Source organism: Eupeodes corollae, chromosome 1 (genome assembly GCF_945859685.1).
Source record: "Eupeodes corollae chromosome 1, idEupCoro1.1, whole genome shotgun sequence".
NCBI classification, from domain to species: Eukaryota; Metazoa; Arthropoda; class Insecta; order Diptera; family Syrphidae; genus Eupeodes; species Eupeodes corollae.
The window spans coordinates 166941159-167085337 of NC_079147.1; the positions used below are offsets into that span (position 1 = coordinate 166941159).

Genomic DNA, 144179 nt, shown 5'->3' on the forward strand with positions numbered 1-144179 from the left:
ACAAGTTAAATATTGGCTCCTTAGTCTTGATAATGAAAGTATTGAATTTTTTGTAAATGGATCTACCTGATGTTTTCTTGAAATGTTTAACTTCAATTTAATTTAATTTCTGTATGCATTACATAAATGTATGATATTTTAACTTTCTTTTTTAAAATTTCTTTTAAGGGTCACCCCACCCATTTTAATTAATAAATGTAAAATTTTTCTTAGAGTGGCAATAACTCTATTTTTTATAAAAATATTTTTGTCACATATTTCTTTTCATCTTATTGTTTTTATTTGGATTTTAAGAAATAAAATGTTTAATCTAATCTAATCTAAAATTTATTTAGTTTGTGAACCTGAAGATAAATAGTCTTATTAAAAATTTTGTTTGCCCTTATCGTTTTTATTTTGGCCTTTTTTGAGAAATTATCCTTATAAACACAGCAGATATTACTTAATCAGCCCTGAAAACTGTGAAAACCAGAATAATCAATAAATATTTAATTAATTATAGACAGCATTTTTTTGGGTTTTTAATTAATGTTTGTATTTAAATTTTATTTTAAAAATGATTTGGAAAAATGGATATAGGGCACATAAGCAGGAAAAATGTCACTTGGTTCAATAGATTGTGAGAGGTTACATGCTCTATATGCCATCTCATGTGGATGTGAGGAATTTAAGCATTAAGCGCCTGTTTTTAAAACTTTAATAGAAAAACTGCCCCACCTCGTACAAATTTTGGATATGCGGCAAATAAGCACGAACAGAACCGAAAATATGTGGTCTATGGAGCAAAACTGGTTTCTGTAACTTTATTAATAATAGATATAGAGCAATGGGAATAGCACCAAACGAAAGAGAACATACGAATTAGTATAACTGCATCTTTAACTCAGTTTCCCGAAAAAGTGGTCTGTGGGGTATTTAAGCATTCAGCCGAGGACATATCGTTTTGGAAACAAATAGGTACAAGGTTTAAATAGGTCCATGAATAAGTACGATAGTATCAGTTTAGGTTGGCAGGTTATTGGGAAGATAAAAACGTAAGGCAGTTTCTAATAAAAAAGTAACAAAATTAATTCAAGAACCTACAATCCTCCTCATCCTCATTTTCGTTGTTTCAAAAAACCGACAAATGGCATTATACAAAAATCTTTTTTATGTACAAAAATTTAAAATTATTGTCTTGACTTAACTTGATTTAATGAAAAAAATGATAGTTAAATTAAAAATTAAGATTTTCTCCAAAATTGAAATCAAATTTTCACTCATTTCAATTTTTTCTTTATTTTAAACTATGTTGGATAGGGTATCTTGGATAGCTGGATTTTTACATACCTTGTTGAACGAGTTGGATAGCTATATTGAGATAGCTGTCAAAAAATAAAAACAAATTTCAGCTGCTCGAAAAAAGCAGAGAAACATTTAAGCTTCAAAGTCAAAATAGATCATAATTACCTTCTAAAATTCGGATCTTCTTCATCGTCTATTTTGTACAGAAAATCCTCAAATGCAACTTCAACTAATATTTTGTATCTTTTTGTTTAATAACATATACAAAAAGCTGAAATCAATTATTAAGTTTCTTGAAATTCAACCATGTGTTGAATAAGCTGTTCTGTCAGATACTTACATACATACCCCAGAAATTCTTGGATACCTTTGGATTCCTTTTTTGACATCTCAGCTGTTTTTGATCAGCTTTTATTTTACACGTAAAACACTAACAAAAAGGTATCCGGATACCCTATCTGTCTAAGATTGAACGCAGCCATACTTTCGCTTCACCAAATTAAATTAAATAGTCAAAAGCATTGGAAAAGACGCACTCCAAATTTCTGATAGCATCACCATCAGTAAACAAAATAAGAAACCATTTTAATGGAAGAACAATTATATTTAATGATAAATTGCAAATACAAAAACAATCATTCTATTCTTAATACAATAGCTAATTAAATATATTATACCTACATACATAATATAATATATATTTTTATAAATAAAAAATAAATAAAACACAATTTGAGTCACATCTTGTATAGCTAGAAATTATTGGTCTGTTAGTTTTGGAAGTAAAAGGCAAAGAGTTGATTTTTGCTATAACATTCAATTAATAAAGAAATAAAAGTAGCGTAAGTATTCTATTTCCTGTTTTGTTTGATTTCTTGTCTCAAACAGTGTTTAAAGGCATCCCATCCTTCTGATTTAGCAACGGACTGTAATATAGAATATAAATTAATAATGACACAATATTTTAAAATACTTTGCCAAATGAAAACAAAAAAGATATCTTCTTTATGATGTTAACTAAGTTAAGTGCCTTATTTCTGATTCACAGGTTTAATAGTTATTTAAAACATTTACGACATCAAAAGCAAACGGAAACTATAACAAAAATTCTGGTCCATATCCATCGGTATTGATATAAAGAATATGAATTATAATAACTAGATCAGTTAGGTGCCATGAAATAAAGCCAATTTTCAGGAGGTGGTCTTATTTCACTTAAAGAAGGTGAAATAATTAGTTTTATTCTATTTGTTTTGGAGGTGTCAACATGCCCCATAGGTTAGGTTAGGTTGAGGGGCTGACAGTTGATGTCTTTACCGTCACACTTAGATCAATACCCGTGAGTACTGCTACTCAAGCTAATAAGAAAAACCTATGTGTTCAGTTAGTCAAGCCATTTAGAGGCTTTGAAGAAGTTCAGAATGTTAGTACCTGGCGTACTAGAAAGTTCTTCTAAATCCCTGAAGAAATAGTTGCAAAGCAGTTTCTTCCTTTGATGGGAGAGCGGGACCGTGACACAGAAAGGGCGGATCGTCTTCATGCACCTCCTCGGCACCGCATCCTCTGCATAGATCATCTGAACTGATTCTCATATTTTTCATACGATAACCTAACAGATTATGTCCGGTGATTATACTCACAAGAGATAGAAGTGATCCCTTGTGTAGCTGCATAATTCTTTTCGTTCTTTGTTTGTTAAAACAGGATCTTTTTTGTAGTGCCGCAGGTGTCAAGAAGGTTCCACCTTGCATCGGCCTTGATAGTTATTCTTTTTGAGATTTCCTGTTTTAAATAACACGTAGGGGTGCTAACTAGCTGAGCTTGAGCTCATCGGCTTTCTCGTTGGCTAGTATATCGCTGTGGCCTGGGATCCAGCAGAGTCTTATGTTGTGCTGTGCGCCAAGAACTTTAAGCTCTTCGAGGCAGCATGAAACAAGCTTTGATTTTACCTCAGTTGCAGTAATCGATTTTATTGTTTCTTGGCAAGAGTTAGTCCATGAACCATCCGAGTTTTTAAGACAACTAGGCACGGTTGGATTAGTCGAGAGAATCTTCCTTATCCTTAATGCCTCCGAGGATCCTTCTATTGAGCTACAGAAGGATCTCCATGAGGATCTTTTGGCTATTCTCAGTTCTTGTTTATACTTTTTGAGGGAATCCTTATAGAAGTCCCAGTCTTGGGGATATCTAGTCGTTTTTGCATGATTAAAAAGCCTTCTACAATCTTTTCGGAGTCAAATCCATAAATCAAAATAGGTATAAGCAAGGTCTTTGCTGCTGTATTCGTGTTTTCACTGGCGTAAAATACTGGGTTACCAAAGTGTACGTAGAGCACCATACATTTTGCCAACAAGTCCGTTTATGAGATCGTCCCAAGTCAAAAATCGAATAAATGTAACGCCAAGGTTCATTGCACTCTGTACGTATGTATTGAATTGGATCATTACTTAACATAATTTGATTAAAGTAAACAAGATCTAAGTTCTTTCTTGAGATAACTAAGCATTCGGATTCAAAAAAAGACCATTTCAATGGTAACAATTTAAAATTTTCTCAAGGTACTCATTGACATTAGAGGCTCCATTGTCAATAACTCCGAGAGGACACCTTAGATATAGTTGGACGTCATCGGCCTACAAGTGACAGGAACTATTATCGATCAAAGATGTTAGTTCATTTACATACACTAAGAATAGTAAAGGACCCAGTATCGATCCTTGAGGAACGCCAGATAACGTTGGTAGAAAATTGGACAAACTGTCACCAGCTTGGACTGCTTGTTTTCTTTTGTTTAAATATGAATATATGAGCTTTGTGGCGTCTGTTAAACAAATTAAACTGCTGCATAAGTATGACATGATTAACTGTGTCAAATGCCTTGGAGAAATGAAGTAGAACCAAAAAAGTTACATCATCCTTATCCAACGATTGCATTATGTCTTCAGTTACGTTCAAAAGCGCAGTCACTTCTGAGGGTGTCTCGTTTGCGAAAGACTAGATCATCCTGGTTTCAGTTTTCGAGCATTAGATTCTATTGATGTTGTAGAAAGCTTTGATCCAAAATTTATAAAGGTGACGGTCGTGAGGCAAATGCTTCGTTAAGTGTGTTTACATCAAGATATGAAGAACGTTTAATATGTTTTTCAACTATCCACTTGTTTAAAGGAATGGAGGTTAATTCATGGTGTGGGTAGAAATGTCCATGCACGGAAAAACTAAGCTGTGCATCGTGGAAGGATCTGTGAATTTCAATTATTAATTCAGCAACATTGAGGATGATTATGTGGTTCGGTCTGCACCATTTATTAGGAAGAAGTTAAAATCTAACTGATGGCCTGCTATGAGCCCGGACATCATTCCTATCGAACATGTTTAGGATCTGCTAGGAAAAATGATAAGGAAGCGACCAGCTCTTTCCGAGAGTGGCTGAGATCTGTTTTGATCGAGGAGTGGGATAATTTGAACGACGCAATCGTTAAAAACCTTATTCAGGGTATGAATTCTTACGAAAATTAAAAAAAAATACTATCCGAGGTGGGGGTTCATAATTCCTATGACCCCCCCCCCCTTTGAAACCATTATTGCAACCAACTGCTTATTTCACTTGGCTTCCTTTCTAGGCACCGATCAATTATTTTAGTATAAAATTGTCTTTATCTTTTGTCTGTATTTATTGTCTTACCGTAGTCTTTTTAAAAAGCGAGCGTCAAAAACACAAAAAAAACTAAAGCTGAAACAAAATATTAACAAAATAAAATCTTTATTCAATTTTTAAGTACCTATATACACAAAAAATATACGAACAAAAATGATTTCTTACCAATAAACAACAAAAATAAATAAATAATAAAGATATAAAATTAAATTTTGGCAACATAAAACAATAATCAATTTAGTTAACAACAAATAAATAGGCAAAGGCCGTAGAGTAAAGAATATAAATAATTTAATACAAAAAATAATAAATTTAAATACACATAAATAAATACTGTTAACAAATGCAATTTCATTCTAATTGGTCAAAGAAATAATTTGATCTTAAATTTAATACATTTTAAGGAACAGAAATAAGAAAATAACAATAAATAAATAATTTGTATGCTTTGCTCTAAAATTTTGAAAAAAAAGTTTCTTAATTAATTATATGTTTTGCATAAAGTTTCACTATAAGCTTTTATATCCACAAAATGTTTATGTTCCAAAAACTGGACCATTTTATGTGATAGGTTTCATTTCGTCTCTTATACACTGTTTAAATCCATTAAAACTTCTAAGTGGTGTAGACTGTGAAATAAATGTCCAAGTGATATTTCAAAATTTCAAACTTGTTTATCAAAAAAAATTAGTAATTTTTGACCCATGAATTAAATAAATGTTGTTATTGTGAATTTGTTAGTTAAACGCCACTGATACAAATACAAAAATTCCTTGCCTATGTTGGACTTTCAATAAAAGTTGGTTTTAAAGTCAACACCAACACCATACCTAAAGTCCTTTTCAGAAACTAAGTAATTGATGCCGATATTTCTTAGAAAGTAAACTAGAAATGTGTTAAAAACTATATTTTATTAAAGCCAAAGAAACGGGGATCTACACACATAGTTTGAACGTTTTATTTAAAGCTGATTTGAGAAGTACCTACGATATACATATGCATGTAGTTATTTTTTCAAAAACCAACAATTGTGCCAAAAAGGTATCTCAGATTCTGTAACGCATGCGCAGGCCCGGAGTAAGTAAAATGGGGGTCCGGGGCTATTTCAAATGTGAGGCCTCCTAAGAAGATATAAAACCCAAGCAAGCCAACCCCTCATAACCCAGAGTGTCCTAAGACTCAAGCGAGCCAACCCAATAAACCAAAGCATCCTAAACCCCAAGCGAGCCAACCCAATAATCCGGGGCTCAGAAGTCCACGCTCTCAGAGACGATGCGCCGAGGAGTTGACGCATCGAAAGTCCAAGAAGCTATCCCCCAAGATTAAGAATTTTTGATACCCGTTTTTGAAAAATTAAATGTGTTCATTTTGCAATCGCAAATAAGAAATCGTAAACCATGAACTCAAAACCGTCAGACCATTTCTTTTTGATTATTCAAAACTCTAAAAATTAAAAATAACAAATTATGTAGTAATTAGGAAAGGTTAAAAATTATTTAATTTCTACAAAATCTTGAATCAGATCATTGAACTCCATCGATCTTAATAATTCGGATTTGATTGCTAAACGAGTTAAAGATGATAATCTTTCATCCAACATCGAAGATCAGTACATATTTTGTATTGTTTTAAGGACTGAGGAATTTCTTTCTGCTTCACAATTAGCTATAGGATTTGTTACGAATATTATTAGTTTTTTTTTCGATTAGTTTTTTCTCTCGTGCAGAGTGCGTCTGCACACTCGCGAGTCACGACTGGACTTGAAGACCTTACCGCTATATATTTTCAAGGCGTCAATAACATGCTTTGATATGTATTCGTAAATTTTGTTTGTTTTTTTTCTTCTCGAGTGTCGCCTCTTTAAAAAAAAACTAGTAGTAAAATATTTCAATTCGAACCTTTACCTTTAAGTCGAACATTAATTTTTAGATACGCGTTATTCGCGTAAAGTTGAATTTTGCCCACGGGAGGGTTTCGGAAAATTGAACTTTACGTACGTTGTGTCGAAAAACACGATTCAATACTTCTGCGGCAAAATTTATTTCACTATTTTTAGCTTGTTAAACTCAAAGCGGACTCGTGGAAATTAATAATTCTAAATTTTACGACACTAGTATCGAAATGTACTTTAACGCTCAATTCGCACACCTCTCTTAATCAAGAATTAATAAGGTACTATTATAATTGGGCATTTAGGCTCTGTGGGTTTGACTTTTTGGAGATACTAGCAAGTTGAGCTATGTGGGTTTGAAGTTTATGGGATTAATTGAGAGTTGGGCTATATGGGTATAACATTTTTGGGGTATATAGCTTTCGAGTTTGGATTTTGTGGTTTAATTTTAAACTAATTTTGGTTTTTAATTTTGGGGTTTATTAGATTGTATAGTTTGAATATCGCGGGTTTACGGTTTAAATTTCTAAATCGGATGGGGGCCTCGTTTCCGCGGGGCCCGGGGCTGCAGTCCCACCTTAGTCCCCCCTATTAATTGTTCGTTTTTTGAGTTACATGAAAAGCAAATGTTCATTTGTATCAATATAACCCCAGTTTTTCATGACGAGGATATCTTAAGAGATTTGACAGTACTGCTTTACGCAGAAATGAAGAAGGATGCTCCCGTAACACAATTAGCAGTCATTTCGTCGCATTCAGAAAGGAAATCAGGTCTTTGATTTTGATCCCAGAAAGTTCATCAAGATCTTTAAGGAATGACCTTCTGAAGCTTTATATTCTAGAACTACCCAGGTTAGTACATTTACAGTGTAAGTGAATCACAGTTTCCCTTTCATGTTGGTCTCCGCAGCTTCGGCGTGGGTATTGTGAGAAATATTTAACTTTGGTGCTCTCCTATCTGGCAATGTCCGGTACATATTGCAGTGACCCTAGCTATATCATACCTGGTCCTGCATAAAAGTTCAATAGAACGGCCATATTTTCTTGGCTGCTCTTCATAGCTACAAGAGAAATAGTTACCTTCTCCGCAAGTGAGCCATGAAGGACGGTTAATTTCCATCAATGCCACTATGACCTGTAACCCAGATAAGAGTGACACGGAAGTTGGAGTGGAGGCTCAAGAGTTCATGACGTTGTTATCCAGTATAGAGAATGTTCTGGTAGAATTGGCTGTCAGTGCAAATAGCAGTATTTCTATTTTTGTTTAAGTTTGATTTAAGTATTTTAAATGCTTCTCATTGCTATCTACTGATTGCCGACACTTGCTATTTCTTGAACCTTCCTTATTTTCTCCATAATGTTTTTCTCGCTAAGCGCATGCCACCACACAATCCAATAGACTAAATATGACATACAACAGCTGAGTACTTTCACAATATTATCTTTGATTTAAAAAAAGGGGTAAAAGGCGATGCAGGCCTTCTTAGCCCGTACTTTAATGTTTACTTTCCAGTTTAGTTTGGGATCTAGAATAACTCTTAGATATTTCGCGTTAAGTTTTGGTCGTAAAGAGAATCAGTTTAGTCCACTACTCGTGGCCCATCTGCTAACTTTCTTCAGAGCCATCTCCGGGATTTCGGAACTTTCACGATACCAGTACAACCAAGCCATCAGCATAAGGTACCGCCTTCACCCCAAAAGTTTTTAATTTTATAAGGATTTTATTCATGACTAATAAGAGGGGAGAAAACACCACTCTTGTGTATTCCTCTACTCACATTTTGAGAAGAGATTGTGTTACCTAACGAAGCTTGAATCCTTCTATCACTTAGCATAGAAATTATCCATTCTTGAATAAAAACCTCTTCCCCGAAGTGAGTAAGTGATTCGTGAATCGATTCAGTAAGGACGTTATTGAAAGCACCTTCTACGTCTAGGAAGGTAGCAAGACTATTATATTGAATTGTCTTCTCAATGGTACGCACTACCTCAAGCAAGGCCTTCTCAGTGGCCTTGTCTTTCAGATATTCATGCTGAAATTTTTCTAGCTGACATTCGTCAAGTTAATATGCCGAAAATCTTCTGCGTTTTAATGGTCTCCTGCACATGATTGAGATAAAATCATCATTTGAAGATGGTCTGCAGTCATGTTTTTCAGAAATGCTACAAAATGAATCGAAAACTGCTTTTTTTACGCGGTTAGTTTCAAAATGGTGAATGTGAAGTGCTTTTGCGATAACCTATCCTTAATAGGAGATTTTTAGTTGTAGTAAAACATGCAAAGTATTGGATTGACAAATTTTTAATTATTTATTTTTTGTAACTAGCCTCTTGGGGTTGAAACAAAGACTTAAACACGGTTTTAAAAAGTAACAAAATCACGTTTCTTTTTCAGCCACACAAACAAAACAATAGTTTTTTTTTGGGTTAAGTTCTATTGAATCCGAATCTCGCCTTAAAATTTGTATAGGTCTTTAGGTTTTATGCTAGAGACAACCAAAAACGGTTTTTAAGGCTTAAGTAAGACACAAAATATCCTCTATATTTTAGGAAAAACTTAAATCAATTTACTTAGTTTCTGGAAATTCTTGTTAATTAAGTTTTGAGAAATCTTGAATTTACGCTTTCTTAAGATCCTTTCGGATTTTATTTTTATTTCTGATTTTGAATTCAAATTCCGATCGTATTTTTGAAATCTACACAGCAATTATAGGGAATGGGCAGGTTCAGACGAAATAAGGGACTTATAAGTAAGGCAAGTTTCTAATATCTGATTGGCCAGATGCCAATACCTTCCAATAATGGACAGCTTCAGGCGACATAAGGCACTTAAAAGTTAGGCAAGTTTCAGTACAGCTGCCAAAGAATTACCTTCATATTAAGGCAATTTTAATGCAAAGTTGACTAGAAAGTTAGGCGAGAAAAATCTCCCTATATCTATCAAGTCTTCTTCTGTCATAACTCATTACATATATTTTTTCACTAAACTGAAAGCTAGACTTTATTACTCTATGATTTGTTTATTTTCTGCACAATTTCATTGAATGCTGTTTTTAATAGGGTTCCTTGCAGATTAAACAAAAAAAAACAAGTAATATTTTTTTACAATACAAAATACAAATCTTGATGGACTTGTAGCTTGCCTGAGAAGTGTTTTGTAAATAATAATGTTTTCGGTAATTTTTGCCCTATGAACTGAAGGTAGAGGTTTGTGAAGAAAGGGTATTAATTTTAAATTCATAACACTTGAAAAACGAACTAGTTGCTTCTGTTAAAATATTCAAAGTATACAGTTATACAAATAAGTCCTTTATGTTGTCTGAACCTGCCCATTCTTTGAAGTGATGAAACAAAAAGTAACCTATTAGGCAACAGTAAAACACTGAGGCGGTAGCAGCATAATATGTTGTTGCTTTTCTTAATTTGGTGTTGTTCATGATATCATGAAAAAGAAAACTTATCGTGATATTTTGAAAGAGGTAATGCTTTCGTATGCCGAGGACAACTTGTAACTTAGATGTCATTTTCCGCAAGATAACGAACTCAAGCACTCTTTAAAAATAGTGAGTGTGCTGGGATTCGCGATCAACGAATCTCTGTTCTATTCTGGTTTTCTCACTATTTGGACCTCAACCCAATTAAGAATTTGTGAGTGGATCTAGGAAAATATTTAGCTAACAAGGTTTTCAAACAATAGACACCAACTATGTCTTGAAATTCATAAACAATAGAACTACACTCTGGTCAGTAGATGCCAACAATTTGTCGAGTCCATGACACTTCAAAGCAAACCATTCCAGCTATTGAAAAAACTATTAAACAGTTTTATTTCAAAACTGACATCTACCTAAATAAATTTGACCAATTCACACACCATTCATTAGTTTAACATTTTTATATTTTTGTGCTGCAATTTTTATTTTTATTGTCAAATGAATGATAATGCAACATACAAAACAATAACTAACAAACGAAGCCAGTAGTTGTATTATCACAGAATTGTAGTTTTCATTCCTCTGGGTATTAATTTTGAATTTTGTTGTTTGTAAAATTTCTTTATTGTGGTTTCAATAATTCTTCAATCACGCAACATTTGAATGTTTCCATGAGATCTTGCCTCTCAATATACTGAAATATAATAATAGAAAAGGTCTTAAAGATTTTAGATCAAAAAAGTTTATTCTACATTAGCTTTTACGAATTTTTATGTAAACAAAAACTACTGTAACAAAATAAGCAGGTGTAGGTTTTTTTTACATTTTTGAATTCAGTTTTATCTCAACTACTTTAAAGGTGATCAAGCTTAAAAAAAACTTTCTTAACCAAAGTTGATTCTTTCAGTTTGTAGCTAAGTTAGGTAAGGTATTGAAAGACAAATTTCTTACAGCTAAAATATATTTTTGTAAAAGTCCACCTCATGACAAAACCAATAGTTTGGCCTAGGTAAATAAAAGATCTGACCAAAATATCTGAGGTAGTTTTTGATATAGAGCAGGGAATTTATAGAGGAGGTGAAAAGGTGTTTCCTCTTCTTCCTCATCCATACAGCTTCTGCAAAATTTATTATCACACCACACCTAGCCGTGTGGTGTGATTTCCTATTACACAGTGCCTGGTTATGACTCCGATTATCAAGCTTATATGCGATCTGCTAAGATAGCAAGCACCTTGAGTGCTTTGAATCTAGTCTAGGCCAGACGTTTTTCGTGACAAGACAAGTGTTATTCCAATTGATGTTAATGATAGTAATGGCTTGCATGTAGCAATTGGTTTGCCAAACGTGGTACAATGGTTTGTACTGTACCATTCGTGGCGAGTTCATCTGCTTTACAGTTTCCTGGAAAGTCTCTATGACCCGTCACCCAGCAAAGCTGAATATTAAATTGTTGTCCCTTCTCCATTAGAGATGATCGACAAGTTTAGAATGTTAAAGAGCTGGAAGAGAAAGAGTCCAGAGATTTGATAGCGGTCTGACTAACTCAGGAAATATGGATAACAGATGTTGATATCTCGTTTTCTTAAAGCCAGGACAAGACTTCTTTTATAGTCAAAAGTTCCGCCTGGAACACGCAACAATAATTGGGAAGGCGAAATGAGAGATGAGGAAAGATCTGGATGGTAAAGAAATCATCTGAAAGTTTCTGTCGAATTGCAGTTGGGGGAAGGGGTAGTCTGTGTACTTTGGAATTGATTCTAAATACTTAAGAATAACGGAGTGGCCAATGTTGTTATTAACCCACTGCGGCGAAGTTTTGAGGCTAAAAACATAGCTTGCAGCTATTTGTTTGCTTAATATATCAAAAAGTGTAAGGTAGAGTAGGGTTTAAAGTTCCACAGATGAGAATTTTGTATTTCCTCAAAAATAGTACTAATTCTGTTTTGTGTGGGTTGACACCCAGTCCACACCGATCAGCCCAAAGTATTAATTTGTTTAAGGCATTTTGTAAGAGTTGTTTTAGGGTGTTAAGATACTTTCCTGAAACCGGCGCGCAGTAGCAATGTCATCCGCATAGGCAATCACTCTAAAACACTCCACATCCAGACTAGTAAGGATTTCATTTCCCACCAGATTCCAGAGGAGAGGATAGAAAATTGCCCCAAGGATTGGTACAATTATGTTTAGGCTTTTTGTAGTTCAGCTTCGTATTATACCATCGGGTCCTGCAGATTCGGAGGCGTTGAGGGCCCATTGTAGCTTGTCTCTTGTGATAAGACCTTGTGAATGTGTTACTTTAACGTACGTGATTGTTACAAGTTGCTGTTAGAGAGCTGACAGGAAAGTGAGTAGCAAATTCAGATATTCTTCCCTTAAAATTGTTTAGGAACTATTCGCATTTCGAAACAGCTTGACGTCGCTGGCCTCGGAAGTTTCTTTTATTGAACCACAGAAGGACCGCCAGACTTTTGGCTTTGGCTCGGCTAAAGAGTTTCATAAATGTTGTTGGTATTAAATATTGTAATGCCGAACAATCAATATATTTTTATATAACAAAAAAGGATGTTTTAATTGTTATGATTACATATACAAGCAAACACTAATATGGGGTTGAAAATTCACGACAAATTTGAAGTAAATACTTCAAAGTAAATATTAAAAATAAATAAACAAGTCAAGCTACAAAAATTAATAATAATGATAAAAAAAAAACAAAAACAAAAATAAATTAAAAAAAAATGTTTAATACTTAATTAAGGATTCTCTGATGGAGGATCCTAAAAAAACGCGGACGCCGCGCCGGCCCCTGAGGGGCCAGCCCAACCGTCCGACTTACTATCGAAATGAAAGTCTAGTCTATATTCGTTTTACGATTAAATTAATTAATGTTTATTGTTCACCAGCTAAAATTGAACTAACAGTAACTTAACTAATACCCTAAAATTACACCTAACGGCGCGCTGTTCACATACGATGGTGATTTGCATGGTCAGCGACCATGCTCGTGCATTAAACCCGTTATTTGACACCCGCCAATCATATTGACCTCCATGCACCGTTACTCGATACCCACCAATCGTGGGAACTTATAATTTTCTGTTATGATTTGCTTAGCTGGCAAATCATGATCCCCCTTTAAAAATCTACGTCCCGTAGATCAATGTTTTAAGATGAGATGTTAGGGGTATGCATCATTGGTGAAGGAAGTATCTGGATTTTTGGTAAGTCAATCTTCCTATAGAGTTTACGCCATATCATCAAAATTACTAATGCGAGTGTAAGGAGGATCGCTACATCCGTGGCCGTGTATGTTTTTAGTCGATTAGTTAGGCCACTTAGGATCTTGATGTTCTTCAGGTTCATGTTGCGAAGGTATTCGATATCAACTTGGTGCTCCATCACGGAAGTATTTGTTAAGACAGAAGGTAACGCTTGAAGTGAAGTTGTACCCAGACTAGAAAATGTTTTGTTGTTTAGCTGGATTGACTCGTTATGAAGTTGAATCAGGTAAGTCCCAGAGAGCGTTTTCTGGGTCTCTTTACTAGTTAGCACTCCATTAAAGTTAGTAACGAATATGGTATTATCTTTGATCAGCTCGATAACCACGGCTGAGTTCGATCGTATTTTACAGCTGGCATGTCCTCCTTTAAACAGCCGAACGATGCATCCGTCTTCATCTAATTTTTCTAAGGAAGTTTCATCACAGACTGTCATGTTGCTTATACTCAGGCAATCCGATTTTATTCCATAAGATTCTTTATGGTTCGCCAAAATTCTTGAAAATGGTAGGTCTACTTGTTTCTCTTCTATGATGGATGCTCTGGTTAGCAGTAAGTTATATTCAATTTCACTAACCTTTGGCATCGAAAGAACATACAACAGTAAAGAATTATTGGTGTAGACGGAAGGTCTGCCAAATTGTAAGGCTTCAATGATGTTCGTATATGGTAAAGTTTCAAATTCGCTGATGACTCTGTTGATTTCTCCTTGGTCAAGGAGATTCGTATTCACGATACCGCTTCTCGCCATCTGACACGCACGAACGATTTCATTTACTTCCTCTTTTAAGACAAGAAGTTCATCTATGATATTTTGCTCAAGCATTGCTCTGTTTGACGTGGCTACTTGATTTGCAGTACTGTTCATAACCCAATTAAGTTTTTCAGTGATGTCATTAGTTATTTTCAGGATCCTCTCGTTAATTCTGTACTGCTGGTTATTATTATTAACTATGTCTTCTTCGTTCCTTAAGACCTGGTCCCAATCTTCTGCATCAGGATTCCCTGCCAACCATTTCCATGCTGAACCTATCCAGTTAATAGACCTTTTACTTCTTTGAGCTCTTCCCTTTAGAGAATCTAGACGTTCATGAAGTTGAGTAATGTGATGAAGAGCGATGTTCTTCTTTTCCTTTTGTATGATTTCCCTGTTGACACTTTCTGTTACTTTGCTTAATAGCTCATCAAATTTGTCCAGAGGAATCATATGCACCAGTTTGAAATGTCCATTGATAATCCAGCCTTGTCCTTCTTTTATGGTGACCATTGGTGATTTGTACTCGAAGATGCTGTATCCTTGCACGGCCGTTAGGAATAAGATTCTGTTAAATGGTAATAATTCGGCTAAAAATTAATAATTGATAAATACTATGCTAATGGGAGACAAATTTAAAAATTAAAGTAATTAAGTAAAAAGTTAAGTATTATGTTTAATAATTCAATTCGATAATTTTGACTTAAAATAAATCATCAAGGTTATGCTAATGGAAAAAACAACTGTAAAAATATTTTAATTAATACAATATTAGTTCGAGAATTTAAAATGCTAAAAATACGTATACTGTGTATGTGTATACTTTAAACATAATGAATGTATTTTATTAACATTTTTGCGTATTAGTTGCCATTCACCCTTTTTTTTTTTTTTCCTTTTTTTTTTTTTTACAATATAAGTACATTGTACTAAGCATGAATTGTGTGCTTTTAAGGTTTTATCATGTATTGATATTGAATAGTACATTTGAGTATGTGCATTTTTTATTTTTTACATGCATGTTTGTTTTTAGGTGCATTTTTTAATTTTTTAAATGCATGTTTGTATGTGTGTGCTCGTTTTTGTGCTATATATTTTTTAGGTGTGACTTATGGATTTTGCGACCTGTGTCTGTTATGATAGTGACCTTATTATCTTTGGCCACAACTTCCTTTCGATACAAGGGTTTATGCTTACCCTGGATCTTTTTAAAGGAAGTGTAAACTATGTCGCCTTTTTTAAATTTTTTTGGACTTGACCTTTTTTTATTGAACCATTCATTCTTGTTTTTCTGCTTTTTTCGTATTTTTTCTCTCAACTCTTGGTTGACTTTTATTCTAAAATTGGCCATGTTTTGGAAGTTGACTCTGTTACTTCTGTTAAAAAACATATCGGATGGTTTCCGCTCTGTCACGGAATGGATGGTATTGTTGTAACGATCTACAGAGATGTTCAATAATTCCCTAAGCTTCAACTCCTTGAATTCAGCCCTCAAACATCGATAGATTTCAAGAATTTTTGAGTGAAATCTCTCAACTTGGCCATTTGCCTCACTACGGTTGACCGGAGTTTGATACATTTTAATGTCTAACATTTTCATGAAGTTAGTCATTATAGGACTAAGAAAACTTCTTTCATTGTCGGTAACCAATATTTTTGGTACGGTGAAATAATGAAGTATTTTAATAATTTTGTCTCTGAGATAGATAGAAGACTTGTTTTTAATATGGAATAGCTTGGCAAATTTGGAAAATTTATCAATGCAAGATATAAATTTCTCACCCTGAATTTCCATAATGTCCATGTGCAATATCTCACAAGGATAAGATGGGACAGGAGTAGGCTGAATCATTGGAGTGGCTGGGTGCCTATCGTACTTATTGGCGAGACAGATGTCACAGGTCTTAACGTATCGTGTTATTAAGCTGTTCATTTTCGGGAAGTAATATTTTTCTAAGAGTTGTTCTTTGTTCTCTCTAGCATTTCTATGAGCTCGTTTATGCTCATTGCTAATCAGTTCCCAAATTTGATTCTCGTCCGTAACATCTTTTACCAATCTTTGCGTCAGTCTAATTTTGTATCCTGAAAAGGTCTCTAAATAAACTTTCTGCAGAAGTTCCATGCAGAGCTCTGGAATTTTAATACCGTTGATAATGTTAGGTTGCAGTTTCGCTTTCAGGGCATCTGTAAGGGCTACTTTGTCTAAATATGGTGTTGTAAAATAGTGTCGTGAATAACCAGGATGTGGTTCCTCATAAGAATCGGCAGTAGCATTCGCTACGTTGATAATTATCTGGTTTCTAAACACATTAAGGGGAACCTCCACATGTGGAATCAGATCCGTAGAATCTTGTTCGGCACTGTGCATTGTTTCATCAGCGGACTCAGTGGAGGCTAATTCGCCAATAGGAGATTCTGTAGAAGAGGCACATTCTGTGGCTGTCTGGGTTCGGGATCCTTCAGAGGCAGATTCCGTAGAAGAATCGTTATGCAACGCATTCACTTCACATTCCGTTTCAGCTTTCGCTGAATTGGAAGAGTGTTCGTTTTCAATTTTAAGCCTTGAAAGCGCGTCTGCTACAACGTTCGATTTACCCGGTTTGTAAATCAGTTCACAATTGTATTCTTCTATCCTAGCCTTCCAACGTTTCAATTTCGCGTTGTAATTGCGGTTGCCCAGGGCGTAGGTTAGAGGTTGGTGGTCTGTGAAGATTTGTATTTTTTTTGCTCCGTACAGATAGGATCTGAGATTATCTAGAGCCCAGACTATTGCCAACATTTCCTTTTCGTTTGTGGCATAGTTCTCTTCACTACTAGTCAGAGATCTTGAGATAAATGCAATGGGTCTCTCTTTGCATCCATCTGTTTGCGACAGGACTGCACCTATGGCTATGTTTGAAGCGTCGGTTGTTAGAATAAAGGTTTTGCTGAAGTCCGGAAAGGCCAGGACCTCCGCAGAAGTGAGAAGTTCTTTTAAATCATTAAACGCTTTCATGGCACATTCATCCAACTGGACTGGAATTTTTCTCGACTGGTTCGCCTTAACTTGGGCATTTTCACCCCTTGTGAGATTAGTTAAAGGCTTTGCTACTTTGGCGTAGTCTTGAATAAATTTCCTATAGTAGGAGGTTAGTCCGAGAAAGGATTTGAGTTCTTTCAAATTAACCGGAGGTTGTATGTTCTGTATTGCCTCGATTTTTTTCTTGTCTGGTAACACACCATTAGCTGTTACGACATAGCCGAGAAATTCTACAGTAATGTCCATAAAATGAGTCTTTTCGAGATTCACTTTTAAATGTGCTTCATCAAGCCGTTTAAGGATCATGTCAAGATTTTGTAAGTGTTGTTTTTCATTTTCACTAAAGACGATTATATCGTCGATATAAACATAGCATGTCTTACCTATAAATGGCTTCAGCACATCATCAATTGTGCGTTGAAAAATAGCCGGTGCGTTTTTGAGACCGAACGGCAATCTCAAGAACTCATATTTACCATTCATGGTGGAGAAGGCTGTCTTAGGAATGTCTGCGGGTTTCATTGGAATTTGGTGAAACCCTGAAGTCAGATCCAAAGTCGTGAAATACCTAGCATTCCCCAAGCTGGCAAGAGTAGCATTTATATCCGGTATGGGATATGCGTCCGAAATGGTCACGCTATTGAGTCTTTTATAGTCAATAACCATTCGGTATTGCTTCTCACCATTAGCTTTGGGTTTCTTAGGTACAACCCAAATTGGAGAATTATAAGGACTTTTAGAAGGTCTTATAATCCCTTCTTCTAGGAGCTTATTTATTTCCTCATCTACTACTTCTCTCAAGCATGATGGGTAAGGGTAGCTTTTCGCATAGACAGGCTCATCGGTGTTCGTTCTTATTTCGGCCTGAATCGAAGTATCGATTACTTCGTTAATATTGATTGGCCCGAAAAGCGATTCGTGTTTCTTAATTAATTTTTCCAATCCCTGTCTAATGTCGTGGGGAAGGTCCTCATTAAGCACAACGTTCACCTGTCGTGATATCTTTGCTTTGAGCGGAATCTCTATATTGGGTTTTATCGTTAGAAGGTTGTTTTTTCTATCAATGACAGCCTCCAATTCTTTGAGGGTGTCATCCCCAATGATTCCATCGAAAGAATCGAGTCCAGGTAGTACAAAGAATTTAACAGGAGTATCATTGCCAACCTTAGAGAAAAATCTTCCCTCGACATAATTAGAAATTTTAACATTACCAGCGGCAGACTTGACAGAAAAAGGTTTTGGAAGCGAGATTGAGGGCTGGTCGATTTTTGGGCTTATGAAATTCTTGTTGGCCCCCGTATCAACAAGAAACTTCAACACTACTCCATCCTTTGTAACATACTCTATGTATGGTACGCTAGATGGCCCCCTGACATAAAATTTATCTCGTCACAAGTAGCTTCTTCCGCAGATGCGGAGTAGCTTTCTAAATCCACTTCGTCTTCTGCTTCGATGTTGTACAAGCGTTGCTGCTTGTTAGGGAAGTTATCAGAGGCTGCTCTACGTTTAAAGGGGTTGCCCTGGAACTTTGATCGATTTGCATAGTTCACTTGTTTGCTCTGAATGCTTCGATCAACATCCATCTTCTCCGAAGGCTTCGGTGCAGGAACATTTTCCTGAGGAGCATTCCAGGCAAACCTGTTATGCTTCCCTATTGAATTTTGTTGAGGCCTTCTCGGAGGAATATTGGGCCTCACGTCTCTATTACCAAAATGTTGATTCATAGGAGACGTGATGGTGTTAGAGAAGGAAGAGGAGTGTACAGAACTACTCCGATAGTTGACGTTCTGTATTTCCAGGCAGGCAGAGTAAGCTTCTGGGAGTGTCCGTGGCCGTTGAATCATCAACATTCGTGAGATATCACCATTGAGGCCACGCACGAACACATCCAGAGCCCTATTCCGGTAGGTTTCTACCAAAGCCCTTACGGTTTCCTCACTATGCGACTCAGTTTTGATTTTATTAACCATCAACGATAGTTGATGGTTAACGGCAGCATAAAAATCATCGAGTTTACTGTTCTTCTGAGCAAGCTGATTGAGCTGATGCTCGAGAGTCCTTAAGTCTTTCTTATCAGCATAATGCAGTGATAAGCAAGCTTTCATCTCAAGCCAGTCAGCATCAAAGATATTATAGCTGACTAGAGCAGCATCAGCAGGACCTCTGATCTTGCCCCTAATATGTTGCAATATAGCCCGGTAAAGAGGCTTTGATTTTATTATTTCGTAGTCCTTAAGGATCCCCTCTACAGCGTGTATCCATGATACATACTGCGTAGGGTTTCCGTTAAAGACTTGCAACTCTTTAACGCAGTCAGGCAGTTTGCTTATCTCTCTAAGATCAGCCTCCGTCTGTGGAGGACTGAGCTCGAAATAGTTAGCTACAGAAGGTACGGCCGGGGAGGCTGTCGAAGTTGCTTTCTCTTCCACAACTTGGACTCTCCTCTCGAACCCCTTCAGTTGAGCTATCAAGCTGCTGACCGCTCCGGACAATTCAACAATTTGTTGAGCGATTTGGTCCATGTCAAACAATCTTTTTTATTCACGTTTAGTTTAAAGATATATATTAAAAAAGGCTTACCTTAACAGACACCGGGCACACAGAAATTTTTGTAAAAGGAAATTATTATCCTATTTTTCTTTTTTACTTTAAATTTTCTTATATAATTATATATTTTAATTCAATAATTTGATTTTCCTTTTGCACAGTCGCACTCACACACAGCACAATATGTATGGATTTTTTACAATTTACAATTTAAAAAATTTTTTTTCTCTTGGAAAAAACCCTTTATTTTTATGTATGAAATTTTTTCTTTTTCTTCTTTTTTTTTTTACATACACAAATTTAGATTAATTTTTTTCTTTTGTAAAGGTGAAAACCTTTTTTTTTTTTATACCAATTTAAATTGACAATTAATAATATTTTTTTATCAAACAGAAAAATTTTGATGTCACTTTTCTTTCTTGAAAATTTTTTTTCCCCACTCACACAATGAGCATGTTTTTTTGTATCTTGTTCCTTTTTTGTTACTTCGTTTTTTTTTTTTTTTTTTTGGAAGAATCTGCGAAAACAAAAATGTATTTTTAGTACTCCCCAAAACCGACCGAATGATAGGGTTTCCAAGGAACCGTGTTGCGTGGGAGGTGTCGTTTTGGTCCCGTTTAGCCGCAAGCAGCCTACTAATGGAACGATCACCATCACCGTCGTATCCTTTAGCCTTTAAAGATATCCGCATGTTCCCATGTTTATGCAGAAAATTGTGTGTCATTATCCAAAATGGTATACTGTGTTCCCATGGTAACAGCAACGTTCACTCAGATAGAGCGTATTGGTAATGCACTACGATCTACAGGCAAAAAGGATACAGTCTTGCAACAGGGTCCCTGCTCGGGCGCCAATTAAGGATTCTCTGATGGAGGATCCTAAAAAAACGCGGACGCCGGCCCCTGAGGGGCCAGCCCAACCGTCCGACTTACTATCGAAATGAAAGTCTAGTCTATATTCGTTTTACGATTAAATTAATTAATGTTTATTGTTCACCAGCTAAAATTGAACTAACAGTAACTTAACTAATACCCTAAAATTACACCTAACGGCGCGCTGTTCACATACGATGGTGATTTGCATGGTCAGCGACCATGCTCGTGCATTAAACCCGTTATTTGACACCCGCCAATCATATTGACCTCCATGCACCGTTACTCGATACCCACCAATCGTGGGAACTTATAATTTTCTGTTATGATTTGCTTAGCTGGCAAATCATGATCGGCGCGTGTTGGCGCAAGGTGTTAACTTACTTTCAACTTAAAATGCGTCTAAAACAAAATGCGAAACAAATGATATAATATGAAATAAGAACACAAAAAAACGCACAAAAGCAATAACAATGATATTAATGAAACTGAAGTGATAAATTAAATCATAAATATAAGCTATATAGATACTGCCTAACGCGATGACAAGCATGTGACCTGAGCAGTGAGATTACTGGGAATTGAGGATCACCTTCGTCGAGTAATTCCACATCATATTCAATAGACGAATCACTTACTTTGAAACCACGATGAAGTCGATCCTTCATGATTGCGATGAATTCCTTATAAGACAGCAGACCATCACCATCTGCATCGAAAATAGCAAACACTGTGTCGATTAAATGGCTTGTAAGTTGGTAGCCAGTACAAATCATTACGGCCCTTGCAAATTCATCTACGAAAAATAAACACAATTCATTATGCAAATTTAAAAAAAAAAGTAAATATGAATTTTTTTAATTTATACCTTTTGAAATTGCACGATCAGCCAAAGTGTACATTCGCATGGCAATGGCAAAATCATCTAAATTATTCAAAAAACGACAGAAATCTTTGAACTCATGAAACATAATTCCTTTTTCATCCTTAACTCGATCTAGTAACCTCTCTAAAAACATATCATATTCGTCAGTATCCAAATATGTATAACGTAGAAGAATTTTGGCAAAGTCCACTTCAGTGATAGCTGGATTCCCTTTCGAGAATTCACTAAACTCAAGTTCGAGAACTTCAGTTTGTAAATTATCCATGAATTTATAAAAACCATCATAGTTCAGATCTTGATTGCCTTTTCGACCAAAGAAATGCACTTGAAGAGTAGTATCGACTCTGTGTCTGCGTTGTAACCCCTCCTCATCGTCAATGTAACTGTCTCGCTAAATAGAGAAGTATATTGATTAAAGGTATTTTTCGATAAGATATTTAATTAAGTATGTTAAGTCTGAGTAATAAGTTATATTTTAATTGCAATTAAAATATATATAGCGCATGAGGCAGTAGAAGGTGATTTTTGAGTTTAAAATTCTATAAAAATTGATCATGGACTGTCCATAAAATGCACCATATAAATAAGTGTTTATAGCTTTTGAAGCATATTTGAATAGCATTTTGGAAGGAGTTTAAATTTGAATAAGATATTTGTACTGCAAAATTTGTATAGAAAACATGATGGAAACAATCATGTTATTTAACTTTATTTTCAAAATTATCAAAACCAATTGTTGTAACATGGTTGATTTGGTTTATCAATAACTGAGTCAAAAGCTAGTGTTTAAAAATTATATCGGCTTCGTTCCGTTGTACGTTTACTTATTGTATTTGTAGGTTAGGTCATATTAATAATCTCAACTAGCAAGTTATCTAATAAAAAATCACTAAATTACGATCTTGTCACTGCTCAGGTTTTGAAAGAAATGCGCTTGAAAACCTTAAAAAAAAAACACAATTTATAATGACCGCTAGCATTTTACTAAGATAATTGAAACTAAACAAGGTAGGCTAACCGACAGGAGTAACATCTTACAGTCCAATATCGTTTATACCAATCCTGGCAAAAGGTTAAAAAGAAATCTTTTAATTAAAAGGCTTAGCAACATAGTAAATACAAGAAGATTAATTCCGAACCATCAGTTTGGACTTAGAAATAAACATTCCGCGAAAGACCAAGTACATCGAATTACGAAAGTGGTAGAAAGAAGATGTTGTTCAAGTCTTTGACAAGGTTTGACACTTGGGATTTGGGTATAAAGTGCATAAAGACCTTCCAGGCAATACTAAGAAAAACTGAATAACATTATTTAACGGACCGATTTTTTAGAGTATGTTACGCTTAAATTACTGGGAACTAAAAAAAAGAGTAATCTCGTTTTTTATCGCTTCCTTTAAAATCTTTATTGGGATTCTACTAAAGCGGCTGAACAAGTGGATATACTCGAAAAATCTATTATATGAGTGTCAAGCCGGATTCAGGTTGGGTTACTCGACCATCGATCATATATTCGTTTTAAGGAGCAAAAAATAAAAAGTTATACACTTTTTTTGTGGATCTTAAAGCTGCATTTGACTCAGTTGATCGAAACGCATTGATGAACAAGTTGTTTGGATCCGGGATGTCCTTGTTCGGCTTGTTCGCACTATTTATAAATGACATCACTGACGCATTACCAGGAGGTATTAGATAAGCTAGAGAGCATTAAAGCCTCACTCTTCGCAGATGATATAGTCTTGCTGGCTCACAGCAATCCTTACAGCTTATGATAAATCGACTTTCGGAATACTGTAGACGATGGAGTTTGGTAGTGAACCTGAACAAGTCGAAAGTGATGGTTATCAAGAAAGGTGGAGGAAGGTTAAGCTCAAGTGAACAATGGTACTTCAACAATAAGAACATAGAAAGAGTGAAAGAATACAAATACTTAGGAGTATATTTTACCCAAAACTTAAGTATGGAAAAACACCTCAACGAAAAACTTCTTAAGGCTAAAACAGCGATTAACGTGGCATGGAAAGAATGTTTCAACCACAAAAATATTTCGCATAGCAGTAAATATAAACTTTTCGAAGCAGTATCCCAATCAATTCTGTTTTACTCTGCCCAAGTGTGGGGAACAAAGAAATAAGCAGCTTTAAAAGCGATACAAATCAAAACAGGATGGGTCAAAGAGTGGAAGAGTAGAGTGTTGCTAGCAGAAGATACAGGTGCACATTTAAATCTCAGTGAGCAGAGTATATGGAAATCGTCACTGTACCAGGTAATTAGGCGTCTGGATGAAAATTTTAGAAATGTGTTCACAGAACAGGAATCCAGCTCACTTCATCGGATGATTTATAACAGGCTGAATTATAATCTTAATGAAAGAAACTACTTCCAGGACATAAATACTGTAGAGCAAATCTCCAACATCTTTCGGATAAGAGGTGAACTGCTTAACATAAATTACGTTCCACATCGCGAGGATCTTCCACTACTATGTGATATTTGCAACATGTCTGAACGAGAGGATATTTTGCATTTTGTCGGGAGGTTACCAGTCCTGAGAGAAACTAGAAGAAATGTACTTGGCAGAGACTTTTTATCAGAAAACGAAACTTTAGCTTACTAGAAACTAACTTAAATGAAGTAGATGTGTCTAAAATGCTTATATATTGCAAAAAAAAAAATCAAATCAATTGCAACAGTCCGTTGTGAACCAGGGCCTAGTGACTTACAACTCTCAACCATTCCTGTGTGCGAGTACTGTTGTCAGGAATGGAAGGGGCCGAATCCGAAGGGCTAGTTTGAGAAAGCACTTTTTCATGACAAGAATTACTTTTGAAGGATTTGTCAATTCCTCGCAACAGGCAGTACCCGCGAAAATTATTTTTTTTTTCAATTAAGGTGGCACAGGCAGGGATTGAACCCAAGACCCCTTGCATTACAGTCCAACGCACTAACCGTCATGCCACGGGTACTACTATATATTGCAAAACAGCACTTATTTATAGAAGCAGAATTTGAGATGAACATTTTTAGTTAACACAACTGCAACTTAATTAATTACAAAACTTTAATACAGTTAAAACTTTGTCAATCAGGAAGACGGCAAAACCATGCTTTAAAGATTGTTAATGAAATTATACAAATAATTTCAAGTAAATAAAATCTATCTAATCTAAATCTAAATCTAGAAGCCCGTGTGTCACAAGAAAGTGTCCTAGACCAACCTTGTATCTTTTATATAAAAGAGATATTCCAGGATACTAAAGCTATCGTGGTCACCTTTGCTGATGATAATTTAGATAAATTTATATCCAAAAATGGTTTTGGATATAAATTTAGTTAGATTTATGTTCGTAGATCTGCCATTAAAAAAAAGCATGTTGTTAAGAGGAGGAAAAGCGGATTACAATAAAGGAACGAAATGTCGTAGATTATGATTTTAAAAAACTATGGTACGCAATAAATTATGGCATTTTTTGACATTTGTATGATTGAGTATAATGAGAAAATGCTTTAGGGAACAAAGCTTTGGAAATGGTATTTTTTTATAATAAGCATACACTCAAGGGGATATTACTACCCTTATTATGCAGAGGCGCAGTGTGAGCACCAGGAAGAGGAGAAAGGGTTTAAAGAGAGATGTCGGTGCACATTGGTTTTGAATTCCTGAATATTGCAATGACTAGGAATGACAGAGTGTGGAAGGCATTCCACATTCGCGTAGTACGGCTTAAGAACGAATATCTGTATTTGAAAGTACGGCCGAAGTTGGGCTCGAGGGTATACTGATGAGCATTCTTAGAAGCGCGAGTATTAAGGTTGAACTGTTTAAGGGGAGGAATGCAACTGGCTATTTCACTAGAGCATAAGCCGTTAAAATGACGGTAAAAAAGGGTCAGACAAGAGACCTTACGACTATGTTCAAGCGAAGTAAATGAACTTATGATGATATTATTATTATCACCTGTCAATTTAAATGCTCTACGTTCAACACTATCCAAGAATCTTAAGTAAGTTGCAGGAGCACCAGCCCAGAGATGGGAGTTATACTCAAGCTTTGGACGTATGTAAGTCTTGTAGAAATTGTAAAAACAGTTAAATTACATTTGATTTGGGTGAAATAAAAATAATCTTTTTATTTTGCATTGGTTAGTAGAAAATTCTTTAAATCTCTGCAAACGTTTTTAAAGAATAATTTTTAAATTTTGGAGGTAATTGCAAGGAGTTGTGATCTTTCTACAAGGAAAGCGATTCTTGAACTTTGGAAGCTTAAAATGCCCTATAGAGCAATTGCATCTCGTATGAATTGTTCCGTAAAGAAAGTTTTCGATGCAATTAAGCATTTTAAAAACTTCAGGACTGCTGAAAATGTACCTCGTAAAAAACGGGCCCGTAAGACAAGCTGCTAAATAGATTGAGCGATTAGTAGGCTGGCCAAAAAAGACCCAAAAATTAGCTCCACAGAGATACAACGCCAACTCTCGGTTGCATTCGATGTCCCGATAGGGCGACGCACAATCAGAAGAAGATTGGTGGAAGTTGGGTTGCATGGTCGTGTTTCTCGTAAGAAACCATTAGTAACCGCAAGACAACGTAGACTTAGAATAGAGTTCGCAAGATCACACACAAACTGGACAACAAACGAATGGAAGTACATAGTGTGGAAGGACGAAACTAAAATAAATATGATAGGCCAAGATGGTGCACTATATGTCCAAAGGCCAAAAGGAACAGCGTTAAACCCTAAATAAGTTTTGCCAGTAATTAAGCATGGAGGCGGCTTGCTTAACGTGTGGGGTTGTTTCCCGTGGTGTGGAGTTGGCCCAATCCATCGAATCGATGGAACGCTGACAGCCATTAAATACATTGACATTCTTAAGGAACGATTAGTGCATTGGGCCGATGAAAACATGCCAGTGATATGGAAGTTTCAGAATGACAACGACCCAAAGCACACTGATGGAATTACGAAACAGTTCTTTAGGGACCAATCGATACAAGTTCTGGAATGGGCATCATCAAGTGCAAACCTAAATCCGATAGAGCATTTTTGGGCTGATGTTAAAAAACTATTGCTCTCAAAAATAACTCCAACAATGATGTTCTTTCGAAGGTATTAAAGATAATAATAAACTGCCTGGAGGGCTATAGCCGTAGAGCAGTGCAGGCGGCTTATTTCATCAATGGAACAAAGATGTCAGGAAGTTTTGAAGTAAAAAGGTTTCGCAAGAAGGTATTAAAGATAAATATAAGGTAAATGATATTATAAAGTTATAAATTTTATGATGATTTTATGGACGTACACAGCCGTAGTACGCCCAATCTTAACATATGGTTCGATTGTGTGGTGGCCTGCTCTTAGCAAAGTCTATAATATTAATAAGCTAAAGAAGGATCAGAGAAGAGCTTGCGTGAGCACCACAGGGGCCGTGCGTACTTGCCCAATGGACGCCTTAAACGTTATTTTGGATCTTCTACCAATCGACCTTTTTATTAAATACATAGTTTCCTGCAGCGCTATTAGGCTGAAGTAATCAAATAGTTGGTTGTCAAAACCTTATGGTCGGAGCAAAACTACAAAATTGATTCCCTCAGATATTATCTCGGTAGACACTGACTACTGCACTCCTACTTTGAACCTTAGTAAGGGTTTTAAGGTTATTTTCCCATCGAGAGAAGAATGGGAGGATGACATCGTGTCGATAGGTTTCGACACAACCATCTTTACTGACGGCTCAAAGATGGAGTGCGGAGTTGGTTCTGGGATCTTTTCTGAGCCCCTAAATGTAGCCAAATCCTTTAGGCTTCCTGACTTTGCTGGCAAAAGGGAGGCATGTAAGATACTTAAACAAAACCCAAACCAAAACCGAAATATGGTTATCTTTACAGACAGTCAGGCAGCTGTCAAAGCCATTAACTCGGCCATATCCTCATCTAAATTGGTCCAGCAATGTCGCGATTAGCTTGCGAACCTGAATATTAACCTCGGTGTCACCCTGTTCTGGGTTCTAAGCCATAGTGGTATCGTGGGAAATGAACGGGCTAACGAGCTAGCCAGGCAAGGATCGGCCCTTCATAGCTCACTTGCGGAAATGGTTAACTTCCTCTTGGTGCTATGAAGGGTAAAATCCTTTCTATCTACCAAACTGAATCAAACCGAAGGTGGAGCAATTTACCCAACTGCATTATATCTAGGAAGATATGGCCCACCTATAACAAAACCCGTACAAACGATCTTCTATGCAGGCCAAGGCAAGACATAGCCAGGATTGTTGCGGTTTGTACCGGACATTGGTCTATAGGAGTTCATACAGAGAAGTTGGGTATCTCTTACAACACCTTTTGCCGTAGCTATAATGACCAAAGAGAAAGTGAAACTATAAACTATTTCCTCTGCAAATGTCCTGCTTTGGCAAACACTAGAATGAAATACTTTGGAAAAGCATTTTTTCAAGAACTTGATGAGCTATCTGAGACAAAGATTAGAGACCTAATCTTTTTTCTCAATGCGACAAAATGGCTCTAACATAATCGCTATGAAGCTTCTCTATCAATCTATCCCTTTCAATCAAAGGTCAAACAAGTTTTTGGTATCAAAGCGGCGCACTACAGCCCTAATTGGATTTAAGGCTAGGTTGCCTTGAGATCGCCACTTCTACCTACCTACAGTGGTGTTTTGTAAAACATTTTTCATTTAAGCAGGAAAGAAATTTTTTTCATTTAAACATGGAGGGATTTATAATAATTCTATTAATAGTAATCTTTTCAAAAGTTTAAAGGATTTCATACTTACATCATCTCTTTCATTTTTTTTCTCTTCGTTTTCTTCGGTTTCTGTAAGGCCACGTTTGTCTTTCCATGCTCCACTGAAAATTTTCTCCATCTAGGTTTCGTGCATTATATTATTATGTTAGTTATGACCAAAAAATCTTCATTTAAATTAAAATTATTTAAAAAAATTCAAAAACGTGCAAATAAAAGCCAAATTGTGAAATAATACAAAAATTTTGTTCAACAAAAACAAATAATAAAATGTCAAGGAATTAAACTAAAAACAAATCAAAACAAACTTGAAAATTTTAATCATAGTTGGTTAATACTTACAAAACCATAAGTTGCTAAGTTGTATCTTACAACTTCCTTTGGCTGTTTAAGTTTCGTTTCTAAATTAAGTGACAGTATTTATTTCTTAAGTCTTCACACAGAGAAGACGACATTATTATGTCGGAGGCAGACAAAGACAGATAGAGCGATTTAAGCATTTAAAACAATAAAAAACAAGATATTCAAGCGATCCGTACTTTTGGACGTTAATGTTGTTTTCGTATTGTAAACTGTATCAGTGATGTATTGTATTTTTATGTTTTAAGCAAAAGGTCAAGAATATCTACAATCATGTAATAGCTTAAATGTTTTTGAAAACTGAAACTTACAAAGCCTTTCTTCTTTTTTGTTTTAAGTTTTTTCTTTTCAAAAAGGAATTTCGCTTCATCAGGGGAAACCAATCGTCGGAGCTGAATTTTTTAAATTTAAGAAATTATTCAATTATTTGGGAAGTATTAATAAATTTATAAGAAGCGTTATCAAAAACAAGTAGAACCATTGAGGTCGTAAGGTTATATTAGTTAAATTAAAATTAAATAAAAAAGTGTTTTTAATTTTCAGGATATATTAATTTAAGTCTCACAACAAAACCTTAATTGTGTTTGTAGAGATTGAAAATTTCAAATTTGATGAATTGGAGTCTGTGTTCCTTTCAAGATCTTATAATAAATACGGAGTATAAGTTCTATATATATCCCCCGCTATATAAAATGAAGCATTTTAGGTGCTTTTAGACCTTAGAGCTGATTTTTTTTTTGAAAATTTATCACTTTTATCAAAGCTTATTTGTATTTAAATAAATAAATAAGGTAGCGCTACTGTCCGTTGAGAACTTGGGCCTAGTTACTTTCAATTCTCAAACATTGTTATGTGCGAGAACTGTTGTCAGGGATGGAGACGACCTTCAGTTTTAATCCGAATCTGAAAGGCTAACATGAAAACACACGACAAGTTTTACTCTGAGAGAGATTTGTCAATTCCTCGCAAGAGGCTATAACTTTAGATTTTGAAGTCATGATTTGACTCTTGACATTGTCTTTTTCTTGTTTTTGAACATCAAATAAATATAAATTGGACATCGATTTCTGCACCAGTTCAAACTGTTTCCAAAATTGCTTACAAGAAATAAAAAAGGTATTGATCGTCTTGTTAAAAAAAAAACAGGAAACCATTTAAAATAAAATATAATAGTGTTGTCATTGCTAGGACGGAAATATAAAGTGCAAATCCCAAAATGGATACACTCAAAACAAAATTAGTAATGGAGTATATAGTGCTACACAAGAGTTTGCGTATAGTGATAAAATAAAGAAAAAGAGTATATTTAAAAAAAAAATTATTTTCAAAGTATCGATTTCATCCAAAATAAATTCAATGCTTTTATTTTTGTTTAAACTAATTACAAAAAAAGGAAAACGTTGTAATTTTCGTTATACAAAAGTTTGCGTCCAAATAAAAAAATGTTTCATTACACCGTGTGCAAACGCACAGAATGCGCTACAGCGGAATTTTAAAACAAACTTCCAGAAGTCGATCAACAATCCAGAGACCCATAGTTTGCTTTAGGAACTAAAGACAAGTAAATTCTAAGGCAAGATCCGGCCGACCCTCGAAGTAAGACAAAAGCTGGTGATTAAACGTATGATTAATAAAAACAATTTTAAAATACCTAAAATGATCAGCTCGGAACTAAAAACGCATTACAACACTAACACTGAAGTGCACACAAAAACGGTTGAAAGTACTATAGTTGGACATGGATTTACGTCGTGCACACCCATAAATAAGCCATTAGTGAACCAAGCCAACAAGCAGAAGCGAATAACGTTCGCCAATGATTGAATTAATAAGACTCCCGAATTTTGGCACGAGGTAATTTTCACGGACGAGTCCAAATATAACATTGTTAAGTCTGACGGTCACCTTAAGGTGTGGAGAATGCCAAATGATAGCTTTAATACAAAATGCACTGTAAAGACTGTGAGGCATGGTGGTGGATGTGTATGGCGTTCATTTATACAGGAGCTGTATTTCTCCTTTTCCTTATTTAATCGTTATACTCAAACTTTTGTGTAGCAGTGTACGTATGCATCCCTTTATTACTCCTGCAGAAATACTAAAATAATCATTTGATGTTGATAAAATAAGAATTGAATGTGACTTGGATTATTTAATTATTGGGACAAACAAATGTTCAAGAATAAGAAGGAAATTATTGTGAGTATTCACACAATATAGCTCTTGCCTTTTTATTTTCCACGATAATAGTTAAGTAAGTTGCTTGAGAGAGTGCTCCTTTAAACTATCTGCGAATTTGTTGTTTTATCCTTTAACTCTATTAAATAAGTTTCCTTTCATAAAAATGCCTTTTGAAAAAATGACATTTGATATTAATTGAATGAAATTTCTATTGGAAGAATAATCGAAATTGATCCTAAACCTTTTTGACTATTTCTTAATTATATAAAAAACAAAAATAAATTATAAAATAATCTTACAATTCTACGCGTCTCTTCGTCTATATGAAGTTTTTGCAATGAACCTCCCAAAATTGTTTGAATCTAAATAAAAAAATAATAATGGAAAAAATAATAGTAAATAAAATTTAAATTAAAAAATAATAAATTATTGAAACAAAAATACTAAAACAAATTAACCAAGTATGGTATGGACTTTAATCTTACCACTAAAAATTCGTTTTTATCAACTCGTTGATTGCCATCCGTGTCGAACATGTTGAAGGCAATTCGGAATCCTGATTGTGGCTCTGGCAATAGAACATATAAGGACATTAAGATCAATAACTAATTATGCGAATCTTAATATAAATGACTACTTACTTGTTAGAATTGAAAGAAGGAATAAATATTCCGTGTAAGATATTATTCCTGGAAAGATACAATTTTCGATATGAACATTTTTTTTTAATATATACACAGTTTATACATTGAATCTCATAGATTTAGCTTTTCCGCCGTGATTAAGTTTGAATATGGTATAACTAACAGTAAGGAATAAAACTCAATTTCACCAAAATATTACCATTTGAAAAAAGTTTCTCAGAAAAGTGTTCAAAGTAATCTGTCTAGATTATTCTGGGTGACTTTTATTGTACAGCTCCTGTATAAATATGTAAGACAGATCGTTTTTGGTCCTACAGCAAACTGAACGGGCTTGAATTTAAATATAAATTTGGGAGGTTCAGGCAACATAAGGGACTTCATTTGCACTCAACTGCATTCTTTGAACGTACATTTTTTCAAGTGTCAAGTGTTGCCGTGAAAAAACTACCAACAAGTTTTTCATTTACAAAACACTCCACAGGCAATCTACAAGTCCAACACGATTTGTTTTTTGTATTGTAAGGATATAATACTTATTTCTTTTTCAATTGACAAGAAACTCTTTTTCACAAAACATCAAATGGAGTTGTGCAGAAAATAGTTAAATAATACAGTAATAAATTTCGGCTTTCAGTTGAATGATCAAAATATGAATAATTACCATTTTTACATAATTAAGTGGACTTGACTTGATAGTTGGAAAGATTTTTCTTGACTAACTTTCTAGTCAACATTCCCACAAAGTTGCCTTGATTGGAAGCCAATTTTCGACAGCGACGGCCAATCAGATACTAGAAACTTTCCTTACTTTTAAGTCCCTTATGTTGCCTGAACCTGCTCATTGAAAATAATATTAGTAGTCAAGTTTATTTCGTCTTATACCGCAATACATCTAACAGTGACTAATGACACTGGCTACTAAATTATTCTGAAATTGTGCAGATCTCTACCCAGTAATGTCGATTACATTCCCCTTAACACTTGCTCAATGATTTTGTTACAGGGCGAAACGTCCTGATAGCCCGTACGCGTTTTTTAAACCACAAAATCCACAAAGGAACTAGGAGTTCTCCGGATCAATCTACCGTCTCAACCAGGTTGACCATACTTCGATCGACGCTAGACACGCTTCCAGCATCATTAATCCCGAACTTTCCAAGAAGGTAACAACAACTCGGACCTCATTTTAGAAAAGGCAGCACTAAAGCAAAACAGGGGATGCTGTTTTACAAAGTCGAAGGGCAACAATAGCAAGAGATTTTTAAAATCTTCTCTGATTGAATCACAAGTAACCTCCTTCGAAGTTCTCTGCCGCCAACACAATAATCAATCAAGAACCAAGATGCAATCAGAGAAGCCACATTTAACGTGCTGGGTTTCAAACAGCCTTTTAACAAGAAACCCTTGGTTTGATGATCAATTTCGGCATTCAAACGCAGCCAAACAACAGGCGCGCAAAGTGGAACGGCACAGGTACATGAGAACTGCTCACGAACTCTATGAGCAGAAGAGGTTCACCGAGTTCTTAGAAGAAAAAAGAAAGAAACAGAAATGAGGTTCGAAAGTTCTATGAACAGGTAAAAAGATATGAAGTAAAGGCTGTAAAGACTAAAGTGGAAACATCATGGTAAAACCGCAGTCAAAGCAGAGGATATGGAAGGATCAATTCTGCAGACTGTATAACGGCGACGACGAACCGAATTTCGCCGGCAATATGATCCATTCAATATAGACGACAAAAGCCAACGTCTTCCCGCAAAAGGTTAAATGCCGAGCTCTTCAAAGCAGCTTCAGAAAATTTGGTTAGCAGCATGTACCAATTTATCTGAAAAATATGGTCGGAAGAAAACATTCCCCATTAATGGGACCTCACTACCTTAGTATTGTTTTCCCTATACTGAAAAAAAGTAAACCCTCTTAACTGCACCATCTATAGGGGCTTCAGTTTACTTAGCATTGCTTGCAAAATCTTCTGTGCTGTAATATGTGAACACCTCAAGCCCATCGTCAACAATCTGATAAGTCCTTATCAGTGGGGTCTCAGGCCAGGAAAGTCTACAGTCAATTACATATTCACTTTCCGGCTGATCCTGAAAAAAGGCTTTAGAGAAGAAGCACTGTCTTTCAAAAGTCTGGCCAATTACTAGCATAGGCTGAAAAAAATAAAGCGTGATATCAATGGGGCTTTTGTGAGTATGGATGAAGAGACGACAAAGATGGGTTAAGCGGTTAATGAGGGCAAAACAAAGTTCACGCTGTAATTAAAAACAGGGCTTATAACACTAACGACTCAGTAAAAACGACGTCATCGACAGAAGTAACAAACGGAGAATTCCTGTTGCTAACCACTGTTTCTTTGGGCTAAGAAACCAATTGAGTAGTAAAGCAATCAAAGTGTCTCTATATAAGACCTAAATCATCCCCGTTTTGTTATAGGGTGCAGAACCATGTACTATGACAAAAGGGAAGAAAACATCTTGGGTTGGTTCGAGAGAAAATGTCTTCGTGTGATCTACGGTCCCGTATGATTAGAAGGTGAGTGGAGGCCAAGATGGTACGAAGAGCTGTATAGCCTTTACAGTGACGTAGACTAAACTAGTTAAGAGCATGGAAACCAATGCTTCGGCCGGAAAGTCTTTGAATCCACGATGACAGGACAGCGCAGTACGGAGGGCTTCGGAACAGGATTCTCACACAAATGGAATGTAATCTCACCCTACTTAGACTGCGTAACTTTAGAAATCTTCCTAGGGACCGAGCTGGATGAAGAAGTTTGTTGGGTATGGCGCTTAACTACGGACTAGTTCAATATCATTTTCAAGCCATATAGCTGTCTTTGATTTTTTGTTATAATATTACTTCAATATGCTAAAATTATATCAAAATGTTACCTTTGTCTCTTAGGCCCCTGAACATATTAACTGAACTTTTCTTCAAAGCTGGTGTAGCGTCCTTAATTTTTTCGATATCATTATCCGTTAATGATCTCCTTTTCAACCGGGCTAGAACGAACAAAATACAAATATAATATTAATCGCTTTTTAGTATAGCTTGTAACTTACGTCGAGGCTCTTGTTCGACAACAGAATCAAGAAAATCTAAGGGTGTCATGTAAAGTTGTCCATTGTATTCCACTGAAGAAAACTTAATAAATCTTCGTTCCCGAGCTGTAAGTTTAACATAGTTTTCTTCTTCCTTAAAATTAAAAAAAAAGAATTGAAAATATTTTAATAGACATGATAGTTGGATTTTAAAAGTGATACCTAATACTATTTTTATTTTTTTTTGTTTAAATAAATAAATTATGTGTTGCAACAGCTCGTAGAGAGCCCATCCATTCCTGTGCGCGAGTAATTTCAGGGATATAGGGGAAATACACAAGAAATCACTTTCGTGGCAAAAATTACTCTTGGAAGATTTGTTAACTCCTCCCAAGAGACAGTTTCCCGTAAAGAAATGATATTGTTCGAGAAGTGAAATTCGCTAAAAACGGTTTCATTCCTATAAAATTAATAAAAATTTCGGCGACCGTAAACTGTGGAATAATTTACGACACTTAGGGATAAGTAAACAGAAGTTCATTTTGAAGAATTTTAAATTCAATTATATATTATTATTGTCAAATTTAATGAAAGCTTTAAGTACCAATTACCAACAACTTTCGTTATGTTAGTATTGTTAATGTTAGTATTGTTGACGAGCCAACTCAAATTCCTGACGTTGCAGGCCAATTCTCCAAAACAGTAGACTTGTTTCTTACCATTATTCTATAGTTCTCTTTCCAAGTGGATTGAAAACAGCCTCTAACTATCGTCCGATTGCACTCACGTCTTTTCCTAACAAGGTCATGGAAACGCTGAATAATTATCAGTTTAATAAATATCTCCAAGGACGGAAGCTTCCAGAGCAGCAGTATGGCTTTCGTAGCAATAGGACCACTAGTGAGTGAACAACCAACAAGCGTCTCCAGCCAGCTCGGTCCCTAGCTAGATGTCTCCAGTTTCGCGCTCCAAGTTGGGTGAGGTCACCTTCCACTTGTGCGCGCCACCTGATCCGCGGTCTTCCTGTACTGCGCTGTCCTGTGCGTGTGGATTCGAAGACTTTCCGGGCTGGAGCATTGGTTTCCATGCGCTCTACGTGACCCAGGCATCTTAGTCGTTGGACTTTTATCCTTTTGGCTAAGTCTACGTCGTTGTACAGCCCGTACTCCCCTTCGATGCATACGGCACCGTAGATCACACGAAGAACTTTTCTCTCGAAACGACCCAAGGGGATGATAAGGGTCTTATATAGCGAAATTTGGTCTTTCGAGAGAAGACTTTTCCACTCAATTGCTTTCTTAGACCAAAGAAACAGCGGTTAGCAAGAGTTATTCTTCGTTTGATCTAAGCACTGGTGTCGTTTTGTGCGTTAACAGCAGAGCCTAGGTAGACGAAGTCCTTGCATACCTCAATGTTACGTCTGTCAATGGTGACGTTTCGACCAAGATGTCAGGATTGTATGTCCTTTCTTGACGACAGCATGTACTTTGTTTTGCCCTCATTAACCGTTTAACCCATTTTTGCCGCCTCTGCCTCAATACTCACAAAAGCCCCATTGACATCACGCTGAGTTCTTCCGTCAATGTCAATGTCATCAGCTTATGCTAGTAATTGGACAGACTTTTGGAAGATAGTGCCTCTACCTCTAGTGTTGACGTGTGGGCTCTGCACTATTCTTTCAAGCACGATGTTAAAAAAATCACATGACAGCGCATAAACTTGTCTAAAATCATTTTTGACATCGAAAGGTTCTGTTAAGTTGTTTCCAACCTTTATGGAGCAGCGTGAATTCTCCATGGTCATCCTGCACAAACGGAGGAGTTTGGCAGGGATGCCAAAACTAGACATGGCTCTATACAGCTCGTCCCTGTAGATGCTGTCATATGCGGCCTTGAAATCAATGAAAAGATGGTGGGTGTCGATTTGGTGTTCTTGGGTTTTTTTCAGGATCTGTCGTAATGTGAATATTTGATCGACTGTGGACTTTCCTGGTCTAAAACCACACTGATAAGAACTTATCAGGTTGTTGACGATGGGCTTTAGACATTCAAATATTACGGCAGACATGATTTGTTGTTAATAAGACTGATTCCTCTATAGTTGGTGCAGTTTAGAGGGTCGGTGTCACTCTCGTCTCTTCTGTTCATAGAGATCATGAGCAGCTCTCGTCCTTTTATGCAGCGCCACTTTGCGTTCCTGTTGTTTGGCTGCATTTGACTGCCGACATTCCTCATCAAACCAGGGGTTCCTTGTTGGTGGCTGCTTGATATTCAGCACATCACAGGCGAATTCTCTGATTGCATCTTGGAAATGTTGCCACTGGTTTTCGATACATTGTGTTGGCGGCATAGAACTTCGAGAGAGGTTACTTGTAACTCGGTCGGAAAAGGATTTAGCGATCTCTTGCGATTGTAGCCATTCGACGTTGAACCTTCTCCCAGCACCTCCCTGTTTTGCCTTGGGTCTGGAAACCCGAAGTGCTACCTTGGCTACAACGAGGTAGTGGTCCGAGTCGATGTTAGCTCCTCGGAAAGTTCGTACATCCATAATGCTGGAAGCGTGGCTGGCGTCGATCGCAATATGGTCAATCTGGTTGACGGTAGATTGATCTGGAGAAGTCCAAGTTCCTTTGTGGATATTGAGGTGTGGAAAACGCGTACTGGCTACCATGACGTTTCACCCCACAGCAAAATCTATGAGCCTGAATCCGTTGTTGGAAGTGTTGTCGTGCAGGCTGTTCCCGATTATGCCACCAAAGATTTCTTCCCTTCCTAGCTTGGCATTAAAATCACCAGGACAATTTTAATATCGTAGCTAGGACACTGCTCATATGTTTTGTCTAAGAGCTCGAAGAAGATATTTTTGGTGTTGTCAGGCTAATTAGCCTTGATGCGTATGGTCATGAGGCGTTCATTGATGCACCTATAGCTCAAGACTTCTTGCCTAAGTCTGGCTCCAATGACGAAGCCGCATCCAAATAAGCGCTGTTGGTTTTCGTGGTAGCAGTCACCATAGTAAATATCGCAGTTTTTATCCTATTTTTGTCCGGCCCATCCCATCGCATTTCCTGGATGGCGGTGATATCTGCTTTATATCGGTCTAGGGCCTCCGCTAATCTTCGGCCGCACGTGGTCTGTTAAGGGACCTAACATTCCACGTGCATATCCGAAGTTCGTTGTCGTTTATTCGTTTGCGTTGGTTGTCAACAGTAAATCCGTCCGTATCCGAGGCTTGTTGGTGCTTCGCAACTATGAAAGCTTTTACGTGGCCAGGAAGTCACCCCGACGGCACAACCCCCAACCTGGAGGGCCAAATCCCAAGTATAACTCCAAGGATGGAAAACCGGATAAAACCGCTCCTTATAGGCCTGGGCTCCGAATAAGTCGAAGAAGCCCTATAAGGTGTTCAATAAGTAGTTCAACCTTATTTTTTAATATATTTCAAAAACTTGATATAAAAGAATTGTATAGATTCTTTACAGGAACCAAACTTATTTCCAAACTGTTTTCCCTTTTTCTGCTGAAATCTATCTAAACAATAATGTTTAGCGTTTCTTTTAAAAGTTTGTAAGTTTTTTTTTCAAATATTATAAGAAATAATATATGTAAATATATCAACTGAAGATTGAAGAAAAGGATTGTAGATTTGGAAAACCATCACGGATTTTATGGAAATAAAGCTACTTCACGTGTTTTTTTTTCGAATTTTAAAAAGTGTTATCTCAAAAACCTGATGTGATGCAATAATTTAGAAGTCTGATTTGAATTAAGGCCACCATTGGAACCTATTGGAAAAGTGCAATTTTAATGCCTGTAAGAAAACCTTGTCGACCAATGTCATATAAGTTCAATTGTTCGAAGTTGCATCTCAAGGCAGCCAAACCTTGACGGAGACAATAAGCCTTAGAAGATTGGGATGTCCTTGTTATAATGATATAAAATAAGTTTTAAAATCCCTATATAACTACAAAAACCCAACGACATGTATTTAACATAATTCAAGTGCTGACGGTTTAATCACGACAACGATAATGATAGACAGAATCGATTATTTTTTACTTTACAACAAAATTCTTGGTCTATTTAAATTGCAACAATGTAAATTAAGCTTCAGATAAGTTGATATGATAAACATAAGCGGTTTATCATCGATCGGGGCTGACACTATATTGATAGGTCTCGACTATAAATAGTCATTGTCAGAGAAAGGCATATTTATCCAGTTACCTACTTAGTTGTATTTTAAGGACAACACAATACCAATTCCAGTTTAAGCGCCTTTTTAAACCTCCCTGTCCCTATGATACGGACGGAATCCCTACACAATGTATGAAGATTAATAGACTTTTCTGTATGTGGCCACTAATTGGAGTTGGATGACAATAAAGTTCACAATCTCAGTCTCAGTGCCTATCTCCGTCTCCTCTCAGGTATATGCGTCTGAATGACGACAACATAAGGTGAGGTATGAGGTATTCATTACAATGCGCTATAGGGAAACCTTGAATCCCACGTGCGGTAATGAAACCTTTAAAGCGATTAAAATAGAATTTGGAATTTCATTTTGTATTTTAATCTTACAAATTCCCTCTTATGGCTCTTGGCTCCTGGGACTTGGATGATTATCCTTTTGATGGCACTATTAAGTAGAATTTTGGATTTTTTTTTCTGTGAGGTTTCCTTGAATGATGAATGTCTTTTTGATTTAATTTCTTTCGTTTTCTGTTGTTGTTGTTGGTTGATATCATGTGCGTAGGTGTGATCATTGGGTCTTATGACTAATTCATCATAGTGACACAACATAATTCTGGAATTCTGTGGTGTAATTTGATCTTGTTCATGAATCACGATCAAAGGTCAATGAAATAAAGAAAAATAAAAGGGGTTTTATTTGTCGAATAAGATATGTGGTGTGCTGTTGTGTTATATCTGTTATCAGCAGTTAAACATCGATGTTGGGATAGGAAGAAGACGAACTCTTGCTGGTTTGAATATGGTGGACAATTGAATATAGGCATAAAAGAAGATTCTTTAAGATTATGGTTTCGTGGGAGATATAGAACTTTTAGGTGAGGTGCTTCAATATTGGAATTCCCGTGAAGACTCAAATGAATAAATCACTTATCTTATGCATCGTCCGAAGATGGAAATAACTTTGTTTTGTTGTTGGAGGAAATTCGAGAGAATTTCGATAAGATTCGATTATGATTGGGATAACACATTGTTGAATAATAAAATTAATTAAACAAACATGATACGCTAGAACATAATGTGATTGAATTTATAGAGTCTATGAGTATAAAGAAGTTTAATTATTTATGTGTAGGTATTTATGGTCATGAGTTAATTTTTGAAAAATTTATTTTATAACCAAACAATAAAGTTTAATAACAAATTAATATAATAATGTTCCAACAACGACAAATGTTTTATCTTGGTAAATAAAATTCGTGAGAGTCTAACAAACTATTTTTTTTTTATAAATCAAAAAACGGGAAATAAAATAAATGTCATCTCAAGTATTTTACGCACAAAAAACAATTGTATCTCCACAATAATTTAAAACAACCAAGAACAACGGTTTTGACATCTGGTAAAATTTGAAAAAAATCGAATCGACAGTTTTTTAAGAAACAATAAAAACACCACTAAAAGTTGATAAACATTGATTTCGACTTTAATATCTTTTTAAACATTAAAGATATTTGCTTTATACTAACTTCATGTTATAAAAAATGTTTATAAAAATATTAACTAAATCTACAAAAAGTAAAAATTGATGTTCAATTCTCGATATCTCCTCAATAAATGGAGGTATTGACTCAAAAATGATTTCAGTCTGTGCTCAGTTTTATTAGAAAAGGCCAATATGTATAGTAAACAGTGCTGTGCAAAACATTTGCAACTATCATCGCTTAAAAAAAGGAACATTCGTATATACAAATATTGACATTAAAATAGACACACCAAACAGTGTTTTAAAAATTCAATTTTTTATTGACTTAAAAAGACTTTTTTTTTCAAATTTGGTCTTCATTTTCTTATTTTTTTTTTATTTCGAACTAAAATTACTCATTATTTACAGTAATATTATAACCTCAATTATTTTAAATTCATAAATGCAAAATAGGAAAGCAAAGCTATTCTGGCCCTTAGCTTTAATTACAGTGTGACATCTGTTAAATATTGAGTCAATAATGGGCGGCATCTGTCAATTGAAATATTGTACACCTCCTGTTGAACCATCCTCCACAGTTCGGCTTTATTTTTTGTTAAATGTTTCCTAGCCTCGCATTTTAAATCTCCCCCAAAATGTTCTATGTGATTTAAGTCAGGCAATTGGGATGGAAACTCCAATACGCTGATGTTTTGGTCGGTTAAATACTTTTGAGATGATTTGGATGTGTAATTAGGGTCGTTGTCCTGCTGTAGAACAAATTTAAGAGGCATGTTCTCGTCCGCATAAGGCAGCATCGTTTCCTTCATGATATTCAGCATCATATTTTTATCCATTTTACCCTCATTTAAGGGCACGTATCGATACAAGACTTCTGTCTTCGTCTCAACATGCCTACTGTAAAGGTAAATCGGTGAAAACAGCGTTACACACTGTAGTACGCACCATCGAATATTCCCTCCTTCATAAAGAGTTCACTATGGTTGCTTTCCTTGACATCGAAGGTGCCTTTAACAACGTGAACACATCTGCAGTCGCTTCGGGAGTTAATTCATTTAATGCTTACTAGCAGAATAATTAACTCAAAACTGGGAAACTCTTCTAGTAGACGATTCGTTAGTAGAGGGAAACCGCAAGGTGGTGTTCTATCCCCTCTCCTCTGGAACCTAGTGGTGAATTAAATCCTAACTAGTCTGGATGCTTAGGGTTTCAGAGTGATAGCCTATGTGGACGACGTTGCTATAGCAGTTTCAGGAAAGCATCCTAACAACCTAAAAGAACTCTTACAAAATGCCTTGGACAGACTAATACTTTGGGCTAATCGGTATGGACTGGGTGCTTACCCACACAAAACCCATCTCGTCTTATTTTCGAGGAGATACAAAATTCCATTTGTCAACTCTCCTTATATTAAAGGAATCCAATTAAAATTCTCAGCCGAGGCTAAATACCTGGGCCTTGTCTTAGACAAAAAACTAAATTGGAAACGCAACGTACAGGAAAGAGTCAAAAAAGCTACTGTAGCTCTCTTTTCTTGCAAGAAAGCTATTGGTAATAAATTTGGTTTACAGCCCAGAATCACGCATTGGCTATTGGCATTACCGATGTGTAAATCAGACCGATTTTAACGCACGGTGTGGCAGTATGGTGGACTGCTTTAGAGAAAGGTATAACAGAGATAAGTTAAATAAAGTTCAACGTTCAGCCTGCCTATGTATAAGCGGATCGCTTCGCACGACCCCGTCTGCGGCACTGGATACCTTGTTCTACCTTACACTTCTTGACATATTTAGCAAACAAATAGCTGCAAGCTCTGCTATTCGCCTCAATGCTTCGTCGCAGTGGACTAACAACAACATTGGCCACTCCGTAATTCTAAGGTAATTAGAATCAATTCCAAAGCACACAGACTACACCATCCCTCAACTACAATTCGACAGAAACTTCCAGATTTCTCTGGACTCTGTCTCTACAAACTCTATAACAGTCCATAACTGTCGATCATCTCTAATGGAGATGGCGCAACAGTTTAATATTCATCTTTGCTGGGTGCCGGGTCATAGAGACATTCCAGGTAACTCTAAGGCAGATGAACTCGCCAGGAACGGTACAGTACAGCCCATCCTACCACGTTTGGCAGGTACTGCGATACCAATCGCTACTTGTAAACTAAGCTCGATAATAGGTGTCATAACCGGACACTGTCTAATAGGAAAGCACGCCACGAGACTAGGCGTATTCTCAAATGACTTTTGCAGAAGCTGTATGGACGAGGAAGAATAAGAAACGGTTCTTCATCTTCTCTGAACATGCCCTGCTCTACCTCGAAAACGCAAGAATTACCGAGGAGAATTCTTCTTTGACGATCTAAACGATCTAAATCATATCGGTATAATCAGCCTCTCACGTTTCGTAAGGGACTCAAGCTGGTTCCATTGAGCTTAGAAGGAAGCCTCAAGATTCATGTGGCGTGTTCGTTCCAATCTTGGACAGCCACTATAACCTAACCTAACCTACCCATTGACCCAGCAACGCTCAGACGCCCTACACTTCAGGCCGGATTGTGTTGTTTTCAAATAGCAAAAGAGCCATTTACAAAAAAAAAACGTCAAAGCCCGTTTGGCTTTTTCAAAAACTCATCTCAATTGAAGTCCCCAAAGTTTGGAAACGGTCTTCTTTTCTGAAGAATCAAAGTTCAATATGCACGGGTCGGGTAGAAAACAACATGTCAAGAAGCCAAGAGGTGAGGAGGCTATTACCAAAATACTTTAGTAGTGACGGTCAAACATGGAGGTGGTTCAATTTTGGTCTTGAGCTGCTTCTCTGGCCAAGGAATCGAGCCAATTCGACAAGTGGAGAGCATAATACATAATGTCTGAAGACTGTGTAGACACCTTTTGTAACACCGCGCTGCTTTATCCCATTGGGAAATGGACGTTTTAACACGACAAGGATCCCAAACAAAGGTCAAAATGTACTCAATTAAATATTAACATGTCCTTGCCTTGAAGTGAGAAAATAGTTTGAAATTTGGTTGTGAGATATAAATTGCAAATGTTTTGCACAGCAATTTTACCAACTTTTAAAATATTTAGTAAGTTATTTTTTGTTTAATATTAATAACGTAATATCAAAAAAGTTTAGAAAACTAAAGAAAGAATTTTGCTTATAAAAAATAAAAACCTAAAAAAATACATTACTCAAAGTTGGTAAAAATTGAATTTCGACTCAAATATCGTTTCAAAAACTGAGATTATGGTTTTAAACTTATTTAATCTTATAAGAAATATAGTTTTTTACATTCGTTAAAATTTTGAAAAAATCAAATTGACAGTTTTTTTTACAAAAAATAAAAACCTCAACAAAAGATGAACAAAAGTTCTTAAAAATTAATTTTCGACTCAAATATCTTTTCCAAACATTGAGATATTGGCTTTAAACTACTTTTATCTTTTAAAAAATATTGTTGTCAAAAAAAAATGTTAAAACTTGGTAAAAATTTACTTTTGACTCAAAAAGTTTTTCAAAAATTAAAAATATTGTTTCAAACATTTTATTATTTTACAAAAAATAATGTTTTCGATATTCAGTAGTTTTTGTTTTAATCCAACAGTCCGTTTTTTATATAAAAAAAATTAAATCTTGGTTGTTGGTTTTTGGTATCTTTCAAATTATTTTCATTCATCCTAAACAAATTTGTTTTCGACTAAAAATATATTTAAGAAAACTAGATTTTCAAACTAAATTATTTCTTTATATGAAAAATATTGTTGGTAATTTTAAAATTTTTAAGAATAATTTAACTGACAACTTTTTTAACCCAACACGAAAACATACAAACTTTTAAGCAAGAAAAATCGACAGACGGGATGGAAAGTTCTCAGGGTGGTTCCCGTCACAGCCTCTTTTTGTTTAAGCATTTGAATAGTGATGGAATTAAAGATTAGGACTCTTTAAATAAAAAAAAAACCTTTTTTAAGGTTCTTTATAAAAAAGATATTTAAAAACCAATTGTTTTTTGGAATAAAGGATTCTAATACATCCAAATCTTTCAAAATTTGGCAAAACAGTTTTTTGTTATTTCCGAATCTTTTGCTTAAATTGAAAGAGATTTTTTAAGTTGGTCGTATGTTCATTCCATGTCTAGAAACCACTTGACTTTTGAACGATCGAAGAAACTCCATAATCTTTTTTAGTCACTGAGAATCGAGGATAATCTGTTTTGATGAAAACAAATAAGGTTTCTCATTGTATCTATGAAATACATAAGCATTTACTTTTATTTTTTATTTTTGTCTCTCAAATTATACAAAACTGTTTTGTTTACATGATTAAGAAGAAAACCAAAAGTTAAAAAATTGAAAAATAAATTAAAAAAGAATCTAAGTCCTTTCCTAGTATTAATGAATCTTTAAGTTCTAAAACCCAACCACAGTAGCTATCATGTTTTCCTAGAATTCTCTCCCTCAATCGCTCAACCAAACAGAGTTAGAATAATCATTCCAAAGAAATCAAACCCGCAATCGTTAGCTCTTTATTCATTTAATAACCCCTAAATGTTAAAAAAAAAACTAATCACCTTGTCCCGAGCTGTCACCGCACCACCTCTTTAAATCTTCAAATTCAGGCGATGCATTTTATCTCTAAGTTAAATCAGATCTTAAAACGAACATTGTGCAATATTTGGCAATTCCTGCTGTATGCCACCACCAACGATTTTCAAACAAAGGACATGGCTCCCAATCAATTATGAAATCCTCATGGTGCCAATAAAACTAAAAGACAAATAAATAAACGATACAAAATACAAAACCAAAACAAACAAACACAAAACACCAACAATTCGAAAAGCAAGAGTTGCTACAGTAGCCTCTGATCGTGCGTCCGCGTCGGGGTGATCTTCATGTATCTCCTGCAAGGAACAGTGTGAACAGGTATTTTCAAAAAATCGCCAGCACACGTTCAAGTTCCTTTCGTACGTAAATGCAACAGCGGTGAAGCAGCGCAAGATTCCTGCTGCGAGAGTTCTTGTGTTTTGCGCCTTTGATGCCAAATTCTATACTCTAACATGTATTTGGATTTTAACTGTTGAAAAATATTGTCACACGAAGAAACAAATGTCGCAAATCAAATTATGTAATAAATTTAATTATCGCATCGTAAATTAGAGAATGTGATGCATTTGGGATGCGCAACGAAATGATTTAGCATTAAAAGTTTGGGTTTCGTTATCAAGATTATTGAGAGTTGAACATGATGTGAAAAATTTCCGGAGTCCAATGACGAAATATTGCCGGCCCTAACCAAAGGACAAAACCAAAAAGCAGAAAAAGGCCGAAGCAAAGGAAGAATTTACGAAAGAATTCCTCAAAAAAAAGAAAAGAAGCATATCTTATCGGATGCAACGATCGATTGGAATGGGATTGGAGATTTATAGGGTCAGCAGTTGTTTTTTCTTTTCTGTCTTGTTGTTTAAAGTTGCAAAGAAGTTAGGAAACTGCCAGTTGTAGTTGGAGTTTTTTTTTTTTTTAGATGCATTTGTGTTATGGAAGGAAAAATATGTGTGAATAATTGTTTTCATCACATTGGCTTGCTTAACAAGACTTCAAGGAACTTACCGAAAGAACTTTTCAAAAAAGTATGGATATTGTTGGAAAAAGATACAATTTAGAAGAAGCAACTGCCCAGGAAACAAAGTCTCCCTAAAATGCTGTTGAGAATCCATATTATGGGAAAGTGAAGTAAAGAATGTAACCCTATTTCTTAAAAGAAACTTTTTAGACAACAAAAAGAATTGATTTTTTTCAAAATGCAGGCTATCATAACTTTCCCTAAATGTAAGAATCTTACCTTGGTTTAAGAAAACATGGATAAAATATTTTAGCCTCTTACCCATAATAGATTATTAACATTCTAGTTCCATATTTGATGTAGCAATATTTTGTTGGTCTTCATGCTTGCTGCTTCTGTTTTCTTAACGAATTATGCATCATGTAAGCAAATATGGATCAAATTTGTAACACACTTTTATGCGAATCTCAATTGACTCAGTCTCAGTTCTATTCTGATTACAAAATAATAAATTAAAATTTGATTACGGTCAAGGGGGGTAATTGTGAACTGGGGTAATTGAAAATATATTTTATTTAAATCATATTGACGCGAGGAAGGCGTTGTCTTTTAAAGGGTTATTTATGTTTTGTTCGTTGCCGTGAGTCATTCGTTTTTCCGTGCTTTTAAATTTTTCAGTGGTAATTAAAATTGTTCCAAAACAAACAGAAGCGATCAAAGTAAGCTAAATTTTATATTTAAGAAAGTGAAATATAAGTATAGATGCATGCTATATGTTTTTATTTGTCTGCATAACAAAATTTAAAAGTTATTGGCTGTTTACAATTACCCCATTATTTTCCTGTCATGGGTAAATGTAAACTCCGAAATGGGGTAAAAGTGAACAATTTGGGGTAATTGTAAATATCCATTTTCAATGGCTTTGGTGTTGATTTAACAATATTTTATATCAAAAGATGCCACGTACATATCAACGAAAAACTACAGCTCCATCATACACGTCAGAAGATATCCTCCATGCTGTTGAAGATGTGTGCAACAAAAACAAAACATATTATCGACAAGCAGCAGAAGTGTACGGTGTCCCTATTTCGGTTATTTATAATCGCATCGGTGGAAGGGAAAATCCTACTGCCATTATATTCAGAGGCAGAAAACCTGCACTTTCGTCAAACGCGGAGGACACTATAGCTAGGTGCCTTATTTCAAGATCTCGTGCTAGTTACCCTTGCAATAAGATTCCTTGATCTAGTAGGTACCTATATAAGGGCAGAAAACATGGTTACCCCTTTCCATAATGGTAGGCCAGGAGACGACTGGTACCGGAGTTTCATGTCACGGCATCCAAACCTTTCTCTAAAAAAACCGGAGCATTTACAAAAAGCACGCCAAGATGCTCGAAAAGCTGAAATTATATTCGATTTCTATACGAAATTAAAAAAAGTTTATGATGAGTTCAATTTACTAAGTCCCGATAAGGCAGGTTTTGTTTTAAATGCAGATGAAAGTGGGTTTGGAAGTGATCCAAGTCGTCTCAGAGCCATCGGAGAAAAAGATGTGTCCTTAAGCCAGGTTTCTGGGGGTTCTGGAAGAGATTCAACATCAGTCTTGGCATGCGTGTCTGCTAGTGGAGATAAGCTACCACCGCTTATTGTTTTTAAGGGTGGTAATAAAAAGAAGCCAGTGTCACGCTTAAAGCAGATGAAATACGGAGAAGTACTAACAACAAACGAAGTGTTAAGCCGTTTAAAGGAAGCTGATGACCTGAAGGCTGAAAACTTTTCAAAAAAGCGACCTAAAAAAGGAAAACCATTTTTACAGGAAAAAGTAAAACGTTCAAAACCAAAAAAACTTAAGCCCAAGAAAACCAATATTGAGGACTCATAATCAGATGAAGACGATTTATCGATTCAAAGTATTGAATCAGCGTGGAATGAAGGCGAAGAAGACGAGGACATAGAATTGTTGGACATTGACAACAACCTAAAACAAGGAATGTATGTCGTTGTCAAATTCAAGGGTAGCAAACGGCTTGCTTCTGTGTATAAATACGTTTGTTTGGCTTCCAAAGTTTTGCAAGAAGAAAAATGAAATTGAAGCCAGTGTCACGCTTAAAGCAAACAAGCATGAATTCATCAAAAACAATGTTTCAAGTTGTCGAAAGCGATATAAGTTTTGTTAATCTGAACGAAATTTTTGGATTGTTGCCAGAGCCAAAAGCAACTGTTATTGAAGGAATAACAATTGTGGAGTTTAATAGAAAAGTTCCAATTTTCGAAATGTAAAACTTATTTATCATAATTATTTATTTATTTTAAAATAAAACTCCATTTAACATTTTTGCCTTTGAATTTCTTCTGTAAGAATTTTTATTGGGGTGAATGTAAACAACGTTATTTTGATTTCTTTTTTTCATTATATGATTAAGGTTTCATTTTGTTCATTTTTATACCAAAAGTTTTTGTTCTACATGCTTTAGATACCGAGTTCTTTGTTTTCATTTACCACATTTTTCTCGTTTACTTAAAAAATGAGGGGGATAAATGTAAACATAAAATTTTATGAAAACTAATAAACAAACGCCATTAAGATTACTACTCTTTAATGGACAATACAATCCAAACTTAAGTAGCATAAACAAAAATTTTCGACATTGCATACTTAAGCTGTTACAAACATTACAAGTGAAAACAAAATCAAAAATGCAAAATCGTTTACAATTACTCCCTTTGACCCTATATTAACAAGTTCACAGATTCACCTATTCGGTAGTTTTTTAAGAAAAGATCTGCCGTTTATGATAGTTTAAAAATAAATAAACCAGGTGGCGCAACAGTCAATTGAGAACTAGGGCCTAGTGATGTTGTCAGTGATGGAGACGAGCTACAGTTTTAAGATATAATACTTAATACTAATTAAGTTTTTACATTATTAGAAAATTTAATAAAAATTATAATGTTTGTTTTATATTTTTTTTGTATAGTTCTTTTTTTGTGTGCCACCGTGACTTATCCACTTGAAAATAAACCCTAAAACTATAAAACTGGAATTTTAGCCGGCCAAGGCAAAACATCACGACTATTCACTAAACTCACCAAAACATGGTTCTCCGTTCGGATTGTGCCATGATTGTGAAGGGGTCGTATATCCACGGATTTTCGTCTGACGTGTTATATTAGCAGAACTGTCAATCTATGCTCTATCAGACTGCATCTATCTAAAAAGAGGAATGCATCTGGTAGAATGAAGCCGCTCAAGCGTACCCTTTCAAAAATACCTCGAAGATTAAATTGTTGGCTAACGACATAACTCGCGTAATGCGACAAGTTTTATCACGACATTTTCAATACTGGCAATGCGAGCTCCTTTGTATAGAAGCTCATTGAAATAAGAACTGACCATCTTGAGCCAATTCTTGCACGTATCGGTCGTGGTCCTAGCCAACCGAGTCCGAAAAAGAATTGTCTCCAAATTTAGGCGTTTATTTTTAGTTACCAGTCGTAGCAATACCTCTGAATCTTGTCGAAAACACTCTGCAAGAGAATTCCAATAACCTCAGTCTTTTAAATGCTGAAGAGATTCGGCGAATTCACCACTCCCTGTTAAAGAATATTTTTTAATTTGGAATTTTGTGGTTGAAGTTACATTGCCACTTTTGACAACAAACTTTCTACCGCTAAGCATATCATAGTGCATATACAACAATGGTTTGCTTATGTTAAGTCTGCTCACTTTTAGATAAAGGCCCTCTAACCATACGGTGTCGAAGGCCTTTTCAAAATCAACTAAAACAGCACCTTTGAATGGGTTACACGCAGCATGAATTTTGTTGTCCACACCCCACTTAGTCAGAGCCCTATTGATATTCTAAAACATTTTGCTGATGCTCGGAAGACTTATCGACCAAATACTCGTACTATACACTTGATAATATGCATTATTCAGTGCATTTTTGAAGAGTGTGGTATAAATGTCAGTTACCTCCATGGGTAAATGTCTTATGCACAACGTTAGATACAACATCGACATCAGCTGACTTCTTGATTTGTATGGAATTGAAGAGGAGCTGGAGCTCAATCTGAACCAAGGGACTTTGTCTCGTTTTCTTGGCGATTATGGCATTCGTCAAGAAATCGTATTTGAACAGCATGAAAGTGCAGTAAATACAAATAAAGGGCACACCTTCTTTTTATAACTTTATTCCTTTTTATTTTGGCCGTATTGTGTTGTACCCATGTACGTCAACGAATCGCAAGATCTGCTGAAATTGTGCAGAGATTCCGATGCAATCAACTCTATATTTCCACAAAAACTCGTCTCACACCACAACATAAAGAATTCTCCTTCGTGAGTTGGCCTTGAACACATACAAGCACATACAAACCAACGGTGGGGTCTACAGTTCCAGTAAGGTTGAACTACTAAGTGAACACCTTATAGGGCTTTTTCGACATATTCGGAGCCCAGGCCTGTAAGGAGCGGTTTATCCGGCTCCCCTTCCTTGGAGTTATACTAAGGATCTGGCCCTCCAGGTTGGGGATTGTGCTGTCGGGGTGACTTCCTGGCCACGTAAAAAATACCTTAAGTTTCGAAGCACCAACAAGCCTCGAATACGGACGGATTCACTGTTGACAACCCACGCAAACGAAATAAGGACAACGAACTTCGGATATGTACGTGGAATGTTAGGTCCCATAACAGACCACTTGCAGCCGAACAATTAGCGGAAGCCCTAAACTGCTGCAAGGCAGATATTACAGCCATCCAAGAAGTGCGATGGGATGGATCGGGCAAACGCAAACTAAAAGACTGCGATATCTACTACGGCGACTGCTATCGAGAACAAAGACAGCGTCTATTTGGGTGTGGATTTGTTGTTGGAACTAGGCTCAGGCAAAAAGTCTTGAGTTTCAACAGTTTGAGCGAGTGCATCACGACAATCCGCATCAAGGCTAAATTCGCTAACATAAGCCTAATATGCGCGCATGTTCCAACAGAGGAGAAAGATAAAGACACCAAAGACATATTCTTCGAGCTCTTGGACAAGACATTTGAGCCGTGCCCAGGCTATGACATTAAAATTGTCTTAGGTTATTTTAATGCCAAGCTAGGAAGAGAAGACATCTTTGGTGGCATAATCGGGAGATACAGCCTGCACGACACTACCTCCGACAACGGATTCAGGCTGGTCGATCTTGCTGTGGGGCGAAATGTTCTGAAAGCTAGTACGCAGTTCACGCATCTCAATATCCACAAGGGGGCATGAAAATCTCCTGATCAATCAACCGTCAACCAGATTGACCACATTGCGATCGACGCACGACACTTCTCCAATATCCAGGATATCCGAACATTCCGAGAGGCCAACATTGACACTGACCAATACCTCGTTGTAGCCAAGGTACGGCTACGGATATCCCGATCCAAGCCAAAACAAGGAAGTACTGTGAGAAGATTCGACGTTAGACGGCTACAATCGCAAGAGACTGCCATGTCCTTTTCCGATCGAGTCTCTAATAACCTCTTAAGGAGTCCTATGCTTCCTGCATTAAGCATTGAAAACCAGTGGCTAGCTGGCGTGGCTAGCGCACGCAGCGAAACAAGAGGCATACAAAACGGCGCTGTACAAAAGGGCTAGAGCTGCTCGCGAGCTCTACGAGCAGAAGAGGAGAGAGGAACACCGACTTCTTAGATGGAAAAAAGAGAGCATGAGAAGCGCGCGATCGAGGAGATAGAGGGATGTCACAACAGGAATTTCACCAAAAGGTAAAAAAAAACTCCCAAAGGTACCACGAACCGAAGCCTGTAAAGACGATCAGGGAAACATCGTAGTAGAACCGCAGTCAATGCTGAGAATATGGAAAGATCACTTCTCCAAATAATATAACGGCGATGACGAACCGAATTCAGCTGTAAGGGCGATAGAACCACTCAACCTCGGCGACGCAGATCAACAATTCCACCTACCCGACCTTGACGAAGTGAAGATAGCTATATCTAAACTTAAGTCAAACAAAGCTGCTGGAGCTGACGGCATCGCTGCCCAACTATTCAAAGCAGCAGGCGATGACTTGGTACGGAGCATGCACCAACTCATCTGCAAAATATGGTCAGAAGAAAGTATGCCCGATGAGTGGAATCTCAGCTTAGTGTGCCCGATACATAAGAAAGGAGACCCTCTAAACTGCGCCAACTAGAGAGTGTGGCTTCAGACCAGGAAAGTCCACTATCGATCAAATATTCACACTACGGCAGATCTTGGAAAAAACCCAGGAGCTTCAAATCGATACCCACCATCTCTTTATCGATTTTAAAGCCGCGTATGACAGCATCTATAGAGAAGAGCTCTACCGAGCAATGTCTAGTTTTGGCATCCCTGGCAACATCGTTCTGGAAAGAATTGTGCAAAACTCAACCGTCAACACTAGAGGCACAATCTTCCAAAGGTCCATCCAATTACTCGGATACGCAGATGATATTGACATAATTGGAAGATCAAAGCGTGATGTCAGTGGAGCGTTTTTGAGCATTGCGACGGAAGCGAAGAAGATGGGTTTAGTGGTCAATGAGGGCAAGACCAAGTATATGCTGTCATCAAAAAAGGTTGACAAAAAAACAGGCTATGCAAAATCGGCTCAAAACTGAAAAGCTATTTACTGTTATTAGTTTGTATACTCTGTTTTTTTTTCACAAAAGGCATTTAATAACAATTATTGGGAAAACAATTAGTTCATCACTTTAAAACTTTCAATTTAAGGACATTTCTTTCCATTTTTAATCAAATTTAAAGTTTCACTTCACATAAAACAAAACTCAATAATGGTTTATCTACACATTTTTTAATCGATGCCAAGACGTTTGATAGTTTAAAATTATGTTGTGGGAAGCTATTCATAAGTTTAGAGGAAATTTATATTTTGTAAGTTGGAATAAAAGGCACTTAAACTTAGGAAAGTAATTGATATAGGCGCCTGCCTGGCGACTATTCATTATCCTAATGGACAGACGAAGTTGCGTGACAGAAGGCACAAAAAAAGGGTTTTTAAATCCTTATGTCCTGTGAAGTTGTAGCCAAAAGTAAAAGTAGCCATAAGTAAAACAAAAATTGATATAGGAGCCTGACTGGCGGCTGTCCACACCATTGGCGGTGCAACGACGCTTAATATTTAGAGATTTTTCAATGATTATTGATAGGTTCCGACGACATAAAGGACTTGAAGGTAAGGCAAGTTTCTGGTATTTGTTTGGAAAGCTGCCAAAAAATTGTCTTTCAATTAAGGCAACTTTACTGAAAAGTTGACTGGAAAATTAGTCCACAAAAATCTTCCTTACTTTCAAGTCAAGTGTATTTATGTCAGCTTATCATGTTTTTTATTTAACGAAAAGCTGATCTTTTTTATTTAAAGTTTAGTGTAGAAATGTTCCTCGACATATTAAAGGTAAAGGAAAAAATATTTTTCGTTACAATACACAACTTATTATGGACTTGTACCTTGTGTTAGAAGTTTTGTGTTGATAACAATATTCTTGGCACTTTCTGTAGATACAATTCCAAGTATCGAATCAATGAAATTTCACAAATGAACTAGTTGCCTTGCTTGAGAATGTTAATAACAATTAACGAGATAAATAATTAAACAATTCCGAAATTGAGTACTTAGTTTTGTGGAGAGAGAGATTTTTTCAAAGACTACAATCAACGAAAAACATTGGTTCATTGTGTAAAGAAAATGTGCGGTTCGATTTAGATGACGAATGGCTTTTAAATTAATTGGTTTTCATTGATAAAAAAATACCTACTTGTTTCATAGCTCAACACTTTCAACTCAGCTCCCGAACTGGATTGGATTGTTACTTTTTTAAGTTTACATTTATTAAGACTTTGTTTAATATTTACGGTGTTATAAAGTTTGAATATGCTTAACTATGGAAGAAGAAGGAACCTTGGAAAGATTGATTGACAACATGCTTACTCTAAGGGAAAATCAGTAGAATCAGCACTTCACTCGCTGGTACGTACTAGTAGCGTTCCTAGATATTGAAGGAGCTTTCAACAACGTCAGTTACCAGGCGATCACAACAGCAATGGATAAGCTGAAATTAGAGAAATCACTCATAGATCTTATAAGTCTCATGCTCAAACGCAGGACAATAATTTCTAACATGAGAAGTTTTACTACCACCAGATCGGTGAATCGAGGCACTCCCCAAGGTGGAGTTCTTTCGCCTCTTTTATGGAACATGGTAGTAAACGACCTACTTACAGCATTGGAAGCAGAGGGTTTTAAGGTGATTGCCTATGCTGACGACGTTGCGATATTCGTATCTGGGAAGCACCCCCAAGTTCTCTCGGAACTCCTACAAAATGCCCTAAACAGGCTAACTAAATGGGCTAAGCAATGTGGATTAGACGTCAACCCACACAAAACAGAATTAATACTCTTTTCGAGAAGATATAAAATTCCTCAGATTAGCCCACCCAAGATTAGAGGAATACCATTAAGCTTTTCCGATCAAGCTAAATATTTGGGCCTCATTTTAGACAAAAAACTAAATTGGAAGGCAAATATTGATGAAAGAGTCAAAAAGGCTACTGTAGCGCTTTTTACTTGTAAAAAGGCCATAGGATCAAAATGGGGCATCTCCCCAAAAATAACCCACTGGCTATACACTTCGGTAATCAGACCGATACTCATTTATGGAGCTGTCGTATGGTGGACCGCACTCGACAAGATGGTAAATCTAAATAAGGTCATCAAAGTCCAGCGGCCAGCAGGTATGTGCATCACAGGAGCACTTCGGTCAACTCCAACCGCAGCACTGGAAGTGCTTTTAAACCTAACACCACTTGACATCTTATCCAAAAAGGTGGCCGCCAACTCATGTGTAAGGCTTAGAGCCACCTCTCAATGGACCAGTAACAATACTGGACATACTACTATTCTAGACAGTTTCAGATCTATCCCAGATCGCTTAGACTATACCACCCCAAAAATGGTATTCGGTAAAATCTTCCATGTGTCCATCCCTTCAAGATTCTCCTGGGAAGAAGAGAGACCCCTGGAAGCCGATGCGGTACACTTCTATACTGACGGTTCAAAGACCGATCACGGAGTTGGAAGTGGTATTTATTCAGAACAACTGAATCTCAGTCTATCCTATAGACTTCCCAATCAATGTAGTGTATTCCAGGCAGAAGTAATGGCAATTAAAGAAGCACTATCCTGGCTCAAAGAAAACGTTATATCTTGTAAGGATATACGAATCTTCTCAGACAGCCAAGCCGCTCTTAAATCTCTCGCATCTGTCTCCACAAACTCTCGAACAGTCCACGATTGTCAATCATCTCTGAATGAGATGACGGAACAGTTTACCGTTCACCTCATTTGGGAGAGAGATATTCCGGGAAATTGTAAAGCCGATGAGCTCGCCAAAAACGGAACACTTCTGCCTCATATTAGACAAAAACATAATATAGGAACACCACTTGCTACATGCAAATACCTTCTCAAGCAATATGCTCTAGAAATAACAAATGCTAGATGGTCACAAAGTACCACCTGCCTAGCAACCAAGCAAATATGGCCAAGTATTGACTTAAAACGGTCAAAAGGCCTGATATCACTGAACAGACAAAGTATAAGCTCTACAATTGGAGTAATAACGGGACACTGCCTTATAGGAAGACATGCTCTGAGGCTATGGGTCTACACAAATGACTTCTGTAGAAGCTGCATGGACGAGGAGGAAGAGGAAACAGTCCAACACCTTCTATGTACATGTCTAGCTCTCTCCATTAGAAGGAATTACTTTCTCGGTAATCCCTTCTTCGATAACACCAGTGAACTGGCAACGATTGACACAAAACGTCTCTCTAAAATGTGAGCAGAAAAGTAAAAGGACAGGGGCACGATGAGAAGCTAATTTTAAGGCTAACCAAATAAAATCTGTTCTTATCTTCTGAATTTCTCAATATTTTATTAGAAAAAAAAGGTCACGGATAAAAAAGTCAGCAACGAATTTATTAGAAAAAGAAGCATTTCTTTGAAGTAATCATCGAAATGGCTATGCAGTTATGTATAAAAGCTATCATCAGTTTTAAAAATATAAATGAAAGACTTAAGTTTGCTAATTAACACATAACATAGGATACGTATTCTTGGAATAAAGTGAAACTTTATATTTTAACGTTAAACTTATGATAATATTATAAATAAGAGATTGATCACAGGTTCAAATGGAAGAATGTTTATGGCGGAAAGCAAATGAAGAATTTTCTCATAAGCATACCCGACCATGGCGGTCATGGTATAAAGATGTGATGCAAGTTCTGGTGTTCGGAACTAAGATTATGTGGAAGGAAAACTGTATCAAATGGCTAACATCAATATTTTGAAACAACAGTTCTTATCCGCTGTCGATAAACTCCTAAAAAAGTCGCCTGAGTTAAATGCAATTGAGCATATAATGAGTGGATAAACTGGGAAGTAGAGTTACCTTATAAAGATTGAGGAACTTAAGACGTGCCCTCAAGAAGAATGGCAAAAAGTAAGTTCTGAAGTATGCTAAAAACTTGGCTCTTTAATACTTTTACTCCACTAATTATTCCGAAATAGCAACACATGACCCTAGTTTTGAAAATGAAGTGATCTCCACCGTAATTCCGTTGAGAGAAACCAATTCTGAAACGTTGAAAGCATTTTCATTGACTAACATCGCCTGTTCTCCAGGAACATTACCGTTCACTTCTCCAAACATTGTCAATGTCTATAGATCAATAGTAAAAAGTGATCAGGCATTGATAACATTTCGAATTTTATTTTTACAAAATGCCCGTTCTCTCTGGACACGGTGTTATCAATTGTTTTTAACCAGTGCATTAATAATGGTTACTTTCCGACATCATGAAAACAGTAAAGATCTTACCAATATCAAAGAAAAAAGCAAGTCGAGAGGATGGCAGCTTTCAACCCATCTCCCTTTTTTCAAACATCTTTTACTTTTTGAATGGGTGCTGATTAAACCCCTAAACAAGTTCTGTGAAAATAAAAAATCATTCCAAAAAAAGAATTTGTTTTTAAAAAAGGCAATTCCACTGAACATGCATTGCTTCTTTTCCTAGATAAAGTAGTTTACAATCTTAGGAATAAAACATGTACAGTGTGTTTGGATATAGACCTTGAAGATTAGTTTTGACACTTTGGTCTTATTCTTAAACTCATCTAATTGAATTTTCCGAATTGGAACTTCTACAATGTATAAATATATATTTATGATGACAGGGTTCTATTCACTATGCTGATGACTCAATTGTATTTGCAAGTGATGTTCGACCAACCTTAGCCCTTAACAAAATAAAGCAAAGACTACCACTTGTGGAAAATTATTTTAAAAAATGGAGACTAAAAATTAACACTAGAAAATGTCGATTGAAATGCTTTAGAAATGAGAGCGGAAAAGAACATTATCTTGCAGTTAATGAGAGTAAATCCCTTTACCTTACAATTAATAAATTTGAAATACAGTTACTTTCAGAAATAAAGTTAAAAAAAAGGCGAAAATGGCAGCTGGTTCATTGAAAATACTATTTATCTCGAAATTTCTGCAAAAGAACACCAACATTCTAATGTATAAGTCATTAATAAGACCCATTCTTACGGACGGATTCTGCATTTGGTTTACCATATCACCAACAGTTGCCAAAGAATTCGAGAAATTTGAACGACAACTCCTGCGACGATGCTGCGGACTTTTTAGAAAACCAAATAAAAAATGGTATTCCAACAAAACAATCTACGATTCAACACAAGTAACACCCATCATGCAGTACCAATCAGACCTTTTTTTGAAAAAGATATAGCGCACAATCTCTCATTCAAACCCACTAATAGGATCCTTAATAGAATCGAACACCACTGACAGTGTTAATGACAACTTTTACCTTTGACCGTTCAATTGTCTCAACGAGGGGTCAATCGCTCTTTTACGAGTAAAAGCAGATAAAAATTCAGGCCAAATTCCGTTCGGCATCTCCTTTGAATTATAGAGGTTGATTAAAAAAAATTGCACAATTTACTTTTATACTCTCCAAATCGTACTTTACAAATCGTAAATATTTGATACTTCAGTGATGAGTTAAGGAACAATGCGATGACGTCATATTTTAAAAAATTGTAATCTTATAGTTAAGAAACCACAATAGTTAACGGTTAGTAAAAATATGTTTTTAGAGATAACCGTCACAAGCAGCCCTTGCTGCGTAACTCAATTACCTCTGGAAAGCGCCGTTTTGGTACCGCCAAGTCGTTGGACCTATGTATTGAAAAATTAAAAAACAAAAGAGAAAACGGCTTTTTATATTGGTAGGCCATTCCTTCCTGGATATGGTACCTTAGAATGTTCCACTTGGTTGGATTTTGTCAGAAAAATGTTGGCCTTCAAAGCTAAAAAGAAATATTTACATTTTCCGCAAGTGAGCTATGAAGGGCCGATCCTTGTCGGGCCAACTCAGCAATCCTATCATTTTCATCAATGCCACTATAAACTGCAACCAAAATAAGATTGATTTGGAGGTTTATGTTTAGGCTGAATAGTTTATCCCAACATGGTTGGACCAGTATAGAGGATGTTGTGGCGGAATTGATACCCATACTAGCGCCTGGCTGTCAGAGCAGAAAGCTGTTTCTATTTTGGATTAAGTTTGATTTGAGTATTTTGCCTCTCGGATTCCTAGTAATTCCGCTTGAAATACACAGGCAAAAGCAAGTAGCCGAGGAGACTTAGAGACATTTAAGAACTTAGAAAAGATTTCTGGGCTAACTCCACACTCCATCTTTGACCCGTCAGTAAAGATAGTGGTATCGAAGCCTTTCATGACATCCTCCCAATACTTTCAAGCAGGAAAGATGACTTTAAAATCTTTACTGAGGTTTAAGGCGGTGCATTAGTCGGTGTCTGTAAAAAAAATATCCTATGGAATCAGTTCATTGATGTTGCCATGCCCATAGGGTATGAAAAATCAACACATGATGGACAGAGTCGAAGGGTCCTGTGTTGCCGCCACTAGCTATTTCTCGTAAAGCGAAGGCCACCACACATTCGATCTGTAAGACAAAATATGACCTACAACGGCTGTACACCCTTAGAAAATCATCTTTGATTAAAGACCCCACCTTTTACCCAAAAGATTTTCAAGGCACAAAAGGTAATGCAGACCATCTTAACCCGTTCTTCGATGTTTGCTTTACAGTTTAGTTTGGGATCTAGAATATCTCCTAGATATTTCGCGCTGCAGAATAAAGACAAAATTTGACCGTTTAGTTGGGGTAAGGTATCTCTTCAGGACCGGGCGGCAGCTTGGCGTCAAAGCCTGCTGCCTTATCTCTTGCGGCCAATACAGAAAAGGGAGTAGTGGCTAACCATGGACTCTCCTCTGCTGTTGGTAGCAACGAGAATAAAAAGGTAGCGATACCTAATTTCAGTAGTGGCAGGGTTGTGAAAAATGGCCATACCACTACTAGTGAGAATACTTCCAGAAATGGAAAACTCTCAAAAGGCCTGTATAGACAAAGGCGGCAAGCGGCGAAAATCTTAAAGGCGTCTGGTGCATCATCGGGGGCTGAAAAGACACCGCAGCAAATCGCTAGCGTCGAATGGGCCAAAAGCATACTGGCTACAACAAGATCCCATAAGGACTCTACGTCCAAAAGAGAAAGGTCTCTTGAGGGGGCCGCACCGACACCAAAACGGCCTCGGGTGCATAAAACCAGCACTCCCCTCAATCTCATCAGGAAACAGTCCAGTTTCAGTGACGTCGCGAAGGTGAAGTTTGGCCAGGTGCGAAGCTCGAGGTTTTCGCTGTGGAAGACATTCCTAGCAGACCTAGAGCCCGCATCTGGATACCTATCGAACCTGCTGGTATCGAGGACATTCTCGAGATGATCAAAAAGTGCAACCCGTCCCTTCCGACGCATAACTGGAAAATAGCCAAGCTAGAGGAAGTGAAGGGTCAGGGAAAAAGATGAGGTTAACGCGGAAAGCGGGCCCAAAAAACTACCGAAGGTGAACTAGCGGTTGGTGAACCTGGGACGTCGTCTTCTCTTCCAAGAAAGGGTGACGATGCACGCTTGTCCTCTCTAATCGCGACTACACCCTCTACAAAAGTAGTAGACAGTCCATCCTTAATGGAGACTGAGGACGACCTTAACATGATCCTTCTCTTGGGTTCATCCTCAGACTCAGAGGATCAGAACAAAACCGTGGTGGAGGTTGATCTGCCTAATTGTAGCCAAAATGCTGCAGTTAGTACAGATTAATCTCCAGTAACGGGGAAGACATTGTCCTGATCCAAGAGCCATGGATTGTAGGATCCGTTGTTCGAGGACTCAGGACTCCTGGATACTACATACTTTGTGTGACAAATAAAGGTGAACCTAGATCTTGCATACTAGTGAAACGTAGCATTAATGTATTTTTACTCCATCGTTTCAGTGACAAAGATACTACCGTAGCTAGGCTAGAAACAACCAAAGGAAGTTTCTGGCTGGCATCGGCGTATCTTGGGCATGACCACCTTGGCCCTCTCCCTGGAAAAACCCTGGAGAAAGTCGTCGCTGAAGCGGAAAGGCAAAGGATCCGCCTAATTATTGGGAGCGATGCTAACGCTCATCATACTGTATGGGGCAGTACGAATATCAACGACAGAGGTGAGTCTCTTTTTTATTATATTCTTGGTACTAACCTCTTAGTAAGTAATGTTGGAAATGAACCAACCTTCATAACTAGAACTCGACAAGAAGTCTTAGACATAACTCTTGTCTCAGATAGTATACACCATATGATCTTGGACTTGAAAGTATCCAAAGAACACTCGTTCTCTTATCATAGATATATTCAGTTCAATATAAATGTGGATGATAACCTGAGTCCATTGACTTTTCGAAACTATCGGAAAACTGACTGGGCTTTATACAGGAACTCATTACAGAGTTTTCTAGAACCTGGACTATCTAGTCCATCCTCTAACGCTAACGAACTTGACAACAAAGTCAATGACCTTACCTCAGCTATGAACAGATCGCTAGAAATTGCTTGTCCACTTATACACATAAGAGGAAACCACAATGGTGGACCTCAGAGCTTGACTCGCTCAGGAAGGAATGCAAGAAACTTTTCAACCGGGCCAAAGCTGCAAGACTAGCCACTCATTGGGACTCCTACAAAGAATCCCTAAGAATCTACAAGAAGGCACTAAGGAAATCCAAGCGATCTTCTTGGCGATACTTCTGTGGCATGATAGAAGAAACTTCTGAAGCCTCTAGGTTACGGAAAATACTTTCAACTAATCCAGCTATGCCAAGCTGCTTGAAAAATAGCTGCAGGACAAGATGGAATAATACCACGCGAAGTACAAAAGACTTCTGATATAATTGCACCAATCCTTGAGGCAATTTTTACCAGCTGTCTTTACCTGGTCCATGTTCCCTCGGCATGGAGAGAAGTTAAAGTTGTTTTTATACATAAAGCAGGTAAATGCTCCCAAGTCAATCCTAAAGATCTACGACCTATAAGTCTATCATCATTCCTTTTAAAGACCCTGGAAAGATTGATTGATATCCATTTAAGGGCACGCATCGATACAAGACTTCTGTCTTCGTCTCAACATGCCTACTGTAAAGGTAAATCGGTGGAAACAGCGTTACACACTTTAGTATCGAATATTCCCTCCATCATAAAGAGTTCACTTTGGTTGCTTTCCTTGACATCGAAGGTGCCTTTAACAACGTGGACACATCTGCAATCACATCTGCACTGACATCTTCAAATGTAGAGAGTTCGCTTCGGGAGTTAATTCATTTAATGCTTACTAGCAGAATAATTAACTCAAAACTGGGCAACTCTTCTTGCAGACGATTCGTTAGTAGAGGGACACCGCAAGGTGGTGTTCTATCCCCTCTCCTCTGGAACCTAGTGGTGAATTAAATCCTAACTAGTCTGGATGCGGAGGGTTTCAGAGTGATAGCCTATGCGGACGACGTTGCTATAGCAGTTTCAGGAAAGCATCTTAATATCCTAAAAGAACTCTTACAAAATGCCTTAGACAGACTAATACTTTGGGCTGATCGGTGTGAACTGGGTTTTAACCCACACAAAACCGATTTGGTCTTATTTTCGAGGAGATACAAAATTCCTTTTGACAACCCTCCTTATATTAAAGGAATCCAATTAAAATTCTCAGACGAGGCTAAATACCTGGGTCTTGTCTTAGACAAAAATCTAAATTGGAAACGCAACGTACAGGAAAGAGTCAAAAAAGCACGTGTAGCTCTCTTTGCTTGCAAAAAAGCTATTGGTAATAAATGGGGTTTACAGCCCAGAATCACGCATTGGCTATACACATCGGTAATCAGACCGATTCTAACGCACGGTGTGGCAGTATGGTGGACTGCTTTAGAGAAAGGTATAAACAGAGATAAGTTAAATAAAGTCCAACGTTCAGACTGCCTATGTATAAGCAGGGGTGGAATCGGCTAAGGTGATTGTTGACTATCAATTTTTTGATAGTCAAATTGACTATCATTTTCATTCCGTCTGCGTAAGATGATTCAACTCAATTCAATTCGATTGAACAATTTCAGATTCAAATTGTCAAAATTCGTTGTTGCCTTGGTGAAATTTTAAATTGATTCTTATAAAATATCTAAATAAATGTTTTAAATTGGCTGATTTTGAATAAAATTGTTACTTTTCTTACTTTTTTCGAATGTCGTAAGCTTTGTCGGTCACAGGAATGTGTTTTTTAAAAGAAACAAAGTGAACTAAGAAAATTTTCCAGTCGTTTGTGTAAGCGTCTGGTAGCTCTATTCGGAATAAACAAATTTGTTTGAAAACGACTATCACATTTTTTTGTGATAGCTTTTTAGGTATCAATTTGACTATCACCTTATGTAGATCAAATTCTATCATTTTGATTGTCATTTATCAACAATCACCTTAGCCGATTCCACCCCAGATCTCTTCGCACGACACCGTGTGCGGCACTGAACACCTTGCTCTACCTTACACCTCTTGACATATTTAGCAAACAAATAGCTGCAAGCTCGGCTATTCGCCTCAATGCTTTGTCGCAGTGGACTAACAACAATATTGGCCACTCCGTAATTCTAAGGTACTTAGAATCAATTCCAAAGCACACAGACTACACCATCCCCCAACTACAATTCGACAGAAACTTCCAGATTTCTATACCTACCAGATTTTTTTTGGAGGATAGGACATTTTTGGAGGATGAGTCAATCCATTTTTACACCGATGGCTCAAAAACCAAAGAAGCGGTTGGTGGAGGTGTGTACTCTGAACGACTGAAATTAAGTCTCTCATTCCGCCTTCCCAATCATTGTAGCGTGTTCCAGGCGGAACTTTTGGCGATAAAAGAAGTCTTGTCTTGGCTCAAAGAAAACGTGATATCAACATCTGATATCCGTATTTTCTCTGCCAGCCAGGCCGCTATCAAATCTCTGGACTCTGTCTCTACAAACTCTATAACAGTCCATAACTGTCGATCATCTCTAATGGAGATGGCACAACAGTTTAATATTCACCTTTGCTGGGTGCCGCGCCATAGAGACATTCCAGGTAACTGTAAGGCAGATGAACTCGCCAGGAACGGTACAGTACAGCCCATCCTACCACGTTTGGCAAGTACTGGCATACCAATCGCTACTTGTAAACTGCTGCTAATGCAAGACGCTGTGAGGAGGGCAGGCATTAGGTAGAACCTGGTGTCAAGTCACAAAAAACATCTGGCCAACACTGGATTTAAAAGGTTCAAGGTGCTTGCTCTCTCTAAGCAGATCGCATTTAAGCTCCATAATAGGTGTCATAACCGGAAACTGTCTAATAGGAAAGCACGCCACGAGACTAGGCGTATTCTCAAATGACTTTTGCAGAAGCTGTATGGACGAGGAAGAGGAAGAAACGGTTCTTCATCTTCTCTGCACATGCCCTGCACTAGCTCGAAAACACAAGAATTACCTAGGAGAATTCTTCTTTAACGATCTAAACGATCTAAATCATATCGGTATAATCAGCCTCTCACGTTTCGTAAGGGACTCAAGCTGGTTCCATTGAGCTTAGGAGGAAGCCTCAAGATTCATGTGGTATCACAATGGGCCATTAAACTGGCGTAAGTGTGTCCGTTTCATCTTGGATAGCCACTATAACCTAACCTAACCTAAGGTAAAGGGAGATATTTTAGTTTAGGTCAGAAAGAGCATCAGTTCATATTGCTGTGATTAACACCTAGTTCACTTCTAGTGGCCCCCTACTAACTTTCTTCAGAGCCATCTCTGTGAAAGCATAAGCTACTGCCGTCACCCCTCAACTTTGTAACTTTATGAGAACTATATTCATGACCAAAATCAATAAGAGCGGGGAGAGAACACAGGCCTATGGTGTTCACATTAAATTCAGTCAAATACTTCAATTCTGTTATTTAAAAAAAAAATTGCACAAATGTCCTTGGAAACTAATGCGTAAATCAATCACAAACTAAATTTAAAAACAAGCTTCAAATGACGCAATTAAAAGCGTAGAAATGTTCATAAACCTGTTATCAAGTGAAAAAGATAAAACATTGTGTTGTTATCACATGACAAACAAAAATTATCTCATCCAAAAACGTTCACATTGAACTTGAACTGATATTACCAAACAACTATTTCATTAATTTAAAGAAAATAAATCTAGTTTTGTTTGCCGGTTATTGTTAAATGTAAGCCCCAAAAATTATTTGTTTTGGTTGTGTTGTTCAGCAGCACCATCAGCTTAAAATTTGACAGAAGCTACCGCAATGTAAATAAACAACATTGTAAAGAGAAATTTCAATTACAAATAAGAGAATTCGATTTAAAAATAAAATACACACCCACTCGAAATTCTCTTTTTTTCCATTTTTAGCAAAAATTATATACACACTCGCTTATACATACACACCTTTGGTTTGAATTTTCTAAGATTCATCGCTTTTACTTGATTTGATTTTACTAAATTTGTACACGCAAATGCGACGATTCCACCACCGATAATGCAAAAAGTACGAATATACGTTTTTGAAGATGTTTTAACATTGCGAAAATTACCGAAATTTCGATTAAATTGTGAAAAGTTTTGCGAAAATAGCAAAGAACGACGAGCCAATCGACTAGCAAACGCCATAGTTGAATTTGAACTGAAAATTTAAGAGAATATTGAAGATGAACGTTAACAAATGTCATTTGCTGCTGCTGTGTTCATATGGAATAAATACGAATAACGTAACGTAATTGTAGGGCAGAGTTGCCATGATAGAATATTTTTCGATACATTAATAGTACTCGTTGTTATAAGTTCAATTTATTTAATTTTAATTTTCCGATTATCCATTTCAAATTCAAATACTTCTTAGAACTTCTTAAAGGGGCTAAAATAAAGGCTTTTTGGGATTTGTCTTTTTCAGAAAAACTCAATCATATGTCGGAATTACATACATGGATTTTTATAAAACATATCACTGACTGCTTAAAATAATTTTGTTTTTATTACTATTAATTACTATTATTAATTTCACAATGGCGATTGTGTAGGGTTTTTGAATTAGTACCAGTGTTTTGTTGGAAAATCTATCAATAGTATGACAGGATTTTACACGAAAAACAAAAGCAATTTCCGAAGTATGAATACTACCGATAAAAGTTAAAGTAGAATCTTACTATGGATGTGTTTTTGACATTTAAACGAGTCTCGAATGGATTTCGTTATGTGATTTCGTTTTCAAATATTGGTACAATTGATATTGCATTTGTGTCACGATGGCTGTGTTCGTTGAGTAGTTGTGCACTTGGCATCACGTGTTTTCTATTTGCGAAAAAAAATCAATCTGTTACTGTTGATATTATTTAGTTTTTTTTTTTATGAAAATGGACTAATTGGGCTTATTTTGGAAGAATAGAAAAGATAATTAAGTTGTGCTATGTTTTCACTAAAGATTTATCTCAGTTTAGATTAAATAAATCTTTTTGCTGTTTCCACCGCACACTTCTACTCTGAACGTCGAACTTGTCGAGCTGTAGAAGCTGAGTAAGTACAATGATTCTCGAGAATTTTCTCCAGATGAGTCCTGAAACTCAAGAACGTTCTTAACCCTCTACCTTCCCAAAATCATCATCCATTCCCACATAAACAAGGCATACCAGCCTACGTTTATGTCACCAACTCCCATCCCACCTCCCACGTTTGTAATGGCGAAAAAGCTAGCAACGGTCCTATCTCCTATACTCCTTCTCACTCTAGATAACTAAGCTGAATTGCTGTTACCGAATCCCAATCTTTTCCTTACACGTCAGAATTATGAATCAACATCAACTGACTCCTCACCCTTTCTCTTCCTCCGCAACCACCTCTCATCTATATTGGGCGGGATCTAAGGTCTTAAACGACCCGTGCCGATGATCAGCCTGGCTGGGGGCCCAATTCAAAAATAGCCCAGTCTCTAACGGAGTATCCGAATACTTGGCGACCTCCGGATTAACTAGCCTTATCTGTACATGCGAATCTCTGTGCAGATGGACCTTTTTTCTTCGCGTCTCGTGGGACCAAAAATGAACAAAACTAACAACAAAAACAAAAATAAAAACACATATGAGACCGGTATCTCTTCAGGACCGGGCGGCAGCTTGGTGTCAAAGCCTGCTGTCATATCTCTTGCGGCCAACACAGAGAAGGGAGTAGTGGCTAACCATGGACCCTCCTCCGCTGTTGGTAGCAACGAGAATAAAAAGGTAGCGATACCTTATTTCAGTAGTCGCAGGATTGTGAAAAATGGCCCTACCACTACTAGTGAGAATACTTCCAGGAATGGAAAACTCTCAAAAGGCCTTTATAGACAAAGGCGGCAAGCGGCGAAAATCTTAAAGGTCTCTGGTGCATCATAGGGGACTGAAAAGACATAACGTCGAATGGGCCAAAAGCATACTTGCTACAACAAGATCCAATAAGGACTCTACGTCCAAAAGAGAAAGGTCTCTTAAGGGGCCGCACCGACACCAAAACGGCCTCGGGTGCATAACACCAGCACCCCCCTCAATCCCATCAGGAAACAATCCAGTTTCAGTGACGTCGCGAAGGGCAAAGTCGTGGTTGCGGTCATTGGCAGGGGCGATGATGATGGCACAATATCGGCTGATCGTTGGCAGTTGGTCAAGGTTATGCTCTCGAGTGGCTTTTTGAGCGTTTTGAGAGAGCTTCCAGGACCACTTCCTTCCATAAGCGATGGGGGTTGGCATCAAGGCCATGTCAAACCAGAGGTCTTGTGACCTTTAGAAGCTTGCTCTCAGCCGGTTAGGTGAAGTTTGGCCAGGTGCGAAGCTCGAGGTTGTCGCTGTGGAAGACATTCCTAGCAGACCTAGAGCCCGCATCTGGATACCGATCGAACCTGCTGGTATCGAAGACATTCTCGAGATGGTCAAAGTGTCATCTCCAACAACGGATTCAGGCTGATCGATTTCGCTGTGGGGCGAGGCGTTCTGGTAGCTAGTACGTAATTCAAACATCTTAATATCCACAAGGGGACATGGAAATCTCCGGATCAATCAACTGTCAACTAGATTGACCACATTGCGTTCGACGCACGACACTTCTCCAGTATACAGGATCCGAACTTTCCGAGGGGCCAACATTGACTAGGACCACTACCTCGTTGTAGACAAGGTACGGTTACGGATATCCGGATCCAAGCCAAAACAAGGAAGTACTGTGAGAAGATTCGACGTTAGAGGGCTACAATCGCAAGAGACTGCCATGTCCTTTTCCGATCGAGTCTCTAATAACCTCCTAAGGAGCCCTATGCTGAATGCATTAAGCATTGAAAACCAGTGGCAACATTGCCTTGCAGCCATCAGAGATGCCACCACTGAAGTGCTAGGTTTCACACGGCCACCACAGCGAAACCCCTGGTTTGACGACGAATGCCGGCAAGCGCACGCAGCGAAACAAAAGGCATTTAAAACAGCGTTGCCGGACCAGAGCTGCTTAGATTTAAAAAAAAGAGCACGAGAAGCCCGCGATCAAGGAGATAGAGGGATGTCACAACAGGAATGAGGTGCGTAAATTTTACCAAAAGGTAAAAAAAAACCTCCTAAGGGTACCAGTCATGAACCGAAGCCTGTGAAGATGATCAGGGGAACATCGTTGTAGAACCGCAGTCTATGTTGAGAATATGAAAAAACCACTTCTCCAAATTATATAATGGCAATGACGAACCGAATTCCGCTGTAAGGGAGAAAGAACCACTCAACCAAGGCAATTCCGCCTACCCGACCTTGACGAAGTGAAGATAGCTATATCTAAACTGAAGTCAAACAGGGCTGACGGCATCGCTGTCGAACTATTCAAAGCAGCAGGCGAAGACTTGGTAGGGAGCATGTACCAACTCATCGGCAAAATATGGTCGGAAGAAAGCATGCCCGATGAGTGGAATCTCAGCTTAGTGCGCCCGATACATATGAAAGGAGACCCTCTAAATTGCGCCAACTAAAGAGTCATATTCTTACTACAGCAGATCTTGGAAATAACCCTGGAACTTCAAATCGGTATCCACCATCTCTTTATCGATTTTAAAGCGGCGTATGACAGCATAGATGGGGAAGATCTCTACAGAGCAATGTCAAGTTTTGGCATTTTGGTTTTACTCTAACGCAAAGTGTGTCTTAAGTTAAGTTTTAAAACACTTCAATGTTCTAATAACCCTTATTTTTTTGTAAGAGATAATTTCTTAGTCGCCTTGTTGCATGGACGTAAGACACGCGAAAAGAATGTAAGATTTGTTGAGATCGAATTGGTGACATCATCCGTCTTTGGGAGAAAATGCAAAAAGGCTGGCAAGTGAGCATAGTGTGAAAAGCAATAGGTTGTGTATAGGGACTTAGGGGGCTAGAGAATTGTTGAGACTAAGGTTTGATGAAGGCAAAGGATGAGTTGGCGTTGTCAATACCATAATCAAAATTTAACTGAGTGTCGCAAATAACTCCTAGGTCGCAAATAGAATAAACAGATTGAATGGTTACATCGTCCATGCTGTTATTTCGGCAGGGAAGATGTGGTCGCTTACAAGTGAATTGGCATTTAGCTATATTGAGTTCTATGAAATTTTGTCGCACCATGAGTCAAGATTATTTTGTAGTAAGACAGAATCAGATGGAGTAGAAATAATGTAAATAGATAAAGTTGAATTATTAATTATATTATTAACGTCGTTGAGACAAATACCAACTGACCAAGGTGGCTCCCTTGAACGACTCCTAAATTTGCATTAAATGGGAACGAAGATTTGCATTAAATGGGAAATTAAGGGCTTTAAGTTTAAGATAAATAATTTAGCGACTGATTTTTCAAAGGCTATATTAAAGTCTGTATTGATAACGTCCACTTCCTTCCCTTTCTCTAAATCGTTTAGGGTTTTGGACACAAATTCCGTAAGTTTGGGTGTAGTGGATCTGACTTTTAAGAAGCCCTGTTGTTGGGGAGAAAAAATAGGTCTACAATGAAAATAGAGAGAGTCGTAGGCAATGCTTTCGAAGAGCTTGAGTTCAATTCCCAAGCTTGGCTATGGGCCTGTAGTTCATAACGTGTTGCTCCTTTATTATTGACAGGAAAAATAAAGTAATCTTTCTAAAGCTTTGGGAAGATAGCTTGAGAAATGCAAAGAAGGAACAGTATTAAAAGTCGTCAATAGAGGGAGATTGCACACTTTTTTAATAATATTGCAAGCAAACCATTGGGACCAACAGAGAAACCATCTTTAAGTAGATTTAAGATTTAACTGTATGTCAACAATGTCATCACTAATTTCTATTTGGGCAAGGGAGGTGCATGAGGTACCTTTTGAGTAATCCACGTTTCTGACGTTTCGAAGGGTTCGTTTCGTAGATCTTTATTATAACAGTGAAGATTGAGCAAACTATTGCAGCGGTTTGGACAATCTGTACCTACCAAGCCTTCAGTTTCACCTGAATTAAAAATGAATGTTTAAGTTTTCAGTATACTTAAGACCGTTCTTGTTTTTTTTTTAATTTCATTAATTCAAACATAGTTTTTCAAATATGAAATTCTTACTGCATGATCACAAAATACATGATAGTGTTTTCAAAACGTGTATATTAGCAAAAATTAATTTTAGATATTCTTTTCATGCACCAAAAAGTAACATTGCACTCCTTTGCATAAACTCATTCTAATATTGTCATAAAACATTTTTCAATCGCCATTAATGTCAGGACATATTATGATTATTCAATGAATCAAAAAATCTGTTCGCAAATAACACAATCACGCCCAGACAAAGGCGCGACACAACATAATATTCGAAAAGCATGTATAAAGGAGGTGCAATACCTTTCTAACTCTATGGTGGTTTTCAAAATTCATTCCACAAAATTTCAAGTGGTTTTCGGTTCTTTCTTATTTTTTTTTTGGGTAATTTGTGTCAGAAAAAAATTAATAATTACATGTGAAACATTCCGATCATGTTAATTCAAATCGTGATTTATGGTCCCATCTCACATATGGATATTTGATATGGTTAATTTTCGATAAAGATCTGTGAGTAGAATAATTTATTGATAAAATCAATAATCGAGAGTGCATTGAATTTCTATTTTGACTATAGCAACATCAAATTACGAATTACGATCATCGGTTCAGTTCATCACATTTTGCACCTCTTTTCGAATAACGAATAATAAGTGTTTAGATTTTATAAAGGTGTATAGAGTATCCGACTTAGTCTCAGACTCCATGTCGTGTGAAAACTATAATTGAACTTGAACGAAGGATAATTGTAAATTATGCGTATTTAGAAGGTGTTCTATCTGCGCACTTAGAGATATGCAACCAAGATTGGAAAATAGATTGTTAAATTATTTATCGAGGAGATATCTTGTCCGATAGGATTGAAACACATTCTGTACACCTACTTTATGTCCGTTGATGGTACAGCTCGAAGATGCGCACGACGACGACGGTTACCGCTATGGTGGGCTAAACATTTAAGCTGAGAAACACATCTATTTTTGTAGCTAAATTGCTGGTGCTGGATCTCGAAAAATTAATATTTGGCACTATTTTGCTTGCATTCTTTTTGCACTGATTAAGCGGTAAGTAGTAGCTATCATTGAAACTAATTATTGAAATTTTTTAAAAAGTTAGCTATCATTGAAAAATATTTGTCATTGGGCAAACATTTCGTGATACAATGCAAGCATTTCCCAATTGAAATAAAGCATTTGGGGTTAGAGTTGATCATTGAAAGTAAAACTGACTCATCAGCTGTTCATCGAAAACGATTTCATCATTAAAAATGAAAAACCAACTGATAGAAAAGTTGTAGGTATAATCATATATTTGTTTAGTACAAAAAAAACTACAACTGATCACCTCCATTTTGCCATCAAACATTCGAAATTTGACTTAGCAGCTTTAAAATCTCGAAACAAAATATTTAACAATGAAAACCAATGATAAAAAGCTGACCCTTGGAAAATGTAGTTTCAATGTAAGCTATAAAATCCCTATCAAACAAATTCCAATGATCAGTTTCAATGATGAGAGTCAACAATCTCCTATAAATGACCCTAGGTTCAGTACTTCAAATTCCTTTACTTGTAACTTGTACCTATAACTTTCAAGAACTTTGTTACAAGTACGAAGTACTTAACCTTACCCTTTGGCAATACTTAGTTCTTCAAATTAATTACTAAGTTTCTTAAGGTGGCGCTACGGCCCTGTGTAAACTAGGACCTCACCCAACAAACTTCGCCATCTAGCTCGGTCCCTAGCAAGATGTTCCCAGTTGCACACTCACTTTCCATTTTTCGCGCCAGCTGATCTTCGGTCTTCCTCCACTGTACTTTCCTGTGGGCGTAGATTCGAAGAATTTCCGGGCCAAAAAGTCGCTCTGCGTGACCCAGCCATTTCAGTTGTTGGGCTACTATCCTTCTATAGATAAGTCTACGTTCCTATACAGTCCGTACAGCTCGTCGTTCCATCTTCTCTTGCACTCGCCTTGTATGCATACGGGACCGTGCGCAGATCACGCGAAGAACTTTTCTTTCCAAACGACCCAAAGTGCTTCCATCTGCTTTTGTCATGGTCCATGCTTTTGCACTGTATTGCAAGTCTAGGATGATGAGAGCTTTACTATTTCATTGCTTTCTTAACAAAAAGAAACAGCCCAGCGATTAGGAGGAATAATTCTTAGCTTGATCTTAGCGCTGGTAATGCTTTCTGCTTTCAAAGCGAAGCGTAGGTAGACAAAGTCCTTACCTACCTCCAAGTAACGTCTGTCGATGTTCATTCTTGATGACGCCATGTACTCTGTTTTTCCCTTACTAGCCGCTAAACCCATTTTTTCTGCCTCTGTCTCAATACTCACAAAAGCCCCATTGCCATAACGCTGAGTTCTTGTGATTATGTCAATGTCATCAGCATATGCTTCCAATAGGATAAACCTTTAAAAAATAGTGCCTCTAGTGTGGAGGTGTGAGCTCTGCACTATTCTTTCAAGTACGATGTTAAAGAAATCGCATGGAAGCGCATTGACATTGTTTAAAACCTTTATGGAAAATATCGAATTCTTCATGGTCACCCTGCACAAAAGAGAAGAGTTTATCAGGCATAAAGCTCAATACAAATCGTCCCTGTAGATACTGTTATGCGGCCTTGAAATCGATAAAGAGATAGTAGGTGTCTATTCAACTTCTTGGGTTATTTTCCAGGATCTGTAGTAATGTGAATATTTGATCGACTGTACACTTTCTTGGTCTAAGGCCTATCAGGTTTTTGACATTAGACATTAGACGTTCACACATTACGGCATTAGACGTTCACACATTACGGCTGACAAGATTTTGCAAGCGATGTTAAGCAGACTGATTCCTCTATAGTTGGTGCAGTTTATCGGGTTTCCTTTCTTTAGTATTAGGCAAACAAAAACGAGGTTCCAAATTATCGCCATCGTGGCATTCCAGCCATCTGCTCAAGATGCTTTGTTAGACTTCATCTTTGATATGGCAATCTTTACTTCGTCTAAGTAGGGAAGAAGGGATTATTGGCTTCGTCGTCTATATTGAATGGATCTTCTTCAATCTTATTTGCATTTATTTCTCAATACTTTAAAGCTCATTGCATTCCTGTATAAATCGATTTCGATGTGTCTTAATAATAATACTTAACACCCGTAATGAAACATTAAACTAAGCCATACTAAATCTGCTACAATATTAAATTGCTGACAAAATCGTCCATGCTAATTTCGAAAAATGAGTCTTTCAATAATATTATAAAATTGTTACAAAAATATTGCTTTATCAATTATTTTTCGAGTGGTAACCGTGATGTTGCTGATGAGCAATTTGATACACGCTCTACGAACATGCTTTTTTATAGGACAAATTGGTCTGTTAGCCGGCAGGGTGGACGCTATTGAGAAGAATTATGCGTTTTGAGTTAAATTGACCCAAGTGTTGTGGCAAAAGATAAGTATCTACAAGTTGGGCCACTCGAACTTCAGTTGGTTATTTAATTCATATAAAAAGAAACATTTGCATGTAAGAAATGTTATTCTTATTGGTAATGGTAGTGCATATTTAACACAGCATTTAGGAGTGCGTTTCTACTGTTAGAAGACTTGGAGATATTGAAAAGGTGTTCTGTAAGTGGAGAACGAAGTACAAGTTGATTCATTCCAAAAGCTTAAACAGATAATTCTTAAAACTAGTTTAAGATTTTATATACCGATTCTAAAGGCTACATGGAAGATTAGAAAAGCATTTAAGATGTTAACTAAGATCTCAAAGATATTTGTATAAGAATGTGGCGCTATCAAATTAAGTTATGTAAAGATAAAAAGAGAATATATATTTGTAGTAGGACCTCAGAAAGCCTCTGTGGAAAAATTTTACAATTCAATTAGAAATCTTTAAAACTTGAACTAGATTAAAGATTTGTGCGTAGCAATATTTATTTTGGTAAAAGCGTTTTCATGTTACGGAAGACCAAAATATTATTAGATTTAATTTAGACACACCCTCTTAAAGATAATATTGCCATTCTTATATTTAATGAAGATATTGGAATAAGATATGACTCGATCGGGAATAGAAAGCGATATCTCGGAGAAAGAGACTTAATGATAGCAATATAAGTTGAGTGCCTTGTAAAAATGCAGTTTTAGTGGTGTTACCAGAAATCTATGTTACAATTTTAACACATTTGTGCAGTTATAACCTTAATTCATGTTTATTTTTTCACGTTTTTTAGATATAAGATATAGTGACATGATCTTGAAGATAAGGGGTAAAAGTTGTGAATACAAGACGTTTTCAAATTGAAAAAAAGCTGGAGTACAAACCAAACCACACTGATAACTTCCCATCCCCTTTTTCGATTTGACTTGTTTAAAACATTAACAAAATATTCAAGTCAATATCTTTCTTTGTTCTAATAATACTTGAGCCCAAATCCACTTCTTATCAGGTTTTCTAGTGTTTGTAATTTTTCGTGTTTTGTTAAATATAAGTTGTCAGTTAAAAGATAAACTAAAAATTACCAACAAATTTTTGCATCTAATAAAATAATAGTTTGATTTCAAATTCTATTTTTGTTAACGAGATTTTTAGTCAAAAACTTATTTTTACCAATTTTGGTAACGTTTCTTAAAGTTTTTTATTTCTTTTATAACGAATACAGGTTGACAACAAAATTTAGCACAGAATGGAATCATTTTGAAGACAACACCTTCATTTATTCACGAGGTACTGAGAATCAAGAACATCAACTTTTAAGAATTTTGAGTTTTATTTTTTGTATATTTTATTTTTTACGAAAAATCTGACTGCTGTATTTTTATACAATTTTTACTGAATGTCGGAAACAATATTTTCTATAAGATAAGGTTAGGCCAGTGTAATGGCCCATTGTGATACCACATGAATCTTGAGGCTTCCTCCTTAGCTCAATGGAACCAGCTTGAGTCCCTTACGAAACGTGAGAGGCTGATTATACCGATATGATTAAGATCGTTTAGATCTCCTAGGTAATTCTTGCGTTTTCGAGCTAGAGCAGGGCATGTGCAGAGAAGATGAAGAACCGTTTCTTCCTCTTCCTCGTCCATACATCATCTTCTGCAAAAGTCATTTGAGAATACGCCTAGTCTCGTGGCGTGCTTTCCTATTAGACAGTGTCCGGTTATGACACCTATTATCGAGTTTATATGCGATCTGCTTAGAGAGAGCAAGCACCTTGAACGTTTTAAATCCAGTGTTGGCCAGATGTTTTTTGTGACTTGACACGTGGTGATGTTGTTCCACCTGGTGCCTGCCTTCCTCATATCGTCTTGCATTAGCAGCAGTTTACAAGTAGCGATTGGTATGTCAGTACTTGCCAAACGTGGTAGCACGGGCCGTACTGTTCCTGGCTAGTTCATCTGCCTTACAGTTACCTGGAATGTCTCTCAGTCCCGGCACCCAGCAAAGGTGAATATTAAACTGTTGCGCCATCTCCATTAGAGATGAGCTACAGTTATAGAGTTTGTAGAGACAGAGTCCAGAGATTTGATAGCGGCCTGGCTATCAGAGAAAATACGGATATCAGACGTTGATATCCCGTTTTCTTTGAGCAAAGACAAGACTTCTTTTATCGCCAAAAGTTCCGCCTGGAACACGCTACAATGATTGGGAAGGCGGAATGAGAGACTAAATTTCAGTCGTTCAGAGTACACACCTCCACCAACCCCTTCTTTTGTTTTTGAGCCATCTGTGTAAAAATTGATTGACTCATCCTCCAAGAATGTCCTATCCTCCCAAAAAGATCTAGTAGGTAGAGAAATTTGAAGTTTCTGTCGAATTGTAGTTGAGGGATGGTGTAGTCTGTGTGCTTTGGAATTGATTCTAAGTACCTTAGAGTTACGGAGTGGCCAATGTTGAATTCCTTTAATATAAGGAGGGTTGACAAATGGAATTTTGTATCTCGTCGAAAATAAGACCAGATCGGTTTTGTCTGGGTTAACAACCAGGCCACACCGATCAGCCCAAAGTATTAGTCTGTCTAAGGCATTTTGTAAGAGATCTTTTAGGATATTAAGATGCTTTCCTGAAACTGCTATAGCAACGTCGTCCGCATAGGCTATCACTCTGAAACCCTCCGCATCCAGACTAGTTAGGATTTAATTCACCACTAGGTTCCAGAGGAGAGGGGATAGAACACCACCTTGCGGTGTCCCTCTACTAACGAATCGTCTGCTAGAAGAGTTGCCCAGTTTTGAGTTATTTATTCTGCTAGTAAGCATTAAATGAATTAACTCCCGAAGCGAATTCTCTACATTTAGAGACGTCAGTGCAGATGTGATTGCAGATGTGTCCACGTTGTTAAAGGCACCTTCGATGTCAAGGAAAGCAACCATAGTGAACTCTTTATGATGGAGGGAATATTCGATGGTGCGTACTAAAGTGTGTAACGCTGTTTCCACCGATTTACCTTTACAGTAGTCATGTTGGGACGAAGACAGAAGTCTTGTATCGATACGTGCCTCTATAAGATTAAATTAGTTGAAAATCAATTTTTACCAACTTTTAGTAATGTTTCTTTTAAGTTTTAATTTTTTGTACGAAAACCTGTCAATCCCAAAATTTGAACAGATATCAAAAATATTATTCTTCATTAATTACAATCACTTTGGAAATAAAATAATTGTTTCTTCGTAAAATATTCGATGTAACAATTATTTTTTTTCAGCTTTTTGATTTCTCGAAATATTGAATTTTACTTTACCTGAAGTCAAAGTGTTGTATTCAATTTAAATCTTCATTGACCTCATATGCAGCATTTTCCATGAGACCTTAGGGAAAACTTTTTCAAACTTGAACATCGTCTGCGTACATATCTACCAAAATGTTTAAAATACTCATCCATCAGCAATTATGTAAACAGTGAAGAGCAGTGGACCCAATATTGAGCCTTGCGGCATTCCTCTAGTAAGTGGAAGGAACTCTGACACACAATTATTTGCGACTAATGCTTGATTTCTATGGTCAATGGTTATAGAGGAAGTTGAACAATTAAATTGACTTTTGGGGTTTCTGCAGTGTCAAATACCTTGGAGAATCCTAAAAAAAGAAGGATGCTTATATTGTCGTTATCTATCTATTGTCATAAACGAGAGTAGTTTTGTTACTGTGTTTAGGGTTTCACAAAAGAATTTTTTTAATTTTTTTCGAGTACGTTGGAAAATAAAATGCACCACTGCATCGAACGAACTTGCAAACAGTCTGTTTAAAAAAGTTTCACAAAAGAATTTTTTTAATTTTTTTCGAGTACGTTGGAAAATAAAATGCACCACTGCATCGAACGAACTTGCAAACAGTCTGTTTAAAAAAGTTTTATTTAAATTAAGTTTTGTATATAAACATAGCATGTCTCTCTTTTTTGGCTCTCATACGGAACTAATTTTAATAAATAAGGTGCCAAAACAAATAGAATTTTCCGTAGACTATGCGAATTGTATTTTATTGAATATTATTTTATAATTTGTTTAAACAACTTAACTTTTCATTATAATAAAAATATGAAATACTCGGAAAATTCTATGTTAATGGAAATGGTTTGTGTATTTGAATGCACTTATCGAATACACACCTAATTTTGTTTGTCGGTAAGCGAGTTCCATCCCAAAACACAACTCATCCTAGAACAACTCATCCCGGAAATGAAAATTACTTGAAAGCATACTTAACGAAAACAATTGTTTGTGTATTCAATTAATGCGTTCAAAGCTTTTTCCTTCGGATAGCTTTATTTTAATTTCATATTAGAAGAACCAGGATGGAAAATAAATTATCTGAAGATAAGACAGAGGCAGAACATGTAGTTTTAAATTGTAAAGCGATCGCCTATTGGTCGTGCAGTTAGGTAGGTGTTTACAAAGAATAAGGAATAGTTCATTGGCGTGCTCAGCTTTATGCAGATAGGTAGATGAAGACATGTTTATGATGATAATGAAGGATTGTTAATGGTAGGTAAAAGTTACCTACTGCAATACAATCACATTCCTTATATTTTACAAGTTTTCAGCGTAAACATGGAGTTATTACGTTCAGTTTTTTTTAACGTTAACGTTTAAAAAAACAAGTAAAAAAGTCCAAGAAATTGGTATTCATGGGTTGTTTACAGTCAGACTCTTGTGCGTTTTGGATTTTAATTATGAAGTGACACGTAAGCAGTAGTTGTAGATGTTATACGTAATACTTATAAAGGTTTAATGTGTATACGCCGAAAAAGTGTTTCTAATAGAAAATACATATACTCTTTCTCGCCCGTTTCTTTAACTTGTACTAGGTATTTATTCTTTTATATAGGCGAAGGCTAGTAAAATATGTGTGAAACAACCTTATGGATAATATTTTAAAATCGTATAAAAGCAATTAAAATTTTGTCAAAACAATGCGCTCTTTCGGGGATCGTGTACAGAATTTCACAGGATCTGATGAGATAAGATGGGGTTACATTTAATACAAGTAAAATAATTAAAAAAAAAGTAATTTAAGATTCCATATTAAAACTGAAAAATAAGTTTGTCTTCGAAAATTTAAATGCTATTGTATAAATAAAAAAACCCTTGATTTTTCAATTTTTTTTTTCGAAAATCGTTAGAAAGGTTTTTTTTAATTCATGTTTTTCATATACAATTTTTCCATTTTGTTCTAAAAATATTTTTGGTATGCAGTTGTTTAGTGATAGTAAATATACGCTCTCCATTTGAAAATAATGTATATTTTTTCAAAAACACAAACAAAGTAAATTTCACTTTAGTCAATCAAATATTGTTAAAGCTATACTCTTTTTCTTATAATTTACAGGCACTCAAGAGGTTGTTAATACCCTTCATATTTTTATATTTAAACACAGTGCGAGCATTAGGAAAATAGGGAAGGATTTAAAACGAGATACCAGTGCACATTGGTCTTACAGTTCTGAACATCAAAATGGTAGAGAAAAATAGAGTAGGCCAAAGTATTCCACATTCTAGATGTGCAATTTAAGAAAGAATCTCTATACTTGACAGTACGCCCAAAATTGAGCTCAAGGGTAAACTGATGAGCATTCCTCAAAGTGCGATTATTACGGCTGAATCGTTTAAGGGGTTGAATGCAACTGGCTAGTTCGACAGAACTTTGTTTGTACAAATATCGATAAAACAACGAAAGGTATAACATTACTGCGGTGTTCAAGCGATGTTATAGTTCTATCGCCTATCATTTTTAAAGCCCTTTTTTGTATTCTATCCAAAAGATTTAAACTTGATTTAGGGGCACCTGCCCAGATATGCGAATTATATTCAAGCTTTCCACGGATGAAGGCTTTGTAAATTACAGTCAGATCAGAAGGAGTGAAAAATGTCTTGCACAGTCGGAGAAATCCTAAGCACCTGGCAGCACTTTTGAAAATGTCAAATATGTGATCATTCCATAAAAGGTGATCTGTGATACACATACCGAGAACTGACAGTTGATTAGTTTCCTGATGCTCATAGATAGCGGCATGGAGGTGTGTTACGCTTTAACGACAAGAGACACCATTGAGTTTTTGTAGCATTAAATTCTACACGGTTTTTGATTCCCCATTGAACAATGCTGTCAAGATAAGAATTTAATGAGCTTATCATACGCTGCCGTTGAAGTTCCACTTCTGAAGGACAAAGATGTGAATATAGAAACGAGTATGAGAAGCTGAGGCTACTGTCGTCGCGAAACAGTTTAATTGATTAGAAGTGGCATATCATACATGAATATAAGAAAGAGAGTCGGAGACAAAACGGAGCCCTGGGGAACATCAGCATTTATTTTATGAATACTAAAATATGTTTTTCTTACTAAAAGAAGCCAAGTTAAAAAATGAATTTTAGAGAAAATTAAAAAAAATCTATCGGTTTGTTTTTGAGAAAATTATTAATTAGTTTTGATCTTAAAAAAATGAAAAAAAAAAAACGCGAATCTGCTCAAAACCTTAACTTCCAAGTTTGAACTCAATCGACCCAATGGTTTAGGCTGTAAGAGCGCGGACAACCAGACAGGACAGACTGACGGAATCGCGGGACCGACTTTTTCGACTTCTCTGCCATCGTAATATCATGTTTGATTGAAATCTCGAGTTCGAAATTTTGCACGAATGCAAAACTTGCCACATACATGTGTAGTTCCTATAAGTCGCCAGTAAAAATGGTAATATGTCAATCCGTCTTAATTCAGTCTGATTCTTTGGGAATTGTGATAATTTTTGCGCTTCACTATGTTGGAGGGAGCACTCCAGTGAGTTATTGCTTTTAAAATATAGGTAAGGATTGCTTTGACGAATACAGAGTGTATTTAATCAAAATTAAAAGCAACTTTTTAAAATATCAATGGCGTTAATACCAATGAAGCTTAAACCGTTATCACCAGTGTTTTCAATATTACTTTGGCACTGCGCGGCGTGGCGTAGGGATTTTGCCATTATTTTGGATAGGGGAGGGGGAGAAGTAAATATGTTATGGAGTTCATATACGATCCAAGATTCATCTCTAAAGAGTTTTGGTCGATATTTTCAAAATCTCGAAAAGTGCACAAATCGTCTGGATTTTATACATTTCTTTTTATCATCCCTTGGAAAATATTCTCAGTTAGGAAATGTTGCGCATCAATAACTTAAATTTTACGCACCAATCATTTTTGTGAAATTTTTATCTCAACTTATAGCACCAAACCATACAATCAGAGTCAGTCACACTGAAGTAATTAGAAGTACTTAACATCCCTTGTTGACCTTATTCCTATGTAGAAAAAAAAATTTTTACCAAAGCCAGACTCCAAACACGTGCGGCACTTAGTTTATGCGTCAGTTGGTTTTTGTTTTTAGACCCCTAATAAGATTTTACATACTTTTTCACTGCATTGTTTTTGTTTCCAAATGAAACAACTTTCTGCCTATATACTTCACTAACTAAAGTGGATGATTAGCCATTAGCACCTTAAGACAATTAATTATAAACATGCCATTGAGCCATTGAACTTGTCAGCTTCCAATCAATGTCTGCGAGTCAAATTAATCTTGCCATTTGACTAAGTGGAGAGGGGTAAGTTCCAATAAATCAGTAAACCTATGTTCTTTAATTCAAAAGTCAATAACATAAAACGCAACCAAATCAGTGGAAAAATTGTAAATTGTATTTTGTTTTATTTTCAGAGTTTTCAGTATTATTGATTACAAAAAGGGGCCCGAACGAAGTCATTATGCACATTGTCTTACAAGCACAGCCAGCGGTCGGTGGTTTGTTTTCTAGAAAACAGCCTACGCAAAATGCAGAATTTCAATTAGAACGTGGGCTCTATGTTGCCATAAACTGTTACTGTAAGCGAGTGGCGTAGATTACCAAGGTCTGAGTGGGTGGGGACTGAACTTAACCTAGTCAAACAAATTATTTAATTTGGCGAGCAATAACCTTTTGCTGTTTTTTGAGTTTTTTATGCTGTTTTTTTTTGTATTCATAGCTTTTGAGAAAGGAAATAATTTAATCAGTTTCGATTATTTACATGTGCAATTTCGAGATCCAATATTAGGAACCATACATGTCAATTTCAAATAGATACTATATTAAAGCGGCTTCTTGTCCACTGTTTTGATCTTAATCTTAATCTTCTTAGATCGGCTGCGTGTCAATTTGGTGAGGTCAATGTGTTATATACTTAAACTATTAAATTGATAGTGGATTATTTTCACATCACTGGATTTTCATATCCAACAACAGAGCTACATAACTACACAAGCTGACGTTTGAACTACTAAAGTGTCTGTCTAACGTTGTAAGAAGTTTTCGTGTTTTGTGAAAAAATAGTAAATTTTAATGAGCATATTTTTCATAAGACAAAATTAGTTCAAAATCATTTCGTTTGGATTCCAGGAATGATTTCAATGATTCTAGTGCACGCATTGCCGATTCAAGAAACATTTTTGGGTCTTGCAACATCTTGATTGTAGAGTTAAATCTATCCAAGATATCGTTCCAAAATGTTGCAAACAAAGTAGTTTCGAGACTACTCATCTTCTGTAGAAAGTACGTTGCTCCATTCCTCACGATGTCTTTTTGATCTTCATTGTAAGATAGGCTGGTTAGAGCTTCTTCGATTTCATATACAGCAATTAATTTATAATAAAAATTGTTGAGATACGAAATCAAAGGTTGCGGGCGAGTACCACCCCACTCAGCCATTATGCGGTACTCTCTCAAGATGGGTAGTAAATTGGAAGTGCTTCTTATTAGGGTCGTTTGAGATTTTGATATTTCACTGATTGCCTGATTGAAGTAAACAAATATATAACAATGATTTCTGTTGTTTAAGATTAATAAAATTAAATAATCATGTACATATGTAAAAAGTACTGTTGGCTGTTAGGTAAAGGTAAAGAAACAAACAAAAATACATTAAATAAATAAATTAAATTGGGTGGCGCAACAGTCCGTTGTGAACCAGGGCTTACAACTCTCAACCATTCCTGTGTGCGAGTATTGTTGTCAGGAATGGAGGGGACCTACAATTTTAGGCCGAATCCGAACGGCTAGTTTGAGAAAGCACTTTTTCATGACAAGAATTACTCTTGAAGGATTTGTCAATTCCTCGCAAGAGGCAGTGGCACAGGCAGGGATTGAACCCAAGACCCCTTGCATGACAGTCCAACGCACTAACCATCATGCCACGGGTACTACCTTTGGAGCAGATAATTTCTTAAAAAGTTGTCTATCCATATTAGGGTTGCTTGTAATGGTGAAACGTAAGTATTGGTATTCCTTTACTTTTAGTGCCCTTCCCAAAAAAACATTTCTCACTTGTAGCCAAGCGCCCTAGGCAAACATCGTTTGCTTACTCTCTCATAGGATCAGGGATTTCCATCAAATGACAACAAGTGTGGAGAGAGAACAGAAGTTGTGGGCCTCGGAACCCGACCATCCTCTCAAATAAATATTTTCTCGCAACCGGTGGAAAAAGTGGAGAGCTTTCAATACCTTGGAAGCATCGTTTCCATCGAAGGCGGAACCAACAAGACGTCATCTGCCGCATCGGCAAAGCGTTTGGTATGCTGTCAAAAATTTGGAGGAATAACTCTATCAGCTTGAGAACAAAGCTACGACTGTTTCGCACAAAAGTCGAATCTGTGCTTCTTTATGGGTGCAGCACTTGGAAGGTTACTTCAGCTGTCTTCGTAACATCCTAAGGATTTTCTGGCCAAATCGTATTTCAAATGATGTACTTCATAAAAGGACAGGTCAGGAACCTATAGAATCTATAATACGAAGTCGTTAGTGGCAATGGATTGGACATACGCTTCGAAAAGGTAAAGACTGCATTGCAGGCCAAGCAATGCAGTGGAGTCCTCTCACACAAGAAGGAAGAAGAGCTGGACGACCGAGAAGCACATGGCTCAGGACAGTAGAGGCGGAATCAGCGTCACTAGGTAAGAGTTGGAGGGAGCTGAAACACATCTCCGGAAACCGTAGACGACGGTGCGTAGGTGTAGTAGAGGCCATTTGCCCCTCACGGGGTTCCCAACGGAGTTAACAGCTATGAGGACCTAAGTAAGTAAGAAAGCTCCCTGTTCCTTTTTGAAAAACCATTGCTTTTGATTTGTTTAGATTCAAACAATAATCTCGTAGCCGTATTATGAGCTCAAGCGACTCGGGTGATTCTTGAAGTAGCACTAGGTCATACGAGTACATACTTACTAGCCCGTCATAACTACGCCACAAGGAAGGCCTTAACGCCTTTTAGCAGATCTTGAATGTAGAGACAAAAAGCAGCAGCAAATCAGATGTATATGTCTTCAATCATCTTCCCGAATTTAAGAGACATTCCATCCCGAAAAAGTTTAAAGATAAACGCCTTACGATCTACGGAATCAAATGAAAGTCTAAAAAAAAAAGAGTAGAGTTGTTTCCGTCTACGTAGACATGTCTCAGTAATATTGGTCAGAGTGAATATATGGCCCACTGTGGAGTAACCCTGTCTGAATCAGATTTGGAATGCACGCAGATTTGGAATTTGTAAGAAGATGTTTTATCTCGATCCATATGTTGAGACGACATCTTAGGATTTCTTGAAAATTTTAAGTGCTGTGTTGAGAAATGCAATTCTGCGGTAGTTTGTTGGATCATTTCGATCTTTTTTTTTTAAATATAGGGTGTATTTTCTAAAGGGTCCGGGGGATTCATCTGAACTGAATAAATCATTGAAGGCTAATGTAAAATTTTCTAAAAATTCAGTTGTGGCGTTCTTGAAAAATTAATTTGAGATCTGATCAACACTCTGTCATTCAGTTTCATTTTATCTGATTTCACTCCAAAAAGTGATTTCTGAAGTTTGGTTGAGCGTATTGTACGTTCGTCTGTCTCTGAAAGTGATCAGTATGTGTTGATATTAATAAATAAGGCTTTTACGTCGAAAAAGAGTTGAAGGATATTAATCTTCCTGCTTGATGTCTTCCAAAAAATGAATTTTTAAATTTGCATAATCTTGTTTTATCGACTCATAGTTTAAACTTTAGTATAATCTTAGAAATGCAAAAGATTTTTTGGTCCCACACTCACATTCCTCAAATAGTATCAGGCTGAATGGATCCTTTGTATTGACGGTTTTATGTGATAGTAGACTATCATTTATAATTTCCTGCAAAAGTTCTGTGTTTGGACTTCTATCAGATGGTAGACGGTTTCACAATTTGTATGTTCCTTTCGTACAATTCTTCTCGATTATTATCCTATTTAATTTAAGGAGAATTTTCAGAGAGTTGTTCTACTAAATCATTAAAAAAATTGATTTCACTGCCTATTATGTCTTTTGTTTCTAACGCTTCCTGCATCAAAACAAGCAATTACCCAGAGAGTTTGTCATATTGATTTTGATGAATGTTTTATTTTGATCAATTTTTAACTTAACAAGACAGCAGCGTTTTCCTTCAAGCTAAGAGTAATTTATCAACTTCTACCATACCCAGAGAACATATTACAATAAGCATCTTAAAAATATACCTACTGGGCCTTAAAGCCGCCAACAAAACAGGTTACATATCATGCTCAAGAAATGGCACTATATATTCCAAAATCATTATACCATCATTTGCAAATCATTACCATATTGACAGCCATCTTCATGGGGGTTCAAGTTAGCCGCCTGCCTCCAGTCACTAACAGGACAAAATCGCTATTGCCTGACTAAGCCGTTTGTCTTGATATGAGTCTAAAAGAGTGAAATATGTATAACAAAAGCCAACGAAGACCATGTACGAGAAATGTTGTTAACACACGTTTGGCATCAAGAGCTTGGCTAGCCATGTTAAGGGAGATAGGAGAGGAAGTGAGTAGTGAGGTGCATATCTGCCAGATGCCATAATAAAGTATCTCAACATACATTATATATATGTAAATATAATTGAATATTATTTTCTCAAATTTACGCCCCACCATAATTATGCCAATTTAGATAGAACGAAGAATTACCAAGACGCGTCATCATCGTGCGTCGCAAGGTTGCTCCATTGTGGGTTGGTGCATCAGTGGTTTTATACTTTCACGTTGCCCGGCCCGTATTCCCGGTCCGATGCGATCGGTAATGGTGGCTGAGAATTTCGACGTTATGCCAGAACAGAATGTGGGACGTGGAGGAGATAAATGACGATGTTCAACCAGGAAATTCATTGATTGATCCAGATTAGGGGAATCATGTTAGAAGTGGACGCTTCTGCTGCTGGTAAGTTGATTTCGCTCTGGCAACTGTTTTTTCCAATTCCTATCCAAGATCAATTATCAACTTCAACATAAGTAGGTGCTAAGGAATGAACGACAAATTTGTTTCACTACTTCTCACACTGGCATAGCTTAGAGTAGAAGCATAGTACCAACTTTTAATGAAGTGTCTATCAAATTTGATAAGCATATACGTATTCCTAGTTTACCTACATATATGGGGCAGAGAATGGTTAAGGCGGGCAAAGTGATTCATGCTTTTTCTCTTCTTTTTTGTAAAGCCGTTATAGCAATCAATGCCACCAAACTGCAAGTGTCAACAAAAAGATGGTTTATTTAGATGAAGATGGAGATAAAGTATTGGATTTGTGATGAATGGCTTTACTGTCAGGAAATGTGTTTTAAGTAGCCATTCAAATCTTGGTTTGTTATCGTGGAAGGCGTACGCGTGGTAGCCAACAGGTGCAGCTATAGTCATTAAAAGATAAACTGTTATTCATTTTTCAGATTACGTCACTGAAAACTGACAGTTGAATAAAAAAAACATTCTAAGGTGGTAAGAAACTCGATTATAAAAAAAAACTGTAAAACCTAATCCAGATCTTTGCCTCGAGGTTGAGATGCGTGGAGTTGCCCATTGACCAAGAAATTTACTTTTTTCATGGCGAATGAAAAAAGAATAAACCTATTTTTTTGACTTTGAATTGGAAGGAAGGTCAATCTTTCGAAAAAAATTGGATTAAAAATAGAAATAGAAAACATCGTTTACAAACTTTCTAAAAACTATTCTGTTGTCCATTGCTGAGCTGCGACTATAATTCTAACTTATGTGCAATATTGATGCAAGACCACTGGAGCAGCCAATTTAAATGTTTGACATAAATGTTTGTTTTAAAATAAAATGCAAATCATCTCAGATGTTTCAAAAACAAACCATATGTATTTTTCGATGAATCGGCATTTCGGCTTAAAAGGCCACTATTTCGAGTTAAATGTTTTCGCAGACCTCTTCCAACGTCTTCGGCTTGTTGCCATACGCCTATGACTAAACGTAGCTCCAAAGAAAATAATATACAGGCGTTAAATCGCATGAAGAAGTGGCCCGCTCTCAAAACAAGACGCTCATCAAACTAAGTCTTCAACAACGCATGATTCAATGCGAGGTGTAAAGAGGTTATTAGGATCAAGAAGGTACATTTTCGTTGTTTTAAACCCAAACCCAACTGAGGAAACTGGAATAAGTTTAAGCCAGGAAGGCCTACAATGCCCATGTTCGACGGACCAAATTTTTACATTACCAAAAATTTCGGCAAAAAATACATCAATGTTCCAAAGGCAGTACAAATGTTTGGTCATTTGTAAAAAATATGAGGAATTTTTGATCTCCCTCGGTTCCTACGTTCGTTGTCAATGACATTCCACTTGTTATCTCTTAAGAGAAAGCTTATCTCTTTGCTAGGCAGTTCGAAACCAATTCAACGCTGCCAGTGAGTGTTATGACTCCGGCTGTACTTGAGCGAGTTAGTGATTCTATGGGGCAAATATTTTTCGTACTCGTATTGTAGTAAGAGCCCTAAAAGATCTTAACATACATAAATCCGCTGATCCGGAAGGTATCCCCGCTATTGTTCTGAAGAGGTGTTCTTCAACGCTGTCAAAACCACTGCGTAAGCTTTTTCATCTGTCCCACTCCTCAGGTCTCGTTCCGAGAAGATGGAAACCTGCATTTGTCCAGCCTATTCCCAAAAAAGGCGAATCTTCCTCACGGTCTAATTACCGACCGATTGCACTTACGTCCCTTCTTTTCAAAGTCATGGAAACGCTGATTAATTATCAGCTCAAGAAATATCTCGAAGATCGAAAGCTTCTTAATGACCGACAATACGGCTTTCGTAGCAATAGGTCTACTGGTGATCGCGTGGTTCATCTCACCGAATAGTGGAACAAATCTTTACATAGTTTTGGAGAAAGTAAGATTATTGCACTTGATATTTAAAAAGCATTTGATAGGGTTTGGCATCAGGTTCTCTTATCGAAAATGCGTGCTTTCGGTTTTTATGAATCCCTTCTTCATTGGATTAGTAATTACCTTACGAGTCGTTCAATACAAGTTGTATTGGATGATTTAGTACTCTTAGCTTTTCATATTTGTTTTCAGATTCACATCCCTCTTCTTCGGATGTGGAACTGCAACGACAAAATATGATAAGCTCATTAAATTTCGACTTAAACAGCATTGAACTGCGAGATATACCCCCCTTGCCATTATCCATAGATTTCACTTGCACTTGAGACTGAACATCTCGATATTCTCGGTATGTATACCACTTTTGTGGAACGATCACATACGCGATGTCGCCAAAAAAAGCCGTTTTCTAAGGCGATGCAAGAAGTTTTTCTTCCCCTCTGATCTGACTGTTATCTACAAGACTTGTATACGTCCAAAGCTTGAGTATAACTCCCATAACTGGGCTGGTGCTGCTACAACTTACTTAAGCCTCTTGGACAGTATTGAACGTACAGCATTTAAATTGATTGGTGACATCGATTGATTGGTGATACCGATTCTTGATATCGTTGGACTTTTATACTTCTGGCTTAGTCTACGTTGCTGCACATCTTGTACAGCTCGTGGTTCCATACTGGACCGTAGATCAAGCAAAGAACTTTTCTTTGGAAACGGACGGGTATAATGAGGGTCTTATATAGCGACACTTTGGTTGCTCGATATAGGGCTTGACTTCTCAATTGCTTAGCCTAAAGATGTTAGCAAGAGTAATTTTTAGTTTGATCTCAGCGCTGGTGTTGTTTCTGTGTTCATAGCGATTCTAGGCAGACAAAGTCTTTACCTACCTCAAAGTTGCCTTTGTCGATGGTGACGTTTTGACCGATAGGTCGGTGTTGTAGGTCCGCTCTTGATGATAGCCTGTACTTCGTTTTTCCTTATAAGCCCATTTTTCCGCTTCTGCCTCAATACTCACAAAAACCCCATTGACATCACGCTGAATTCTTCCAACTATGTCAATGTCATCAGCATATGTCAGTAATTGGACTGCAGACTGCTCTGCTGTGCTCTTTCAAGGACGATGTTAACAAAATCGCATGACAGGGCATCATCTTATCTATCGCCTTTTTTGACAACGTAATGTTCGATTAAATTATTTCTAACTTTTATGGAGAAGCGCGAATTTTCCATCTTTGTCCCTTTAGATGCTGTCATATGCGGCCTGAAATCAATGAAGAAATGGCAAGTTTCGTTTTGAGGTTCCTGGGTACTAAGCTTATATCAATAAGTTAAAAATCTCAAATACATATGTTAAAAGATTTGTTAACTCTAGAATACGCAAACCTTGTTTTGGGTCCATTTACCGAACGTGCAACATGCTTAATGGACGTTCATATTCAGCACGAGTGGTTTGGCACAGCTCCAATTATTGAGCGCGATGGCGTATGGACTCCTTCGGAGATTCCTCGATACTCTGCTCTACAGCATCAATAGCTTCTTTGGTTCACTTATGCTTATGCTTGCAATATGTATGGTTTCTCAAAACAACGAGCATAATTCATTTTATAGGATGCTATAGAATTCACAACCTATCCCTAGCATGAGTCATTAATAGATGTCACATAAGCACAGCGTTTAGCGCCACATTGTTTATTTTCTTGGCCAAGCGACCTGCATCTGAATAAATTAAATACATCTGTGTTGGGCATTGAGGGGCAAATCAATTCAAACACGAATCTTTTCACACCTCCGTATCAACATATTGTTGACGATAAAATATTCCCATCCTATCTACTTGTGCAGGAACGAAGAATTCCGCAATATACGATGTTCTGTCTATTCATCACAATTCACGACAAATCGGTTTGATTGTCATTCTTACCGATCCGACAAATTTGCCACATTTTTAGAATGCATTTAATTATTTTTGCTCTTTGTAAAAAATACAGCTTGTTTTTCTTTTTTCTTTTAAACAATTGATTTCAATCAACACTGATGCTGTAATAAGATTCCAATTGCATGCACCTCTCCCTTGATTGTTTTTGCCTGTCTGGTTGACTGACATAGACTCGACACAATATGACATTTCCCGCTTTTTATTTAAGGTTGCAAATTGAAAAGCTGCGACACTAATTGCTTTGGATAGTCTGATGAAAATGCTTCTTCATTTCATACATCAAAACCAATCCATAGTGCGGGTGGGCGGAGGCGTCTCACTGCGCCACAAGATGAAAAGAGGACCTTGGCTATTAATCAATTAAACAATCGAATAAAATCAAGATTTATTGCAAAACTGACGTAGTGGCGCCGGCCGCCGCGCCACTCCACGCCATCCACGCCACGCTGTGCTGTACTATGGCGATCTACTCAGCCAACGCAAATTCTGCCAAAAGCATCCCTCGCTAGAGCTACTTTGTGTAACCTGAAGGCAGCCGTCTTGATGTCGTAAAATACATTTGCCGCCGCCGCCACAACCGTGCCCGTGCCCGCGTCGCCACTGCGTTTAGTGAATTAAAACAAATAATTCACTGCCTCAGAAATGAAATCAATTTCTTAAAATACCATCAGAAGAAAAAAAACAATCAACAAGGTGGAGTCTTCTATAAAATCATAATCGTAGAGCCAAGGATGAGGAAGGATAGACTTCTATAGAACGCATAGTTATAATGTTCCAGAACATCATTGCTTATTCGCGCGCGGGTGCCGCATAGTTCATAAATCGTATACCAATTCTTGTAGAAGTTCGCTTCTTAATCAAAATAATATTTCATTTCGCAAATTTAGAAACTTTGCAGCCATCACTTGGTCAGCACGAAACCAATCTCCACGCGCTGGCCATGGCGCTGGAATGATTTATGTAACCATCAGACTAAAGCCAGACTATAAGCATATGAATGTAGGTGCAAGTCTATCCCTAGATCGAAAGGACTACATCTTCCTCCAACTCACTCTTATTCTACCATCAGTAAAGAGTCCAAAAAATAATCCAATTTGGAAGTCAATTCTTCTTGTTCTCCTATATGATGCTGATGTTGTCTGGAAGCTCTATATAAAAATGACTCAATCAGTGGTGCATAAATTGCAGCACAGTATCAGGGCGGAAAAGGTCCTTAATTAGTGGCTTTCATAATTGACAAAGTAAATCAAAGTCCCTTGGTGCATGCGTCTATTATTAAGACATTCAATAGCTAAAGTATTATCGTGCTAAGGAAGAAATAGGTATGTACCTTATCTTTTACAGGGAGGTATTCCGAATCTTGTTTTGTTATATCTTCATATACATATTTGTTATATATACCGCGGGGGCTTAAGGTATAATAAATTCTGTGCATTCATTTTTATACGAAGCGCCAATGTGATGATGATGATGCAACGCCGACGACCGACGACCGACGCTGCAGGAAAGTGTTGGGCTATTCTCAGAAATCAAAAGGAGAGAGGTACTGTTTGGCTGAATGATTTATCAGGAGCATCCCATCGATTGTGGAATGGTTGGCAGACGCTACGCTTTTGGGCGTTCTTGCACCTTGTTGCAAGGTTTAACAACATAAATATAAATATGTTCAACGTTGCTTCCTTATAAGATAACCGTTGAGACGGGCTTGAGTGTAAATTTTGTTGATAGAAATGTTTTGCACTCAAGCACCTAAACATCTACCAAACAAGTATGTTTTTGAAAAATAAAAGAAATATTAAAAGTATGTGATGAATATAGAGTTAATCCCTCACAGATATTAACTGAAGGAACAAAATAGACTTGTATAAGACCGACTGTATTAAACAATGACCTGATTAATGTTGATTATCAAAGAACGACAAAAATGGCTTGAATCTATAAAATCTGGGCGATGACCGAGCTCAAACCAGAACATTATTAGGACTTGAATCTTCAAGGCTGGAATTACATATGTTTCACAGGTGCCAATATATCACCATATTCCTTCGTTTGTTTGTATAGACTTTATTTCAATCATATAAAATGAAAAACTTTTTTACCATCACTTTATTAATTTGTATTAATTCATTCTTAAGACTATACCTTAAAGCCAGATAAAACCTTTATAAAAAAGCCTAATTATCCATAAAACTAAACTCTAACACTATAAAACAGGCATATATGCCGACCAAAGCTTAAAACCCCATCCCAACTACTCACTGTCAAGTGCCGATTGAAGGCACTAAAACTGGTTCTCCTGCTACATACCCTATCAATTTGGTCCCGTTCGGACACATCCCTACTGATCATAAGGAGCTCTGCTCCGCCTTTTGCCATGACCTCCCCATTGTAAAGGCGTCGCATATTCACGGTTCTTCGTCTGGCGTGGAAGGTTAGTAGAACTGCCAATCTATATCGTGTATCAGACCACACCTATCTAAAAACAGAAATGCCTCTGGTGGAATGAAGCCGCTCAAGCGTGCACTTTATAAAGTATTCGTAGTTCGGAAACAACGCCTCGAAAACTAAATTGTCATAAATGCCAAAAATGATCATCGGCCGTATGAGGCCATGAAACAAATCACATTCACTCTGGGGTCAATACGACTGCTGTAAAACAGCTGTTTCGTCACACTGAAGGCCCCTCTGGCCCTCTTTAGTGCAGCATTTATATGTCTGTTGAAATATTAATACTCCTTTAACCAGATACTGAGGTACTCCACTACACTTTTGCTTGTTAATAGCTGCCCGTAAAGACAACGATGATCATCTTGCACCAATTGAAATTGGTCGTGTAAATGCTGAAGAAAATCGGCGAATTCACCACTCCCTGTTGTAGACCATTTTTTTATTTGGATTGTTGTGGTAGAAGTTACATTGCCACTTTTGACAGAACTCTTACTCAATTTTAGATAAAGAACCCTTAACCCTTTCAAATCAACCAGTACAGCACCTGTGCACCTGAAACTACTTGGCTTACATCTCCAATTGTAATTGGACTAAAGGCTGTTGAGGGCAAACATTTTGTTTCTTTATAAGCTTGCACGGTCTAGAAATGCACTTGATATAACAAATCACTTGTCCGTAAACCTGGGTTCCCCATTTATGTTGGATATTGAGCAAATTTTACATCTTAACAATATTAAGTATTCGTCCTTTAAAATACGTGCACCAGACTCAATTTTCCATGTTTTAAATTCACCATCGTTTTGGCCTAAAGGAGTTCATGAGTTTATGCATTTCGTTAGTATCGGACAACGCTAAACCACCGTGAAAGCAGCTTAAAAATGTATTAATCTACAACCAAAACGTAAATGGACTTCGTACAAATACCAATAGGTTTTCAAAAACATTAATAATCTTCCTCACGATATCATAATATTGATGGAAACATGGCTCAACAACTCTATCTCGGACTCGGAGCTTTTTGACTCCTCTTATTAAGTGTTTAGACGTGACGTGAATTATCAATGAAGCTTGCACTATGAAATGAGATATTGTATCTTACTGTGTAAGTTATGTAAATAAAGTTTGAATTGAATTGAAAATTGATCTTTATAACTTACGAAGATTCAAACGGCGTTGGTGGCGGAATCCTGGTCGCTATCAACAATACTTTCAATGGCTACCTGATTAATGACTTTCGATCAACAGGTATCAAAATACTATTCTTGAAAATTAAAATGGTAACAGGACATTTATTTATTGTATTAGCATATATATCTCTAAGCTCCAAGAGCGAGGTTTATGAAAAACTAAAGAACTGTATAAAAGGTATTTATATCCTTTTGGAACCTGAAGACGAAGTACTGGTTGTTGGTGATGTTAATTTACCATATGCCCTGAAGCAGCTGTGATTTCTTTTGCTGTCAAAATTGTGGACGAAGAACGCCATCATCCTGCATTAGACATAGCACTTAATTTAAACAAAGCTTCACCTCATATGCTATTTAATAAAAACATACCAGAATTCAACTCTAGTAGATGTAATTTTGAAAACCTTTTTAACTTATTATGTACGATCAATTAGGATCATTTATTTTGTAACTTAAACATTGACGATATGTGTACCATTTTTTATCTGACTTTTATTGACTGTTTCTACAAAACGATTCCATTTTAAGAGACTCGTAATAACTTGAGTGTTCCACAATGGTTTGATTCTCAAGTTAAAAACTTAAAAAATAAAAGAAACAAAGCTTGGATAATGTATAACCAAACAGGAACTGATGATGATTATAATAAAACAACTTTTCACTGATTACTCTCTCATCCTATATGATGACTACATTCGGGAAATTGAATTAAACCTTAAATATAATCCTTGTTTTTGGAAATTCGTTAATCGTAAGAAGAAAAAATGATTGTACCCTAATTTAATGGATGATTCGACATCAAATAGTAATGAGCCGAGAATAATTGCGAACATGATTGCAAACTACTTCAAAGTTGCTTTCGTAGATTATAATACTACTAGTTTTCTTAACACATCTACCACTGTTTTAAATTTCCCCCACTTAAATCCTATCAATTTCTTTATTAGTGAAGATACTGCCCTTAATAGTATCCTACAACTTGACGAATGTTTCAGTCCTGGTCCCGACGATGTACCATCATCCATTTTAAAGAAATGTGCTGCGTATTTAGCACACCCGTTATGTGTTCTTTTCAACACGTCTTTAAGTAACTCGCTGTTTTCTTTTATCTCGAAGAGATCCTTCATAATACCAGTACACAAAAAAGGACCTAAGAACGAAATAATGAACTACCGACCTATTGCTAAGCTATCTGTTTGACGCTGTCTTATGAAGCGTCCTTCTTTTCACTGTAGTTCAATTATCTGTAATAACCAGCATGGTTTTGTTAAAACTGTTACTAATTGGTTGCACTTTACGTCCTTTTGTTTAGATGTTTTTTAAAACCGTGAACAAGTAGATTGTATTTGTACTGATTTCAGCAAGGCTTTTGACAAATTGTGTCATTAAACATTACTTTTAAAACTATCACAGCAAGGTTTTAACGACTGTTTTATAAACTGGATCTCCTCATATTTGAAAGATAAACGTTATAGTGTTAAATTTCGTAATGACAGTTCAATTTCATTTGTTTTGAATTCTGCTGTCCCCTAGGGTAGTCACTTTGGTCCTTTTCTATTTGTTTTATTTATAAATGACTTGGTTTCGATCATACAAAATTCGTCTGTCCTAATATATAATGCCATTAAGATTAAAAAAAAAAATTAACTCTACATCTGACTGTCTTCTCTTGCAAGAAGGCTTAATATTATTTAGGGAATGGTGCAATAATAATCGTCTTGTTTTAAATGTTGACAAATGTAAAACCATGAGTTTTAAAGGCAAAAAAGTTCCAATCGTTTTAGTTACATGTTTGATTCTTGTCCTTTAAGTAGAGTATATGTATTTTCTGACTTAGGTGTTGTCTTAGATCCTAAACATTCAATGAACATATTAACTTCATAGTTAAAAAAGCAAATAGAGTTCTGGGTTTTGTTAAGAGATTTGGCCGTAATTTCCGTGATCCATATGTTTTAAAATTACTTTTTTTTTCATTTTTGAGACCAGTCCTGGAATATACTTGTACAGTATGGTCACTTTACTACGCCTCGAGACAAGACTCGAAGTCATTCAGAAAAGATTTTTGCGTTTTTGTCTACGATCCCTTCCGTAGTTTCATGATATTTAAACATTGCCGCCTTATTCACGAGTGCTTTCTTTTATTAAAATCTTCCCTCTTTGACAAATCATAGAATGTACTTGCAGTTTTGTTTTATAGGTGGAATAATAAAGGGACAAATTTCATCACCATCAGTTCTTGGTAGTTTAAACTTTAGTTTTAGTCGTTCAAGTATAAGACTCCAGAAACCATTGAATACTAATTTTAGCAGATCAAACTATGGTGTAAATAGCCCCTTAAATCAATTAATTCAAATCTATAAAAAATTTCACTTTTGTATTAATTCACTAAATAATAATATAAAAAGTATAAATTGCAAATTAATATTTTTCAACAATCTGTTCTCTTCAACTCTTTGGAGTTTCAGACATTCTTTTTCTTGAATATCTTATAGATTTTAAGAAACATACTCGGGTCACTGGAATAAACTGACTGAATCTTATTGTTCCAGTACTTGTAAATTGACAACCTGTGTAGTTATCCTTAATCAACTGATTGATATTTTGTATTGACGACTTCGGTGTCCTATTGTCCAAGTCGTGCGGGTCTGTGAATCTTCTGTTCAAGTTTTTGAGTCTTGTCAGTAAGCCACTCTTGTGTCTATATAATGGCCTTTTTGTAGGAGTCCATTTGGAGCTGGTCTTGTACTTAGGTAAGGTGTTGACCTTTTCATTGTTTGTTTTATTGTTTCGTCCATCTGTTGTAAATGTTGGTCAGTTTCTGTATTTGTCAGGTTTCTGTTGTTTGGAGAGGCTCTTTTCAATTCAATTTATTTATCTTTAACAAAATTTCTTTTCCATTTAATTACTTTTTTATTTTATTGCTGCTCCTTCGTTAATTGATAAATGTTCTTCCTCAAACTTAAGTAGGGTCAACTAATTTGGTCATACTCTCTTGACATACTAAGCTAGTATTTATACTACCCAGTGTGAATAGCAACTTTTACCATATTTTGAGTACAAATACAAATTAAAAACTTAAGTTTTAATTTAATAAGTTGATTGACAAGACTAGAATCATTACTAAAACAATCTGATAAAATCGTTTGGTTGGCAGCTGAAAAATACAAAGGCAAATGAAGAAGAAGCGGAACAGTGCCCGAACACCTTTGAGATTCCTACATCGAAATTATAGTAACATACAAAGAACACTTAAAATTAAAATCCCAATAAAAACTAAAACCCCTTTTTTATTGCAAAAATATCTGAAAATTATAAAATAATAACTTTAAAAAAATGCAATCACCAAAGACGGCACGAATCGACGAATCCATTAAGTACATTATTCAAAAGCTTCTTCCTCAGTCGATGACATTAGATATGAGTCTCATTCAATTGCTGTCACATTTAATTGGCGATTTGTCAAGTCTTGAAATTGTCTCTGCACGTAATTCGATCAACCGAACTATTCAAGGTAAACTCATTCAAATCGTCGCGTCGATTCAACAAATATCGATCTAGGCCTTTAGCTCGAGAGTGTGTTTTTATGAAAATGACAATCGATAACAATTAATAAAAACCCACTAAATCGTCGATTATCATGATCTTCGAATGAAAACAAACATCAAAAAAACCAACAACAAAAAAATCAATTTCCATTGATTGTCCATGAAGAGGGAAATATACCCTGCAGTGTGCCAGCCACACTCGTCCAGGTCCACAGCATGTTCTGTCTTCTGTCTTCTGTCGCGCTCAGTGTTCTTTTCTCTAGTGTAAAGATACGCGCGCAACTGTGACTTTCAATAGGCAATCCTTCAAGATGAATCTTAAGATAATAGTAACGTTAGCGCTTACCACAAGACCCATTTGGGTGCGCTCTTCCAGCACCCTATTCCCTAAGCTGAGCTGTTCGAGGAAAAATAATCTTGATCATTTCTCAAAACAGAAATAGGTGGACCGTTCGCTCGTTCTTGATTTCCAATCTGGAATTATTGATGCTATGTCCGTTGGAAGATCATTACGGTGTGCGGCGCTATCTTTGTGGTTTACAAAAGAAAATATCAATGACGATAAAAAGCTTTTGACTTCTTATCAGATCAATGATATCTTCTTTGACGTTTATTATTATATAGGGTATAGGGACAAACCTTGTGCAGCCAGCCATTATGAGAGCTTCTATCAATTCATCTCTTAAATTAATTGAAATTTGACTTGGATAAACATAACAAAATACATAACCACATACGATTAAGATGGGTCAAGTGGATGCACTCGAGAGCGCAAGTTGTCTAGATTAATCTAATAGTTCTGAGTATAAATTTGTAAGTACTATCGCTATCAAAGAATTCGGTAAGGAATGTGAGACAAATTATGAAGTCAACTTGTCTACGGAATAAGAATAATGCGTGTATTCTTGTTTTGAGATACATGTTAGTAATATTGAATTCTTAATAGAAAATCTTTTAAATTATCAATTGCCTTGAGGCCTTCAATGCAAAGAAATCTTGATCCAATATATTCTTATAATAGTTTAGCTTATGTGATTGAATGAATCAATTGAATCGATTGTTAGAAACACTGTTAAGCACAAAGCTATTCTATTTTTAGTTTATATGTAACTCAAGTTCTACTAATCAAATTAAAAATATTGATTTCAATTTGCCAAAAGGAGATTATTTTGGGTTAAATGATTGTTTTCTTTTTGTCTTTAAACTGGTCGGAATTCTTTCTGGAATAAATTTTGAAATATTTATTATATTTTCATAGATTATTTCTTTTACGGATTTTCACAATTTATTGCAAAACCGATAAGTAATTAGGCTTAAAATTACCTTTTTTAAATCAAAGACTAAGGAATATTAAAAATGTTATAAATAAATAAAATGTCAAAAAAAAAGAAATCTGAAGTTGACAGGAGCCGTTATTGTCATTTGCGTAGTTTGCGTAGACAATATATGATTAATATCCAATCACAAAGTACAAGAAATCCGAAAGCGTTTTGAGCTTTTTATAAATTCTAAAAAACAAAACTCGGGAATTTTCACCATTATGGAATATAAAAACCAAGTATCTTCCGATCATTCTAATGCTGTTGTTCCAGATAATGATAATGATAATTACCAATTTTTTAATTCAAACACGAATGTTTGTTATCTTTTTACAACTTCTGAAAATTTAACTAAAGAAATTTCAAAACTTAATTAAATTCTAATGGCTGGACCAGATGATATTTCGTCTTCTTTGATTAAAAAATGTTTTTCGTCAGTTGGACCTCTTCAAATAATTATTTGTCAATTTCTACAGGAATTTTTTTCAAGCGATTGATAATTGGTGTTCATAACTGCAATTTTTTTAATCAGGTCAAAAAACAAAATTGAAAACTATCATGTAATTTCTAAACTTTCTGCCCAACCAAAAAAAAAATTCTTCGGGATAGGTTACGGAGATTAGCACTCTTCGTTAATTAACTCCATCCCGCTACGGAAACCGTAATTACGCCTTGGATAATTAATGATAACTCGTTGACGACTTTTGGCTATTGTACCCGGTCAAAGATTGGTTTCTGGAATGTGAGGAAGCTTCTGGATGAAGGAAGTGAAGTACCGCATGCCAGATTCCTCCAATTAGAGAGAGAATCTATGCGGTACAGGATAGATATCTTAGGGTTAAGTGAAGTGCGATGGTTGGGATCGGGCAAATACAAGTCACCAACACGTACTGTACTGCTCTACTCTGGTCACTTCTTACAAAAACGGTAACCAGAAGCCTTAATTCGTGGAAGCCCCTTGGGGAAAGGCTTATCAAAGCTAGGTTTCAGAGTAGAGTACGACCCACCACCATTATACAGTGTTACGCACCGGAGGAGCTCGCATCTGATGAAGAGAAAGGATGCTATTATTGTCAACTAGGATCTGCCCACAACAACACTCCCCGCGGAGATATTCAAGACATCAATGCTAAGGTTGGCAGTAACAACAACGGGCTAAGGCATGTGACGGGTGTTCACGGAGTCGGAATTGCAATGATAATCGTGAGAGGTTCATTGACTTCTGCAACGCCAATAGCCTTGTGATTGGTGGCACTATGTTTGAACACAAACTCTGGCATAAAATTAGCTGGGTGTCGACGGACAGGCAAGCGTCTTCCAACAAAATTGACCACTTCGCGATTAGTCGACGCTTTAGAATTAGTTATGGGATTTGCCAACCACTTGATAGCTACCCTAGGATTGCTACAATTCGAAGATCCAACGGAACAACACGAGCCCCCAAATCCAACATCGCTAGGATAAAAGAATCCCACGACCCGTCAGCAATTCAAGGCCCACCTATCACACGACATGAGAACAATCAGCAGCACAATACTTGACGACATCGAACATCATTGGAATGCTGTGAAAAATGTTTTCATTTCAGGTGCTGAAAGAAAAAAGGAAGCAACAACACTTGGCTTTCAGAAGAATCTTGGGCAAGGATAAACGAACAAAAACCAGCCTCGGAACCGGTGCAAAAGGTAAAGAGCTTTTAATACCTTAGAACTATTGTTTCCATGGAAGGCGGAACCGAACAAGACGTCATCTGCCGCATCGGCAAAGCAAAAGCTGCGTTCGGTATGCTGTCAAAAATATGTAGGAATAACTCTATAAGCTTAAGAACAAAGCTACGATTGTTTCGAATCTGTGCTTCTTTATGGGTGCAGCACTTGAAAGGTAACTTCAGCCATAACAAGAAAGCTGCAAACCTTCTTGAATAGATGTCTTCGTAAATGAATAGAAGACCGATAGTACAAATTTTAAACTGTAAGTCATCAAAAGTTTTATCTTAACCATCTGGTGTTAAACAAGGAAGCCGTCTTGGCCCAATACTTTTTTATAAATGAACTACTATTAATGTTGAAAAATACAACTAGTTTATTATTTGCTGATGGTTTAAAAATATTTTCAACAGTTAAGAACATAAATGATTGTCTTTTAATTCTAAATGATATAAAAATATTAGTTGATAGGTGAAAGCAAAACAGCAACGTTGAAATTAAGCGAAGAATAACTCTTGCAAATCGCTGCTTTTTTGGACCTAGAAAGGCAATTGAGTTGTAAGGTTTTCTCTCTAGCATTTAAAATTACCATCCCTAAGACGCTCATTATCCCGGTTCTCATTTATAGCGCTGAGACCTGGACCCTGTCAAAGAAAGATGAGAGTGTCTTAGGATGCTTTGAGAAAACATTTCTTCGAGTGATTTTTAGTCCCTTCTGTATAGATGGAGAGTGGAGGAGAAGATTCAACGACGAGCTGTACAGCGACACTGACCTATTTAAGAGAATAAGACTCCAACGACTTACATAGATGGCTTGGTCATGTAAAACTAATGTACATCAACACTCCATCCCGGGAGGTCTTCAAATCTAATCCCGAGGGACGACGACGCGACGCATTAGAGGAAGACCGTTGTCCATTCTTCCGGTTCCATATAACTATCTTTTCAACACCAGAGCAATACTTCTATTTATCCGCTTTACCTGGCCATTGGATTGAGACGAGCTTGTGCCAACTTTGATGTGACAGAAATCAGAAAAAAATGTCCTCTGTCTGATACTATTCATGTGGTTTAATAAGCTTGGAAAAGTATGATTCTAAACATTTTAAAACTTCATTGGTGTTTGTATTTGTACGGCATATAGTTTCGTAAACTTAGTAAATCCGTCAAAAACTAAAATTATATACTTTTTAACGTTTCGAGTCAATGAAGGTAAAGGATCATAATGATCAATGTGTTACGTCTCGAAAAACTTGTCACCCTTGGGAATATTACATAATTCCCCCCCTGCTTGCCAGTATTTGGCTGCAATTACTAATATAATTTTGTATTTTATTTTTCATGCAAGGGTGCATATTCAAAAGACTCAGGTTTGATTGTAAAGATATTGTTGCACTAACACTGAGATCATCAAGATGACCCATTCTTTTTGCGTTCATGTGTCCAATGGTCTACTCAAAGTCTTGAAGGTCCAAGACTCACTGTGTTTAATAGTTTTTTGCTAAGGGTCAACGTTAATGACATACATTCAGTAATGATTTTAAACCTGTTAAATAAACATTTAAATTAGTGCAAGAAATTCAAATTTGTTGGCGTTGGAAATAAATTGCTCAAAAACCCGTCTATACATGGCGCAATTTTATCAGCTGGCACTTCATATCCCAAAAGTCCTAAAACAAAACACACATATTTGCAATCAGGGGAAGTTTTCTGTACATCGATAACGAGAACTAAAAAGATTAACTTTCGGTTGAATCATTCGATCATAAAGCCCATCATAATTTTGAACAACGATTCATTGACACAAGGAAATAACGAGTGCTTGCAGTTAGGCATAGCGCGATACAAAAGTTTACTGACTACTTTGGAATAAAGTATGCTACAATTGTTGTCTTGGACACACTTTTTTTTAATCAAAGGATTCTTTCTGTTTTGTTCAGAAAGTTAATATTTAAAAAAAAACTGCTAGACGGTTGAATTTGATATAATGGTGCGTTATTCTACTTCTACACATTCAAAAGAAAGCAATTTTAGTTATACGATTCGATATTTCTCCTCGTTCTTGAGATATAGCCGACATATAAAGGTATCGCATCCGAACGGACGTTTTATGAATTATATCGAAGTCTTAAAAAACATAACGGGATAGCCCTTTCTACATTGTAAAACCTTTGATCATTCTAAATTATTCTGCCACTCTTCTGGCAGTCATTTTATTAAAGTGAAAGATCTACAAATCTTATTTTTTGTACTCATAAAATTCTTATATAATAATATTGGTATCTATCTATTGAACTATCTGTGGGCGTTTTCGACGTATTATATTTTCCAGCGACAGTATCAATCATCGCTAAGTTTTATGACAACCAAAGCGGGCAATTATCTGTCATTAACAACGATGGAAGCAACAATTTTTATGACAACAAAATCGATTTGCTCGGTTAGGAAGGCATAAAACATGATGTCGCCTTCAGACCAGCATCAGGGTAACCAGATAATCTGATGATCCCATCCCATAGATTCCATCCAACACTTACCGCCCGCAAAGAGAATGTTAATGATCAAGCAATTGGCAACTACACCAAAAACAACCAGCCAGTCAGCCATCAAGCCATCCAAGCCGTATTGCAGCAGTTCTGGTTGTAATCTTACACAGGAGATCACCATCGTGTATAAACCAAAGTCTGTGTAATCCATGCGGTTAGAACCTGAAGCCGATGAACTTGAAAAGAAAGAAAGTTCATCCGGGCTACTATACTACTATAGACCAGGCGTCAAGTCATAAAACTCGCTTCATAACGATCGGGCAGCGGCCGCGTGCATTTTGACACTTTTTCCATTGAAAATCTAATTGCTCACCCGTCGCTTAGCTAGCGCGTTACTTTGAAATACAATTTCTTTTGAGGATTTTAATTTGCACGCGTCGCGTCCGTCCGTCGTGCCCGTTGTCTCAGACAGGTATGTATATTCTGGGACTTGGATAAGAAACTATTCCTGGATGGTATAGGACGGCCAGCATCAGTTGTGTAGGGAAACTAAATCCCCAGACTGTAACTTGTAGTTTAACGACTTTTGCACAGCATGAGGAGGTGGAAGGATGCCACTATGACGACGACAAGACGCTTATAGTTTCTTTCGACCTGCAAGAGACACACAGTGATCATTCCCTGAGTAAACGAATTGAAAGTCGATACCTAAAAATATGTAGATTGGGACACATTTTCTTGGGTTTGTTTTGTTTATCTTTCAAAAAAAAAGATCGTCTATGGTGTTGAGGTCATAAAAATATCCTTGGGCGGAAACAGCCAGAAGCGGACACACATTCATATGAATGTTAACAACCTGCTCCCACTTCTAGTATGACTGGCTGGGTTGGCAAGCTGTAAACTTGTGAACGCAGCGCACCATATTAGTTGCAATTTGATATGTTTAAGTCAATGTCAATGTGGGTGTTTTTGCGTTATTATTCCAATAAAGTAAGATTAATGACTTTTGAAATCATTTTCAGTTTTATGATTGGTGACTTTGAATTGCTATTTGGCTATTTGCTTTCTTATTTTATCGCGTCAAACTAAGAAACACAGCTGAAAAAGCTCAAGAGACTTCAATGCCATGGAGACTAAGAAGCTGTGCAATGTGCAGGCCTCTTAATAATAGGACAACTACTTTTAAATGTTTCATTTGTTCACAGACATCCGTAATTACTGGGCTTTCGGGGAAGCTGAACAGGAACGCCAAGTCCTGAACTAGCTCGTTATAATTATTTAAAAATATTTGTAAAAGTGATAATCTAGGAAACTTTGCTTTTATTAGCAGTCAAGGTTGCCTTTTTATCAATTATTGCCTAGCCAAAGGTGACTGGCTTGATATTGTAAAAGATTTGAACGTTATCCCTGCTACTTATTCATTATATCTTCCCATTTGTGTCTCTTGTGAGTTTAAATCGCAACAAATTAATTTTCAAGAACAAAACGATACCAGTTATTCAAAATTGCGCTAGATTGATAAAAAATATGATATTTATAGGCAAAATCTGAATGAAAATTCAATCGATCTTTCGCTATCGTTTGAGAATACAATCGATGAATTAACTAAGTCTATTATTACAACCATAAGAGAGTCAACTACAACAAATGCAGCTGGTATGATGATGCCTGTAGAAGAAGCTGAGAAATATCTTTTAAATGGTTGAACTCTTTAGGAAAACTAACAACTCAGCCTTGAAATATCTTTATCTGCAAGAGAATAATACTTATAAAAACCTATGCCTCTATAAAAAACAGCAATATGAGCAAAAAATAGCGCTTAATATGATTCAATGTTAAAGAATTTTGGGAAAATGTACGAATTTTAGGTAACCGAAATAGATCGAATGTTTTTCCAATCAGTATCGATATGATGGACTCATATTTCGAAAAACTCACAAAAGTAGATCCTAACCAATCTAACATATGTTTTGCGTTACCTTTTATTTACATAGAAGAACTAGACACTCCGTTCTCAATGCCAAAACTACTTTTTGAGTTAGAAAAAATAAAAAACAATAAGGCTTCGGGTTTAGATGTATTTGAAAAATGCTCACAATTTTTAGAACATATATTGTTCTTACTTAACCGAGTGTTTAACAACGAAGAAGTACCAAAGAAAAAAGGAGATCCTTACCTCCCCGAAAACTACAGATCAAAATAAGTTGTTTTCAGGCTGGGTTTCGAGCTAACCTCTCTACAGTTGATCAAATTTTTACTCTAACTAATGTCGCTAAAAACGTTTTTTGGATAAGAAAACTAATCTCTATGTTTTTTTTGTAGATTTTAAAGTTGTATTTGATCTATAAACATAAAACTATTACTTTTCAGCAGGTGTTGGATTATCAACAAAATTTTTAAGAATATGTATATGAGAAACTTCTTTCAAATACAACAGCGGTAGTTTCTAATTGTAGAATCTCTTCGCAACAATTTAAGACAGAAGTGGGCGTCCTGCAAGGTTGCAATTTGAGTCCTTTGCTCTTCTCACTTTTTACTAACGACATTGGTGACAGTGTTCCAGGGGGGTATATTATGGTAATTTGCTTATTAAGGTACTTTTATATGCGGATGACTCGTCATTCTTACTGATAATCCGGTAGATATACAACTGAAAATTAACAAACTTCAAAGTCGAAGATTATGGTTCTTAGATCTCATAATCATAATGTCCGTTCTTGGAACCTTAACGGTGGAAAAAATGGAGGCAACAAATTTAAATACTTAAGTCCTACAATAACATAAAATTCAAACATTGGACCTCATATAAAAGATAAAACATCAGTTGCGAAATCAGCCATTAACTGCATTTGGTCAAGTTTTTTTTAATAACAAATGTGTCGAACTGATGGTAAAATTCAAAGTATTTGATGCAACAATTGAAAGTTCACTCTGTTATGCTAATGAAGTGTATGGTTACGAAGTATGTGAAGACTTTGAAGTTATATAGAGATATATCTTCAAACGTGTATTTAAGGTTCCTTTAGACATACCTAACTACTATGCAATATATATCGAATCTGGACTACCTTCAATTTTCGTAAAAAAACCTTAAGGTAAATGCGGACTATGTTGTCAAAGTTTTAAAAAGATGTGATAATAATCTTTAAAGAAAAGTACTCATGATTGCACTTCAGCGTTGTTACACGCCGTTCAAAGATTGGCAAGAGTTGGCTGCTAAATATAATACGACATTCAATTTTGCCTTGGCCTTGAATAACTTTGGTTCATGGAAGGATGAATTCTATGACTGCATCTCAGCAATTGGCAAACAAATATTTCAAAATTCTCTGAACCGTGCTAAAGAGTCCAAGTCAAGAACGATATACAGCACACTGAATCATTGTTTGGCGGAATCCAATTATTTTCGAAAAGAATTAACAGTTAAAGAGATGAATTTAATTTTTTTTAGATCCGAATTAAAATGCTAGAGCTAAATTACAGACCTCATAGGGTTGATATAATCATAATTGTAATCTTTGGAACCGTAATCAAATCGAATACGTTTATCACTTCCTAGCAAGATGGCATTTTAGTGGATAGCTGTACTAGATTTCTTAGTACAATTCTCCACTCTTTTCGTTCTCAATTTAATTGCCCAGCATATTTATTGCTTGCGAAATTTTGACCTTTAATTTTTTTTTTTTTAAATAAAAAAATTGTTTACTCGTGACTTTCGATGTTTTGACTTTGAAAAAAAAAAAATAATTCAGCCGTTGCGAGCCTGTGGAGTTATATAGCTGCAGAAATGAAAAAACTATGTAGGTACCTACTAACTGCTCAACAAAATGTTAGTAAATAGAATTCTTTTCCACTTTTGTTTACAAGCAGCTGACTGTCAGAACTTGTCAATTGTTTTTGACAGCTGCCAGAACTATCCTTAAATATTTTTCCGCTGTGGTGTGTCGGTTTTTGCTCTGCACTTGGAGAAAGCCGAAAAAATTCGTTTCACTTCAGCTAGGCTTTAACTGAGAAAATTATATTTAATTTTAAAATACTCTACACTTTTTCACTTTCAATTTTCTTGCTGTGTTTAAAATTTATAAATGAAAATTTGAATGTATGAATTAAGCCATTCTCGTAAATCTTTTATATCAAAAGATTTGTACTTTATATTTTGAAAAAATAAAGCTAATAAATAATAATAGAGCGATTTGAATACATAATAAGGTAGCTGAAGTTTGAATGAATTCTTATTAAAAAAACAACGGCTAAACTTATAGCTTAGATATTATTTGGTTGTCTTTGGTTCCAGCTTCGGCTTTATGTGCGTTACGTTGGGCCAGCTTGGAAGTTGCTTTGAATGACATTTCTAAAATGGCACTTCTGTCATTAGCAGCTGTTATTTTTTCGCAAAATAAAAAAAAATATGAGTTTTGAAATCGAAACAATTAAATTTACCGCGGAAGTACCTTACACCGCCTATATAAACCAATTGGAATCCCTCCAAAAGAAAATATATTTTGTTTGTTGACTTTTTTACAGCTGTTGAGATGTCAGACAAAGCTAATGTTCAGTAAATTTGAACTAGAGCTTCCGTTTGGAGTCACAATAGGTAACATTACGTTATTTCCTTACGATTGTCAAATGGAACGTGAGGTCGAAGGTTCATTGTGATGTAATGCATTGAATTCCTATGGCTGTATAAATACCCGTATTTTGTTGAAAAATCTAGAATCTTACTAGGGATGGGTTTTTGACATTTATACGGGTCTCGAATGGATCTTATGTGATTTAGTTTTTAAATATTGGTACGATTGATATCGCATTTGTATTTCGATGGCTGTGTTCGTTGAGTGGTTGTGCATTTGGAATTATGTGTTTTCCATTGGGGAAAAAATCAATCTGTTAATGAAAATTGACTAACTGGGTTTATTTTGCAAGAGAAAACAAGAGAAAAGAGAAATACGTTTTTCTATGTTTCCACCAAAGGTTTGTCTCAGTTTAGAATAAATAAATCTTTGTGGTGTTTCCACCGCAAGATTTAAAAATGATTAAGTTTCACAGCAATTTCTAAAAATGCAAATGGTGTTTCGATGTTTCATAGGATGTGCAAGTGAGATAGTTTGATTCGTGTTAAACAATGAAATACTGAATAGTTCGGCACCATATAAGAATATACTACCTACTCCATGTGCAATTTTTTTTGTAAATTTGATCAAAACAAAACTATATTTTTTGTACACAAACATGCAACTAAACAGACCATAATGCAGTATATGTAAAACCAACTCCTCTACACAGGTTTTTCTTCACAAATTTGGAATTGAGTCCGATTCCCGACCTGAATCGAGTCGAATCCAGCTCATTTCAACTCGATTCAGTTATATAAAGAATTGAGAAATGAGCTCACTTTTAATGTAGTAGTCTACGAACAAACCCTCTTCTTTAAGTTTTTATTTTATGGCAGAGCAGCAATTGTGAAGTGAACTTTTTTTTATAGAATCTCAATTTCCAGATGTTTTCTTACCATTTATTTTTGGGAATTGTCCATTTTATTAGTTTTAGTTATTTTTTTGCTAAGTTAGTTTTAACATCTGATTTCCACAAAACTTTCTTCTATTTGTTTTTTTTTTAATTATTATTCTGACAGATCTTTTTTCAGTTGTACCAATTTTTGGCTACTGCGGATCGTTTTGTTGGCAATTTCTCACTGTACTATAATAGGAATACCAAAAACGCACTTAATAAGATGTTTTAAAGAGAAAATAAAGTGAAGAAGATTTTGCTGCTTCGTAGAAGAAGAAAGCTTCAGATATCACCATTAAAACCATTAAAAAGTTTGTATGAGGCACGTAAAACGCGTACTCATTGTACTTTAAGATTATTACTCAATAGCACCTAAGTTGAATAAGACCAAGCTTTATTTCAATTTCGTGCTCTTTGTTCAGCTGGACCTTTTAATATAAAACTTATGGAAACAAACATCGTAATGAAATTGATACCGTCTTCTTATTTATGATAGTCAACAACAATCGAACAATACATTTGTATACTTTTGCTTTCTAGATACCAATGTGTTATGTAAAGTTAAAACAAACAAAACGGTCGTAACATTAAAACATCTATCTGTCAAATAATACGTCACATAAAGCGAAAGGATTCGTGTATGGCATTACTTAAAAACCTAAAAGTAGATACCCACTACATTCTGGTGGGATCACTGCCGATTACGTCCACGCACTGTCATCTGTCACAAATAGTTATGTCCTTCTCCTGCTTTTTCCTTCTTCTTAAACATACAGTATGGTGCCAATATAAGATACTCAAAACAACTACTATATTTTTAAGAAGGTTAGGTTAGGTTAAAGTTAGGTTAAAATGGATGTCCGTGATGGTGTAGGCCACACTTAGGCCAGTTTAATGGTTCATTGTGATACCACATGAATCTTATGGATTTCTTTTAAGCTCTATAAGTCCTTTACGAAACGTGAAAGACCGATTATGTTATTATGATTGAGGTCGTTTAAATCGTTATAGAAGAATTCTCCTAGGTTATTCTTGCGTTTTCGAGCCAGACCAGGCCATGTAGATGTACAGAGAAGAGGAAGAATTGTTTCCTCCTCTTCCTCGTTCATACAGCTTCTGCAAAAGTCATTTGAGAATACACCTAGTCGCGTGGCGTTCTTTCCTATTAGACAGTGTCCGGTTAGATAGCAAGCATCTTGAACGTTTTAAATCCAGTGTTGGCCAGATGTTTTTTGTGACCTGACACGTGGTGATGTTGTTCTACCTGGTGCCTGCCCTCTCACAGCGTCTTGCATTAGCAACAGTTTACAAGTAGTGATTGGTATGCCAGTGTGCGCCAAACGTGGTAGGATAGGCTGCACTGTACCGTTCCTGGCGAGTTCATCTGCCTTACAGTTACCTGGAATGTCTCTATGGCCTGGCACCCAGCAAAGGTGCCTGTCTATCATCCATTTAAGATGATAGCAGTTAGGACTGTTTTAGAGTTTTCAGAGATAGAGTCCAGAAATTTGAAAGCGGCTTGACTATCTGAGAAAACACGGATATCAGATGTCAATATCACGTTTTATTTAAGCCAATACAATACTTCTAATATCGCAAAAAGTTTCGCCTAGAACACGCTGCAATGATTCCAAAGGCGGAATGAGACGCTTATTTTCAGTCTTTCAAAGAACACGCCTCCACCAACCCCTTCACTTCTTTTTTAACCATCTCATCTTCCAGGAATGGCCTATCCTCCTAAAAAGATCTGGAAGGTATAGAAATCTGAAAGTTTTTTTTTGAATTGCAGTTGGGGGATATTGTAGTCTGCGTGCTGCGAAATTGATTATAAATACTTAAGAATTACGGAGTGGGCAATGTTGTTGTTAACACACTGCGATGAAGCTTTTAGGTGAATAGCAAAGATTGCAGCTATTTGTTTGCTTAGTATATCTAGAGGTGTAATTCGGGGTTGAAAGCTCAATTTATTAGCATTAGATTGTTTGCAAGAAAAGAGAGCTTCAGTAGCTTTTTGACTCTTTCTTGTATATTTTGTTTCCGATTTAATTCTTTGTCCAAAACAGGACCCCGATAATTAGCCTCGTCTGAAATCTTTACTTGGAAACCTTCAATATAAGTAGGGTCACATACGGAATTTTGTATTTCCTGAAAATAGGATTAAATGGGTTTTGCTTGGGTTGATACCCAGTGCACTACGATCAGCCCCGAGTATTAGTTTTTCTAAGGCGTTTTAGGGTGTTAATATGCTTCCCTAAGACCGCTATAGCGACGTCATCTGCATGGGCAACCATGCCGGTTAACTGCACCAGCATATTTGATGCATTCTTTTTTACAAATCTGTCAAAATAAAGAATAGAAGCGACAAAGATATTTTACAGAAAACAAAGATATTTTAAGAAGAAAATTGAAATACAGTAAGAATTGGAATATTTCATTTATTGGTTTAATCATTGAAACCAAACATTGGAATTATTTTGACATGTTACAGCTATCATTGGACATTTCCTTTGTTGAGAAAAATTACTTGATTAAAATCCACCGGTTAATTTTTAACTTTTCACAGGAAGTTATTGTAATCGGTCCGATTCGTCGTATTGAACATTTTGAAATTTCTCGACGTTTCAAATAAAAAACATTATTAAAACTTGGTAAAATTGATTTTCAACTCAGAAACTTTCAATAAATGCATTTAATTTGGTAAACATTGGTTTTCGACTAAGAACATTGTTATGAAAATTCTGTTGAAGATTTTAGCAAGACAAATCGACAGACGGGATGAAAAGTTATCAGCGTAGATAGCTTCTCAGCTATCAAATCAGTGGAACGATGAGTTTAATTTTTGAACTTACGGTAATCAGATGTTCGGAAAAATGAATGTTGGTACTAGTCGTCTCTTAAATTCTTCTACAAAAATTCAAGGTCTTGTTGCTCAAGACATCCATTAGATATAAATGGATGTAATCTTATCAGTGGTGGTTCCTTTCTTACTATTTTAGTTTCTTTTGTTCGCTTAGGTAGTTGAAGTCTTCTTCCAACTATGGTTACCACCGTTATGAGGCAGATTATAACCAGAAACCCAGTAGATCCAAATAGCGAGTATTGATGAATTCGGTGGTTCCTGATATCTTTTAAAATATTTTATTGTCTTCTTTAAAGCTCTATTGCCTGCTCGAAGCTTGATATTCCCAAAGAAATATTTGAGTGCCGTAAGATCGGTTGTTGTTGCTCCGTTTTAAAAATAAGCGAACTTAACTGCTCAAAAGTTGAATGACGGCAAAACTGAAGATTTCAATCTGCTTGTCATCATTTGTCTTCCAATAATTGTTACAGTCTGGTCATGTATCAAACAGTTTGATGGCAGCTTCATTATCCCACTACCTCTTAAGATACTAGGTACTAAAATCGTGGCGTGATTTCGACCTCATGCTGACGGGTTGTGGGGAAGGAAGTTGACAAGCTCAGCATTCCGAATAGTATGAATAGCCAAAAGAATGACTGAGCTATATTCGTTAATAAGTTGACTTGTCGGGCTTGTGTTTTTAGTTGTTCATCTTCCGCTTGAAGTGTTTGTTTTTACCAAACAATGTAGCTGCTCGAACACATTTGTCGGTGCCGAGGTGAACTTGTCCTATTTTTCCCATCATCCACGTTGTTGGTGGTAGCCGGTCTTCTTTGATGAGCACAATGTCATCAACCTTTATGTTTTCTTCATATAAGGGAAGTTGTTGCAGCTTCGAAACGTATTCAGATGACCTGATCTTCCAAAAATCTGGAGTCATTTTTTGTATCAACTGCCATCGAGATCGGATTTTTTTTTCGTCTATAATCGGTTCGAGTACTGCATTTAAAGCAGTTCCTATCAATAAATGTCCAGGGGTCAGAATTGGGGTGTCATCAACATCGTTTCCGATTGCCGTAAGAGGTCGAGAGGTTAAGCAACCTTTTATTTCTGTCGACTTGATATTTGATTCCCAAAGTCTTCCAAAGTGAGGTGATGCGGGTGGTATAAAGTATCATTCGATTTCGTCTTTCACAAGTCTTGATGATGCATCTTCTTCATGACGCTTGATGATTGCTTGCATTTGTTTTTGGATTTCCTTGTTGGCTTCAACAAATGTGGTACCATTATCACTATAGAAATGCGAGCAAAGACTCACAAGTTCATTATGGATAGCTTTGGTATCGAAGCAAAAAAAAAATGGTGATGTAACCCTTGGTAGATCAGTTTCCTCGCCCCTTAGAGATTAATATTTGAATTGATCCAGCATAATTAACACCTGTGTGTGTAAACGGTCTTGATGGTGTTACTCTAGCTGCTGGAAGTAGTCCCATTTGTTGAGTTATTGGCTGTGCTTTAAAACGGAAGCATTTTATACACTTATGTATGACTTGTCGAATACATCTTTTAGCTTGAATGACCCAATAGCGCTGCCTTAATTTTAAAGTGGGTTTTAGGAGAGTACTTTACTCTTTTTGCTGATGTTCTTTCCACTTCGCAGGTATTTTAGTTCTTTGGAGTATACCTTTTCTTGAATATATCGTATAATTCCTTTTGTAGCGACGTTCAACTCCTGAATTGTTAAAATACCAGTTTTAAATTGATTATTTTGTTTCGGTCTTATGACAATTCACGATTGGCTATCGGAGACGCCATATTTTAATCATTCTATTTCTATTTTTTGTGGTCAGGATTATAGAGCGTACCTGAAAGACTTCTAGCAGGAATGTTTAAATTCTTAAGATAAAGTTAACTCAAGCAGTGTCAAGAATATCATTAGAAACCACTATAGGTTGATGGTCACGAACGTTTAATTGATGTTGAGACCGTTTATTTTAAGTGAAACTATCTTTTTTAATTAAACTAATAGTATAACCACATAAGAAACAACAATAGATATGAAATATTATATAGTTATTGTTTTATTTTTATAACACAACTTATGGCTCGACTAGGTAGAAAAATACATTGTTAGCGAAAAATAACTGCAAGTACACTTTGTAACTGGTTCCTTAAGGGCTTGAGTAATATGCAATATTGAACGGTATGAATTTTAACTTGAAGGCTCTGTAAATGACACCGTTTGTATTTTAAGAATCAATCCTAGAAAAAGATATATCCTGTAAATATAATTAATTCGTATCTTTCCACGTTTTTATGTATGTATAGTCATATATCTACATAATTTCATAAATTAGAAGGAAAAACCTGTTTCTTTTTTTTTTAAAAATGGTTAACAGAGGTTTTCTGATATTTGGAGAATACTGTTTACATATAAATAAATATTTATCGCTTTGGGTGGCTTTATGAAAATTGTTTCTGCCAATAAAACAAGCTATAAATATCACCTACTCGCGTTCAGGTTACTATAAACATTTTTATTTTAAATTGATGTCCACTCCAGTCCGGCGCTGTCAATGAAACAAACGAATCAAAAGGACACACTTGCTCCCACATTGATAAACAATTAAATAAGGAGCAATACAATGCATTCAATATAAATTAATCAGAATTCATGGTGCGCCGCCCGCCGTCCACCGCACTGCGCCGTCATTTTATACTCATGTAGGCCTTGTAAAATAGTTAAAAATAAATTAATGGTGGTCTACATAAAGCCAGGGGTACATCAGCGATTGTGACACCAATATTATGTGACATTGACACAAAAAGACAAACAAACAAAAAAATCACTTTCGGGTTCAACAGACCAGACCACCCGTGCGAGGTCTCCTGATCTGGTCATCGAGGTGTCTGTTGTCCGACGGCAATAAAATTGTTCAACATTCCTTGAATTGATCTTTATACCTCTCCGAAAAACTTCAACTTTGGTGTGAACAATGAACTGTGAAAATGTTCTTTTACGCCTGTTGGTGGTGTAAATTAAACGACTGATAAATGTGTTGAGCCTTAATGGTAGTTGGCGCTTGGACCAGCGATAAGAAAAGATAACACATGTTGATGGCTTAGGTTAGTGTCAGAGCCTTCCATCCAATTCCAAACCAAGTAGGTACGCATTAGGATTATATTACACTTATCTTACTAATGGAAAACATTTGTATCTTTCTTCTTTTTTCCTTATATTAAGTTGTTGGGCGTTACAGGATTTTGTATGAGAATTCCTATCAATCAACGATCGGTAAGTGGTGAGCATTAGTTTTAATAGCTAAAGCAGCTAATGGTGTTCAAGCATCAACGTGTGTTTTATAGCTACAATAACATTTTGCCTCGCCTTGAAATATTGAATAAGTATCGATGAGGCTGATGAGACAGTTTGTAAAGTGTAAACACACAGAAAAACAATAAAAGTTACATTAAAAAAAACGTGACTTCAAACTCAATAGGTAAACATAAATGTTGGGTTTTTCAATAATTTGTCAACACACATTTTCACTAATCATCGAACTGCAATTTTTCTACAGAAATTTGGTGACAGCAACTTTAACAGTGTTTATTTTTGGTTGAATGGGTTCGTCAATTAGCTACATATATATTCCTTAAATCCTTAGTCCACAGTTTCTTTATACGAACCACCATTGGTGCGATTTTCCGAGGATATGAAAGTAACCGAATTTCGCTGTCAGGCAGGATGATTCATTCAATATAGACGACGAAAGCCAAAAATCTCGTCTTTCCGACTTAGACGAATATAGATCGCATTATCTAAGCTGAAACTAATAAGAAGATGGCTTGAATTTGAAGATGAAGGAGCATGCACCAACTTATCTGTTAAAGAATGACAGGTGAATAGACTCTCAGTATTGCTTTCCCTATACTGAAAAAAGGAGATTCTCCAAACTGCACCAACTAAAGAGTCTTCTTAACATCGCTTACAAAATCTTCTCTGCTGTAAAACATGAAAGGGTAAAACCTATCGTCAAATATTCTGTTTGTGCAGGATAATCATGGAGAATTCTCTCTGATCCAAGGTTGGAACCAACTTTAGAGAACCTTTTGATAGCAAAAAAAGCTTTGCAAATGCTGATGCGCTGTCATGCGATTTCTTTAACATCGTCCTTGAAAGAATAGCGCAGAGCTCCCACTTCAACAATATTGTCTTTCAAAAGTCCATTCAATTACTGGCATGTACTAATGACATTGAAATAATTGGAGGGACTCAGTGTGATGTTGATGGGGCTTTTGTGTATTGAAGACAAAACGAAGTTTTTGCTGTCAGCAAGAAAAGACCTGCAACACCCACTACCTCTCGGTCAAAACATCACCATCGTCACACCTATGTAACTTTGGCTTAGGGGCTCTACTATGAAGGCTCAAAACAACAACAGCTGAGATCAAACAAAGAATTACTGCTGCTAACTGTAGTAAAGCACTCTCTCGAGCGACCAAAGTGTCGCTGTATAAGGTCTCATCATCCCCATCCTGCTATACGGTGCAGAAGCATGGACTATGACAAAAGCGGATGAAAGCACCTTTGGTCGTTTTGAGAGAAAAGTTCTTCGCGAGGTATACGGTCACGTATGCATAGAAGGTGAGTGGAGGTGAAGATGACGACGAGCTGTACAGTGACGTAGACTCAGGCAGAAGTATAAAAGTCCAATGACTGACATGACATGGAATCCAATGCTCCGGCCCGGAAAGTCTTTGAATCCACGACGAAATGACAGCACAGGTGGCCCTCAAAAGTGGAAATTGACCTCAATCGACTGAGAGTGCTCAACTAGAGACATTTAGCTAGGGACCGAACTAGATGGAGAAGTTTGTTGGGTTAGGCCCTAGTTCACATAAGACTCTAGCACTAAGTAAGTAAGCTTTATACAAACTCAAAGGGTAATCATCATTTTTTTTTCAATGTTTTCCAATTATTATGACTGGCAGATCATTTGGCGCAATAATTAATAGAAAAGAAAATATTTTATTGCTCCTAATCACGGCACTTAACTTCATGTATTCTAATTTGCTCATTAGTTCCATATAAATAAATCATTCCCTCAACAACAAGCTTACAATATACATACATACATGTACATAAGGTAGGCACTTCTCCTAACTATACTTCAGTTCAGTAGTATAAAATAATGTCAATGAAATTAGTTACACTTGTCATCAAAACACAAACTATTGGCCACATAGAGCAACCGACATTTTGAATCAATTAGCCAATGATTTATAATGTCACTGAAAGTGCTGGAATTTACACCGCCTACTGTCATTGTCAGTGTCACTGTCATCCAGATTTAAAAATCGTCGGCGTTCTCGTTGTGGTAGTTTCAGTCGCCGTCGTCATCGCGTCGCGTCGTCGTCGTCGCGTTCGTGGAGAAAAACAACAAACTAATGTCACACAGTCTTGCGATCGTGATCCCATGGAGTGTGATCGATAGTCATCAACTTAATTGCAACTAGTTACGAATAAATAAGAATCAAATAGATAAAAAAAAGAAATCAAACAGAACTTGAATTGATTGTTTGGCCATGATTATGTGACTATTTGACAAGTTCTGTTTTACATGCATCGTTGTGAGCTTAGGTAAGTATAAGGGGGAACGTACACCCCACCTGACATCTGGTTAGCAAAATAAAAATCTATTCGAAATCACCATTCAAATAAAATCACTGTTAAATCAGTAGTATACCCTGTGGGTGGGATGATTTGCATAATTTTTCAATAATCTTAATTGCTATAACTATTTTTTGTTTGCATTTTAAAATTAATAAACAATAATTAGAAATTAAAATGTATATAATGATGTATTTATGACTATTTTTATTAGCTTATTTATTCACACGTATAGAATAGATAATTGGAAAGAGTTATCTAAAACAAATTAAATCAATTCTTTCAGGACCTATCAATTATGTTTTACAATAAATTTTGCCCGGAGTGAGGGAGTGCTACCATAAATATGTTATTAAACAATTTGAAAGTGTGAAGTAGACATTTTTATGGTAATCTCTTGATGTCCATAAACATATGAGGTGGAACGAAGAAAATTAATATGCTAATTGGCACGAGGAAGTAATACCATATTTTATAATACTAACTGTCAGAATTACTTTTGCGAAAAGTCTCATATTTTAATAACTTGTTGGCATTTAATTTGTTTATACGTTCTTTAAATCCCGGATTAAAAAGGCTTTTGAAATAATTGTTTTATTAAAACAATTAAAAGGCGCCATGGTTGGTTTGGATTGAAAGATGTAAGTCATACACAGAGTTATTTTTAAGTACAGAAACAGAAAGAATGGAAAAGGTAATTATTTCTTGTGAAACAATCTGAAATTTTCAATTTCACTCCGAACGTCTGTGAAACTTTAAACTTTCGTCTTTTTGTTTGAATTGTCAAAGGTAACAAATTGATACACATTCGATAAAACCCTTTTTATTTAGTTTTTATATTCAGATCCACTTTATGTGGAGAATTTACAAAACTTTTTTTTATTGCTGTATAACTAATTAATTGGAAACATCTGTTTTTTTTTTTTTTAAATTTCTTTTAAATTTGTATTCAACCTCAATTCCTGACACCTGACACGAATCCATAAGAAAACAAATTTTTCACAACTCATTTGAAATTTATAGTTCATTGGGATTTGACAACTTTGAATTTAATTCCTGAACACATCCTTTTACTAATTGTCAGTATCAAATAAAATTGTCAGTATCAAATTTTTCGGTAAACTCAATTTAACGCATTTTACGAATATTTTTACTAATGAATTTGAAAAACTACACTTTCACCCAGATTTAAAAAGATTTAGTTTTTGTAAAATGCACAAATGATTTAAATTTTATTACATGCATACGACTTAATGTTTTATAGAATCCACAGTTGTAGCTGCGTCTAGTCATTAACCTGGAACTTTATTTTTGAACGCCACGCTCGCCGACGCCGCCGGCCGCACATTGGCCCGTTTAGTACAACGCTAGCTTGTAAAAAGTAAGATTTTGTTTGTCTTTTCATGTCAACAAAAGGTCACACACTTAGATGAGTTTTTACTCTCCGCTTAAAAATGTTCTTTAATGTTTTGTAAAGAAGGCTAATTATTAACCTAACTTTAACACATTTCAATTGCTAAAATGATAACTTTAGTTATCAAATTATTTTAGAACACTGTTGTCCAGCAAAGTGTGGTCTAACTACCTACTTAAAATGACTCCCAGTCCCTACATATGAAAGCATTCCAAGAATCCAAAAGTTCTCTAAATATGCCATATTTAAGAGTTAAAACACAATAGTTTAGAGGGTTTTTGCTGAATTTCACGCAGAAATGTAAGAAATTGTTTTGAAACGTAGTTTTTTTTCAAAAATAAAATATGCGTTTCTTGTATCCATTTCTATTTGTGCTAAGAACGCTAAAAAATTCAAAAATCCAGAAAATGAGAGAGGATCTGATATGAAGAAATGTCAGGCTTTTTTGACGAAGTTTTTTCGATCTCTATTTTCAGGAGTCTATTATTACTGTTGCTATTAGTCTGCTTACTCGTATTTTGATCTTAAAGTATTCAACAAAACTTAAGAAGAAGAGAAGAATTTAAGAGAGAAAAATGTTTGGTTAGAATTTAAGTAAATAGGTGCTTTTGATTACATAACAAAAATTAAAAAGAAATTAAGGTAAACAAATAATTAGGGAAGAAACGTTTGTGCGTGACTCACAAATTACACGTTTCATAATCTCTTTTCACTTCAAATCTCAAGAGATTCAAAGCTTGTATATCAATAGATATGATAGTGTCACTTTTGCTGTTCTTGGGACATTTATACTATTGAAATTCGTATTTAAATATTAGTTCCAAAGCACTTCAAAAGTTAAGTTATTTAATTTTTTTAAATCTTTTAAGAGCCTTTATATTCAACAGAAAACCAATTTTGAAATAAATAAAATGCACGACTGGGTCGCAGAACTCGCTGATTTCTTCCAAAAAGTCTGTTAAAAAATATTTCCTCTATTTTAAGATTTAAAAATGTACCTGCAAAATAAGTTTTTCTCAAAAATTTAAATGCCATTTTATTTTTCAAAAAATCTAGATTAACTTATTTTTTTTCGAAAATCATTTTAAATTTTGTCTTTAAAATATTGTTGGTAAGCACTAAATAAAGAGCTTATTAATTTTTACATTTAGATTTTGTCACACAAAATTAATATTTTTTAAAAATAAAAAAAATACATTTTTGATCATACAAAATCATCATCAATTTGATCATTTCATCACCAAAAAGAGCTTGCACAGAAAGAGAAGATTTTTGAAATCGGCCCATTAGTTCTTGAGAAAAGGTTTTTGAGCTATACCAAAATATGTTTTTCTTGTAGAAAGAAGCCAATTACACAAAATTTAAAGAACGTTTTAGAAAAATCACATGTTTTAACCAAACAAAAATTATGGGAACTGCTGTTTTTTTCGTATTGATGAAATGAAAAAACAAAACGCCTTACGCTAATCGGCTGAAAACCTTAATTTAAATCAACATAATTGTTTGGACTGTAGAAGCCAGGAAAGACAGACAGACCGACGGAATCGGGGTACCCACTTTTTTCTTCGTAATGTCATATGTCATATTTGAAAAAAAAAATGTTCACTATTTATGTGTGTCAAAAAAATTTTGTAATAAAATTGAAGGCTAGTTAAGGAATTTAAAAGCAACTTAATATAAAATTGATGATCTCTTATTCAAGGTTTCTTCTTAAGAACCTTAATGTTTGCTCTTTTTCTTAGAAACAATTTTCATGAAAATAATTCAAAGCATTACTAAAGTTTTTTCAAATTCTAAATTGTGAAAACAAAAATTTTAGTTGTTTTTGACAGCAAACCACTTTTTGGTGAATGTCGTCAGACATCTTTATTTATAAAACTTAACTGTATAAGCTTTATGGCTCATATGACTCTCCCCTGGATCGTCAGTTGGGCAAAAGTTGATGAATTTGTGCTGCGTTTTTGGAAAAGGCTGAATTTCCGATTCATGTTATGTCCTTAGTTAAAAGTATTACTTTCAATAACAAATTTTAAGGAAGTAAAATACAAATGTTGTTTTGATTTACAAAATAAATAATTTAAATATAATGGGGGTCATATCCATAAACGCAATACGATTAGTGTTGAATTAAAAGGAATTCCTATGGGAAAAACCAAACAAATTATCTCCCAGGGGGGGAGACTTAACTTAAATTACCAACAATATTTTTCAAATGATGAAATAGTTTGACTTCAAAATTTATTTCTTTAACGAGATTTTTAGTCGAAAACCAATATTCACCAATTTAAGTAGCTTGTTTTGGAAAATTTGTATTTCCAATATAAACAATATAAAAACTGTCAATTCGAATTTTTCTCAAAATTTTACTGAATGTTGAAAAAACTATTTTGTATAAGATGAACTTAATTTGGAGCCAATTTCTTAAATTTTTGAAAGGATATTTGAATCAAAAATCAATTTTTAATAACTTTTAGTAATGTTTTGTTTTTTAAGTTCATATTTTTTGTAAATAAAACTATAGTTTTTTTTCTTCAAAATCTTACCGGATGTCAAAAACGTTATTCTTCTTGCATACAATTATTTTGGAGGTATAATCGTGTTAGAAAAAACGACATTCAATAACGAAAACATAGCAAATACCATCATCGCCGAGCAAAATGGGACTAATACCCTATTAGTCACGAAAATGGAGCTCCAGCTCATCTTCGATTCATAAAAGAAAAAGAAGTCAGCAGGTGCATATGGTATATCCAACATTGTACTACGACGTTTACCTCAGGAAGCTGTGTGCATTTATACCACTTTGTTTAACAAAGTTCTGAATAATGCATATTATCCGGTCCTGGAGAACAGCTGTGGTACATCCTCTTCCGAAAAGGGGATAGGACCACTCCAGTCCTGCGAATCTTCGGTTCATAAGTCTTCTTCCGTGTATCAGTATGGTATTCTAGAAGGTTATAAATAGAGCCTTGTCCAAGTGGGCTGAGAACAACAAAATAATTCCAGTTAATCAGTTCGGCTTTTAAGCGGGACATGATACTATTCATACATTATTTTGAGTGCAACTTTAAGAGCTTCAAAAATCAATGGACCAACAGGTTCGTCAATTAGCAAAATATGCGTTATAAGTCCGGTTGAAATATACATTTGTTTTGTCGACGATGGTTTGTTGAGGAATGTCGGCAGGCAAATGCAGCTAAACAACATTCACGCAAAGCGGCGCTGCATAATAGGACCAGAGCTGCTCATGAGCTCTATGACCAGAAGAGGTGAGATAAACACCGAGAAAAAGAGAGGACATGAGAAGCATGCGGTCGAAGATGCTGAGAGGTTTAAAAGCAAGAATGAAGTACGAAAGTTTTATGAACAGATGACACGAAATTCACAGGTACATAAACCTAGAACCAAAGGCTGCAAAGACAAAAGTGGAAACATTATAATGGCACCGCAGTCAATGCTGAGGATATGGAAGGACCACTTCTGCAGACTGGAGACAACGACGAAATGTATTTCGCTGTCGGGCAGGATGATCCATTCAACATAGACGGCGAAAGCCAACAATCCCGTCCTCCCGACTAAGACGAAGTAAAGATTGAAGAATCAGTCTACTTAACATCGCCTACAAAATCTTCTCTGCCGTAATATGTGATCGTCTAAAGCCCATCGTCAACAACCTGATTGGTTTTTATCAGTGTGGTGTGGAAAGCCCACAGTCGATAAAATATTCACATTACAGCAGATCCTGAAAAAAACCCAAGAACACCAAATCGACCCACCATCTTTTCATTGATTTCAAGGCCGCATATGACAGCATCTACAGGGACAAGCTGTATCGGGCTTCCCTGCCAAACCATGGAGAATTCACACTGCAGCATAAAGGTTGGAAAAAACTTAACAGAACTTTTCGATGTCAAAAAATGTTTTAGGAAAGGTGATGCGCTGTCATGCGATTTTTTAACATCGTACTTGAAAGTATAGTGCAGAGTTCACACGTTAAAACTAGAGGAACTAACTTTCAAAAGTCTGTCCAATTACTAGCATATGCTTGTGACATTGATATAGTCGGAAGAACTCAGCGTGGTTTCAATAGGGTTTTTGTGATTTGTATTAAGGCAGAGGCGGCAAAAATGGGTTTGAAAGTTATTGAGGGCAGAACAAAGTACATGCTGTTGTCAGACCAACAACACCGACGACGTCTTGGTCGACAAACGTAACTTTAAGGGTAGTCAAGGACTTCGTCTACCTAGGCTCCGCTGTAAACGCAGAAAACAACACCAGCGGTGCTGAGATCAAACGAAGAATAACTCTTGCTAACCGCTGTTTTTTTTGGGCTTAGAAAGCTATTGAGTGGAATAGTCCTCTCTCGAGGGACCAAAGTGTCGCTGTAAAGAACCTTATCATCTCCGTCCTGCTATACGGTGCAGAAGCATCGACTATGACAAGAGCGGATGAAAGCACCTTGGGTCGTTTCGAGAGAAAATTTCTTCGTGTGATCTACGGTCCCGTATGCATCGAAGGAGAGTGTAGGAGAATATGGAACGAAGAGCTGTACGGGCTGTACAGCAACGTAGACTTAGCCAGAAGGGTAAAAGTCCAATGAATAAGATGGCTGGGTCACGTAGAGCGCATGGAAACTAATGCTCCGGCCCGGAAAGTCTTCGAATCCACACCCACAGCGCAGTAGAGGAAGACAGCGAATCAGGTGGCGCGCACAAGTGGAAACTGACCTCACCCAACTTGAAGCGCGAAACTTGAGATATATAGCCTGGGACCGACCTAGATGGAGAAGTTTGTTGGGTGAGGCCCTAGTTCACACAGCACTGTAGTGCCACCTTAAGTGAGTAATTAAGTAAGTTTGTCGACGATAACGATCGTCACGTTACGGTGAAAGGTCAGCATTATCGAGCCATGATTACCGATCATTTTTGGACCGAATCGGAAGATATTAGACTGGAAAACATTTGGTTATGTGAATTTCTTGTCTCTAACGAAAACAATTAGATTTCTTGCAGCTACATTCATGTGTATAATCCTTTGAACTTACTAGACTTAATAAATAACTGAAAGTGACGAATTTGTGTATCTGTTAAAGAATCTTCATTTCCTATTGTTTATTTACACAGTGGTGGCTAAAATAATAAGAGCGAAATTCTATTACTACTATTTTATCACAAGTCCTTACTTTAAAAACAAAATATTAAAATGATCATATTTATCGAAAGTTAATATTATTTCCAATTGTTTATTTGAACTTTAATACAAAAAAACGAAGTTTATAACCCAAAATATTCGCATGAGTATTTTTCCTGGCCAAAAAAAATAGGAGATAATCAGTAAAAATTCAAATTGTTAAGGATAATGAGTAATTGGGTAACATCAAGACGTTTTTGGTGGCGTGGCTTTTGTTTTTAAGAACCGTTTTACACCTTCTTGGAATAAAGTCTATTAGGTTTGACATGCTTCCACAGGTGGATACATCTTGGATTTCTTTTTATTTTGCCTCCGTATTTGTGGTCTTCTTGCGCAGAATTTTTTTTTCAATTCTTTTCAAAAAATGTGTATGGAGTTTAGATTTAATGATTATGAGGGCCATTGTAAAACTGGCACATTCTTTTCTTCAAACCACCTTGTCACGACTTTAGCAGTGTTTTTGGATTCATCAACCTGCTGGAATGTGCACACTATTGGCGGATTATCTTCTGAAAATGAGAACCCATATTTTTAGGTACGTTCATAATATTTTTGACCTAAAATTTAGACCCTACTCCATTATAGGAAAAACACTCCAAATTTATACACTACCGCTACCATACTAAACCGTCTTCGTGGTGTTTCTAAGATCCATCAGATCCAAACTAATTTATTTTGGTTTCGTCGCTGTAGAAAATATTTGTCCAGTTTCGTGAATTGATCTGATGCTTTCTTGAAGTTTGTGAATTTAATTTAGTTTCAAAGCATTTTAGTTAACTGAATATTAAAAAGAAGAACCAAAAATAAATTCCCAGAATTATTGTTAACTTATTGTTTTGTCTGTTAAAAAATGAGTTTTGTAAGTTAAAATAACGATACTTTGATAAGTAGTTATGTAATTTTTTTAGTGATTCTTGGACATTTTGTCAGCAAATCCATAAATAATTGTATGTAAAAAGAAACAAATTTGGAAGGTTATGACGAAAGAATCAATGAATTTAAGAACATTTATAGATTCTCTCTTATTATTTTGGTATGACAACATGTTAAATAAAAAAATCTAGGGAATAGAAATCAAACCGCAGAGCTGTCAAAATCATACAAAGTATTAGTGATTCATGCTTCAAGATTTGTTTGAAAAACTTGGCCTAGTTTTTCAAGATCTGGCATAGCTCTTATTTTTCGTAATTAATTTTACAAGTTCTAAAAGACCTTCAAGGTTCTAGCGTCCATTAATTCATAAAAACGTGTTCATCGTTCATTTTCACTATTTACTATTTAAAACCAACGTCAGGTGTTCGTGGCTTAATTAAATTTCTAAATTGTTCATGTCTTCAGATAAATAACGTCTGATAAAGGCTTAGACACTTAGAAGCAAATCTGTATACAATCCAAAATCTAATTTGGGCTTGAATCTCTGAGACCTAGCGTCTAGATTTGCAGGGAATGCAAGAAACTGTAATCCAGGTTATTGCAATTGCACCGCATGATGCGATGGTTAATTACTCGTCTGTCAAAACTGTTAGTACAGCGAATTGCCGCCGACCAACCGACACGTCATGGTGCCCATCAAATGAAAATTTATTGGCGGCAATTTGTTGTAAGAATCCGAAAAAAATATGGCATTTGATAAAACTGACTGTCATGAGTGACAGATCTGTCATGGTGTTTACGGATGTAAAGTGTGCTAATTCGTTTCAAATACAAACATACTCGTATGTATGTGTATCTGTATACATTATATGAAAATAAAAGATCGGTATTTTTGAATTAAATGTTTTGATCTTGAAAAAACACTCATGGGGGTCAAATGAAAAAACCAAAGAAAAAACTTACCAATCACCTTTATCAACGTCATTTTATTTTAAAAACCATACCTGTGGCCAGTCAGCCATCCAGCTAAGCCAGACAGGTGAATTGTCAATTTTATTAATTTTATTTTCAACGATCCTTTGAATTCAGAGTTCATTAATTAATTATCTTTTATTCAAACATCTTAATCGAAATTGAAAATTTATTTTGGTTAACCTTTTGAGTCTTTATTTTATTATTATTAATGCACCCTATTTTCTGTCTACACCACATAATACGTATCATTGTAGAGCAGGAGATTTCGGCGGCGGTATGCATTTCGATGATAAATGGAAACAACAGGGAGCTGACAGATAATTTACAAATTAATTTGTAACTTTTGGTTTTCTAACGAAAGATTTCTTAGTTGGGGGAGCGTATACAAAAGCACTTCATCGAAAAAAAAAAATTTGTATTCATTTAACTATTTAAAGGTGGATTTTTGAACAATGACATCATCAGAAAAGAAAGAAGGGGCATGATTTCTATAAAATCCTTTCAAAACTTTTAAAGTGGTGTCTATAAAAGACTTTTAATTCAGTATCAATGAGCAGTTTACTAAAATCATATTTTCACATATCTGTGTTGTGAATTGAAATTAGTGGTGGATTTTGGATCTAAAGGTGATAAAAGATGTGTAGTAGAAGTGTTTAAACAAAAACCTAGAAAAGACTTAAGATTTATAAAATATATTATACATTATTGTAATAAATCCAATGAACTATTAATTAAAATTTCTTAATAAGCACAAACTGTAATATCGCTATTTTAAAAATTATTAAAATAAGAACAATTTTCAGCCTTATTTCTTTGTTTTATCCATTTGGTATTTCAGGCCCTGCAGTTGTTAAAGGATTTTGTTTAAGAGGCATAGAACTTTGAAATGGAATAAAGCAAAGATGAAGATGGAATAATAATATATTAACAAATACTGGGGCCTTACTATGTAACTCGATTCTACAATGAAATTGGTCGAATTCGAAAAATTGGTACTATGTATCTATTTGACTACTTTTGAACCAACGAAAATCGCATAGTTCTAGTAGTGCCAACTATATTCTTATGAACTTTCGAATAAGCGAGGAACTTACGTAACTCGAAAGTAGAATTCAAAACGAGGCACAATCGAAAATAATCACTCTACAATTCTACATTAAATGTGTTTACGAGCGAAGTTTTTTTTGTCAAAGTGGAAGTAAAATGTAGAATATGAGTTCCATCTACCACATAAATACAACGTTTTCGTGATTTTTGCCAAAAATAGCGTTTGGACTTTCGTTTCTCTTCCTCATTCATTTCAAAATTCATCATCAGCGGGCACATGACTCTTTCGATTCAAGTCTACATTTCGGCAAGTATTTTTGACATGGTTTGTTGTGCAACTCCAGGGGTCTTGTCACCACCGATTTGGTTTTGGTAACCTCCTGTTGCCAAAGAATTCAATGCTGCTGATAACTTAATGATAATCGGAACAGCATTTTGTGTTCTGCGAGTAGTCATGTCGGATGATATGGTGTTAAATAAGAACATAAATTTAGAAAGATGATAGTTCTTATTAAAACTAAAACAAAAGTATATATTTTTCATTAAGAATGCGTTCAAATATTCTAGGTCAATTTTTAAAAAGCTAAAGTAAAGTTTTAAAAAATAAACACATAAAATTCAGAAAATGCATGAAATCTTTATTTGAATCGATATTACGGTCCATACATGATATATAAGCTTTAACATAGCCCCACAAAAAATAGCCTAAAGGCTTAAATCGCACGGTCTATAGGTGCCCAATTGACAGGTCCCGAACGTGAAATAAGTTAATATTTACTCCAAAACCGACAATTCTTCTTATTTACGTACCCATTAAGCCAAACATTTTTCGGCAAAAAAGTGAATCTTCGTCCAACTTTGAAAGAGTCTACTCACCAAAAATTGTACGTTGCAGAAGGTCGTTCGGCTTCAATTCTAGCACCAGCTGTATTTTGAAAAGCATCACACTTAAATCCTTCCACAAAAGTTAACTCGTTGTTCGCATTCTACGTAAGTGTGTTGCTGGTCACATTTTGGTAATAAAATTCAATAATTTAAAATTATAGGCAAAACTGAAGATTTTTAACAGTTTACAAACCTTTCATATATTTCATTCTTCTATTATTTACTCGTACCGATCTTAATTTCCTTGCAAATTAAACCAAATTCCATCGGTGTTCATTTATGTAATAATTATTCTTGTTCAAAAATGTGATGTTTTTTTTTTTTAAATACTGTCAAACAACTCGATACTCGTTCGAAAGTACAAACTTTTTTAAAAACAAGTTGGTATAACCGGCATCCGATTCTGCTTTCTTACGTAGTACGATTTGAAATTAGAATCGGAAATAAGTTTCGAATAGAATCAAAAGTAGAATCGAGTTACATAGTAGGGCCCCTGAAATTCCTTGAAAAAATTATCAAACATATAAACAATGGAATGAATAGCATCTACTTAATGAGCTAATTAGACTGATCGGCCTGTAATTGCAAGGCATATTGAATGAATTACAACGTACTTGTTTTTTTTGGAATTGGTTTATCAGCTATAGGCGAACGCAGAAAAAGTGTTTTTTTTTAAAATCTTTTTTGGCACTATTTTATATAGGTACTAAGAAACATGAAAGAATAATAATTACATAATATATTAATACACATATGACTTGCTTTCACGATTGACAAAACAGTTTGACTTTGACTTCAAAGCTAAAACTTAATTTTTCTTTGCATTATGCATGTATACATTTTGTATGCCTTATTTCCTAGTTGGGGCTGTCGACCCCATCATTCTTAGGCTGAACTCACACCTGCATAAATTTGTTTTACGGAAACAAAGAGATGAGGTGCGATTTTTCTATTTTCACGGTTCTCTTTTGTTTGTTTTCGGATATTTTCTTAAACTCACCATGAAAATACTAGAAATGATTATTTTGAATGGTAGGTCCTTGATAAGTTCTGAATTTGTCTTTGCTCAATTAAACTTCAGTTTTTGTTATTCATAGAAAATTTAAACCCATTTTAAAAAATCTGGATAATCTGCAGTCAAAAAACAGACATAACGGAACCTAAGTTTAAGCTGTTTCTGAATCTATTAAACGCATCAAAAATAAACAAACTGATTGAGTAAAGCAAGTTACGAGACATTTTATTTAAAAATTTAAAATCAAAAATTAAAATGACGAAAAACTTAAGCATATATGAATAAATATTTTAATATTTTGCTGGATGTTGGAATGCGCCCTCCCAACTAACAAAAAACAAACGCTCTACTTAACCCGATTGGAATGCTACCAACTAACAAAAAAACAAAAGCTCTAATTATCCTGATTGGACCCCTTTGATATAGATGAAGACGATTTGTATAAAAGGTATCGATTCCCGTAAACTGTAAAGTTTATGATTGACCTTCTCAATATTATAGATCGAAATGTTATCTAATATCTGCCTGCTATCAAGTCTTAAAACCACCAGCCCGACTTCATATAATTTCTCAACTAACATCAAACAAAATGGTTTAAAGGGTTTCAAATATTTTGGCTCTCCAGCTACCGCAATTTATTTTGTTACCATCTACAAGCCATTTCGTATAGGTTTAAGTGAAATTTGTCGAAATTGTAGTAAAATATGCCTTAAACCTGTTTCTAACTAAACATAGCTGGTAAATTCTTTATGGATAGCAACTGTGTCTAACCTATATGTTAAATTTAGACTCCAATTCAAAGAAGTTGATGAAGTATATTTTCATAATCTTCACACTTTTGCGCTACAGAGTACGGTCCTTGATCTTTTATCTGCGTTGAATGATGACTGCTCAGCCGGTCTTGATGGTATTCCCCCGATAGTACTAAAAAAGTGTAGTAATGCTTTAGTTAAACCCCTTACGTTTTTATTCAAACTTTCTCTAAAAACAGGCAAATTTCCCAGTATATGGACGAAGTCGTTTCTAACACCAATTTTCAAGAAAGGTAACAAGTCGGATATAAGCAACTACAGGCCCATTGCAAAGCTTTCTTTCAAATCATTCCTAAAGTATTTGAACAAGTTGTTTGTGAAAGCGTAGAATATTTTAGTAAAAATATCATTTGCGAACAGCAACATGGTTTTGTGAAAAAAAGATCAACCGTTACTAATCTCTTCACATTCTCAAACATATGTTCAAACGCTTTAGAACAAGGTTATGAAGTTGACTGTGTATACACTGACTTTTCTAAAGCTTTTGACCAACTTAGCCACGGAATTATTTTATTTAAACTTAAGGCTATTGGTTTTCCACCATTTTCGATCCTACGAGGTAAAATTTAGAAATTGTCATTCTGAACCTTTTGTTGCTCAATCTGGTGTTCCCCATCATTATCCTATCTATTAACGATGTATCGTCATGTCTACGCTCAAGTGAACTTCTCATTTTTGCTGAAGATATGAAGATTTTCAAAATAATAAGGTCCACCCATGATCGTATTCTTTTACAAGCCGACATTGATAGTTTCGCATTTTGGTGTGGGAAAAATAGCTTTTCACTCAACCCTTTAAAATGCCAGACGATAACTTTTACTAAAAAACTAATCAGTAACGTAGGTATTTGACTAAGGTACTCGTATATCAAAGCAAAAACTCTGTCGTGTCTCCACATTTAAAGATTTAGGTGTACATTTCTGTTCAAACTTAGAGTTTACACATCACATTAATTTTATTGTTAATAAGGCAAAGGAGTTCAATGATCCCTATGTTATCCTTTCTTTGTATAATTGCCATGTTCGTCCTCATCTTGAATATGCTTCGCAGATATGGACTCCCTATTACGAAATTCATAGAAAACGTATTGAATCAATTCAACATAATTTCATTCGCTTTGCCCTAAAAGGTCTTCCTTGGGAAGATCCCTATGATCTGCCTCCCTATGAACATCGTATTCTACTTCTTCAAATGCAATCTCTCCATCGAAGGCGTGTTAATAATGACTTAGTATTTTTTCATCAACTTATTAATGGTCAAATTGATGCACCTTATTTGCTATCTTGTGTACATTTGAATTACATTTGATTTTATACATATTGACTTCCATAGAACTAACTATTGGAAGAATGAAGCTTTAAGTCGAATGAGCATTTTATATAACTTAAACTATTCATCCATAGATTTAAATTTAAAAAAGGTGGGATTAAAATCATTTTTTAGAACCAGTGCTCCACTATTGTAAACGTTCTTATTTTATTTTTTTTTCTGTAATAGTTAAATGTTAATTTTGTTTTGTATTTTGTGCATGTGTTAGGCTTATTTTTTACTAAAAACTAACACATGCACTTATGATGAGCCTCTGATCGTAGATTGAGGCTTGCTACAAGCTTACTACTTTCTGAAAATTCTGAAGTGTAAAAAAAAAAAAAATAGACTCGGGCTAAAAAAATGACTATGAATATGCCCCATATTGTTTTTTGTCTAACATTAAGGACTGTTTAAATGCAGGAACGCATTCAAATGTTTAAAAATATTGAATTTAGGAGATTAATTTGATTCTTGTTCTTGAAAAATAGGGAATAAACGCGACAAAGGCAAACGGGGTTGCTGTTTTTGTTTTAAAATATTCTTGTGTCCCAATACCCCTACCTTTGTTCGCCCCTGTTTTAAGGTTTGAAACATGAAACATATCTGTTAAATACTAATCTCATCCACATGAATGTTATTCATAATTCTTAACTTCGATAGAATTTTTTTTTATATTTAGCCCAATTTGCGTTTTTCGGGACTAAATAATAACTTCTTTGTTGTAAAGGTGAAACCAGAGTACTGAATAGACTGGTAAATGGTTTGATCCTACCTCTTTTCTTATAACCATGGGTTGAGAAGACAGACTTGGGATGTTTGATAGAACAATATTTCCAAAGTTAATGGGTTTGCCCTGCTATTAATAATAGTATGTTGGTTTGTGAAGACAAAAGTACACTTAACGAACACCTTGAGTTTATATTTTTAAGGATATTACCCAACGGATTGGCTCTTATACAGCCCCATCTATAATTTCTGCAATTGAAATCAGTACCAACTAAAAATAATTGTTTGAACCAATAAACTTCCTTAGATCATTGCTAAAATTGAAACGTTTTTCTTATGAAGTTGCACCATCAATATATTCTGATATTACAATTTAAAATTTTTGGCATATGATGGCTACATCTGGTTTGATTGTAGTCTAATCTGGGGACTAATTTTCGATGACTTTTTACAACATTTATGGGTGTGGTTAATCGTTTCACGGTTACCAAACCAATAAATACGGCAGTAATGTTTATTGACAACTGACGTATCCATTCAAAATAAAAGTAAATCTTTGGACAGCTGACAAAATGGCAACCAGTTGAATTAGTAGCCGCGTTTTATTATCACCGTGATCTGATCCGGATCAGATCATGATAATAAAACAGCATTGGATCATCATATTTTTTATTATTTAAAGTTTGGTAGCAGTGTCAAATTCGTTCTTTTAAAAGTGACATTTCGAAGCAAAAAAAATATAAACAAATACCCAAAATGGAAGCTGCTGTGGTTGATGTAAGTATTCATTTTAATTTGTATTTCTTTTCTATATTAAAAACTTTTATAATATGCAGTTTTTATTTGAAAGTGATGAAAGCGAAGAATCAAACAATTCAATTTTATCCCTATTGAATCTTATCGATGATGATTCAAGTTCCAGTTGTAGCTCCACAACTTCTGAAAATGTTATGCAAATCAATAAAGAATTAAAAACTTTTTGGAAATAATTCAAAGCTATAATTCAAAGACTTCAAAAAACACTTCAGTCTCTTTACTCTTTAAATACATTTTTTTAATTAATATAAAAATACATAATTAAAATTTAAGTGAAAAGAAACTTAAAACATCACATTTTATTGTTATTATTATTGTTATTATTATTTTAAGTAAGTAGGAATTTAAGACATCACATTTCATATTGAACTAAATAAATATTTACATACATCAAAAAATGTTGAAAATACTTTTACCCACCGTCATTTCAAAACTACTCTCTTCATTGGGATGGTTCAAACGGTTCGGAGTTTTAATTTATGTCTGCTAACTGATTCCGTAAACTCTATTAAATTCAAAAAAATATTTAAAAAAAATTCCATCAAAAAATTGTTTCACCTTTTTTTTTGAGAATCAAAAAATGTTGAAAATACTTTTACATTGGAATTTTTTGAATTCATTCTTTAAATCGAAAATGGTTGTAAGAAACACTTAGGTGACATAAATTAAAACTCCGAACCGTTTGAACCATCCCAATGAAGGGAGTAGTTTTGGAACAATGGTGGATCCAGGGAGGGGGGGTCGTAGTGGTCATGACCCCCCCCCCCTGGGAGATAATTTGTTTGCTTTTTCGAATGAATTCCCTTCAATTCAAAACTAATCGTATTGCGTTAATGGATATGACCCCCATTATATTTTGAATTATTTATTTTTTGTATATGAAAACAACATTTGTATTTTACTACTTTTGACTGAATATTGGACCAAAAACATAATATGAATCAAATATTCAGCCCTATTCAAAAAACACAGCACAAATTAATCAACTTTTGACCAATTGACGATCCAGGGGATGGTCATATGAGCCAAAAAGCTTATACAGTTAAGTTGTATAAGTAAAGATTTCATTTAAAGATTTATTAGTAATTTAACGACATTTATCAAAAAGTGGTTTGCTGTCAAAAACAATTAAAATTTTTATTTTCGCTCAATTTAGAACTTCCAAAACTTTAGTCATGCTTTAAATTATTTTCATACAAATTGTTTCTAAGAAAAAAAACAAATATTCAGGTTCTTAAGAAGAAACCTTGAATAAGAGGTCATCAATTTTATATTAAGATGCCTTTAAATTCCTCAACCTAGCCTTCAATTTTATTATTAAATTTTTTTGACATACATAGATAGTGAGCATTGAAGTGATTTTTAGTTCCGGCATATAGAAACTATATACCAAGTTTTGCATAAGTAATCAATTTCGAAGTAGAGCTTTTAATCAAATATGACATTACGGCGGTAGAGAAGTCGAAAAAAGTGTGTACCTCGATTCCTTCCGTCTGTCTGTCTTTCCTGGCCCCTACAGTCCAATCATTGTGTTGATTGAAATTAAGAATTTCAGCTGATTAGGGTAAGTAGTTTTTATCATTTTATTTATACGAAAAATAACAGCAGTCCCACACAAATTTTTTGGTACAAACATGTGATTTTAATAAAACTTTGTCTAAATTTTGTGTTCTTAATTTGGCTTCTTTCTACAAGAAAAACATATTTTCGTATTGCTCCAGAAGGGTACTCCTCAAAAACCTTTATTTAGTTTTTAAGTTTTCTCAAGAACTAATGGGCCGATTTCAAAATTCTTCTCTTTCTGTGCCAGCTCTTGTCAATGATCAAATTAATGCTGATTTTTTATGATCAAAAATGTATTTTTTTTTAATTTATAATAAAATACTAATATTGTTTACAAAACTCGATATCTCAGAAAGGGGATAACATTTTTTTACGAAAATTAAATGTAATATGTTCATTTATTTATAATCTCTTTATTTATTGCTTATACCAAAAATATTGTTAAGACAAAATTTAAAATGATTTTCGAAAAAAAAGTAAATCTAGATTTTTTGACAAATAAAATGGCATTTAAAGTTTTGAGAAAAACTTATATTGGAGGTACATTTTTAAATCTTAAAATATAGGCAAACATTTTAAACAGACTTTTTGGAAGCAATTATCAAGTTCTTGCGACCCAGTCGTGCATTTCATTTCTTTCAAAATTATTTATAATATATTATTATTATTATTTTATTATTATAATATAATTATAATAATTATGTGCTTAAATGCAACTATTTCCTTAATTTCAAGAACCAAACCTTTTTGTCTCAAATGTGCGCGAAATGCACCAAAAACCCTTGTCTTAAACATGGCATATTTAGACAACTGTTCGAATCTTGGAATGCTTTCATATGAGTCATCCAAATTAAATAGTTAGACCATAACTTGCTGGAAAACAGTTTTCTAAATAATTTGATAACTAAAGTTGTCATTTTAGCAATTATTAAATTTTGTTAGCATGCTTTACAAAACATTAAAGAACATTTTTAAGCGGTGAGTAAAAACTCATCTAAGTGTGTGACATGATGAAAAATCTGGATCAGCCCTTGTTTTGAAATGACGGTGGGTTGTATGTAACACTTTTAAGAATTTTGTATGATTTGTATCTTTTTACAGCTGACAAAATGGCAACCAGATGAAATGGTGTTGCCAACCTGCAAAACCAGGTGGTATTGACTTCGCAGGAGTTCGTATTAAAGCTTTTCTGTTTGCTGATGATATATTCATTCTTGCGTATTCCAAAGAAACATTACAACTTATGATAAATAGTTTGTATCATAACTGCCGTCAGTTGAATTCAACAGTCTATACTCAAAAATCTATACGGTGATGATATTTAAGAAAGGTGGTAGATGAAATACATCGAATGAAAAGTACAATTTCCACGGAGTAGATATAGAATGTGTTAAGGAAATACACATATCTGGGTGTTTCAAGAAACATGCGTTTGGAGATATATTTAAGCGAGAAACTCCAAAAGGCAAAAACCGCAATTAATATTGTATGGAAAAGATGCTTCATGAACGCAAACATACGAGTAGCTCACAGAAGTAACATAAGGTATTTAAAGCAGTTGCAGATTATCATGTAAAAAGTTTCACACGGTGAGAATCTCTTAACAGAAGAGTATATTTCGCCTACTAACAAATCTTTTTTTAGTTCTACCGATCTGTACCTATATATTAGTATTCTGGTCCACACAATTATTTTTATGCTCAATCCAATTATTTCAAATTTGAACTCATATTCAATCGAAAGTTTTTATGAGCCTGAAAGCAAGTTCTAAAAATTACACCTAACCATGTTAACATTGTTTGCTTTACTGTTGCTCGAAATTAATTAATTATGACCCATTTCTAAAAACTCGGCTTTATGTGGTTAAAAAACAAACTTCATATCGAAACTGATTAGCAGTTCTCAACGAAGCAGCATAATATGTTTCGCGGCTGTAAATTGACAGTAGCAGCCATAATTTATAAACGTCAAACGTTTTGAAATGAAAGCATCATCTACTGCAGGTGTGGCCAATAAGCTACTTAGGTACGAGTATATGTACATCTGCAAAGGAACATATAGGCACACACGCCATGCACTCTGTCCATCTGCGTCTAGTTATCCAGAACATGGATTTAATATTAATATTAATCGTCGGCAGCATGGCAAATGTGCGTCTCCGACAAAGATTAACATTCCCCCAGACTAAACTGGCACCTAATTTCATTACTTCCATATACTGTATCCGATTGCTATATGCTACCACAACATAGTCCGTCTTCGTTGCGTCGCGTTGAGTCGGGTCGGTCGTACGTCTATCAATTCCTTCTGCAGGTTTTCTAGCGCGAGCGCTAGAGCACGCGCAGTGCTTTTGGTTTTCGATGCCGTTGCACCTTCTACTGCAAATCCACACACCAGGCTAACACGATTCAAATCAGGTGGACAGGATCTGATGTCCGTGCATGATTCCAATTCACTGAGTCGAACCTTATGCGGTGCAAAGTCACACTTGATGTGTGCGGTGCTGTTGCAGCTCCTTCAGCCACATGTCAATCTAATGCCGAAGTAGAAGACGTTCACTTTATCTATCGTTGGAGCTAATTAAGTGCCGGTGCCGGTGCCCTCGACTCGAATCCATTTGTCGGCACTGGTTCTCTATTGGCGTATCCTTTGATAGAGTTACATGTTCTTTTTAGTATGCATAAGTTGCCCTCTACGGGCTCGATGCCCTGTTCGTTTGATTAATCATGCGCCAATTCAACCTTTGGTTTCATCTTCACTATGCATTCGGTCCAATCAGACAAGGAATTCAATGTCAAAGTCGCACAACCAGCACCACCTCTTTCTTCACGGTGCAGTGCAAACCAGTCCGAGGCAAACAACTTGGGCTTACATCCTGGCCCTATACCTATGTACGTACGATGTTGGTTGGGGCACTCTGTTTCCCTTTCTTTTACCGATACCTTAATGAGTCTTCCTGATTCCTGGGCGATTACCAGACCCCCTCGTATGGTGATGCAACTTTCACGGCACATATTAGGTTACATAAGTCCAGTGTCGTCGTTGTCCACTTGGAAACATGATGTAACGCCTGGCAGGCGGCATTGGTGGTGGTGGCGGATGGCGGATGGCGGGTGGACTGTGGATTGTGGCTCTGGCGGTTAAAGCTCTGTGTTCCGACAGAATCTTATCGATAAAATTTCGCCATGAAATGATGCACCGCACAGGAAGATGACTTGTTTGGTTAAAAGAGAAAAGAACGAGCACCAACAATATATAAATACACTGCTTGTGGACGACCGACCGACGCGACTCGATGCACGACGACGACAGTGACAGTTCGAGTCTTCTATTTTGACTCAAGAATTTTCACTTACGGTCAGCCTCAGCAATGTGGTCTCATCATGGAATGTGCGGTTTGGAACGCATGTCGCGCTAGTGTGTCATAAATCTTTTCCGCATTATTGCGCGAGCGAAAACCAAACACATCTCTATGAGCTGCGCATGATGCTTTTACCTTTTGCTTGTAAAGCTAAGGAATGAAGGATGTCCCCAGGGCACACAACAACTGTATGAACTTATACCATCACTATTATACTACTCCAGGTTTGTTCTGGTACCTACGCTACAACTTATGTACAAGGGGCTTTGGAATTTAATTAAAATTTATCGGACAACAGACATAATGTGGACATGATAAGTGAATCATGATTTAGAAACGATTCATCTGTGAATAGAGAACCTATCAAGGATCTAAGGTCTGGAATATTGTGCGATGATGTCGTGCAAATGTAACTGTTGATCTGGTTACGAATTGCTTTAGGGAGCGGGAGTGAAACGATTTGGATTTGCGTGATGCCAAGTGTAGGAAGTGCTTGTATTATGATGGATGAGGTGTTGCAAATGTGTTCTGCAATATAAAATTGTTTAATGGTTTCTTATACAATTGGACCTTTAGGACATAAGTGCTTTATAACAAGAACCCATACCATAACTTCCTTCTCCGGATGCAGGGCCGCAGTAAGATTAACACAAAATACTAAACAGCTTCGTTAAGGGGGCGCTCGTTCAGTGGCTATCACTGAAGTTATAAGTCCCGCACCCAGAAAAGGTGAATGTTCAACTGTTGTGTTCCTCCATTAGAGATGATCGACAGTTGTGGACTGTTTGAAGAGACAGAGTCCAGAGATTTGAAAGCGAAAAGACTATTTGAGAAAATACGGATAACAGATGTTGAAAAAGCTGTTTTCAATTGGTTAGAAAGTATGCGTGGCAATAATTTACCTGTAAGCAGCAAGTGATGGTTGGCTAAGCAGGTTTAAGAGCAGGCACAGTATCCTTACCAAATTTGTGTGTATTGAAAGTGCTCTTTTTGATATTAATAAAGCCAATGAATGGAAACAACAGGTTTCAGATATTAAATAAATAAAATAAATTAGGTGGCGCAACAGTCCATGAAGAACCAGGCCTAGTGACTTACAACTCTCAACCATTCCTGTGTGCGCGTAATGTTGTCAGAGATGGAAGGGACCTACAGTTTCTATGTCGAATCCGAACGGCTAATTTGAGAAAGCACTTTTCATGACAAGAATTACTCTTGGAGGATTTGAAAATTCCTCGCAAGGGGCAGTACCCATGAAAAAGGTTAGGTGGCACAGGCAATGATTGAACCTAAGACCCCTTGCATGACAGTCCAACGCACTAACCATCACGCTACGGGTACTCCACAGCAAGCAGTTACAAAATTTAGAAACAAGATAAATCATTTATAAAGATTATAAAAAGAAGTGGACACGAATGACTGCCTTGTTTAAGACCCGATACCACGTGTGCTGCTTTGAAATCTACAAAACAAGCGTATACTCTTTTATTTTTCTCAATAGATTTTCTGGCAATACTAGTCAGTGCAGAAATATTATCCATTGTTGAGATTCCCGACCGAAATCCTGCTAGAAACTTTACAAGAAGATTAGTATTCTCGATCCACTTGGTTAGCCTTACACACAGAATTTATTTATTGCCTATGTTTGGATAATAATTCGACTTCAAACGAAGTCGATTTGCTGTCCGACTCTATCCAGAAATTTGTATACCATTTTCCGCACAGTAATATCGTTGTTTCGGGCGATTTCAATGTTCACAATTCTTCGTGGCTGCGCTATTCTGATCAGACAACATCCAAAGGAAAGTATGTCGAGATTTTTGCTGAGTTAAACCACCTGACTCACTTAGTTGACGATCTAACTCGGATTCCTGATGTTGCAGGTCAATCCGCCAATACTCTAGACTTGTTTCTTGCCTCTGATCCTAATAAAAATACTTTCAGTGTATTATCGCCATGCCAAAAAACGACACTTCAAGTTAAAACTCCTACGAGAACCGTCTGGCAATATGAGAAAGCCAACTGGGACGGTCTCAATGAATTGTTCAGGAACTTTCACTAGTCACTACACTACGCTTCCTCGATAGTAATGTAGATTCCAGTGCTGATATGATTACAAATTTAATTCTTAGTGGAATCAGAAATTTCATTCCGAATATATTAAAATCTATCAAACTCAAAGAAAACTCATGGTTTGATTCGAGCTTTAAAGAGGAATTACAAAGCCAACCCAACTGAGGAAAACCGGAATAAGTTCAAATAAGCTAGAAAAACCTGTAACAGACATATACGACACATTAAATTAGTGCTTGACCAGAAATTAAGGCAAAAAATACTACAATGTCCAAATAGTAGTATAAATTTCTGGTAATTTTCAATAATTGTGCGTAACACTACGTCTTCGTCGGTTCCGACGTTCGTTTCCAATGGCATTTTCTATGTAAGCACGATGAAAAAAGCCAATTTGCTTGCAGCACAGTTTGATGTTAGTTCGACGCTGCTAGTGAGTGACATGACTCTGCCTGTACTTGAAAGCGTAAACGATTCTATGGGACGAATCTTCTTTCGCACTCGTTCTGTTACAAATCTTGACATTCGCAAATCCGCAGGATAGTATCCCCGCTATTGTTCTGAAGAGGTGTTCTTTAACACTGGCAAAACCACTGAGTAACCTTTTCCATCTGTCCTATTCTACAGGTCTCTTTTCAAATGGATAAAAAACTGAATTTGTTCAGCCTGTCCCTAAAAAAGGTGAATCCTCCTCAACATCTAACTATCGTCCAATTGCACTTAGATCCCTTCTTTTTAAGGCCATGGAAACGCTGATCAATTTTCAGCTTAAGAAATATCTTGAAGAACGGAAGCTTCTTAATGACCGACAATATTGCTTTCGTAGCAATTGGTCCACTGGTGATCTCATGGTTTACCTCATCAAACAGTGGAAACAATCTTACCATCGTTTTGGAGAAATTAAGATTATTGCACTTGATATTTCAAAAGCATTTGATAGAGTTTGGCATCAAACTCTCTTATCGAAAATGCGTGCTTTTGCTATTGATGAATCCCTTCTTCGTTGGATTAGAAACTACCTTTCGAACCGTTCAATACAATTTTTGTTTGTTGGTTTCAAGTCTGAAATTTATAAAATAAATGCTGGTGTCCCCCAAGGCTCCGTTTTGTCTCCCACTCTCTTCCTTATATTCTTAAATGATCTTTTGTCTGCCACTTCTAATCCATTAAACTGTTTCGCCGACGACAATAACTTTAGCTTTTCATATTCGTTTTTAGATTCCCATCCTTGTTCTTCGGATGTAGACTACCAACGGCAGCGTATGGTAAGCTTAATAAGTTCTGATCTTGACAGCATTGTTCAATGGGGAATCAAAAACCATGTAGAATTTAATGCTTCGAAAGCTCAATGCTGTCTTCTGTCGCAAAAGCGTAGCCCTCTCCTAATACCACTATCCATGAGTGGTACTTGCATCGAGGAGACTGAATAGCTATCAGTCCTAGGTATGTGCATTACAAACCAATTGTTGTGGAGTGATCACATATTTGACATCGCCAAAAATGTTTAGGTTTTCCCCGACGATGCAAGAAGTTTTTAACCTCTTCTCATCTAGCTGTAATTTATAAAGCCTATATTCGTCCAAAACTTGAATACAATTCCCATATTTGGTCAGGTGCTCCAAACCCACTTGAGTCTCTTGAATAGAATTCAAAAGAGAGCTCTAAAAATGATAGGTGACCCTTGTCTAATTGAAACTTTTACATCTCTAGAGCACCGTCGGCGTCTCAAAGTTTCATGTCTCTCATTATTTTATCGCTACTTCCATAAGCAATGCTATAAAAAATAGGCAGTTACATTCCTTCCCTCAAACAATTCAACCGTAATACTCGTTCTTTTAGGAATGCCCATCAGTTTACCTTTGAGCCCAATTTCGCACGTAATATAAAGTACAGAGATTCTTTTTTTAGTCGCACTGTACGAATGTGGAATGCTTTACCAGACTCAATATTTCCCACTCATTACAATGTGCAGGCATTCAAACCCAATGTGCATATCTTCTTTCAAATCCTATCCTCCCTTCATAATTATTCGCACTTTGTATAATCATTCATATCCCCTTGAGTGCGCGTACAATATAAAAAAATGAAGTAAGAATCTTTCGTAAAGTACAAAGAAAAGAAAGAATCCCTCTGTAGTTTACAGGAGAACATTTTATTTATTTATTTATTTATTTAATCCATTAATTATCTACCGTAATATAAACTTATAGCTATTTACATAATTTTTAATTTAAAATTTTAATTAACATAGAAATAATTAAATACTTAACAAATTAAAAAATCTTTCTTTAAATTGTTTACTTTTAACATTGTCATTAACAGATGAAATTAAATTATAAAATTTATTGAAGACTGAAATCAATTGATTTAAAGGGCTATTCATACCATAGTTAGTTCTGCTAAAGATCGGATATAAAGGTATCTGTCTTCTTATGCTAGTTTGACTATAGCTAAAATTTAGACGATTCAGAGCTGTTGCGGATATAAACCATTAATTAATTTTAAAATAAAACAAAATTTGAGATATTGTCTATGCTGTGAAAGTGTAGGGAGGTTTATTAGCAAAATTCTCTGAGAATAAGGAGGTAGTGTGAATATTTGGGAAAACGGAAGAAAACGAAGACAAAAACGCATAAATCTCTTTTGGATAGTTTCAAGTGTGTCAATATGGACTGAATAGTATGGTGCCCATATGATACAGCCGTATTCAAGTATTGGCCTGACAAATGATACATAAAGAAGTTTTAAGACGTAGGGGTCACGAAAGTCACGAGAAAAACGTTTAATAAAACCTAGAATTTTGTTAGCTTTTTTAACTATAAAGTTATAATGGTCACAGAACTATAATTTACTGTCAAGAATAACACATAAATCATAGAAAACGGAAAGCTTGCAAAGGGAGGAAGAATCTAATAAATAGTTTTAATCTGTAATTGTTTTTTTGCGTGTAAAACACAATAGTTTTACATTTGTCAATATTCAATAAAAGTCGGTTTGTATTGTACCATTCCCTAAAACTATGAAGATCTTCTTGAAACTGTGAGCAGTCATTAATTGAACTAATAGATTTGAAAATTTTAATGTCATCAGCGTATATTAAAACGGAGGAGTTATTTATAACGGATGTTATTTCATTTATATATAAGATAAATAATCAAGGACCTAAATGGCTACCCTGTGGAATACCAGAGTTGAAGTAAAATTGGTCGGAGAGTTCGTTTCTGAATATAACGCTATAACTTCTGTTCTTGAGATAAGACGAGATCCACATCAAGAATTTGTCATTAAAACCTAAGGCCTTAAGTTTATGGACTAAAGTCTTGTGACACAATTTGTCAAAGGCTTTGCTGAAATCTGTGAATACGCAATCTATTTGCTTACGATTTTCGAAGGAGTCAAGGCAGAAAGAAGTGAAGTGAAGTTGGTTTGTAATTGTTGATTTATTCTGGACGAAACCATGTTGATTTTCACATACAATTGAATTACAATTAAAGGATAACATCTTACAGATAATGGACTCAAACAGTTTGGGAATAACGGAAAGTTTGGCAATCGGCCGGTAATTCGTTATTTCATTCTTAGACCCTTTTTTATGAATCGGAGTTATAAATGCACTGAGCTTCAAAGAGATTCATTGAACAAAACAAACAGAGGGTACGATAAATGAGACACACATTTTTTTAAAACACATGATGGTACTCCATCAGGGCCAGGGTGAAAAGAGTCATCAAGTTCTGAGACACAACGAACAATTGAATCCTCACATATTGTCAAGTCAAGTGAGTTAAGGTGAGGATAATTTTGGGCTATTAAAATACATAGAGTTTGGGTAACCGTCAGTTTTTCTTTTACTTTTCACAAAATCCCAGAAGTTTTTTGGGGTCTATTTTAATTCATTTTCAATTTTTATAATATAGTCAGAGTATAGAATATTGGAGTAGTCAATGAAAATATTTTTAAGTTCGGAGTAAATCCTTAAGTCTTCCTCTGCTCTAGTTTTACTAAATTTTAGCCATGCCTTACTTCTTTTATTTTTTAAGTTTTTTAATTGAGTGTCAACCCATAGTGGAGTTTTAGATTTATAGCGAGATTTCCGTAATGGTGTAGTTTCATAAAAACAGTTAAAAATAATACTATAAAAATTTAGACACATGTCATTAATATTACGATTCCAGTCAACATTACACAATAAGTTAGTAAGTTCATTAAAGTTACATTTTTTAAAAATTGAATTCAAGTTTTTCATTTGATGTATTAGGGATATTGCACACATTTATATTCAGTGATATATTTAAAGCTGGATGGTGACGGTCTTCTTCTACTAGTTTAACATCGGCTGGAGATACATCTACGTCAGTATTTATTGTGTCGGAGAAAAATATTAGGTCCAAATATTTGTTGTATTGATTGGCAATCCTATTAAATTGAACAAGTCCAATCTGATGATTTTGTCCAGTTGAGGTTCGGAAGATTGAAATCACCTACGATGAGCAGTTCATCATTAGGTTCCATTTGGTCGTAGATCTTCTCAGTTAAATGCATGCAATTTTCATAGACAAAACTAGTAGGTCTTGGAGGTATGTATACTGAGATGATAAAGAGATAACCTGTTTCCAATTTGATTTAAATGCATAGCATTTCGACGTCAGAAAGATCAAAAGTATCAACCAAAGTGGATACAAGGTAGTTTTTTACCGCGAATAGTATTCCACCACCAACTGTCTCCGAGTCCTTGAACAAGTTTTGTATTTGTACTCCTTATTATAGATTGCAAAATATTAAAATAGTTTTGTTTACTATATTAACGCACTGCTTACTTTATAAAGAGAAAGAAAAATATTCAAAACTTATTTTTTTTAAATTGAACTATTGAAATTAAGGTCTCTCGCTTTCTTTTTCTCCCTACACTCTCCTTCTTATAAAATGTATTTTCTTTTCTAACTACCTGCAATAAAAAATGGAAATCCAGATGAACGAATACAAAAAAGGTGATAATGACTATCGATCAGCGGTCAAAGGACTTGCTCCGACACAATGTCCTCCTTTTCCATTTTGAGGATTCCAAACAAAAAAATGTTTCCCCTTCCTTAGAAAGATGAGACTGCAGTATTTTTTTTCCTGGTACCTTTTACACAATGTGGATGGAACAAAAAAATAGACACATCTTCTTCTAGGAATTTCAAAACAATTTCATCCAGTTTAGTCCTAATGAAGTGTAATTTTTAATTTATTCTAATCGTTCATTTTCTCAATCGGGCGTCAAATTAATTCAAAATATTGGGCCTCCTTTTTGTTATAGTGCGACCAGTGAGTGGTCAACTTAATTAGATATGCTTGAAGTCCCGTCGCGTTTCCGAGCACCTGTAGTCCTTAAATAAAAAGACATCCGTCGAAGAGTTGAATTCCTACTAAACATATATTTTTTTGAATACTCCTCAATTAATTAGAATATTCGTATATGTTGTTTTTGTATATTCATGTTGCATTATTAAAGTCCAGTAACCTATTTCTCGGTTTTTGTGTTTTGTTTTGTTTTAATTTATGTTAACTCATATGTTTGTGTTTTGTGATTATCACAGGACTTGTGTATATGGGACAAAAATCCTTTTTCCTGGAATAGCAAACAACAGTGGTAGCCTCGATTTTGAGGTAACCCACATTCACTGATTATTTGCTAACACAAACTCTTACCGCAGGACAATTACGACAACGTGACACAAAATGGGTCACACATTGGGCTGTTTGCCAGTGAATTTCGTGTTTATTTGATTGACCAGTAGTAAATACGGTTGCAGTAAAATTCTTT

General features: G+C 35.9%; 1 protein-coding gene across 10 annotated transcripts; it reads right to left on the minus strand.

Annotated features, from left to right (window-relative positions):
- Positions 1 to 1993: 1993 nt before the first annotated feature.
- On the minus strand, positions 1994 to 65094 carry LOC129943338 (calcium uptake protein 3, mitochondrial). 10 transcript variants are annotated; one of them, XM_056052690.1, is made up of 11 exons: positions 64845 to 65093; positions 34626 to 34758; positions 34455 to 34565; positions 31561 to 31608; positions 31405 to 31487; positions 31219 to 31281; positions 29050 to 29130; positions 28410 to 28499; positions 21605 to 22013; positions 21375 to 21532; positions 1994 to 2210 (listed from the first exon to the last, which is right to left on the minus strand). In XM_056052690.1, the coding sequence occupies exons 1-11, from the start codon at positions 65064 to 65066 to the stop codon at positions 2136 to 2138; spliced, it is 1473 nt and encodes a 490-aa protein (XP_055908665.1). In that variant the 5' UTR covers positions 65067 to 65093; the 3' UTR covers positions 1994 to 2135. The 10 variants fall into 10 exon arrangements, with proteins under 10 accessions (XP_055908665.1, XP_055908673.1, XP_055908667.1 ...); XM_056052692.1 differs by lacking the exon at positions 1994 to 2210 and adding an exon at positions 5147 to 5568; XM_056052691.1 differs by lacking the exon at positions 1994 to 2210 and adding an exon at positions 5512 to 10958.
- Positions 65095 to 144179: the final 79085 nt, after the last annotated feature.

Excerpts from the sequence above, each read along its gene's own strand:
- LOC129943338 (XM_056052689.1), bottom strand. The coding sequence starts at position 65,066 with ATGGCGTTTGCTAGTCGATTGGCTCGTCGTTCTTTGCTATTTTCGCAA. Across the intron at positions 34,759-64,844 it reads TTAGAAAATTCAAACCAAAG|GAAGAAGAAAACTATGTTAA; the intron begins GTGTGTATGTAT and ends TTTAATTTTAAG. Across the intron at positions 31,282-31,404 it reads ATAAAAACGAATTTTTAGTG|ATTCAAACAATTTTGGGAGG; the intron begins GTAAGATTAAAG and ends TTTTTTATTTAG.